General features: G+C 42.8%; 6 protein-coding genes across 12 annotated transcripts in view; 3 read left to right on the forward strand and 3 right to left on the reverse strand.

The window, feature by feature from the left end:
• Nucleotides 1-7,599: 7,599 nt before the first annotated feature.
• On the forward strand, nucleotides 7,600-44,141 carry Orc2 (origin recognition complex subunit 2). Of its 3 annotated transcripts, none has more exons than XM_052193731.1 (18): nucleotides 7,600-7,861; nucleotides 10,881-10,929; nucleotides 11,353-11,466; nucleotides 12,178-12,321; nucleotides 15,460-15,549; nucleotides 19,882-19,971; nucleotides 20,577-20,608; nucleotides 27,817-27,880; nucleotides 29,559-29,752; nucleotides 30,359-30,457; nucleotides 33,727-33,836; nucleotides 35,194-35,326; nucleotides 37,695-37,791; nucleotides 38,823-38,969; nucleotides 40,127-40,298; nucleotides 40,522-40,583; nucleotides 41,604-41,722; nucleotides 43,324-44,141. In XM_052193731.1, the coding sequence occupies exons 2-18, from the start codon at nucleotides 10,911-10,913 to the stop codon at nucleotides 43,408-43,410; spliced, it is 1,773 nt and encodes a 590-aa protein (XP_052049691.1). In that variant the 5' UTR covers nucleotides 7,600-7,861; nucleotides 10,881-10,910; the 3' UTR covers nucleotides 43,411-44,141. The 3 variants fall into 3 exon arrangements, with proteins under 3 accessions (XP_052049691.1, XP_052049688.1, XP_052049689.1); XM_052193728.1 differs by having other exon boundaries at nucleotides 7,601-7,861; nucleotides 11,363-11,466; XM_052193729.1 differs by having other exon boundaries at nucleotides 7,601-7,861; nucleotides 11,363-11,466; nucleotides 27,820-27,880.
• A 2,180-nt stretch (nucleotides 44,142-46,321) lies between these two features.
• On the reverse strand, nucleotides 46,322-63,985 carry Nif3l1 (NGG1 interacting factor 3 like 1). Of its 3 annotated transcripts, none has more exons than XM_052193732.1 (7): nucleotides 63,898-63,985; nucleotides 61,447-61,939; nucleotides 58,542-58,704; nucleotides 57,080-57,206; nucleotides 53,682-53,820; nucleotides 51,888-51,971; nucleotides 46,322-46,694 (listed from the first exon to the last, which is right to left on the reverse strand). In XM_052193732.1, the coding sequence occupies exons 1-7, from the start codon at nucleotides 63,898-63,900 to the stop codon at nucleotides 46,510-46,512; spliced, it is 1,194 nt and encodes a 397-aa protein (XP_052049692.1). In that variant the 5' UTR covers nucleotides 63,901-63,985; the 3' UTR covers nucleotides 46,322-46,509. The 3 variants fall into 3 exon arrangements, with proteins under 3 accessions (XP_052049692.1, XP_052049694.1, XP_052049693.1); XM_052193734.1 differs by having other exon boundaries at nucleotides 61,447-61,901; nucleotides 63,898-63,968; XM_052193733.1 differs by having other exon boundaries at nucleotides 61,447-61,934; nucleotides 63,898-63,968.
• Nucleotides 63,986-64,003: 18 nt separating this feature from the next.
• On the forward strand, nucleotides 64,004-78,880 carry Ppil3 (peptidylprolyl isomerase like 3). Its single transcript, XM_052193735.1, has 7 exons — nucleotides 64,004-64,290; nucleotides 64,779-64,829; nucleotides 66,156-66,230; nucleotides 67,832-67,925; nucleotides 70,519-70,586; nucleotides 75,639-75,757; nucleotides 78,544-78,880. Exons 2-7 carry the CDS (start codon nucleotides 64,827-64,829, stop codon nucleotides 78,668-78,670), a joined length of 486 nt encoding a protein of 161 aa, XP_052049695.1. The 5' UTR covers nucleotides 64,004-64,290; nucleotides 64,779-64,826; the 3' UTR covers nucleotides 78,671-78,880.
• Nucleotides 78,881-92,031: 13,151 nt separating this feature from the next.
• Clk1 (CDC like kinase 1) lies at nucleotides 92,032-103,021 on the forward strand. 2 transcript variants are annotated; one of them, XM_052192400.1, is made up of 13 exons: nucleotides 92,032-92,124; nucleotides 93,903-94,063; nucleotides 94,512-94,737; nucleotides 95,607-95,697; nucleotides 96,083-96,149; nucleotides 97,664-97,780; nucleotides 97,875-98,041; nucleotides 99,886-99,980; nucleotides 100,070-100,199; nucleotides 100,873-100,955; nucleotides 101,432-101,511; nucleotides 101,706-101,796; nucleotides 102,287-103,021. In XM_052192400.1, exons 2-13 carry the CDS (start codon nucleotides 93,903-93,905, stop codon nucleotides 102,428-102,430), a joined length of 1,452 nt encoding a protein of 483 aa, XP_052048360.1. In that variant the 5' UTR covers nucleotides 92,032-92,124; the 3' UTR covers nucleotides 102,431-103,021. The 2 variants fall into 2 exon arrangements, with proteins under 2 accessions (XP_052048360.1, XP_052048361.1); XM_052192401.1 differs by lacking the exons at nucleotides 92,032-92,124; nucleotides 93,903-94,063; nucleotides 95,607-95,697 and having other exon boundaries at nucleotides 94,719-94,737.
• Nucleotides 103,022-107,849: 4,828 nt separating this feature from the next.
• Nucleotides 107,850-121,979, reverse strand: Bzw1 (basic leucine zipper and W2 domains 1). 2 transcript variants are annotated; one of them, XM_052192448.1, is made up of 12 exons: nucleotides 121,878-121,979; nucleotides 120,823-120,896; nucleotides 117,172-117,348; nucleotides 115,197-115,291; nucleotides 114,048-114,113; nucleotides 113,158-113,293; nucleotides 112,779-112,888; nucleotides 112,490-112,660; nucleotides 111,406-111,552; nucleotides 110,633-110,771; nucleotides 110,042-110,164; nucleotides 107,850-109,372 (listed from the first exon to the last, which is right to left on the reverse strand). In XM_052192448.1, exons 2-12 carry the CDS (start codon nucleotides 120,884-120,886, stop codon nucleotides 109,341-109,343), a joined length of 1,260 nt encoding a protein of 419 aa, XP_052048408.1. In that variant the 5' UTR covers nucleotides 120,887-120,896; nucleotides 121,878-121,979; the 3' UTR covers nucleotides 107,850-109,340. The 2 variants fall into 2 exon arrangements, with proteins under 2 accessions (XP_052048408.1, XP_052048410.1); XM_052192450.1 differs by lacking the exons at nucleotides 120,823-120,896; nucleotides 121,878-121,979 and having other exon boundaries at nucleotides 115,286-115,291; nucleotides 117,172-117,249.
• Nucleotides 121,980-132,820: 10,841 nt separating this feature from the next.
• LOC127692161 (aldehyde oxidase 2) overlaps nucleotides 132,821-141,500 on the reverse strand; it is a 95,083-nt gene continuing 86,403 nt past the window's right edge. The window contains exons 35-36 of the mRNA XM_052192229.1: nucleotides 140,883-140,957; nucleotides 132,821-134,945 (exon numbers count right to left, since the gene is read on the reverse strand). Of these exons, the coding sequence (XP_052048189.1) occupies nucleotides 140,904-140,957 (54 nt within the window). The 3' untranslated portion in view covers nucleotides 132,821-134,945; nucleotides 140,883-140,903. The remainder of the gene's footprint in view (nucleotides 134,946-140,882; nucleotides 140,958-141,500) is intronic.

Here is a 141,500-nt window from a genome sequence, read left to right on the forward strand (position 1 = left end):
TTGAGGTCCTGGATGACTCCCGCTAGTGGGGGTTAGTAAGGTGGGAGTGAGGAGGTCTTCCTCAGTGCCATCTTGCAAGACAGGATAAAGTGGGTCAGTAGGATTAGTTTCAGCTTTTTGTTTCAGTTTTCCAGGGTGAGTATGGTGGTGCTTGGCTGTTGTGGTGGCAGGAGTGACTTGAGCCATTCTGAGAACTCCTGGACCAGATTCTGCCAGGTGGTGATGTAGGGGGCTTGGTATGGGTGTTTCAGTCATCCAAAAATAATGTCCTTGGTCCTAAAAATCATGAGCATGTGCCAAGTCCCCTCCATGGGCCAGCCAACATTGAAAACTGGCCATTCATTCATGCAAAAAGTGATAGTCTATCCTCAACATCTAAGCCTAGACTTCTAGCCATAATTTTATAGTCCTCGGAGTGCCCAGGTAGCTCAGTTGGTAGAACTCAATCTCAGGGTTGTGGGTTCGTGCCCCTCGTTGGGCACCATCTATTACTGGAAGTAATAAAATAGAGAACTAGCATGTTCCCACATTAGTGTCAGCACCAGCAGGCTACAGGCCTCCAGCCGGGTGATCTCAACTTGGTGGTCTCTCTCTGCTCACCAATTCTTTAGCAACCCCCCCCCCCAGTTCCTCTTGCTACCACGCAACGCCCCACACACACCCCATGGTCAGCCATCACAACACAACAAAATCACAATTTACAAGATGTCTATACAATAATTTCAGAGTCAATAGATAATGATAAAAGCTTTATCCCTATTGTTCTAACCTTATGATATCATAACTACCTGTGACTGGTCCATGCCACGCTGGTTCACGTCTGCTTCCATTCTCCTCCCACCTCTCCCTTAGAGGCTTTCTGTTTCTCCAACTCTTAGCTCCACCTTCCTTTTCCATGTCCAATCACAGACCTCCTCTTCACTAATATAACTGGACAGGGAAAATCCTGTGACAGTCTAAGAACAAAGTTAAAAATGTGGTCTGAGCCTGTCGCATGGCATCAGTCACAAAGTCAGACAGAGCAAACAGAAGGATGAATGACAATAAGGAACTCAGTCCTGGTGACTGGAGGCAAAAATGAAAGTGAGACAACAGCCTTACACAGCATTGCAGGAGCAACCCGATTCATCTCATGGCTATGAGAGGGATCCAATCCCCTACATGCAGGTCTGGGACATTTCCCAAGTCCCTTGGCCCTAGGGTCATCCAGCAAGTCATCCACTTAGACTGCTTGCAGGCTTCTCATATTAAGAGTGGAGTGCCAAAGTCATCAAAAGAGACTCTGAGGGACACTTCTTGCTGGTCAAAGGAAAAATACAACAAGAAGAACTCTCAATCCTGAACATCTACGCTCCAAATGCAAGGGCACCCTCTTTTGTAAAAGAAACTTTATTAAAGCTCAAAGCACACATTGCACCTAACACAATAATTGTGGGTGACTTCAACACTGCACTTTCCTCAATGGACCAATCAGGAAAACAGAAACTAAACAGGGACACAATGAAACTAATTGAAGCTTTGGACCAATTAGATTTAACAGATATATATAGAACATTCTATCCTAAAGCAAAAGAATATACCTTTTTCTCAGCACCTCATGGTACCTTCTCCAAAATCGACCATATAATTGGTCACAAGACAGACCTCAACAAATATAAGAAGATCGAACTAATCCCATGCCTCCTATCAGATCACTATGGAGTAAAAGTGGTCTTCAATAGCAACAAAAACAACAGAAAACCCACATACACGTGGAAACTGAACAATATTCTACTCAATGATACCTTGGTCAAGGAAGAAATAAAGAAAGAAATTAAAGACTTTTTTAGAACACAATGAAAATGAAGACACAACATACCCAAATCTATGAGACACAATGAAAGCAGTGCTAAGAGGAAAACTCATAGCCCTGAGTGCCTCCAAAAAGAAAATGGAGAGAGCATACACTACCAGCTTAATGACACACCTGAAAGCCCTGGAACAAAAAGAAGCTATTTCACCCAGGAGGAGTAGAAGGCAGGAAATCATCAAACTCAGGGCCGAAATCAATCAAGTAGAAACAAAGAGAACCATACAAAGAATCAACAAAACCAGGAGCTGGTTCTTTGAGAAAATCAACAAGATAGATAAACCCTTAGCCAGACTAACCAAAGGGCACAGAGACAGTATCCAGATTAACAAACTTAGAAATGAAAACGGAGATATAACAACAGAAACTGAGGAAATTCAAAAAATCATTAGATCCTACTACAAAAGCCTATACTCAACACAACTGGAGAATCTGGAGGAAATGAACAGTTTCCTAGACAGATATCTGACACCAAAACTAAATCAGGATCAAATAGATCATCTAAACAGTCCCATAACACCTGAAGAAATAAAAAGGGTCATAGAAAGTCTCCCAACCAAAAAAAGCACAGGACCAGATGGCTTCAGTGCAGAGTTCTATCAGATCTTCATAGAAGACCTAACACCAATACTCTTCAAACTATTCCACAAAATAGAAACAGAAGGAAGTCTACCAAACTCGTTCTATGAAGCCACAATTACGCTGATACCAAAACCACGCAAAGATCCAACAAAGAAAGAGAACTTCAGGCCAATTTCTCTTATGAATATTGATGCAAAAATACTTAATAAAATTCTTGCCAACCGAATCCAAGAACACATCAAAATGATCATCCACTATGATCAAGTAGGCTTCATCCCAGGGATGCAGGGATGGTTCAATATAAGGAAATCCATCAATACTATCCACTACATAAACAAACTCAAAGAAAAAAACCATATGATCATCTCATTCGATGCAGAAAAAGCATTTGACAAAATCCAGCATCCTTTCATGCTAAAAGTCTTGGAAAGAACAGGAATTCAAGGTCCATACCTAAGCATCGTTAAAGCAATATAGAGCAAACCGGTAGCCAACATCAAACTAAATGGAGAGAAACTTGAAGCAATCCCACTAAAATCAGGGACTAGACAAGGCTGTCCTCTCTCTCCATATCTTTTCAATATAGTACTTGAAGTTCTAGCTAAAGCAATTAGACAACATAAGGAGGTCAAGGGGATACAAATTGGAAAGGAAGAAGTCAAATTATCATTTGCAGATGACATGATAGTCTACTTAAGTGACCCAAAAACCTCCACCAGAGAACTCCTACAGCTGATAAACAACTTCAGCAAAGTGGCTGGTTATAAAATCAACTCAAGCAAATCAGTTGCCTTCCTATACTCAAAGGATAAGCAGGCTGAGAAAGAAGTTAGGGAAACGACACCCTTCAAAATAGCCACAAACAATATAAAGTATCTTGGTGTGACTCTAACCAAACAAGTGAAAGATCTATATGACAAGAACTTCAGGTCTCTGAAGAAGGAAATCGAAGAAGACCTCAGAAAATTGAAAAATCTGCCATGCTCGTGGATTGGCAGGATTAATATAGTTAAAATGGCCATCTTGCCAAAAGCAATCTACAGATTCAATGCAATCCCCATCAAAATCCCAACTCAGTTCTTCACAGAGTTAGAAAAAGCAATTCTCAAATTCATCTGGAATAACAAGAAACCCAGGATAGCTAAAACTATTCTCAACAACAAAAGAAATTCTGGGGGAATCAGTATCCCTGACTTCAAGCAATACTACAGAGCAATAGTATTAAAAACTGCATGGTATTGGCACAGTAACAGACAAGTGGACCAATGGAATAGAATTGAAGATCCAGAAATGAATCCACACACCTATGGTCACTTGATCTTCGACAAAGGAGCCAAAAACATCCAGTGGGAAAAAGATAGCCTTTTCAACAAATGGTGCTGGATCAATTGGAGGTCAGCATGCAGAAGAATTCGAATTGATCCATTCTTATCTCCATGTACTAAACTTCACTCCAAGTGGATCAAGGACCTCCATGTAAAACCAGACACACTGAAACTAACAGAAAAGAAACTGGGGAAGACCCTTGAGGACATGGGCACAGGGGAAAAGTTCCTGAACAGATCACCAATAGTTTATGCTTTAAGATCAAGAATTGACAAATGGGACCTCATAAAATTACAAAGTTTCTGTAAGGCAAAGGACACTGTTAAAAGGACAAAACAGCAACCATCAAATTGGGAAAGGATATTCACCAACCCCACCATCTGATAGAGGGCTAATATCCAATATATACAAAGAACTCAAGAAGTTAGACCCCCAGGGAACCAAATAACCCTATTAAAAATGGGGTACAGATCTTAACAAAGAATTTTCACCTTAAGAAATTCGGATGGCCGAGAGGCACCTTAAGAAGTGCTCAACATCATTAGTCATTAGGGAAATGCAGATCAAAACAACCCTGAGATTTCACCTTACACCAGTCAGAATGGCTAAGGTCAAAAACTCAGGAGACAGCAGGTGTTGGCAAGGATGTGGAGAAAGAGGAACACTCCTCCACTGCTGGTGGGGCTGTAAGATGGTACAACTACTGTGGAAATCAGTCTGGAGGTTCCTCAGAAAACTGAACATGAGACTTCCAGAGGACCCTGCTATACCTCTCCTGGGCATATACCCAAAGGATTCCCCAGCATGCAATAAAGACACATGCTCCATTATGTTCATAGCAGCCTTATTTATAATAGCCAGAAGCTGGAAAGAACCCAGATGCCCCTCAAAGGAGGAATGGATACAGAAAATGTGGTATATATACACAATGGAATACTACTCAGCAATTAGAAACAATGAATTCACAAAATTTTTAGGCAAATGGTTTGATCTGGAAAATATCATCCTAAGTGAGGTAACCCAATCACAAAAGAATACACATGGAATGCAATCTCTGATAAGTGGATATTAATTACCCAGAAGCCCTGAATACCCAAGGCACAAATTGCATAACAAATGACTCCCATGAAGAAGTATGGAGAGGGTCCTGATCCTGGAAAGGATTGATCTAGCATGGGAAGGGAATATAAGGACAGAGAAAAAGGAGGGAGGTGATTGGAGAAGGGATGGAGAGAAGACGGTTTATGGGACATGTGGGGAGAGGGGATCCGGGAAAGGGGAAATCATTTGGAATGTAAACAAAGAATATAGAAAATAAAAATATTAAAAAAAAAAAAAAGAGTGGAGTGCCAAAACACTAAGACAGAGGATAAACATTCAGACACCTACCAGTCAGGTTCTGACCCAACATTTTGAGGGGTCCGGGGTAGTCGTGCTTGGGGATCCCAGACAAGCCCCCAAATGCCCAGATCCAAGGGTCCCCAAAGACCACCAGCAATAGAATCCGAATGCAAAAGCAAAGAATTTTTAATTCAAGCTTGAGCTTGGACCCTCAGGCCCTTCCAACAAAGTGGGGTAGCACAAAAGGCCTCAAGCACCTAAGGTTCAACCTTTTTATTTCAGTTACAGCAGGGTGAGGGACTTATCAACTTGGCAGTTACATGACTGGCTAACAATGATTTCAGTTGGTTTAAGCAGTTTATTTATATCTATCTACATAGATATAGAACATGAGGTATTTTCTTGCTGGTGGCCCATGGCTAGGGTGGTTCCTTCCTGGAACAATTTTGTTTTTTTTTTAATAATTAGAGTTTAACCCTAGGACAGGTATATAAAATGGAGGCCTGGTTACAAGATGGATTCTGTCTTGTCAAGTTGTGACGCTTCATCAGTATCTGGCATGAATTCCCTCCTATTGATGAAACACAGTAAGTAATAAATGAGGTTATCTATAGGAAAGTATATTCTAATAGCATAGAGGGTAGGTATCTGCCCAGCTCTTGTGCTGTTTAAGGTTTATAAACATTGTGTGTATAATTTATCTGGGAACTAAATGGTTAAAGGTGGGTAGTAATCTGGGTCCAGATTAAGTAATTTGTCCAACAAAAGTAAAATACTGATGTATCAAAACTATCCTCACATTTCTCAAGTGAAGTCTTTAAACCTGTGGTTTTAATCTGTGAAGCATAACCCCTTTGGCTAACGTCTCCAGAAATATTTACATTATGATTCATAACAGTAGCAAAATTACAGTTATGAAGTAGGAAGAAAAATAACTTTATGATTGGTCACCACAACATGAGGAAGTGTATTAAAAGGTCCAGCATTAGAAGATTGAGAACCATTGCTCTAAACAGTTCCCAAAAAGTCTGGCTCCATTTCTTCCTTCTCACTATTGTATTCCACAGATAATCATCTTCCCATTTCTTCCTTCTCACTATTGTATTCCACAGATAATCTTCCCATTTCTTCCTTCTCACTATTGTGTTCCACAGATAATCTTCCCATTTCTTCCTTCTCACTATTGTATTCCACAGATAATCTTCCCATACAAATGTGACCAGTGCCTTAACTACCAACTTGTAATTCATAATTCATATCAGACACTTTGACACTTTACTCATCTATTTTCATTTTGCCTGTCTTCCTGAAAAACTTAAATCAATTCAGGCCTTAGTTCATATCTCTTCCTGATTCCTTCTGGTCTTATAATTATATAATCCTGTACGCTGTTAGGAACATAACTTAGAAACCATTTTGTGTGACTTGAAATAATGCAAGGCATGTGAGATAGAAGTTTGCCATCAGGTATCTCTGGTAAGACCTAGATGCAAACCACTGGCAGGCCACCTGGCAGCCCAGTTATCAGCCTAGCCCAGGATAGTCCTTGACATGCTTAAAAACAAAAACCTAGCCCCAAGGTGGGGTTAAGATAGTGAACCACACCCAAGTTGTGAGCTTGATTTTCAGAGCCCAATGAAATGATACAAAGGTTGGAACTTTGGGATTATTCTCTAGGATTGCACTGCTGTGCTCCCTAGACATAGCATGTCTAGCCTGTGCATTTATATACATCAGCAAGAACGAGTTAACAGTCAGCTGCCTTACTGTAGCACTTTCCCCAGTACTGTCTGATCAGTAACTTCTCGTTCAATTACCCAGAAGGGTTCAATTACCCAGAAGGAGGTGCCTCTTCTTGAGTATCTTTTTTGTTTGTTTTTTTGAGACAGGGTTTCTCTGTGTAGCTCTGGCTGTCCTGGCCTCGAACTCAGAAATCCGCCTGCCTCTGCCTCCCAGAGTGCTGGGATTACAGGCGTGCGCCACCACCACCCGGCTAGTATCATATTCTTACTGCTGGCACTAAGTATGATACTTTGTTTGGAATAAGTGAATCCAAATGACGTAGTCCTGTTAGTGAACAAATATTTTCATGTATCCCAGCCAGGTTCATTCCTTTTCCTCTTCATTTTCTCGGTATAAACCCCCTTTTCGTACATTTCATTAGTTGTATGGTCCTATTTTCTCATTCACACTCTGGCTCCGCCCTCCCTCAAACTTGAGGTCCCAATGCATCAAATGAGAACAGGTATGTGCTATTCCTCGAGCGAATCCATTCTTATTAGCTTTTTTCCTCAGAGGAGCTAGACTAACAACATTAAGACTGAAAGAAAACACTAACCAACCGTACAACCGGGAACATTTCCCTAAACTTCCAGCTCAAACTTGTATCTCCAGGTAGGATCGGGCGTGCTCCGCAGCTGGTCCCGCCCCCGGAAACGGAAACGGAAGAGACAAGGCGGGCCCCGGAACTCACTATTGGGGGCGGGGAATCTGTTTTCCCGAGCGAGGTCCTAAGGCCCGAGTCAGCAGGCGCGTGGCGCGGTCACTCTTGGCGACTCGGCTCCCTATTGGTCTCTTAGGGCACCGCCCACCGGCGGGCGGGGATTCGGTGTGCTGCGCGCAGCTCCCGGACCCTGCCCGCCCCGAGGCTCGGCTTTTGCAGTCGGAGGTTTCCCTAGACTCCGGCCTTCCCTGGCCGTTCGGGGGTGGCCCCGCGTGTGAGCCTCGCGGCCGCTCTCCCTCCCGCCGGCTCTGACTCGATAGGTGAGTCCCGATGCATCCCTCACCCCCCAGCTCACTGCGCGCTTCCCGCGACACCCGTAGCCTCACCGCTCGCCCTCCGTGGCGGGAGATGACGAGGCCGCGGAGCGCAGACTGGGGGATGCTGGGGAGCAGCCCCTCTGGGGTGCCTCACCCGTGAGAGGCGCTGTCTGCGAAAGCCAAGGCTGCCCTGTGACGAGAGGTCTCCTGCACCGACTGTGCCCGCTTTCCGGCCCCTTATTTGAAAAGAGAATTATAAGGAACTGTAACAAAAATGGCAGTGTTCTGCCAGAGGAGAGGGAACTCTGACGGATGTGGCCCAAGGGATCGCGGGATAGAACGACTGCTGAGGTCTGTTCAGTGGTCCCGACCGGGTGTCCCTAACGGTCTCCTTGGGACAATGCTTGGTTTTTTATTTGTTTGGTTTTTTTGTTTGTTTGTTATTTCGAGACAGGGTTTCTCTGTGTAGCCCTGGCTGTCCTGGAACTCACTCTGTAGACCAGGCTGGCCTCGAACTCAGAAATCCGCCTGCCTCTGCCTCCCAGAGTGCTGGGATTACAGGCGTGCGCCACCATCGCCCGGCCAATGCTTGGTTTTAAAAATGTGTTTACTCCCAGAGGAAAGTGTGTGGTTGTCAACACTTGGTGCTGCCTTGTAGTTGACTGTGAAGAGACTTGACCCTTTAACCTTAAAACTCTCCGTTATAGATGCTCCCTATGAAATCTGTATCTCATTAGTTGATTGTGTGCATTCGTGTGGATGTTGGTGCATATGTGCCGGTAGTGTGTGTTAATTTTAGATCTTTCTGGATTAACCGAGGCTGGGTTTTACTGAAACCGGGTCCTTGTTGGTTAGCCAGCTTGTCTCAGGGATCCCCATTCTTCACCTCCCCAGTTCTGAGCGCTCAACTTATTAAATGGCTACTGGGATCAAAGCTCATTCTGACTCCGGCAGGACAAGTGCACTTATCCACTGAGCTGTCTAGTCAGCCTCTCATATTTATGTTTCATTGTGTATTTGTTAGGTAGTGTTTTTCTAAGGAATTGTGGAAAAGAAGGGGACATTCTCTTATGAGATTTTGGTAGAAATTTTAATTGAGGTAATTTTGTATTACAGAAGATATCTTACCGGAGATGTTGTATAAATGCATTTAGATACAAACAAGGATGAACAGGCATATCCAGCCTTTTTGATATTTCCATACAATGTTGCTGTCATCTACAAAGTTCGTGGCTGAGAACATCACAATATAGCTACAAAACATTTTGCAAAAAGCGTTCATAATGTTTAAGCACATTTACAAGGATCCATGGCTATCCTTGACCACATAGGGCTGCTCACCTAGTAATTAACATACTAGTTCTGGGTATGGGACATAGCTATAATCTCACTGCTCTTAAAACTGAGGCCGTCAGATCATGAGTTAAAAGCTGGCTTGTATTATAAAGTGAGACCGTCACAAAAGGTAAACTAAGGGTCTAGGGGTGAAATACAGTTGATGAAGTGCTTGGCTTAGCACACTAGAAGCCCTCAGCTCTGCATATGGTAGTGATAGTGACACAGACCTGTAACTAGCACGTGGGAGGTGGAAGCAGAATCAGAAGTTCAAGGTTATCTTTGTCTACATGGTTGGAGGCCAGTCTGGGACTCATGAGGTAATTGTTTTACACACACACACACACACACACACACACACACACACACACAAAGTAAAAGAAAATATAACAGGTATTAGAGAGATGGTTCAGTTGGTAAAGTGCTTGCCTTGCAAGCATGAGGACCTGAGTTCAATCCCTAGAACCTACATTTTTAAAAATGTAAAGCTTGCAGTTGGCCAGACAGGTGGTCCCTGGGGCTTGCTGGTCAGCCAGCCTAGTCTGCAAGCTCTAGGCTATTGTGAGGCTCCTGCCGAGTCAGACACCAGAGCTTCTCCTCCAACCTCTGCAGTTACATGTACCCAAGAACCCATGATAGTAGGTAAATGGCCCATGATAGTATTTAGTTACCTAGAATATTTTTATAAGAGTCCTTGAAAACTCACTCTCAAGAATTATTTATCTTTTGGTAATGAAAATTAGGTAACATTCTTCTTTGTAGTCTGACCCTCCCTACACTTTTCTCTCCAAATTGCTTTGAGATTCAGAACCAAATGCTTAGTTTTGTGATGACATGTTAGGAGTAGTGTTCAGAGAGGGTAAGATTCTTACCCAGCAGCAGGAAGCACTTTACAACCTAAGTGAAAAAGGAACAAGCTCTATTATCTACTGATCAGGAATTTAAGAACAAGTCAAAACTGGGTCTTTAAATTGAGTGAGTTTTGGTGAATCATTCAATATTTAATCAACAAGTTTATTTATAAAGTAGAGTAATTGCATACATACATAAAAATGTACTTGACTCATACTTAGTTTCTGGGGTGTACAAAGGCACCTGATATAGTATCTCATATAATGTATCAAAATAAAACAACAAAACCCTCTTTTACTCAAGTGTAAATTGTTAGTTTCTTCATATAGGTATCATATAGATGTATTACACATTTTGTCTAATATACTCAGATTATTTATCAAATGACCCAAGAAGGACATGGTTTGCTAGAGATGGTTCTGACTCTATGGAGGAAATAGTTATTTTTCCCTACAAAATGTAACCTCTTAGAACTCCCAAGGTTAAATTAGAATACTTGGCAAGAGCTAGGTTTGTGGCACTTATAATTTCAGCACTTGAGAGGCAGAAGCAGGAGAATTTTGAGCTCAGGGCTAGCCTTGGCTACAAAGCAACACTACAACAGAAAATAAAATTCCTAGTGAATGCTTATCTTTCTCCACTAACCTGCCTCTTAGCAATCTAGACATTTTTCTCAGTCTTCCGTTCTTTAACGTATTGCTATTCTGTTCTCTTCTTGCCACCATAGCAGTTTTAGCTTCTTGAGAATAATGTCTACACATCATGCTGTCAGTTAGACTCTTCACTTGGGGAGGGTGCGTCCCTCACCTGCCAGCTGATCTCTTCTGACCTCTAGTTACAGGTGACTGGATGTTCAAACCGCAGAATGCAGAGCACCCTACAAGGTAAAGGAAAAGCCACTTAATTATGCTAGTTATTAAACAAAAGTTTAGCAGTATTGATCTTTGTAATAAGTAAGTTGTGAGAAATAGTCATTAGGGTTTGGGTGGGTTTTTTTTGGGGGGGGGGGGGGAGGTTGTTTGTTTTTGTTCTGTTTTTCCAGAAGGAAAGGTAAAAATGGGATTTGTGAGAGCATGTCCTGGTTTGGCTTTCTGTTGCTGTAGTAAAGACTGACCAGAATCAAGCTGGGGAGGAAAGGGCTTGGCTTACATGTCCCAGTCTCAGCCATCATTGAGAGACAGACAAATGGAATATTGCATAGTATGTCCTACCTTTAAATAGTGTTAAGCAAATATGTGTGTTCATTTCACCAGTAAGTTTAATTCACTTGACCACTGGTGTGACCCTTCATCTCACTGACTGACTAGTTGTGTTTAGGCTGGCCACAATGAGCACATCGCAGCTAAAGGAAGCGAAGGTGCCCAGTGTTCTGTTTGTGGGAGACGACGATGTTCTCAGTCACATTCTGGACAGAGAAGGAGGTATGTATGGTCGCACAGTCGAAGAGGTGCTTGTGGATCACACTGTTCTTAAAAACCTTACAGTCCACAACAGTCACTCTAGTAAGATTGCCCTTCTCTTTGGTTTGCGTCTTTTGAAATATAACTGTAAATCAGTATAAAACCATAACTAATATGAAATGTTAGTAGTGGTGGAAAATAACTACCCATTAACTCTAAATTCAAGGGGTATTAATTTAGTTCCATTTTTTTTCTTAATGTTTTTGGGTTTTTTGCCCACCTGTGTGTCTATACCACATATGTACCTGGTGCCCATGGAGACCAGAACAACACTTTGGAATGAATACTCTAGGGATAGAATTATAGACACTTGTAAGCCACCATGTGGGTGCTAGGAACCAAACCCAGGTCCTCTGCTAGAGCAGCAAGTACTTTTAACTGCTGAGCCATGTCTCTGGCCTATGACTTAGTACTTTTAATGAAAGAAAGCATTGACTTTCCCCACAGCTTTATGTACTGACCATGCATTTTGTGTAGTTTTTCTGCTGACATATATGTAACATGCACATGGTGATCAGAGGACAATTCTCTGGCTTTGGTTCTCTCCTTCCACAGTGCTTCCATTAGGCTGGTGTTGTGCACATTTTACCTACCAAGCAACTATCTGGATAATTCTAATGTAATACTTAGAACTCATACCCGTGTGTCCTAATGGTTTATATATTTTTACAGGAACTAAATTAAAGAAGGAGAAAGCTCAGCTTCTGGTCAATCCCCAGAAAGTAATAAAGAAGGCAAAATGTGAGTTGGAGAAAAGTGACCTGGAAGTCTTAGAGGATCAGAACTACGTGGAAGTCTTGGGAAGAAATATTCAAGGTACCCAGTCGGTGACACACACCCAGCTTACGGCTAGTCAGGTGGACTGCTTTCACAATGCACAAGAATCACTTGGTAAACTAGAAAGTCATGTAGTACAGTTGTGTGTCGAATCTAAAGGCATTTCTTTCAAATTGTTCGTTTTGGTGCATTTTTTAAGGTCTGATTTTTTAATAAATAAAAAAAAGAGAAATAACTAATCCTTGGTCTGTGACCCTCTCCGGTCCAACCTCCTGAGTAGTTGTGATTATAGACATGTTTTCTCATGCCATAGACAGGCATGTTATTGCTTTTAGAGGAGAAATGATTTATTTCAGTTCACAGATTCAGGGATTGAACCCATGGTTTCTTGGGGCATGCCATTGGGCAGGATTCAGTCTGTGGCTGCTGGTCCGGTACTCTCAGGTGGAATGTTGTGGGAGTTGGGCGCATGTGCAGAGGAGGGCTCTTCCCTCATGGAGAGGGAGACAGAAGGTAGTGACCTTTGAAAATCACCTTACAAAGGAGGGCATTTTATTGTTTCCTTGGTTCTCTCTGTAGGTGGTTTTCTGTTGGGTTGGGTTGGGTTTTTGGGGGTTTTGTTTGTTTTGTTTTTGTTATTTGTTTTTTTGAGGCCAGCTGCAAACTCACTAAGAGTTTCTTGTCTCTGTCTCCTGAGTACTGAGATTAAAGTCATTTACTACCAGGCCCAGCTCCTGTAAGCAACTTTTGAGTAACTGTGGCATCTTTATTTACCAATCAGAATTAATTGGGGGCAAGTTCCTAAAAGCTACATGCAGACCCTCTCCTGCAAACAGTTTTGGGGGACACAATTATCATTAAAATATAAACAGCTACAATGAATCTGTTCCCTATTGTTAGAACAAGTGAATATTCCAGTCTTTTGCTATATTTTTGTGCTAAATCTTTAGATATAGTCATTATTTCTTTAGAAAACTTCATAGTGAAAAGAGGATATTGTTCTAACATATGCAGATGGAATCAACATTTTTAAAAGAATTTTGAAGTAATCTTTCCTGCTATTGGGGATAGATCACAAGCTCTTGTCCATGCTGGGCAGATGCTTTCCCATTGATTTAGACCACAGCCCTCTTACACCTTACTCTTTCCCTCCACCCCCTGACCTGGAACTCAGAAAGATCCACCTGCTTCTGGCTCCCCAGTGCTGAGATTAAAAGATTACACAACCATGCCCAGCATGAATTTTTTTCTTCCTATTATGTGCCGAGCCATGTTTAGAGGCAGAGAGTGGTGTTCCAGGTAATACACAGAAAGTAGCATTTTCTGCATTTATCTTAGTCTTTTTTTTTTAAGCCTGATTCGAGAATTTTTTTAATTACCTTTCTTTTGTTATCTATTTGTTTATTTTAGGTGTTTCTAAGGGTTTCTCTGTGTAGCTCTGACTAGTCTGGAATTCACTTTGTGGACCAGAGTGGCCTGGAACTCACAGAGGTCCTCCTGCCTCTGCCTCTGAAGTACCAGGGATTAGAAGAATGTTACTACCTCCTGGCTGACACCTTGCTCTTCTTACATGGTTGCTGGAATTTGAATTCCGATCCTCGTGATTACATAGAAAATCTTTCTTTTATATTTTGATTTGTTTTATTATGTATATAATGTTTTTCTTGCATGTATGCCTACATGCCAGAAGAGGGCATCAGATCCCATTACAGATGGTTGTGAGCCACCATGTGGTTGCTGGGAATTGAACTCGAGGCCTCTGGAAGAGCAGTCAGTACTCTTAACCACTGAGCCATCTCTCCAGACCCTAGAAAACATTCTTAACTGTGGACCTTTTCCCCCAGCTCTCTTTTGTCATAACAGAAAACACACTAGTGTTTTAGGTTTGGATTTTTTTTTTTTTTTTTTTTTTGCGTAAAAAACAAACAAAACCAACAGTTTAAAAGTTATATTTAATTTGTTTATTTTGTGTGTTCAAATGTGAAGGTCAGAGAGAAACTTGGGAGAGTTGATTCTCCCCTTTCAACATGTTGGTTCCGATGGTCAAAGTCAGGTTGTCAGACTTTGTAGTGGCAGGTGCTTTTGCCCACTGAACCATCTTGCTAGAGTAAGTTTTACAACACGGGGACATTTAACAAAGGATCTTTTATTTTCCTGCATTGCCATTTTGAGACTTGGTACCATGTAACCTAGGCAGGTTTTGAACTACTGATCATCTTGTCTCCTCTATATAAGTGTTAGAATTGCAGGCATGTACCACCACATCTGGCTCTCACACAGAATTTTTAGAAAGAGTAAGAAAAGAAAAAAGTCTGTTCACTAAGAACATTTGCTGTGGTATGTCTCCAAGGGTTTATGCATTAGAAGTGTGGTACCCAGGATGGTGACGTTGGGATCTGACAAGGTCTAATAGGAGTTAAGTCACCTGAGGTATGCTATCTTAAGAGACAAGCATTGAAGTGGCTCTTAATAGATTCAACAGTGCTATACTTACCATTAGAATGAATTAAGATAGTTCTTACAAAAGCATGTTATAAAAAAATGTGTGTCCTCTGGGTGACTCTCAGGCTTCTTGACTTTCTATATGGCACAAACAAGGGAACTTTTATCAAGGAGCTCGTTCTAGCCCATGTCCAGGAAAGAAGAGCACCTTATTTATAAAGTTCCTCATTTCAGAGATTCTTTTTCAAATCTCAGATTCTGTTTTATTTATGGACATGCGGGTGTGCAGAGGGCGTTGACTCTGCTGTGGGCTACCGGATGCAGATGCTGGGAGTCTAAGTCAGAGTCTCTGGAAAAAGAGAAAGCATTTTTAACCACTGTCCCATTTCTCCAAGTCAGGTTTTGTTTTGCTAGGGTAGCAGAGCTTGTGAAGATAGATTTTACATCCATTATTGGTCCTTTTATAGCTCATAGTTTTATCTACGTGATTTAAATTCCCATATTAATCTCCCCAGTTTAGAGAAATCTATAGATAGCATGTTTCTTGTGGTAACATTTAAATAAACAAGATCAGTCAGTTTTCCTTGTATGTGTGAAAATACTTTATATATAAATATCTGATGGTAAGCTTTTATGAAAGGTAGTAAGGGGGATAACTTTTAGATTTTAACTATTTAAAGTTTTATCTTTTTTCTTAACTTTTTTCCTCAGTACATGTTACATTTTGTTTTTCAGAATCCTTGGGAAATGGCTCTGCTGTAGATGATAGGAATAAAGTTTATTCTTTTCAACACAGAAAACACCCTGAAGAGATGACTAAATTGGGTATGTTACTGTCTGTCTTCTATAGTTACTATAGATTAACACCACAGTCTCCTGATTATCATATTACTGTATTCTTAAAAGAATGATGAAATAAGTGGTTCTTAGAATTTAGAGAATGAGACATTTCCTTAAAGAATAATGCCGTTCACTGGTATGATGTCATACACCTAGAATTCCAACACTCTAGACATAGAGACAAGAGTGTCACAAGTTCAGACATCCTGAGCTGCTGTCACTTAAAAAGAAAGTCATATATATAATAGCAGTAGAAGTTATTTCTGACCAAGTACTATAGGCCAGGGTCAATGCATTGTGTAATATATATGTCTGTTTGCCTGTCTATCTAGTGGAGCCTATATGGTGTGTGTTAAAATTATAGACACATTGCAGAGCCAGGTTTAGATTTCAAAGCTTATACCATTCTATTTCTATCCAGTCTCTGTCATATTACTTATAAGCTACAGTGGTTGCTCAAAGTAGAAAGGCATTGTCTGGGGCTGAATTATAGAAGGTAGTGATGCCAGTCCTTGAAAATAAATAGTAACTTTACTTCCCTTCTCACACTGTTCCCTTTGCACTAATATCAAATAGAAAGCTGGAAGTGGTGGTATATACCTGTAACTCCAGCTACTCGAGAGGCTGAGGCAGGGAGACAGTAGTCTTAAAGGCTAACCTGAGCTGAAAAGTGGGAGCCTACCTTAAAACATCCATTTTTATGTCTATATGAAACCAAAAGGATCTCAGCTAGTCACATGAACTGGTGTGACATTATGTTGATAGACAGTTCTTCTTCCCCTGCCCTCCATCCAGTGAATCAGAGCCTTTTGATCCAAGGCTCAAAATTTAGATTTTCTAGAGAGAACCACAGACTGAGCCACAGGCACACCTAGAACACTGCAAAGGATGAGGGCCATGAAGAAGAGATGGGGCATCCAAGAAGACAGGGTCAGTGGGGTCCAAGCAGAGGAATGACTTCAAGGAAAACATTGTTTTTAAGTTTTTATATTAGTGTACGTGATTATATATCATAATGGGCTTCATTATGCCATTTCATACATGTGTGTCATATTTCACCACATTACTCTTTCTCTTCTCATTGCTGATGATTCCCACCTTTAATTAGTCATTCTTTCTCCCTCCCTCCCACTAATGAGTATAGTTAAGGTTATTTACATGGGTAAGGGATTATTTAGAAGCTTACCAGTGGCTACTTTGCACTGAACAAAGTGCTGTACACTTTCTCTTCCTCCCCTAGTGGTTACCTGTAGATTCTTAGGGACTGATTGGGCCCTGTGAGTCTCTACACTAAAAACTTTTGGGTTTTTTGTTTGTTTTTTGTTTTGTGTTTGTTTGTTTGTTTGTTTGTTTATTTGAGACAGGGTTTCTCTTTGTAGCCCTGGCTGGCCTGGAACTCACTCTGTAGACCAGGCTGGCCTCGAACTCAGAAATTTTCCTGCCTCTGCCTCCCAAGTGCTGGGATTAAAGGCGTGAGCCACCACTGCCTGGCCTACCTTAACAACTCTTAACTGTCTATAAACCCTCAGGAAACATCAGGACCCCGTGAGCCCCTGACTCCTACATGACAAATATTGATGAGTTCAGTTTTGTGCTGGTTATGTGCAAGTAACCACAGCTGCCCCTGCTCATGCAGCACCCGTCACTCGTGAGGGAGCATGCGCTGCCCTCCCCTCCCTCCAGCTCTTGCCTTCCTTCAGAGAGAGTGCCTGAGCCTCAGAGGTGGAGATGCTCTGATGACTGAGCATTGAGTATGCACTTATTCCTAGTACTTAGGCCCCTTACAAATCCCTGTAAGAACCATTGTCTACTACAAAAAGAAGCCTCTCTGACCAAAAGCAAAGGGAGTCTCAAAAACCAAGACCATAGCCGGGCAGTGGTGGCGCACACCTTTAAACCCAGCACTTGGGAGGCAGAGGCAGGTGGATTTCTGAGTTCGAGGTCAGCCTAGTCTACAAAGTGAGTTCAGGACAGCTAGGGCTACACAGAGAAACCCTGTCTCAGGGAAAAAAAAGAAAAAAAAAAAGACCATAAAGAGCAAATAAACTGTAATAACAACAACAACCACAAACCACGCAATGACTTATAGATCAAGAAATTAAGAAAGAGAAGTGCTGTGGAGCTTGTGAGTATCTTAGCTAAATTTCAAGATCACAGGCAAATATGGTGACAGATACTAAGGGCATATAGGCCGGAAAGATGGCTGAAATCTAAATACAGCTATACTTTCTCCATTTAAAGAATAAAAGAAGTAGGCTGGTGAAATGGTTCAGGAGTTCAGAGTATGTACTGCCTTTGCAGAGGGCCAGGATTGGTTCCTAGCACCTTGGGGTGTCTGATGCCCCAGGCATTGTGGGCATTTGTACTCAACACATATAATTACATAATTAGAAATGATAATGACACATCATAAAAAGAATAAAATAAGTAATATAATTTGATTAATATATACCATTGTGTGAGTTGTACATTTAAGGATGTAAATCTGTTCCCCTCACTTAGACTCCACGTGCTTGTCACAGTGTGAGAGTGTAAGTATCATTGAAACAAAGATTGACCAAGCCTGCTCGGTCAGTCAACAGGTTCTCCAGTGCAGGAGTGAAGATTGAAAAGAAAGAGACAATTAGACAAAACTGCAGCATGACCCCAGTCGGTTCTGAGACTGAAGGGCAGGTTTAATAATTCTAAATCCATTTTTATACCGATTTAATTACATGCAGGAATTAAGGTCAATAGTAGTACAATAAGGAATAAGCAAAACAGTAAACACAAAATTGTCAAGGCAGTAAACAAAATCCCACATCACTTCATTGATAGTTATTTCCAAGGGTGTGTAAGGATGACCAAAATACCTAGCCTACTTCCTTGTCCAAGCCCAGAATCTTGCTTGAAGCTTGTTTCTTCCTAACCTACTTCCTTATTATGCCCTAATGTCAGATTCCTGCTTGAGCCCTTGTCCTTGGCCAATGTCAGACTCCTGCCAGGCAGCCCGGTACCCCAATAAGGCTCTCTACAAAAGATTAGACCTTTTATTTAAAATATCACCTAAAAACCAAACATTTCATCTGGTGTTTACCTAAAGAAGCGGCCATCTGTTCAACACCATATTTTATTTTATACATTATTCCTATGCATAGTTTTTTTTTTAAATGCTTTTTTTTTTATTCGATATAATTTATTTACATTTCAAATGATTTCCCCTTTTCTAGCCCCCCCCCCCACTCCCCGAAAGTCCCGCAAACCCCCTTCTCTTCCCCTGTCCTCCCACCCACCCCTTCCCACTTCCCCGTTCTGGTTTTGCTGAATACTGTTTCACTGAGTCTTTCCAGAACCAGGGGCCACTCCTCCTTTCTTCTTGTACCTCATTTGATGTGTGGATTATGTTTTGGGTATTCCAGTTTTCTAGGTTAATATCCACTTATTAGTGAGTGCATACCATGATTCACCTTTTGAGTCTGGGTTACCTCACTTAGTATGATATTCTCTAGCCTTATGCATAGTTTTAAACACAAGAACACCACTCTTCATAGAAAGTTTAAGAATTTTAAAATGTAACTAACCACATACAGTCTTTACTTGGTGTTTAGATTCCAACTTGTTACCCTTTATCACCTAAGGAGCTTGTGACTGTAATATATTTGATAGGAAAAGGGAGGAGGGCTGGGCAGGGCTGGGCAAAGCTCAAGCCAATAATCCCAGCACTTGAGCCAGAGGCAGGCAGAGCTCTGGGGTCAAGACAGCCTGGTCTGAAGAGTGAATTCCAAGACAGCCAGGGCTACACAGAGACCCTGTCTCAAAACAAATAAAGACAATAAATAAGAGAGAAAAGGATACACATGTCAATGGAGAGAAGTAGTAGAAGGTATATAAGCTGTTGGTAGAGATTCGAGTAAGTTTTCTCTTTTGCTGTTTGGGGAATTTGTGTATAGTTGGGGGTTTAGATGCTAGGAAGGAGTGAAATGGCTCAACAGGTAAAGGCATTTGCCACAAAACATGAGAAACTGAATTTGATCTCCAAGATCTCATTTTGGAAAAAGAAAATGAACTTCGAATACACACTGTGGTGTACAAATGCCCCACCCACCCCATCCCCACCTAAATACAAATGAATGAAGGTAATGTTTTTAAAGATAAGAACCTTCTGGGAAGATATCTTAACGGCTTTTTAAAAAGCCATACTCTTAATATGGGTAGATTTATATTTCTTTCTGATAAAAGTAATACAGGTTTTTGTTTTAAGGGGTTCATATAAGTGAAAGCTGTTTCCCTCTGTGTCTGTTGATCAACAACACTGCTTTTTTTTTTTTCTGATTACAGCTTTAGAACTAGCAAAAACATCAGGAAAAATTGATCTACCTGATTCAAATGATCCTGAAATCACAAAAAACATTGCTCGAAAAAGCAAAGGTAAGACACCATCAGGTAACCTGTGTGTGCTGCGTTTGTTTGTTTGTTTGTTTGTTTGTTTGTTTGTTTGTTTTTCAAATCTAAGTGAATTTTCGTATATTTTCTTTTCTACTTGGAAAATTTATTTAATAGAATGCAATTTTTAATATATCTATACATATTAGTCAATAAAGGGCAGAAAGTCATCTGTATCATCCTATATTGTGAGAATGGACGAGGACACCTAAAACAATCACCAAGTCCTATTTGTCTGAGTCAGCCAATTTCTCATGCAAGGTTTGGAATTTGAATGACTTGTTGCGAATTTCAGAGCATCTATTTTGAATTACCCATTCCAAATAAGATAAACAGTGTACTTTCTGGTCCAAATGAAAGGATCGGGCTTTTGTTTTTCCATTAGAGTACTACAGAAATGCAAGAATGCTGCAAGATGCTGTCACTGGTAGGAATAGCCATATAATTCCTGGTGGCCATTGAGCTGTAGTTAAATGGGAACTCAGTACAAGATGGTGGCCTGTGTGTAAAAAGTGTAGCTTTGCTGGCAACAAAACTATCATGATTTAAGATGAAATAGTTGTAGTAAATGTGACCTTTCTTCCATTTAGGGCATTCTCCTTCAGAGAAAACTCCACTGCAGGTAAGTACTTGTCGAAACAAGCAAATCATGATGAATAATAGCTTTCTATCTTCATTTCAATGTTACAGTTTATGGGCATTTGCCAGTTATATACCTATAATCTGAGGTTCAGAAAGGTCAAATGACTTACAGAGTACCTCATTTGGAATAATACCCGGTTTCCCTTTACATAACTGTTGTCTGTTCTTACTGCTCTTTCACAAGTATCCTGGGTATTTTTAACTTAGTAGACCTGGCCTAGGGATTGGATGAGTTTGATTTTGTATTTATAATGTTCTCTTCTTGGAGTAAATGGTCCATTAAACCTATTATTTTATATTTTATAATTTATATTTGAAGTCTATATTGTTTTAGGTAGGTTCATTCCAGGATAGCCAAAGTAATCCACAGTTTTTGTCTCCTTTATGTTTTAGTGATTTTGATTTTTCATTATGCCTTGTCAGGTGATGGATGCTTAGGTGTGGATAAGCCTCAGTAGTAGTAGAAGAATTTGACATTTGAAATGTCAGTGGTACAATGACTAAAGAATTAGATATGCCTGGGCTTAGGGAAAGGGACTCATTCTGTAAGGACTGAATAGAGATGTCCAGCACCAAGATTGTAGCCTGGAAGCCCTATTTAGGCAAATGATTAGACATATCAGCCATTGACTTTAACAATATTTCCTCAATATGTTGTGTCAGATCGTTATAAAAGAAAAAACTGGGGCAGCATCGTGGTGTAGTAGAAATTATTAAAAAGTGCTAGCCCAGGCCTTTTACCCAACCTTTGGTTATTGAGTTCCTGGATGAAAAACATACCCATAAATATAAATAAAATACCCTTTATTTATATTTACAATATTCCTCAGGCAGCACAAGAGCAGCCTAGCCTCCACACTGTTAGAATCTACTTTCCTATAGATAATCCCAAGTTATTGCTTACTGTTCTCTATGTTCCATCTCTTAACTCCAATTGGGCAGCCACAGGACCATGGGTTTCTTTACCCTTATCCTATGATGGCCTCTCCTCCTCCTTCCTGCACACTCTTCTGCTTCTCCGACCCCAAGCCTGGGAAACCTCAACCCCACCTATGTTTCTTCTGCCCAGCCATTGGCTGTTGGCATCTTTATTTACCAATCAGAAATACTTGGGGCAGGGTCACAGGGATTGTTTGCAGGCTCCATGTCTTGAGTATTCGCATTTAGCATTACTGACCAAGCCCATTCAATACTGTTGGCTTGAGTAAGGGAGTGAGGGTTTAAGGGGAAAAAAAGACAATTTAACAGCATTATAGTATAGCTCCAGCAAATGCTGCAGCACACTTAAATTCTCTCAGTCTGCTTTTATATCATTCTAGGTACATGCAAAGAATAGGGTCAGTTCTAAAGCATAAACAAAGTAGTCAAGAAACAAACAAGGCATGAACAAAAGCTCCATGGGCACTGTTTCTAGGGACCTATCCAGATTAACAAGATACAAAGAACACATTCCTCAGCTGTATTTTTCGTGAGCGTACTTCCTTGTCCTAGCCCAGTGTCAAATATTCTTGCCAAACTCATAGAAGCAGCCCCAAGGGCGCTCCACATCTCCCCTTTTTTTAAATTTCATAAACAAGACTGCGTCTGTCTGCCGGGTGGTGGTGGTGCACAACTTTAATCCCAGCACTTGGGAGGCAGAGGCAGGTGGATTTCTGAGTTTGAGGCCAGCCTGGTCTACAGAGTGAGTTCCAGGCAGCCAGGCAGGGCTACACAGGACTGTCTCGAAAAAAAACAAAAAAAATGCATTATCCAAGGCAATGCACTCTGTCTTAGGTTGGTAAGGCCTTGTGCAGAATCTTACCAGTCATCTAACCAGGCTGCCAGCCTGTTAAACTAGTGGTTCTGTCTGAGGATTCATTTTAAGTTTCAAGCCATGTATTTTGGCTGCCAATGTGTTGATGTCACTAAAGGCAAGTTTTATCAAAATGGGTAGAAATAAAAATATTCCCCAGACAAGAAGGACCAACATGTCAAACTATATAAGCCATTCTTGAAGGCTGACCAAGATGGAAATACTGACGTTAGGCCATAAATAATTTTATCAGCAGTATCCATAGCATCAAAACTTAGCAGAGCAGCATTCTTTAAATCCAGAATCTCAGAATGCACAATTAAAATATCCAGAGAGGGAGACTGGAGAGATGGCTCAGTTACTCAAGAGCACTGACTACTCTTCCAAAAGGTCCTGAGTTCAAATCCCAGCAACCACATGGTGGCTCACATCCATCCTAATGAGATCTGATGCCCTCTTCTTGTGTGTCTGAAGACAGCCGCAGTGTACTTACATATAATAAACTTTCTTTTAAAAAAATATCCAGAGAGGTATTACAATTATACTAAATATCCTGCAAGTATCTTTGAATTTTCATCCAATTATAGAGACTGTCATTGTAAATGTTAAAAGTGACACAAATCCATTGGTATATAGCATGACACTTGAGATGGCTTCTTACTCTTAAACTCTGAACCTCCTCACCAATAATTTGAATAGTATTATAGAGAGCATCAGTTTGTTGTTCCAAACACCTATCTGAATTCTCTTGAATTCTCAGAGTATTAGTAATGTTTTTTTTTTTTTGCTAAATGATTAACAAAAGTGGCTGTCTTAACTTCTTTTGTCAAAGCAATTGCAGAAGCAGTAGTGCTAGCTATTAATGTAATAAATAAAGATGCTATATCTGCAATAATCAAACTCACTACCCTCTTGCTTCTACTTAAAGCCTGACTCCCTTCTTCCAATATTTGTAAGGTTTTTTTCAGAATACCAAGGTTCAGATAAATTTACAGGAATCATTTTAAAAGCTGGTTGATGTACTACCATTAAAATAGACCATTGTCCAGTGCAGAAACACAATTGAACAAATAAACAATTAAAACAAGAAACATTGAACTCATTATCAGGGCTAATAACAAAGGTTACCTTCTCAATTAGTAAAAGATTAGGTGGGATAACACAGGATGTTACATTTCCCTTAACCCCAAAACCTGTTCCATTTTTATCCACAGCAAAAATAAAGTCATACAAGGCAACTGTCAGTTTTCAAATATATTTCTGAAAATGTTCAGAACCAGCCTTCCAAATGCCCACTATCATTTCTTTTTGTTTGATATTACATTGATTTCTAGACCACTCCATGATTGAGTCAGAATAACTGGTCACATTAAAGGAAAGAAAAGGGTCATTATAACAACTTCTCTGTTTGATTAATATTTAAAGGCCGTTTCCATAGCCTCCATGTTCTCTGTCCCACAAAGTCTGCAATATAGGCAAGCAAAGGTAGGTCAGGCACATATGCCCAGTACAGCTCCCCTGTCACCATTGTCAGGGCACGCAGCAAGATCAGTCAGCATAATTCTCTGTCCCGGCATCAGCATGGCTCACCAACCACTCTGGCAGACACCACATTCCTTTCGCATTCTGGGAAAAAAACAAACATTTCCTCTTCCCCATGTTAATGGCTGATCAGGACTACATCTTATGCCAGTAAGTGGATCCTTCCATTTCATCTGGGCATAAATATGCCTCGTTGTAAGGTGCCATAGACACTCAGCAGCAGAGTCCCAAGGTCAAGAAATTAAAAATAAAATTGTGTGGTGAAGAAGTATACAACTGCTCCCTTTGTTTGTTTGTTTGTTTCATGTAACTGATTTTTTAGAGCTGTATGGCTCCTTCCATAATTCCCTGTAACAGAGATGTTTTAAGCACAATGAGAAGCAAAAGTGAAACATTACATGAAGTTTACATTCAGAAGACAACCACAGGGGAATTAAAATCTTGAGCTTGTGATTGAATTGTAAATTGCCAATATTCCATTAGCTTTATATATAGCTGACCATAATTTTTAAAAGTTTCTTTTGCAATATCAGAGCATAATCCTAATTTTGGAAGGCACAACCAATTTTTAACAGTGTAAATAATCTAGTCTCTCTAAAATCATATCAAGTATATTATTTTCATGTTACAAATTTTGGCTTCCAGTTCTTGTATATGAATGCAAGATGGTGCAGCTTTTAATACCTCATTAAAGAAACATTGTTTTAAATCCTATCTTTTATAAGTCTGGTTTCTAGGACAGGGATTACATAAAATATTATCCTAATTTAGGGATATCCTTAGAGACCTGTTTCCCTGGGTTAGCTCATGCCATATGTTGTTGCCCGGAATGACTCCAACTCTGAGTTACCAGTTTTAAGCCAACTTTCTGTTACCAATGTTTTAAATTTTAAGTATGTCCAATAACTAATAAGCCAATAATCTATAACCAAGACATGCAGAACATATTTATACATTTAGGACCAGTCAGAAATAAAGATGAAATAGCTGCATATTTAAATATTTAGACAGACAGACAAAATTTTCTTAGGCTTTCTAGCTGTAATTTCAAGAAAGGAGCACCTTGCCAGCCTGCTGAACCCAAATGTTCCAGCAAATAAAGTTTTAACCGCTTTTTCTTTTGAATATGAAACACAGCAACAGTCAAGCAACAAAACAAAACCACAGACATGAACTGACAGACACGGACAGATTGCTATGCCAAGGACAGGCATTAGACAGAGAGGGAAGAAAACCAGATATCCCACCAAAGGGACCCAGAACCACTCTAAGCATTCTCCCAGTGGGATCCAGAGAGGAAGCAGGACATCTGAACTCCTCTGGACTTTAGCTTGTCTCTAAGCACATGCACAAAACCCTTCTACCATTACCTTGTCCCAATTTTACCAGGTTTTACTCACTGCTGGCCCGAATTTTCCTTATTTTCCTTTGCTCACTTTCTTTTCCCGAGGTATCCTTCACTGAACCCTTCATACTCAAGCTGAAACATTGGGGCGCTACCTGACCAAGCCAGCTCCGTCAGTCAGCAGGGTCTCAAGGGGGAGGGGAGGATTAAAGAAAAAAAGACAATTAGACAACATTATAGTATTGATTCCAGCAACTGCTGAAGTGGGTTTCATTTCTCCCAGTCTGCATTTATAGGTACATGCAAAGAATAGGGTCAGTTCTAAGGCATAAGCAAAAGTCCCATGGTCACTGTCTCTAGGAACCTATCAAGATGATCAGGTAACAAGGTCACATTCCTCGGCTGTATTTTTCTTGAGCTTACGTCCTTGTCCTAGCCAATTGTACAATATTCTTGCCAATTTCTTAGATGCACACCTGGTTCTCAGTTCTTAGTCTTAAAATAACTTTATTTTAGAATGTACCTGCACTTAAAAAAAAATGAAACAGGTTAAAATCACTTAATTTCTCTTACTGAAGATGCAAATTTTATTCCCAGCACCCATGAGGTGAATCACAATGACTTGTAACCCCAGTTGCAGGGTATCTGCTGGATGCCTTCTCCTGACTTCTTCAGACTCCTGCATACACCTGGTTAGACACACAAATAAAATGAATGGTTTAAAAAGATGAAGCAGAGGAGAAGGGGTACCTGGTATTACCCGAAACTATGAGTGTCCTTGTTGGGTCTCATTCATTTATTATTACAGAAATTGGAATCTCCCTTTTTGGTTCTTAGTCTTGTTAATGAGAGAATTTAAGGGGCAGGACTCACTCTGCAGACCAAAATCTCACCTGGCTTTGAACTCAGAGATGAACTGCCTCTGCCTCCTGAGTGCTGGGATTAAAGGTGTGCATCATCACACCTGGTTCTCAGTTCTCAGTCTTAAAATAATTTTATTAGAATGTACCTATACTGGAGCAGAAATAGAGAGCTCACATCTTGAACCACAAGCACAAAGCAGAGAACTTGAGTCTTCAATCCTCAGGCATTACCGGAGTGGCAAGGCCATGCCTCCTAACTCTACCTAAACAGTGCCACCAGCTGGGATCAAGTATTCAGATGCATAAGACTGGGGATAATCTCATTCAAACCACCATAGTTGATCCTATTACATTTTTTAAACTCTATAATAGGCAAGCAATAATAGCACTCAGGGTGAATTCCTATTTAAGAGGGCTATCTGTGGGGCTGTCTGTAGCAGGAGGGCTTTGTAATTTACCACATGTAACTTGGACTAAGTTCCTGTAATCTAGAGAATGCAGAAAACAAACGAAAATATAAAACCACTTAAGAGAACTTGAAAAGTATCCTAGTCATTGTTCTATTATTGTGAAGAGATATTGTGGCCACGGCACAACTCTTATAAAAGAAAGCATTTAACTAGGGGCTTCCTTACAGGTTCAGAGGCTTAGTCTATTGTCATGACAGGGAATGTGGCAACAGGCAAGAGTGAAACTAAAGAAATAGCTGAGAGCTACATGCTAATCTGTAAGTAGAGAGAGGGGCCTAGGCATGGCATGAGCTTGTGAAACCACAACGCCCACTGTCTCCAACAAGGCCACACCTAATCTTGTCAGAGAGTTCCACTCACTGGTGACCAAGCATTCAAATATATTAGCCTATGGGGCCCTCAGACCACCATAAAGAGACCATATGAGAATTTATTCATTTATTTATTTGCCTGGCTATGTCTCGGCAACTGGAACGTGAATGCAAAAGTGTCCCTCAATTGGTCTCTCCATTTCCAAGTCCTGAGTTTGGGTGCCAATCTTTAGCTGCCTGCTGCTAAGAGAACCAGGGTCACCTGGAAGGAAAGCTGGGTCTGAAATAAAACGGGCTTGCGAGAGAAATGAGGAGCCAAAACAAGTTTTGATCAAGGCTCCACATTATAATGGGTGACTCAGAAGTTAAGAGTCCCTATGACTCTTTTTTGGGGCGAAACCCTTCCCCCAAGGTTCGAGGGTCTGCTCAGCGGGTGTTGGCTGCACTCTTAACACCCTGCTTAATTCTGGAGGTTGTAGATCTGGAAGGACAATGGACTTCACCTTGGTCCAAGCGCTCCACCCTAGGTGGCAGAGATTGTGGCTAGCACTGAGGTCTAGAACTCCTGCTCAGAAGGCTGCAGGGGGAGGGCACAGGTCCCCATAACATAATGGCAGAAGCAGACAGGATGAAGAAAGGAGTCTGAAGAGCTGGGGGAGCTTTCTAGACAGAGAGAAGGCAGGCTTAGTGCCTTGGCAGAGTGGAGGTATATTATTATTCCCTCTGGAACCAGCCTCTGCAGGCTCCAGGCCCCTGTGGCTTCCTGCCAGTGATAGTTTGTCCAGCCTGACAACATGTTCTGGGATTATTTGTTATTATATTATTGGTTATTCATATTACTTACTATGCTTTTTAAATTTTTAAGCAGAATAACAACAAAAATGAATTTCTGTCAACACAACCTCATAATCTAAGAAAAAGATTAATAGGTATGTATTTTTATGTGAAGTTTTGCTGCTTGTTTACTTTGCTTTTTTGAGACAAGATCTCATATAGACTGGGCAAGCTTCAAATTCACTGTATAGACTTGTCTGGCTTTAAGCTCCTCATCATCTTAAAATGTTGAGATTACAGGCATGCCTAATAACAACTAGGTCAGAGTCAAATGGTGATAAAGCACACAGGTTCTGTATATCCACAGTTTGACTTTCCTGTCCTGTGACAGCTGCTTACTGGTTCTTCTGTCTTCAGCTTGATTTGTGCACTAGTGTAATGTTGGTGCCACCTTAGAACTGCTTTGAGAACTAACTGAGGTAAGGGACATCAAGGTAGTATCACCTGTGCTTAAGCTTAGTCTATGTTAGTGTGGCCATTGATTATAGCAGTTCCCACTGCCCTTCCTGCCACTTTTTGTAAGCGAAAGGATGCTCATATTGCTAGACTGTAGGGCTGCATCTGTACCTACCAAGTGGCATCCTGTCATTTTTTTTCCTTTTAATATGCATGTGTTAATGTGCAAACTCTCCACAATAGGGAATCCTCTTATCACTCAAAGTAAAAACGTACTGACATGGTTAAAATTATTTCATCAACATTTCGGGAGTTAAACATAACCTTATATTTATTTTGTTGAATATAAAGCCAGAGCTGTCTTTATTTGGAAAGTATAAAATGGGCTCCTGTTTCTGGGAGAGTGGTGGGAGCAATGGTGGCTTGTGGAGGGCATACTTTGTGAATCAGCTGTGGGATGCAGCCCTGTGCGCTGCAGGCCTTTCTGCACTGATGCAAGCAGTGTCTACAGTCACGGGTGTCACAATTGACACAGCAGCTCAGCAGTATTATTCAGGGCCCTGCTTCTTTCAAGCTTTACATTGCTACTAGCATTTTTCATCTTTAAGATTGATTCTTCATAATCAGAATAGTCTCTGTTGCATAAGCAGGTGATTTCCTTTCCCACGGGAAGAAAATCCAGAAGTTTTCAGTAATTCACAAGTCTTGGTGGCCAAAGTAGTTTCAAGGGTGTGAATGAAAGCAAGAATTTGGCAGAAGGAAAAGGTGATTATCACAATTTTTTAATTATATAGTAGAACACATTACCATACTATTCAAAAAAAGAGTTATATTAGCAAAGAGCAGAGAATATTAAGTATAACTGATATCTTATTACTGATATTATCAGTTGTTTTAGAAAAATTTCAGGGAACAAAGAGGTTGCTCACCAGATAAAGCACTTATTTTACATGCATTCAAATAAGAATTTTAATCCTCAGGCCCCATTAAAAAAAAATGGGTGGGTGTGTAAGCTATCTGTTTTACCAGTATGCCTGGTGGCTAAATCAGGGTCCCCTGAGCAAGCTGGACATGTTCCAGGATCGGGAAGTGGTCAAGATGCCTACGTCAACCTAGAAGGGCACCTACATAAATATATGTTGCCCCCATGCATACACACAGCATTCATACATACAATTAATTCCAATATAATTTTCCAGTAGGTTAATCAGGTATGCTAGTGCTTAGAGAACATATACAGTTAGCTGTGAAATTATAAGGAAGTAATGACAAAATTATAATTAAAATCTCTTATTTCAAAGTCCACATTCTTGATTTCCCCCAAATAGCTTTTCTTTCAGCTTATCAACTTTTCCAACTGTTTTTACCCCGCTGCAGCATCGCGGTCTCATTGTGACAGTGAGAGTGAGTATTCTGCTTCCAGCTCAGAGGATGATGAAGAGGTTGCCAAAGACGATGAGGAAGGCACTAGTGTGGTCAGGTTCTCTCACAAGAGTCAAGCTCAGAAGAGACTACTTCCAGCTCCTGTTTCCAAAGAGACACTGCCTAAGAAAAGGAAAAGAGACAAAGCAGTGAGTGCAGACGGAGCCTTGGACCTTAAAGGAGAGGCGTGTGCAGTCCCTTGCAGTAGGCCTGATGTGGGCGAGGCTGCCAAGGGGCCAGCAATTGTTTGCTTTGCTTTTCTGTTCTTAGCTTTACACATGAATTCCACAGATACTGTGTCTGTCCTTGAACTTCCTTTTTACTTCTGGGTGCATGCTCATGGTCGATCCTGTAATATGCATAGGGGCTCTATGGATTTTCTGTAGACCAGGCTGGCCTTAAACTCACAGAGATCCTCCTGCCTCTGCCTCCCAAGTACTGGGATTAAAGCTGTACACCACAATACCCTGCTGATTAGTCTATTTTTTTTTAAGTTATGTTTTATGAGAGTTATTAACATTTATTGATAGAATTAAATTATCTTTGATCCTTGACCAGTATACTGTTTGTTTAAAAATACTATCAATAAGGTATTTTAGTTAGGCATGTTGACACACACATGTATTTTCCAGATGTCTGGGAAGCTGAGGCAGGAGAATTTCTTGAGCCCAATGTTAAGTGATATTAATATATAGATTTTATGTAGCACAAATATCTGAAATTACTTAGACCTAACTTTCCTTTGTCCATTTCAGAGTGACTTGGTAGAAGAATATTTTGAAGCCCATAGTAGTTCAAAAGTCTTAACATCTGACAAGACGCTGCAAAAGCTGAGGAGAGCTCGAGTGGACCAGGTATGCGGTGAGGGGTTACCAGCACTCTGTTCATTGTGACCTGAAAATACATCAGTAGCACATTTGGAGAAAAGTGATCAGGAGCAGAGTTATCTCTCTGATAGGGTAAAGCACGCACTAATGTGCTGTGGTCATTAAATGCTTGTTGTATGAATTAGATGATTAGATTCTATTTGACAGAATTAATTTTACCTGTTTTCGGTTGTATCTTTAGATTTAGCTTCAGGATTTAGAATAACTATGGAGGTCATAGCTTTCTGATAACTGCTCTGTTCCTTGCTGTAATCAGATAGTCATTGACCTTCACATAACAACCCTGCAGCCTTACAATCACTGTTGCCAGCTTTGCAGAAGGTGTGGAAGACATCTTCCTTGTTTTTTGGAAAAGTTGTATAGTGGAGTAAGGTAGCAGGGGTGACCTTGCTGAGCATAGCCTCAATGTGCCGACCCCCCGCTAACCCACAGACAGAAGTCAACACTATGTCTGTAACCCCCTCCTTCCCTATCAACCTCGGGCTCTCACTCTCCTGGAGACCACCCACTCGAAGGCTCATTTTGACCTTGGAGCCACTTAGGTTTCTCTCATGTTGCTTATAAAAGATAGATGGCAGACATTAGGGCCATTGCTTTCATGGAAAACCTTTTCTATTTATTGATTGACTGATTGGTTGATTGATTGCAGGTGTGTGTGTGTTCAGTGCATGAGCAGTAAGATGTTTTCCAAGGATGTAGAATTCAGAAGTCGGGCATTTTCCTCAGTCACTCTCAACCTTTTGTATTTTAATGGATTTTTTTATGTATGTTTATGCACCAAATGTGTTTGTGGTACCCAAAGAGGTCAGAACAGGACATCAGATCTCTTGAACTAGAAACACAGGTGGCTGTGAGACACGGGTGGTTGTGAGAAAGCTGATATGGGTGCTGGAAACTGAAGCGGGCCTCTGAACATGCTCTTACTGTTGAGCTGTCGTACCTGTGGACAACAGCCAATAACACTCTCTACTTACCTTCAAATTATAACCCCCACCCACTGTCCTTTTGGATTTTTGCTTTTTCTTTAATTATAGAGGGAGGTGTATGCAAGTAAGCTGCCCATGGAGGCTAGCAGAGAGTACTGGGTCTTGAACTTTGGTCCTCTATAAGAACAGTTCACACCCTGAACTCCTAAGCCATTGTTCCAGCCCTTAAGCCCGACTGAAAGACATCATCACTCCATGGTTGGGTCCCATGTTAGAAGAGGGTATCTTCTAACCCTCTTCTAGGACTATCAGTTAAAATTCCAACAAGGGTAACAAAATATTGGACATTTTATAAAATGAGCTCAGTATGTGCCAAGCTCCCGTGGCTGTCTGACTTGCTAGGCCCATCAGGTGGCTGAAGCACGTTCTTATGATGGTAGAGACTTATGGAGGAAAGCAGATAACCTCTACAGCCTTGGGTAAACACTGGTCAGCTTACTTGTCCCTTGTTCTAGTGGTGAGCCAGCTGGTGTGACTGGAAGTGAGTCAGGAGTCAGGAGCTATACTCCTCAGTTAGAAGGAGCAGGCAGCAAACAGACATGGTGTGGACAGTGGTAGTGTAGCCCACCTGAGAATTGACATTTCAGATACTAGTGTGTGGATAAAGTAACACTGCCAAGTTCATACTGAAGTAACTATGCTCACAGCCTCGTATAAAGTAACTGAGGATGATAGTGGTGCTTTCAGTGCCCGGGCTGCTCTAAACGCCAAAAGACATGAGCGCTTAAGATGAGGCTCATTTCTCTTTTAAATGTATAAATAAAACTACAGGACCTGATATTTGGGATTTTGATTACAAACCTTCAATATTGAAAGTGCTAGGCCGGACGGTGGTGGTGCACGCCTGTGATCCCAGCACTCTGGGAGGCAGAGGCAGGCGGATTTCTGAGTTCGAGGCCAGCCTGGTCTACAGAGGGAGTTCCAGGACAGCCATGGCTATACAGAGAAATCCTGTCTCGAAAAAAACAAATCCAAAAATCAAAAAAAAAGAAGAAGAAAGAAAGTGTGCTAGAGTCAGCAAGGTGGCTCAGTGGGTAGACACCTAGCACAAAGCCTGGCTCCGACTCAGTTCTCAGAACCTGCGTGGTAGAAGGACAGAACTGACTTCTCAAAAGCTGTTCTGTGCTCTCCACACATGTGGTGTGCTGTGGCACATGTGTGCTGGTGCATACAAGTAGAGCAGTGTGTTGTCTGTTAAACCACAAGGCAGCTCTAGAGTAAAGATGCAGATGCCTTTTCATATGATTTCCCAATATACTTGATTCACCAGCTTGAAATTTCAAAGTTTTGGGCTCACCACCATCAGTGTTTTATATTACTATCATCTTTACATATTTTACTATATTGTGCAGTTTGTGTTGCTGTGACGAATACTCAGGACAGCAGCCTAAGAGGGGGAGGACTTCATTAGCTCCCAGTTGTAGTTGTAGAATTCTCATTCAGTCCCAGGGACCAAGCCTTCACACAGGAGCTGGATATCCATATCACAGCACCACAACAGAACGCCAAAGACACAGAATTTGTTAAAAATGGCTTGTAAAAAGGAGCAAATACAAGTTTTTTGTTGATTGTAAATTATAAAGAAACTATAATGTTTTCTGAAAATTAATATTGAATATTAATTGAAATATCTTTTTACAGTTTTTCAAATCTATAGGTTTGTTTTTCTTTGATTGTTGTTGTTTTAATGTTGTTACTGTTATACAGGTCAGGCTCACACTTCCTAGAAAGCACTCTGGCAGTAAGCTACAGCCCCAAACTCATAGGCTTGGGGAGGTATTATTGTTTTGGTTTTTCCCTTTTATTTGTATTTGTCTGAATTTTTTGTGAAAACTGAGAAGCAGATTTAACCATCTTACGGTGACCATATTTTTAGAAATTAAAACTTTATTTTGGAGTGTGTTGTAGTCATTTAAATGGTTCTAGGCAAACTTAGCAAAGTTTTGTATTGTTTTTATATACTTGAAATAAGGAGAACATTAAGAGGAGCCGTAGAAATGGCGGCTCACAAACTTTTATAACTGCAGGTCCAGGGGCTCTGATGTGCTCTTCTGACCTCAGCAGTTGCCAGTTATGCACAGAACACTCATATACATAGAAAACTAAATCCTTAAAAATAGCTTTTAGTTAAATAAGTATTTAAGCCAATTGTGACTTTTTTTTAAACATTCAATTGGCATACTTACATTTGTACCTGATTTAACTCATTATTTCCACTAAGAACTTTGTCTTTCTTTTCTTTTTCCAAAGAAAACTCTGCGTAACTTACTAAGCAAATTCGCGCCTTCCTTTTCTGCTGAAATTGAACAATTGAATCAACAGCATGAGAAACTGTTTCATAAATGGATGCTTCAGTTACAGTAAGATCATTTTAACCCCTACACAATGAGGAATAGTATATGTCTGTGTTAAAACATGATTTGCCAGGTGTGATGGCATGTGTCTTTAATCCCAGCTCTTGGAAAGCAGAAGCAGGTAATCTCTGTGAATTCTAGGCCAGCCTGGTCTTCATAGTGAGTTCTAGGACAGCCAGGACTACATAGAGAGAACTACATAGAGTTCTCAAAACTCAGAAACAATGCCAGGATGGTGGTGGCGCATGCCTTTAATCCCAGCACTCAGGAAGCAGAGGCAGGTGGATCTCTATGAGTTTGAGGCCAGCCTGTTCTACATGGAGGAAACCCTGTATTAAAAAAATCTTAACCAAACAGAACCATGCTGTATTTGATTTTAGATTGGGGGATATAGCTCGGGGGTAGAGACAGCATTTGTACAGCACACGTGAGTCCTTGGGCTTCCTTTTCTTTTTTGTCATTGGTTTTTTTTTTCCCCCGTTTTTATTGTATGTGTGAGTGTGAATGTGTGTGTTCTGCAGTGCATGTGGGAGGTCAGAGGACAACTTGTGGGAGTAGGTTACAAGGGTAAACTTAATGTCAGGTGTGTGTGCTGAGTGCCTCTCCCCCTCCCCCTCATGCTGTTGTGGTTTGCTTTTCTGTTGCTGTGATCAAAGACTAGGACCAAAAGCAACCTGGAGAGGAAAGAGTCTATGTCATCATAGTGTACTGGGGGAGCGAAGGCAGGAATTCAGGCAGAATCGTTGGCAGTTTTATTCCTCTTCCCTACATAATGCCTGGATACTATAGTATTTCTAGAAGGATGTGCTACTTCCCTGTGGTAAAACCTTCCAGCTAATACTGTCACTTTCGGGTGTACATTATTGTAGTACAGTACAATTAACATTGTAGTGTGGTTCACTGTTGCACATTCTTATGCCCCTTTCAACTCTCCTTTAGCCTGTTTTAAACGTTGCAGTGTCGGCCATGGGTCCTCTTATCTTCAGGCAGCAGAGAAGGCTGACAAACGTTGGGACTGTAAGCTCTCAGATGTGAAGGGTGAACACAGCAACTTAGCTGTCTAGCTGTCCCAGTCCGACCTGCACTTTTAATTTATTCATTTATTTTTACATTCATGAGGCAAAGTCTAGCCTGGAGCTTGCTTTGTAAACTATGCTGGCTCTAAGATTACAGCAGATCTGCTTCTGCCAGCCAAGTGCTAGGATTAGAGGAGTATACCACTGATCTGGCCTTTGTTTTTTACCCTTTGTTCTTTTGTTTTCTTTTCTGCAGTCCTTATGAGCTTAAAAGAAACTGGCTGGTGATAAAGCTGGCTGTCAGGAATCTTACGCTTTAATTTTACAGATGTTGTCTTTCCTTACAGCCTTGGGTTCAACATTGTGCTTTATGGTTTGGGGTCCAAGAGAGATCTACTAGAAAAGTTTCGAACCACTATGCTTCAAGACTCCATTCATGTGGTCATCAACGGCTTCTTTCCTGGCATCAGTGTGAAATCAGTAAGCTTACTATTAAAAGCAGTAATGTGTCCTCTGCCACGTCACAGCCCCTTAGCAGTTATGGTACAATTTTTGCTTATGAACACTGTATATAAAGGATTTTGCTTTAGGCTTCAGACCACTAAGTTAGATTATGTGTTTGTATTCAGAGCAATTGATCTTTAAGCTTTCATCTTTGAATTTCTTACTAAGAAAGTGACATGGGGCAGGGGAAAAGACTTATTCTATAAAGATCTCAGTTCAGTCTCTCAAACACTTTCCTTTTTTAAAGATGTGGTAGTCTGTGCTTGTAATCCCAGTGCTGGGGAAATGCGGGGAGGGTCTGATCTCAGGGCTCACTGGCCAACCAGCCTAGACTACTACATGAGTTCCATGCCAGTGAGAAACCCTGTCTCAAATAAACCAATAGTGTCGGAGAGTGGCTTAGCTGGCTGTTAGGAGCACTTGCTGCTCTTGCACAAGATCCAGGTTCTGGTTCTAGAATCTCCATGGCAGCTCACAGCTGTCTGTAACTCCAGTCCCAAAGGATCACTGCATGCACATGCTGCACACACTTCAGGCAAGTAAAACACTCAAAATGAAAACCCAGTACTCTGGGAGGCAGAGGCAGGCGGATTTCTGAGTTCAAAGCCAGCCTGGTCTACAGAGTGAGTTCCAGGACAGCCAGGGCTATACAGAGAAACCCTGTCTCTAAAAAACCAAATCCAAAAAAAACAAAAAAAAAAAAAAGTTTTTTTTTTTTTGTTTTTTTTTTTTTTTAGAAATAATTGATAAATAAAAATAAGCATACACAGCACCTGCAGAGCAACACCCATGTTTGTCCTGTGGTCTCCACATTTACCCACACACAAATATGCACCTAAAGAAGCACAAACACATAATCACTGTCTTCATTAGGGGTTGCTATTGCCGTGATGAAACACCATGACCAAAAAACACGAGTTGGAAGCAAATGGGGAGGAAAGAATTTATTTGGCTTACACTTCCATATCATAGTCCATCATTAAAGGACGTCAGGGCAGGGACTCAAGAGCTGATGCAGAGGCCAAGGTGCTGCACACTGGAGTGCACTTTCTGACTGCTCAGCCTGCTTTCTTATAGAACCTAGGACCATCAGCCCAGAGCCGGCACCACCCACAATCGCCTGGGCCCTCCCCATCAGTCAGGGATTAAGAAAATGCCTTACAGGCTTGCCTGTAACTGGGTCTTAAGAAGGCATTTTCTTAGTTGAGGTTTCCTTCTCTTAGATGACTTTCACTGTGTCAGATTGGCATAAAACTAGCCAACACACTGACAAAGAAATTGACTTGTCTGAAACTTTTGGGAAATGTTGTCTTCATTTACTACCCTAAGTTACTAGTGGACCAGCTAAGAACATGCTTATAGAATCTGTAATTTTATTATACCTGTGTATCATTTTGGTACAAAAATAATAAAAGTATAATAATAGTATATAGTTTTATAGTATGTTTATTATAGACCATTTTACTTCAAATGATTATCTTCTGAGAATTATATCAAGGTTTTGGATATTGGCTATTATGCAATGTAATATCTCCTTTTTAGTATTCCTAGTGTTGTATTGTTTCTTTTGACACATTGATAGTTGGTCCTCCACCACTATCACCTCCCCAACACACACACACACACACACACCTTTTTTCCTTTGTTATTGAGACAGGTTTTCTCTGTGTAGACCAGGCTGTTCTGGAACTCTCTATGTAGACCAAGTTGGCTGTCAATTTACAGAGGATCTGACTGTCTTTGCCTCTAGTATGCTAGTGTACACCACCTCACCTGATTCACATTTATGGTTCAATATTTTTTTTTTTTGGTGTTGATTTGTTTTTCAAGACAGGATTTCTCTATGTAGGTCTGGCTGTCTTGAACTCACTTTGTAGACCAGGCTGGTCTCGAACTCAGAAATCCGCCTGTCTCTGCCTCCCAGAGTACTGGGATTACAGGTGTGCGCCACCACTGCCCGGCCTGAATTAGATATATTTAAATACCCAGTGGAAATTTTTTTTAATTGTTGTCTTTTTTTTTTTAAGATTTATTTATTTTATGTACATAAATGTTCCATCTGCATATGCACCTGCATGCCAGAAAAGGGCATCAGATCCCTTTACAGATGACTGTGAGCCACCATGTGGTTGCTAGGAATTGAACTCTGGAAGAGCAACCAGTGCTCTGAACAGTTGAGCCATCTCTCCACCCACCCAGTAGAGTTTAAGTGCTTTTTAAACTTTGTGAGAACCTCAAAGTCATTTTTAATTTATGAAAAAAAAGATTAATTTGCTAGTGGTATTATCCTCTGTGACAGGGTAAGTTGCAGTTGACATGGTCCTTCTGCATTTCTGTTATGTAGATCCTGAACTCTATAACTGAAGATATCCTCGGTCATATGGGTTCATTCCAAAGTGCTCTGGACCAGCGGGACTGGATAATAAACAGATTTAAAGAAGGTAACTCAAAGTACTTCATCTGTAGTGTTTAGCGTGAACTTATATACTGCATCTCTATATTTAAGTATTTTAGACAGAAAGATGAATATTTTCATATGGATACTCTAATCAGTGCCAATTTAGATTTCTTTAAAATAATTTGTCTTCCCTATTATACTAATTTGCTCTATGAATTTCACCTGCTGAAAGGAGTTACACCCAATTGTCTTAACTCTGTATGGCCTTTTTACTTCAGAATAATTTTACTTTTTATTTTCTCAGTGGTATGAATTGCCTGTAACAGATTTGCACATCTTTGTCTGATATTTTTATGATGTTTAGTGTTGTGTGTATGTGTTTGTTTATAAGTGTATGTGTGATCATACTTGACTGTACTTGAGTGTACGGAGGCCAGGGGTTGACGTGGAGTACCTTCCTTAATCCATCTTCCTCTCACCTCCTGTGTCTGTGTGTGTGTGTGTGTGTGTGTGTGTGTGTGTGTGTGTGTGTGTGTGTGTGGTCCCTTGGCTGGGCTGACTGACCAGCAAGCACCAAGGATCCTCCAATCTCATGCTTGGTTTCTCAGTTACCTGGGATGACAGATTTCAGCTGCTGCACCCAGGCTCTTATGTTTTCCTTTTGTCTTTTAATGGTGCTAAGGGTTGAACTCTGGTCTTCATGTTTGAACAGCAAGTAATTGATCGCCTGAGCCATCTCCCCAGCTCCAGATATTGCTCAGTTATTTTTTTTTTAGTTGATTTATTTTATGTATATGAGTATGCTGTAGCTATCTTCAGACACACCAGAAGAGGGCATCAGATCCTATTGCAGATGGTTGTGAGCACCATGTGGTTGCTGGGATTTGAACTCAGGACCTCTGGAAGAGGTCAGTACTCTTAACCGCTGAGCCATCTCTCCAGCCCTTGTTGTTCATTTATAACATGTTTATTTAGTACCTTACTTTGACATATCCTTGAATACCTAAACATTATATATGCTAAAGATGTTACAGTCCTCACTGAAAATAATGATTGGATTCCTTTCCCTTTTAGATTCTTCTTTAGAACTCTTCCTTCTTATCCACAATTTGGATAGCCAAATGTTAAGAGGAGACAATAGCCAGCAAATTCTTGGACAGTTGTCATCGTTACATAATGTATATCTCATAGCATCTGTTGACCACCTCAATGCTCCTCTCAGTAAGTTTCTTGTTACTGTCACTCTTCCTTAAGAAACTTCCTTCCTCGAGTCTTACAGAATTTTCGTATTGTTTTTCAGTAAACATTCAACTTGTAAAAAGGTAGTCTCAATTTTATTTCAAAAGTAATTATTGGAAATAAGAGTGCACACTGTTTGCATCTGAGTCGTATGAGGAAGGGTCGGCCTATTATTCTGGTTCCATCCTACTCTTCCTGCTGTCCCAGTGGTCATCTTATATATTTAAAGATGTTGTGATAATGACAAAACAGAAGGCTAAATTAAGTTTTAAAGATTCATTTGTTTATTTATATGTATTTTGCTTGTGTGAGTTTACCAGAGGCCTGTGGGCATTGGATCCTCTAGAACTAAAATTTTAGGTGATTGTGAACTGTCACATGTGTGCTGCAAGAATAAGCATTCTTAACCACTGAGCCATCCCTTCAGCCTCCTTATTAAGTTTTATAGATCAGGTCGGCCTTGAACTCACAGAAATCCACCTACTGGAATGATAGATAGATAGATAGATAGATAGATAGATAGATAGATAGATAGATAGATATGTCAGAAGTTATCCAGGTAAGGTAGCTCATACTTATAACCCTGGCACTTGTGAGGGTCAGGCAAGAGGACATCAAACTAACCTGGGCTACATGAGACCTTGTCTCAAAACCAAATTAAAAGATGAAGATAAGCCGGCCGGTGGTGGTGCACACCTGTAATTCCAGCACTTGGGAGGCAGAGACAGGTGGATTTCTGAGTTCAAGGCTAGCCTGGTCAACAGAGTGAGTTCCAGGACAGCCAGGGCTATACAGAGAAACCCTGTCTCGAAAAAACCAAAAAATCAAAAAAAAAAAGAAAAAAGAAAGAAAAGATGAAGATATTGATTGACAGAGGAAGCAGATGTGAGTTACAGGTTTATATAAGATAAGGAAGGGACAAAAATGAAATATTTGATGATTTTTTTTTCTTTTAATGCATACAAGGTATAACCCCAGAACCTTGTCTACTTGAAATGTGTGCTTTACCCCTAAGCTGCATTGCCAGCTTTTGGGCACTTCCCCTTAATGATTCTTTGTTCTTTGCTGCAGTGAAATCTCATGTTACATGACTGTATGACAATAATTTTGTAATTCTTTGTTTTGATCATGTTCTGTAGTGTGGGATCATGCAAAGCAGAGTCTTTATAATTGGCTTTGGTATGAAACTACTACATACAGTCCCTATACTGAAGAAACCTCCTATGAGAATTCCCTTCTCGTTAAACAGTCTGGGTCCCTACCACTTAGTTCTCTGATTCATGTCTTACGAAGCCTTACCCCCAATGCAAGGTAAGAATAAAAACTCTAAGTAAAATAGTATATATAAAGATATATGTACCTATATGGGGGGGGGGGGATCCTAGATAGAAAAGCTTTTCCACTGAGGGTGTGGTTTTCTTTGAGAAAGGAACAAATGGCAGTGGTGCTGAGCTGAATGTTTGATGTTCTTGCTTAGATTTACTACACAGATTATTTACTGAATCTGATTTGATTTCGTTTTTCTTTTTTGTAGAGGGATTTTCAGGCTACTTATGAAGTTCCAGCTGGATAACCAGGACAGCCCTTCCTACATCGGTATCAGCATGTGACATTTAATGTCTTTCTGTCCCCTGTGTTCCCTGTTGTAATGTCCCTTGGAAGCCTTGAATTTCTCACAGCAGGGAGGGGTAGCTGCTCTGAGGGGATATGTCTGTCCAAACCTATAGCCAGTGTCCAGTATCTTTATAGATGCTACTCAATAGATTATGTGCTAATGGGACTTGGAACGGAGCCTCACTCACTTTGAGGATTCCATACACGACTGGACCTATGGACGTGTATCTGGCAGTCTCATGGTTTCCATATATGGGGCAACTTAGTTGTTACCCCTTTGGCAAAAATGTGTTAATGTGTAAAAAAATTTTAGTGATTACATTTTTAAGTTACCTTCCTTAAAACTTTGTAAGATCTTCATGTGGGTCCCAAACAACTGGGATGAGGGTGATCCTTAAAGCCGTTGCCTGTGTGTGGATATGTTCTACTAGCTGGGCTGTCTGTCTTGCCTCAGTGGGAAAGGAAGCGCCTAGCCTCACAAGAACTTGAAGTTCCAGAGTTGGGGGTACAGTGGTAGGGGGCACCAGCTCAGAGGAGAAGGGGAAGGGGAAGGGGGGAAGGATTGTGGGGGAGGGGTGATTCAGAAGGGGCAGTGGTATAAAGTAAATAAGTTTAAAAAAGTTTTAAGTAAAAGTAAAAAAGTCAGTTTGTATTTCTTGAAACTGCCTATAAGGTTACATGCTATTTAGTTCAAGGCCAGCCTAGTCTTCAGAGCAAGTTCCAGGACAGCCAAAGCTACACAGAGACCCTGTCCTGAAAAACTTAAGGGGGAGTGGGGGGATACTAATTATGCTCATCATGGTGGTCCAGACCTTTCATGTCAGCCCTCAGGAGGCAGCCTGGGCTACATGACGCCAGGCTGGCAGGAGCTACATAGTGAGACCCTGTCTAAAAACTTAAAATAAGGAAGGGGAAAAAAAATAGAAAAGAAAATTGCAACAAACAAAAAAAAAAGCCCAACAAACAAAATACTGATTAACATACATCTTTTCATCTCTCCAGGACTTTCTTTTCAAGATTTTTATCAGCAGTGTCGGGAAGCATTCCTTGTTAACAGTGATCTTACACTCCGAGCCCAGTTAACTGAATTTAGGGACCACAAACTTATAAGAACGAAGAAGGTAAGACTGCTGTTGGAGCCTTGTGTGGTCTGAGGGTTAGGGCTTCCTGTGTACTGAAGACAAGGCGGCTGAGACAGCCAGAACAGAACAAAACAAGAAAGGATGTCATTGAAAACAGGACTAGGGAATGGCAGGGCTTTGTGGTGAGTGTCGGATGCTTCTGAGAGGCCAAGAAGCCGTAGCCTGAAAGCATCTACTGTTTGGAATATAGGATGAGGTGGTAGTGAGCACGGGGCCTGTTGTGCGGTAGTTAGCCTGCTTGGAGAAAGGGAAGACATGTTATGGACAACTCTAACAAGATGAGTTGGAAGAGGAATGAGTCTAGCAAATTATTTCTAATTTTTTTAAAGATTTATTTATTTATTATATTTATTATGTACAGTGTAGCTATCTTACAACACCCCAGAAGAAGGCATCAGATCTCATTGCAGATGGTTGTGAGCCACCATGTGGTTGCTGGGAATTGAACTTAGGACCTTCAGAAGAGCAGTCAGTGCTCTTAACCACTGAGCCATCTCTCCAGCCCATTTCTAATTATTTTACAGGCATACATGTTATATATGTATCTGCACATGTATGTATGCATGCCTAGTGCCTGTAGAAACTAGAAGAGGGTGTTGGATCCCTGAAACTGGACTTATAGACAGTGGTGAGCTGTCATGTGGGTGCTGGAAATCAAACCCAGATCCTCCGGAAGAACAGTTGATGTTTTTATTGCTGAGACATCTTTCCAACTCGAAAAGATATTTTTGAGGTCAAAGCTGCTTGAATGTCTTCCACATAAGATGAAGGCTAGGTGTGGCAGAAGGGAGGAAGAAGCAGGAGATCTCCATGAGTTCTAGACCAGCCAAGGCTACATATTGAGACCCTGTCTCAAAACACAACAAAAGTCAGTAAGATGAAACTCGTAGTGGGGGAAATCAAACAGAAAAATCCCTAACTGGTTTTGAAAAGGATAAGGGATGAAGGATCTAGTAGGTGTGCCCAGCTACATGTAGCCGGTGGATAATAATGAATCTGGTCCAAGCTATAAATTTACTGAAAATAGGAAATTTTGAGGGGCTTTCATGATTTTTGTTTGTAACTCAGTTGCATGGTTCTCAAGTATGAACTTTATATAAATGACAATATCAGGTTAGCTATGCCTGAAAGAAAGCACAGTGAAGGAGGCCATCACCTCCTGCCCCACAGACTTCCTGTTATACAGTGCTTGACAGTATTGAAAGTGTCAGTGTTTAAAGGAGACGTGTCATAGCCCCTTTGCCTTAGTTTTCTACTTAGGTATTTAAATGTTTGTTTATATATTAAAAATATTGTGTAAAAACAAAATCCACCTGAGCAGTGGTGCCACATGCCTTTGGTCCCAGCACTTGGGAAGCAGGGCCAGGTGAATATGTCTGAGTTGGAGGCCACCCTGGACTAGAGTTCCAAGACAGCCAGGTCTCCACAAAGAAATCCTGTCATGAAAAACCCAAAATAAACAAATAAATATAAATTTAAAATTCAGGGGATTTTTGTTTGTTTTGTCTAACCTTCATTAGAAAGGTCCAGCTAGCTCCCTTACAAGGAGGTAACTGATGGAATGTTCTTTTCTTTTGTAGGGAACTGATGGTGTAGAATATTTATTAATTCCTGTTGACAACAGAACACTGGCCGATTTCTTGGAGAAGGAAGAGGAGGAGGCATAGGCTGTCTCTTACCCTTGACCTTCATGGAGTGAGTGGGACACTCAGTCGTCGTGCCCAGCTGCTGCTCTCTAGTAAGAATGCTGGGTTACATCCAACATTAGGTCATTCTCTCCAGCATACAAGATGCTCTATGGAAGAGGCATATCATCAGTTTGAACTTTGATTAGCCTGGCAGGCTTACTGTCTCTAATACTATGCAGTGGTCATTGAGTTTGGGGGGAAAAGTGCCTTTAATTTATTACCTCTGAAGACTTCTTGCCGGTTGTACAGTGTGCTCAGGGATTATTTGGAACTGGATGTTTTTGGATTATTTTATACTGAATGCTATCCCTAATTTTTTTAGGGCAATTTAACACTCCAGAGCTGAATTACTACAAGTGCATTTGCTTCAGATCATCCTAGTACAAGGAGTTTAGAGTAGAGTTCTCACAGAACTGATGAGGAAGAAGGTGGTTCTTCTCCTTTTGTTGAAATGATTATAAAAGGTGTCAATGGACTAAGATGATCTGGCGTTCTCCTTGTGGACTTAGGCTACACATACTAAATAACAACAGTTGGCACTGTTCACATGAGATTATGGGAGAAGTACAAGGGATATATGCATATGTGGGGCATGTGTCCAGTCTAGAATGCATATTTAAAATAATTGGTATCTGTACCAGGACCTTGATTTGTATGATATGAATGAGAAGCCAGGCTAAGAAATAAAATCCTGATTTATATATTGTTAATTGTTTTTAGGACATTCTTGTACATTGACCATTTTTTTTATTTTCTTAAATAGCTCATAGGGATTGGTCGCACACACCTTTAATCCCAGCACTCAGGAGTCCGAGGCAGGCAGATTGCTTCTCTCCTTTTAAAACACAAGACATGAGCTCACATTTGTAATCCCAACATCAAGAAGGCAGAGGCAGAAGGAAAACATGAGTTCAAGACCTGGACAAGTTAGTGAGTGCTAGACCAGTCTAAGCAGTAGTGATGTCCTGTTTCAAAAAAACAACAAACATTTAATAAAGAAATACACATTGGTAACATGAAACCTGCTGGTCTGCACTTTGCTTGTGTGGAGTGTAGTAGGTGAGTGTGAGTGTCTGTGTAGAGACTGAATAAGATGTCCTCTATCACCTTCTGCCTTATTTCCTTGAGACAAGGTCTTTCCCTGAACCAGAGCTCCTTGTAGGCCAGATGGGCTGCCAGTGAGCCTGTCTTCACTTCAGTACTGGTGCTACAGGCACATACCCACCCCCCACCCACCCACCCACCCCCTCAGCTTTTTACCTGAGTGCTGGGATCCAAACTCAGGTACTTCTTACCCACGGAGACATCCCCACCTCCATGTACTTGTACATTTTTGCTTAATCTCTCTAGTCTAATTCCTACTGTATAAACATCTAATTATATAATGCGACATCTTTGCAGTTGCCTTTATAGATTTTGTTAATAGATGCCCCTCTTAATAATTGAAAGCTCAGTTTGCAAAGTCCTTTTGCAAACTGGCTGTTTTGAAGTGTCTGAAAAGGATTGAATGCATATGTAATGGGAACTAGGCAGACCACTACACACTTGCCCCCTTCTCTGAGCAGCGTTGTCCCTTCAGCGCAGCAGGTATAACCTGACTTGAAGCTGTAATTCCTGCCTAATTGGTTTCTGGCCTTTAGGTGTAATTTCACTAGGGGAACTCTTGTTATTTTAGTTTTTAGGTTAGCATGCAAAAGTAATGGGTTCCCTTATGGCATTTCCAAATATATAGTATCACTCACTGTATTGGTTCTTATCCGTGCCCTTCCCCAATATCCATGCTCCCTCTGCTTTCTTAGCACGTGCATCCAACCACCCACCTTATTTCTTCATTATTTCTTTAAAAATCTCATCCTCTCTCATCCTTTTCTAGTTTTATGACCCGTGTGCACCTATACACACACACACACTCTCTCTCTCTCTCTAGGTTCTTTGTAAGAGAAATGTAGTGTGTCTTTTTTTTTTTTAAGATTTAATGTACATGAGAACACTGTAGCTATCTTCAGAAGAGGGCATCACACCCCATTACAGATGGTTGTGAACCACCATCTGGTTGCTGGGAATTGAACTCAGGACTCCTGGAAGAGCTGTCAGTGCTCTTAACTGCTGAGCTCTCAAGCCCATAGTATCTTTCTCAGTCTGACTTGTACAGTGACTGCAGAAAATGCTGAGTAGTAATCATAGTCATATGTTGTACACTTAACACCATTTATTAGAAGGAGTTTGGAGCTCAGTGGAAGAATACTTGCCTTCCATTCATAGAGCTAGAACATAGTCCAAAATAGTCCGGTCCTGTGTGTGGGGAATTCGGAGTGTTTGTGAGAAAACAAGAGTTTCTTCAAAAACACAAAATTGTTCTTGGGATGTGCTTTTGTGGCCTTCCTAGGTGGAACAAGCAGATGGGAGTGAGTTCACTTTAGAGGATTCATCACAGTTGGATTCTAGTTGTTCATACACCTGCATGGAAACCATGTCTTTGCTACATGAGCCTTGTCCTTGTAATTGAACCTTTCTTTTTTTTTTTTTTTTTTTTTTTTTTCTCTTTGGATTTGGTTTTTTCGAGACAGGGTTTCTCTGTGTAGTCCTGGCTGTCCTGGAACTCACTCTGTAAACCAGGCTGGCCTCGAATTCAGAGATCTGCCTGCCTCTGCCTCCCAGAGTGCTGGGATTACAAGTGTGAGCCACCACTGCCAGGCTGTGATTGAACCTTTATTCAGGTGACTCTTAACCCTCAAAGTATAAAATGCTCTGAATAAAGTTGGCTATTGCATGAGATACCAGTTCACCTCATTTTTAGGCCCCACTCTCTGAAGTTCATGCTGCCAACTAGAGTGGTAAACTCTCTAGTGTTCAGTTTGATCCCTGCACCACCAAAAAAACAGAACAAAAATTATAGGAAGGTTTGTCTTTAATGTACTCATAGTTTTACCGTATGAGCTAAGACATTTGTTGAGCCAGATTAGCGAACTGCAATGAGGAGTCCATTATAGTTCTGCAGAAGGGTGGTCTACCAACTCCTGCACAGACCTGTCTCATCCAGATGATCTGTGGCTTCTGTCATCATGATGTCCTTGCATTTTAAACCACATGGAGAGGGTCCCTGTCTGTCTCAGACACGATAATATTAATCTTATTCTCCAAGTGAACACCCAGCATTTCTTGAAGATCAGAAAGGAAGCCTCTTTCAGTGTTGCTGTGTTCACAAAGGATCACATTTATCCCTTTGGAAGCAGCATCCAGAACATCATGGTGGGACATTTCACCTGTGAAAAAGGAAAGAGCAACAACCTATATATCAGACTTAGTCTGTGCACTCTGGCTCCTATAGCAGAAAGCCCATGTTCGTATTCTGGATGAGTAAACAAAATTCTGTATTACTGAGCACAGAAACGGAAGGCGTATGGTATGGTCAAATGTAGAATGTTTGCCCTGGGTACAAGGTCCTGTGTTTGCTGCTGAGCACAGAAAAAAGTTCAAACTCAACAGTACACATCAGTTTAGGATGCTGAGGCCTATGTTCAAGAGCAAGTATACAGGAATGGAACAGCAGACAGAGAAGGTATTACATGTGTGTCTGCAGAGGTCAAGTCAGTTCTTTCCTCCCTTTGTGAGATCTGGGATTGAAGTCCAGTCATCACTTGCAGGAAAGTGTGTTTACCCACTGACCCCAAAACATGAATCCCATTTTCTGTTTCATCTCTACTTTAGTCTATTGCCTAAGGATCTTATCATACAGGATTTTGAATGTACCAGCATTTTTACCTGTTACATGGGTCCACATGTGGAATTTTCCTCTTACACTTGTATTACTCAAAACAGTTTTGTAACATTTTAGACATAAATAATATTTTCTTTGATGCAAAATGCTGTCAAGGATGGCAGTGTATACCTGTCCTGATGTCACAGATGGCAGTGTATACCTGTACTGATGTCACAGATGGCAGTGTATACCTGTACTGATGTCACAGATGGCAGTATATACCTGTACTGATGTCACAGATGGCGGTGTATACCTGTACTGATGTCACAGATGGCGGTGTATACCTGTACTGATGTCACAGATGGCGGTGTATACCTGTACTGATGTCACAGATGGCAGTGTATACCTGTACTGATGTCACAGATGGCAGTGTATACCTGTACTGATGTCACAGATGGCAGTGTATACCTGTACTTCTAGAATTTGGGATGCTAAGGCAAGAGGATCGAGAGCCCAGGGCCAGCGCCAGCCTCGGCTAAAACAAGGGAGCTAGAGGCTATCCTGGGTTACAGAGACCCTTGTTACAGATAATCAAACAAACTGACAAAAAAAATGCCTTGTTAGGAAGTTACTGTGGCCCGGCCATGGCACACGCCTTTAATCCCGGCACTCCTAGGCAGACACAGGAGATCTCGAAGTCCAAGGCCAGCCTGGTCTATAGAGCAAGCTCCAGGACAGAAAGGCCCCATATTGAAAAACCAAGAAGCCGGGTGGTGGTGGTGCACACCTGTAATCCCAGCACTCTGGGAGGCAGAGGCAGGCGGATTTCTGAATTTGAGGCCAGCCTGGTCTACAGAATGAGTTCCAGGACAGCCAGGGCTACACAGAGAAACCCTGTCTCGAAAAAACCAAATCCCCCCCCCCCCAAAAAAAAAAAACAGAAAAACCAAGAAAAAAGGTGTACTGGCAGGTTTCGTGTGTCAACTTGACACAGGCTGGAGTTATCACAGAGAAAGGAGTTTCAGTCGGGGAGGTGCCTCCATGAGATCCAGTTGTGGGGCATTTTCTCAATTAGTGATCAGGTGGGAAGGGCCCCTTGTGGGTGGTACTACCTTTGGGCTAGTGCTCTTGGGTTTTATAAGAGAGTAGGCGGAGCAAACCAGTAAGAAACATCCCTCCATGGCCTCTGTATCAGCTCCTGCTTCTTGACCTGCTTGAGTTCCAGTCCTGACTTCCTTTTGTGATGAACAGCAACACAGAAGTGTAAGCTGAATAAACCCTTTCCTCCCCAACTTGCTTCTTGGTCATGATGTTGTGCAGGAATAGAAACCCTGACTAAGACAAAAGGTTTATAGAAAACTCAAATATGTTTTGGATTTTTAAAAGCACTACTTGTGAATTTGATAAATGAATTTAAGAACAAAAATATTATGGGGGTTGGGAGATGAATATAACCAAGTCATGAAACTCTCGAACATGTTGGTGCCTATGTATATCATGTAGAATTAGTTTTCTTCATAAAAAAAACTTTGGCCGGGCGGTGGTGGCGCATGCCTGTAATCCCAGCACTCTGGGAGGCAGAGGCAGGTGGATTTCTGAGTTCGAGGCCAGCCTGGTCAACAGAGTGAGCTCCAGGACAGCCAGGGCTATACAGAGAAAAACCAAATCCAAAAAAAAAAAAGTTAAACTTTGACCAGACATAAAGCCATTAGAAATAACTTTTAAAAAATACTTGTTGTTTTGTTTTTTTCAAAGCAGGATTTCTCTGTGTAGCTCTTGCTGTCCTGAGAACCACTCTGTAGACAAAGCTACAAATTCAGAGCTCCACCTGCCTCCCAAGTCATAGGATTTAAGTTGTGCACCATCAGTCATGCATAAAATAAGAAAAAAATGGGGGCTGGAGAGATGGCTCAGTGGTTAAGAGCACTGACTGCTCTCCCAGAGATCCTGAGTTCAGTTCCCAGCAACCACATGGTGGCTCACAACCATCTGATGCCCTCTTCTGGTGTGTCTGAAGACAGCTACAGCATACTCACATAAATAATAAATCTTTCTTTTTTTTTTTTTTTTTTTTTTTTTGGTTTTTTGGATTTGGTTTTTTCGAGACAGGGTTTCTCTGTGTGGTACTAGCTATCCTGGAACTCACTCTGTAGACCAGGCTGGCCTCGAACTCAGAAATCCACCTGCCTCTGCCTCCCAAGCACTGGGATTACAAGCGTGCGCCACCACTGCCCGGCTTAAATAATCTTTAAAAAAAAATGTGTTCTTGGGAAAGTGAACTATTTTCAACACTACACAGTAGTATCAGTTCATTGTTGGGAACAGTTTGTATTCAAGCACCCTTTTTTTTTCTTTTTTTTTTTTTTTCTTTTTTTTTGGTTTTTCGAGACAGGGTTTCTCTGTGTAGCCCTGGCTGTCCTGGAACTCACTCTGTAGACCAGGCTGGCCTTGAACTCAGAAATCCTCCTGCCTCTGCCTCCCAGAGTGCTGGGATTACAGGCGTGCGCCGCCACCGCCCGGCTTGGACAAGATCTTTTGTTGAACAGAGCTCAGCAACTCCTCTAGACTAGCAGACGGTGAGCCCGAGTTCTCCTGTCTTTTCTCTAGCACTGGGACGATAGGCATGGCCTGCTGCCCATGGCTCTCCTAATGTGGGCCCTGGAGCAGACTCAGGTCCTCATGCATGCACAGCAAGCACTTCACCAACTGAGCATTCCCCAGCCTCAAAAATGTATTTTCAATAAAATTAACCAGGACTGAGCTGGGTGCACACTGATGCAGGAGGATGACAGGGTTGAGCCTGGCCTTCACTCTTAAGGCTTCAAAAAACAAGAAAAAGGCCAGGCAGTGGTGACACATGCCTTTAATCCCAGCACTTAAGGCAAAGGTGATCTCTATGTTTCCAGGCTAACCTGGTCTACACAAGTTCCAGTCAGAGCTACACTGTGAAATCCTGTCTCAAAAAACAAAATAAGTAAATAAAATTAAGCAGTGTCTCTTAGATTATGTCTTCAAGGACAGTGGGAGGCCTAGGAGCCAAAGGACAATCTTGGCTTATGTCCAGACATGCACAGTGGAGTCAGTACAAAGATGGCTAAAGAGAGCTGGAGGGAAGGTGGTGCCAGGAAATGCTAGGGTTTGGTTTAGTTTGGTTTGGTTTGAGCTTATCACTGAAAGTACAAAAAGGGACAAAACAGAGGCACCATAAGCAGAGAGCACTCATGGGAACAGGCTGCAGAAGAGTCACCAATGGCTGGTCAATCATATTTACGCTGGAAAACTTAAATTTGGACTGGGCATGGTGGCATAAGTCTGTCATCACTGGAAACTGGCAAAAGAATTGCAATTGCTGTAAGTTCACACCCAGGCTAGTTAGCATACACAGTTCTAGGCCAGTCAGGTACACAGTGAGGCCATGCCAAGCCCAAACCAGCCAGGTGTGGTGGTGCACACCCTTAGTCCCAGCATGCAGGAAGGAGGATCTCTGAGTTCAGGGTCAACTTGGCCTACAAGGTGAGCTCAAGGCCAGCAAAACCTACCCCATGAGACCCGGCCTCAAAGGTCTGCTGGTGGTGAGGGACTCAGTGACTAGGGCACCTGTCCTCAAGCTGACAACCCAAGGTCAACCCTAGGAACCCACATAATGAGAACCAACTCCTAAAAGTTGCCTTCTGAGCTCCACATGTGCACTGTGGCACACACAATACAAATAAACACAAAACAAAACTAATAAAAACTAACTTGGGGGATCCTCAGAGGCACAATGCAGTACTTCAGGTAGAATATATGCTTGAGTTCTAGAGATAAGGGAAGGTTCCAAAAAGATTTCAGAGCTTGACTTGATAGAACTGGTAACTGCCCTTTGGGCCAAAAGGAACCTCTTTCCAGTCCAGGTGGCAAGGGAGAAAGCACCCACTTGCTGACATGAAGTCTGAGAAGAAAAGTGGTTAAATACCCACTAAAATCAACCTGGGGCAAACATCGGCAAGTGATTTCTTTCCTCTATAGACATCATAGTATGCCTTTAATTGGATATGATTATGTTTAGTTCAAGTGCAAAACACATTCAATAGGGGCTGTGGCACAGCTCAGTAACATAGTGTGTTTGCATGCAGTAGGCTCCGGGTTCAAGGCCCTATACTGCAAACAAACGATAGAGGGAAAGCTACTGATGATACTTTAGCCATGCCACATGGAGCCCTGAAATCTGCTAGTTCTGAATGTCTAAGAATTAAGAGAGGGAAGGTGTCGAGTCCCTAATTGGTTCTTGATTGTGTCAATAAAGGATATGGAAGCCAATTGCTGGGCGAAGGGAAGAAAGTGGGCCTTCTGGGTCCCAGGAGAAAGAGAAGGGACACAAAGGGGAATTTGGACCAGGCTTTGGAACGAGGGGGAAGGTAAGAGTTTGTAGCTTCTGCAGCAAGGGGGTGGAGGCAAGGAGGACAGAGGGAGCTAGTTGGTAAGATTAGAGCAGGCAATTCTCCCAACCACTGAGTCATCAACTGTGTTTTCCATCCGAGGGACTAAGGTGGCCAAGAGGAGAAAGAGGGCAGCCTTGCGGGGCTGGGGGAGCAATCGCAGCTCCCAGTCAGCTGACTGTTGGCAAAGATGAGACTGGCCTGGAGGCGGAGGTCATGGCAGATGTCAGAGCCTGGGGGGCGGGGCGGGGCGGGATGGGACGGGGCGCAGACAGGGCTTGTTTACTAAAATTACAGGCAGCAGTAAAGGTTGAGGAAGAGACCCAGAATAGTCCTACCTGTGAGGTAAAGGTCGGCCTCCACTCCCTGTAGAACGCTGCCCCCAGAACCAGCACACACGGCCACAACTTTGACTGGGGACTCTTCAAAACAAAAGCACCAACAGGTGTTATTACAGAGATTTGACCCCTTCCATTTTAACACTATGACTTGTACTACAATTCTAACTCTAATGCAGACTGGCTAGACCAAGGTAATGAATTATGCCATCTTTGATTTTAAAATGGGTGTGGTGGCGCACATCTTTAGACCAACACTTGGAAGACAGAGGCAGGTGGGTCTCTGTGAGTTCAAGGCCAGCCTGGTCTGCATCGTTTCGGGACAGCCAGGGCTACACTGTGAGACCCTGTCCCCCCAAAAATAAAGCAAAGCAGCAGCAAAGCCCAAGTCAGGCATGGTGATGGTGCGTGGAGTCAGGCGTGGTGATGCTACATGCCTATAGTCCCAGCATCTGCAAGGATGGCCCTGAGTGCAGGACTAGTTCTCAATTCTTGAATTTGAACTTGGACAGAACTAGTGATCCTTCCTGCCTCCACTCCCCAAGTGCCCAAACCAGTGGTGTGTGCCAGCATGCCTAGCTCCAAAAACAAATTTTTAAAAATGTAGGCAAATGATCCATGTTTGACACCACAAAGGGAACACAAGACGAGGGCATAGTTCTAACGCAGCTGCACAAACCCATTGCCCCTGAGTGATAGCAATGCTGCAGCTCTGGGCTTTGCCTTAACGCTGATAACAAACCTCAGCTGTAGGAACTAACAGAACAAGTTAGAGAAAGGGAAATGCAGAGCAGGAGAGGTGGATGGTCAGATTAAAAGCACTTGCTGTTGTCCCAGAGGACCCAAGGTTGGTTCCTGGCACCCATGTCTGGTGGCTCACTGTTTCCATCCCCAGCGTTTGAGCTGCGTTTTCGAACCTCTGCACTAACCTTTAGTTCTCAGCCCTTGAAGTTCCTGGCCCTTTGTTCTTAACAGAACAGCTTCCTTAACACAGCTTCAGTGCTGAAAACCACTGATCTACCAGACTTGCAGTTTCCTGATTCCAGCAGGCCACCTGCTGACAGTGGAGTCAACACACTAACTAGGAGCCAGTCTCGGGAGATTCTCCTTATAGCCCATATACAGTGTCAAATCGCCATATAAAGATTACATCTCGAACAGCAATGTAATCCTGATGTCATTTCTTTCTCTTCCAGGGACCCAGTTCACAGTAGCTGCTTCACCACCTGAGTTCCAGGGGGGGTCTAACTAAGACACTTCAAGTTGAAAAAAAAAGGCAGTATGTTACAAATATGTTAGGCACCTACTCTTTTTTTTTTTTTTAAAGACAGGCCTCATGATGTAACCTTGGCTGGCCCGTCGGCCTGCTGCAGCCAGGCTACAAATACAGGTAGGCATCACCATACCCAAACCAGTCCAGAATGTTCACCTCATGATTTTAACCCTCCGTTCCCTCTGCAACAACGACCAGTTTATAATGAGCAGACTTCCACTGCTGACTGGACACGATCACAGAATGACTAAGAAGTCAGCTTTATCATTTAGGCTAGAGGGGTGTAGTCCACCCAACCCTAGTTGACAAAGTAAACCAGTTATCTTCCTGAGCTGCTCACAAGTTCTCTACCACTTACATAAATAGAAGCAATATATACCTGTAATCCCAGCACTTTGGAGACAGAAGCAAAAGGAACAGGAATTTGAGGCCATCCTATCCTCTATAAGACCGGGTGTCAAAAATAAAACAAAATTTGTCCAAAGTCACAGTTCATCTGCCAGATGATGAAAGATATTTACCTAAAGTCCTCCCCACTCCAAGAGCTAAGCGAAGATGAGACAGCTTCAGGTGTCTTTTGATTTGCTCTATCATTGTTGCCAGGGGGGCAGAGTCATCCAGTGTGCACAACCGTCCCATTCCAGTATGCAGAAGCAAAGGCTGAAGAGAAATACAAGTTAGAGATACTATCTATCCCAAACCCAAAAATGTATAAACTGGAATCAGCAAGGTTTACGTATATAAGCATACAATAGGAAGCTTCAGCTAAAGTTTGGGATGCAAACTTACATTCTAACTTCTGGGAGTTCACACCCTCCTAGGTATTTAACACATAATCAGACTAAGTTTCTTAAATCACGGTTGTTACTGCTGTTAGGGAACATAAAGGAATGACAGACTTGGGGCTGGAGAGGTCGCTCAGCAATCACGAGTACTGGCTGCTGTTTGCAAAAGCCAGATTTGGTTCCCAGCATCCACGCGGCAGCTCACAACTACCTGTTTAAGAAGTGGGGACTGAAGCTGGGCGGTGGTGGCGCACGCCTGTAATCCCAGAGGCAGGCGGATTTCTGAGTTCCAGGCCAGCCTGGTCTACAGAGTGAGTTCTAGGACAGCCAGGGCTATAGAGAGAAACCCTGTCTAGAAAAAAACCAAATCCAAAAAACAAAAAACAAAAAAACCCAAAAGAAGCAGGGACTGCCAGGTGGTGGTGGCGCACGCCTTTAATCCCAGCACTCGGGAGGCAGAGACAGGCAGATTTTGAGTTTGAGGCCAGCCTGGTCTACAGAGTGAGTTCCAGGACAGCCAGGGCTACACAGAGAAACCTTGTCTCGAAAAAACAAAAACAAACAAAAAACCAAACAATCAAAAAAAAAAAAAAAGAAAAGAAGAGGAGGAGGAGGAGACTATGTAAATGAGTTGGGTCTGGAAAGCGGATTCCTTTACTGGGAAGTAGACCATACAGAAAAGCAGAGAGAAGATAAAAGGAAGTGATGTCAAGTACACCAAGAAAGGACAGGGTCAGGGCAGGACCCGGAAAGTCATTCTAAACTGAAAGATGAAAGCAGCGTGGGCACAGGAGGCCGGGCTCGGAAGGTGTCAGAGGGACCAATGTTAGCAACTGGGTTAGAGACGTTTTCTGTTTTCTGTAGACAAAGAATGTGGCTGTTGTCCTAAAAGCCTGCCTGAGGTTAAATCAGTTTTGGTAGAGGAGAGTTCAAGACAAGCTAATATTGCCTCTGTTGCCTGGTTACTGGCAATTGCTCTTAATCGCGCCTACAATGAAAAGGAACAGACTGGGCAAAAAGAAAAATAAACTAGAGCTTGAAGAAAAGAGCACAAAGATATTTAATGCAGGAGTCAAAGCTTGAGCTCAACAGACAGGTAGAGGCCTCCTGTGGACTGGAGGAGGGGTGCCTCAGGGGAAGGCCCCTCGGCTAGGCTTCTGCCTTCACTTCTGTAACAAGGCTGGTTACCCCACCTACCCCACCTACTTCATCACACACATCTGGAAATACATAGGCAGGAAGTAAGTCAGGATGGATGCTTGCTGCAATTGAACAAAGGCACATCAGCCTCATGGGATCTGCCTTAATCGTAATTCATGGGAATCCCAGGTGTGTCCACTGTCCTAGCCAGTATTTAAAAATTGTGGCCGTGGTCTTATTCTTGGCTGGTGGGATCAACAAGTGTGTTGCAATCAGCAACACCATACAAGAAGAGCAGTCTACGCCCTGGGACACCAGACAGAGCTGCAGGATTTGGAGTTTACCCTGATGGGTTTCATTCTGGGTAACCCATTCATGATGGGTTAAATGATGGGTCCAGTATTTCCTCCCTATGCCCTCCTTCCTCATTTTAAGAATAGTAATGTATTTTCAGTACTGCTGTGTTTTGGAAATATGGAAATTATTTTGATTTCACAAGGGGTGCACCTAAAAGACTGCCTTGAGTCTCAGAAGAGGCAGTAAACATTGGACTTGTACACAGTACTGAGGATATGAAAGACCGGGAACTTCACAAGTTGGACTAAATTCATTTTTCCTGATTACATGGCCATGAGCCTTTGGGGGGTGGGGCAACATGTGGTGTGAGTTAATTAGCCCTGCTCATACATTTGAATACTTGGTCCCTAGTGGTCAAACTGTTTGAGAAGGATTAGGAGGTGTGGCCTGGTTAGAGGAGGTCACTTGCGGAAGGCTATGAGGTTTCAAAAGAGTCAGGCCATTCCCAGTGTTCCCTCTCTGCTTTCTACTTGTGGATCAACATGTGATTCATAATAGCAAAGGAACTAATATAGAAGGGTAATAGATATCCAAGTCTAAAAGTAGTAAGTTCCAATGATTTCCTAGTCCTAGACTGTCACAATAAATACTGACTGGTTTTATGTGTCAACTTGAAACAAGTTGGAATTATCACAGAGAAAGAAGCCTTGAAGAAATGCCTCCATGAGATCCAGCTGTAAGGCATTCTCTCAATTAGTAATCAATGGTAGGAAGCCCTATTCTAGGTGGTGCCATCCCTGGGCTGGTAGTCCTGAGTTCTATAAGAAAGCAAGCTGAGCAAGCCAGGGGAAAGCAAGCCAGTAAGCAGCATCCCTCCATGGCCTCTGCATCAGTTCCTGCCTCTAAGTTCCGGCCCTGTGTGAATTACTGTCCTGACTTCCTTTGGTGATGAACAGCAATGTGGAAGTGTAAGCTGAATAAACCCTTTCCTTCCCAACTTGCTTCTTGGTCATGACATTTTGTGCAGGAATAGAAACCCTGAGTAAGACACAATAGTTTCCAAGAATGTGTCCTTACCATATTGAGTGTGTGTGTGTGTGTGTGTGTGTGTGTGTGTGTGTGTGCATCTCTGAGTTCTATGGATCAAACTCAGGTTGCCAGGCTTGTACCACCATCACCGATAACTATTGAGCCCTTGATGACTGGTTTACTTAACAGTTTACAAATTGAGATGGTTGTATATGCTTGGCCCAGGGAATGGCACAGTTGGGAGGTGTGGCCTTGTTGGAGTGGGTGTGTCACTATGGGTGTGGGCTTTAATACCTTTGTCCTAGCTGCTAGGAGCCAGTATTCTGCTAGCAGCCTTCAGATGAAGATGTAGAACTCTCAGCTCCTCCTGCACCATGTCTGCCTAGATGCTGCCATGTTCCTGCCTTGATGATAATGGACTGAACCTCTGAACCTGTAAACCAGCCCCAATTAAATGTTGTTCTTTGTAAGAGTTGCCTTGGTCATGATGTCTGTTCACAGAAGTAAAACCCTAACTAAGACACCAATGAATTTGCAATACAGCACAACTGTAATGCAGCCTACCAACATTCACACATTAAACTCATGCAGTCTCTGCTTTCTAGTTATACATCAACACAGTTGTTAAAATGCATGGCAACATGAGGGCAGGAAGAATTCTTTTTTACCTTCTCCAATGAAAGAATTTCAGTTTTCTGGTAAAGTTGTCTGTCCTGGGAAAGAAAAGCTAGCACCTGCATCAAAGCCTTCTGAGTACAATTCAGACTGATCCGTGTTTGCTCTTCCCCATCACACCTAGAAAAACAATCAGTTCTGATTAGGATAAAAGTACTGTTAAGTCCTTTCGTTGTGCATCCTGTTACCTCTTCTTTCCTGTTTTACTTGCACTGTGTGTGCAGGATGGCACATGCACTGGGACTGTGGCATGTGGAGGTTGGAGGATGACTTGCAGGAGTTGCTCTCTGCTTCCAGAGTGCGGGTCCCAAGGACTGACCTCAGGTCATCAGATCTGGCAGCAGGTACTTTACCCATAAAGCCACCAGCCATCTCACCAGCCCATCCTTTATTTATTTATTTATTTATTTATTTATTTATTTATTTGCTTTTGCTTGGTGCCTGAATCATCACGGCCCCACACAGGTCACGGGCACGTGCTGTCTATTACCGATAGACCCCAGTCCTTATCTTTCCTGATGCTTCCATGGTATTAGAATGAACCAGCAGAAAGATGGTTCTCCTTCCCTACCTCTTAATGACCAACTAACTGGCCTTGCTGGGAGCCTTCTCGTTTGTTCCTCATTTCAAGAGCTTCGGAATAACTGCTTCACTGGAAACTGATAACATTTACATCAGTACATCACTAGGGTCTGTCTACATCCTTCAATTATTGCTGGGCAGTGGTGGCGCACGCCTTTAATCCCAGCACTTGGGAGGCAGAGGCAGGTGGATTTCTAAGTTCAAAGCTAGTCTGGTCTACAGAGTGAGTTCCAGGACAGCCAGGGCTACACAGAGAAACCCTGTCTCGAAAAAACAAACAAACAAAAAACCCCCAAAAAACCAAAGAACAAACAATTATCTTTCAGCATTACCAAGGGGGTTAAAGATGCTTTGTGTCCGGCTGCAGAGCTGCTGTGCAGTTACCAACCCTGGCTGCTGAGGTAGAGCACCCACGACAGCATCTCCAGCTTCAGGGGAGCCACTCATCTCTTTTGGCCTCCTCAAGCCCCAGACACGCACCGACACAGTGCAGACAAAATACCCACACACATAAACAAATGAAATTTAAAAAGAAAGAGCGCCAGGAGTATTAGTTCACATCCATTACCCAACACCTAGAGGCAAGAGCTGGAGTCTGCAGCCAGCCAGCATCTTGAGACCCTGTGTCAAAAAACAATTAAAGCAAACAAACAGAAGAGCAGAGAAGAGGCAGTGAAACCAGTCAGTGAGCAAAGGAACTTCCTGCCACGCCTGCATGAGGTCAGCCTTTGGAACCCAGGCAGTTAAGGAGACCACTTCCCCAAGCAGCCATCTAGCCTCCGCACATGTGCTAAGTATGCACTTGTCCATACAAACACACACCAAATAAATAGCAAAAAACAGGTTTGTCAACCAGAGGGGCATATCATGTACCTGGCAGGAGAAGAGGTGACAGAGACACCTCCAACCCCTTTCACTGCAGACAGGACTTTGTCCAGGTCTTGGCTGTGGTTCGCACTGAATTCTAGTCGGTGAGTTCCCTCCGTGGGGTAGTTTGGAGCTTTGGAAGGGTGGATGGGCCTGGTAGTGCAAGTTCCTAAAGGAAAAATTGTGTGGAAATCAAGGCCTTTGTAGTGCTTTAGAATTAGAAATTAGCTACTATAGTAAAATCTATGAAATGTCTCAGAACTCATTTTCATGTTTATACATGCAAACTACATACATACCCTTTAGATGCTCATCACCAGTCACCATAATCTAGATTTGGTCTGGACATACAAAATATAATCAATTTTCACACTTATTTTACCACAAATTCATATTTGAGGAATATTGGGCAAAAAAATTGAATCAAAAAGTTGTTTTGTTTTTTAATTATCCAGTTTGGTCAATCTACTCATCTATAGATCACAAACACTTATATGCTGGACACATTTATAATGACCATTTTGTTCAGTCCAGGGCCAGGTGTGGTGGTGCATTCCTTTAATCCCAAAACTGGGAAGGCAGAGGCACGTGGATCTCTCTGAGTTTAAGACCAGCCTGGTCTACAAGTAAGTTCCAAATCAGCCAAGGTTACACAGTGAGACTGCAAAAAGCAAAAGAATAACAAAAACTTTGCTTTAGCCCAAAATGAGTCCCAAATTTAGCTAAGTCACACTGAATTCAGTCATTGTGCTGAGTGGAAGCATTCTGTGAGGCCTTCTGTGTGTGGACAACATGCTCCAAGTCTAGCTCTGGGAAACAGGAGGGCTGACGCTTGGGACCAGACTAAACTGCAAAGTAAGGCCCTTCTATCGGGTAAGGTGTGGAGGGCAGCGAGCCGGCTCACTGGATAACCTTACTTATCTCCCAGGCCTACTGACTGAGTTCAGTTCCCGAGGCCCAGAGCGTGGAGAGGGAACCAAGTCCTGAACGTTGTCCTCTGTGTGCTCCCACACTTACACAATATCAGAAATAAACAAAGACAAGGCCACAAGAAAGCAGATAGAAATCTCGATGTCGACGTAGCTGACCCAGCAAGCATACGCTGAGGACTCCAGCCACTGTGAGGCCTGGGATGCCGACAGACACCTCGCTGTTAGTATCTGAGCTCTGAAGCCTACCCAGCGATGAAGACTCATGCCCTGCTTCCTTGCTGAAACTAACACATTCTCTTCCCTGTCAGCTCGACATAAGGGGGGGTCATCTGGGAAAAGGAAACCTCAACTGAAACAAAATGCCTCCATCACAGTGCCCGTAGGCCAGTCAGTGGGGCATCTTCTTGATGAAGGGCTGATGTGGAAGGACCCAGACCCTGAAGTGGTGGGCGGTCCTGGCTGTATAGGAGAGCCAGCTGAGCAAGTCCTGAGGGGCAAACCTGCAAGCGGTGTTCCTCCATGGCCTCAACGGCAGACTTGGCTTCATGATGCACCATAAGCCAGAAGATGAAACTGAAACGAACTCTTTTTTTCCTTGAGGTATTTTGGTTACAGTGTTTATCATTGCAACAAAGCAAATTAGGATAATCCTCTACACAGAGTTCAAGGCCAGCCTGAGCTACAAAAGGCCCTGCAGCAGAACAAAAATGTTCCATGGTTTGTTCTCCTTTTCTGTTGCGGTGGGATGAGGTACTGTCTGGCTATATAGCTCAGGCTGGCCTTAAACTCAAGCTCTTCCTGGATGCTTACACACCAAGCCCAACTTACAATGTTTCAGTCGTCTTTCTTGTTTTTCTTAAAGGATTTTATTCAGATTTATTTCATTATTTATATGTCTGGAAGTTTTGCCCACAGGCATGTAGCTATAGGGGTCAGAAGAGGGCACTGGTTCCTCTGGGACTACAGTTAAGAGGTGGTTGTGACCCTCCATGTGTGTGCTGAAAACCCGGGGCCTCTGTAAGAGCTGAGCCAATTCTTCAGCCCCAAAGAATAGTTCAGTTTTCAAATGATACTTGGGCTGGAGAGCTGGGTCAGTCACAGAGAGCACTGGATGCTCTTCAGAAGACCTGGGTTCACCTCCCGGCAGCCACATGACTCTTCACAAGGGTCTGTAGATCCAGCTCTAGTGGATCTGACACTCTCTTCCGGCTTACGTGGGCACTGCACACACGTGGTGCACTGTCAAACAAGCAGGCAAAAGATTAGACAGGTATAAAAATAAAATACATCTCCAAATGAAACTTACACCAGCATTGCTCTAGGACACCAGACCCCATTACAGATGGTTGTGAGCCACCATGTGATTGCTGGGAATTGAACTCAGGACCTCTGGAAGAGCAGTCAGTGCTCTTAACCACTGAGCCATCTCTCCAGTCCAAAGATTTATTTATGATATTTATGTGAGTACACTATAGCTGTACTCACATAAATATGTGAAGGCATCAGTTTTAAGAAGGCATCAGTTCCTATTATAGATGGTTGTGAGCCACCATGTAGTTGGTGGGATTGAACTCAGGACCTTTGGAAGAGCAGTCAATGCCCTTAATCACTGACCCATCTCTCCAGCCCCATTATTTTTAATATTATATAAAAATAAAAAACCTGTTGCCCCTAAAAACAAAACTTTTATTAGGAAGACATTCTAAAATTTCAAGTATTTGTAGGGAAATCATTAAATATGGAAGGACAAGAGTTTCCTCTGCTGGACAGTGGTGGTGCACGCCTTTAATCCCAGCACTTGGGAGGCAAAGGCAGGTGGATTTGTGAGTTCGAGGCATCTGGTCTACAGAGTGAGTTCCAGGACAGCCAGGGCTACACAGAGAAACCTGAGAGAGAGAGAGAAAGAGAGAAGAGAGAGAGAGAGAGAGAGAGAGAGAGAGAGAGAGAGAGAGAGAGAGAGAGAGAGAGAGTTTTCTCACCAAGTCCTTTGGCCAACCAGCTGTTCACTCCCTGGGGTGCGGCATCATAGGCTGTGTGAGGAGAGTAGATGGCGACTCTGTTCTCCAGGGCCCGGATCACAAGGCGCTCCTTCCAGGTTTTCCAAGTTATGTGCTTCATGGGCCGGAAAATAGGTGGGTGATAGGAGAGAATGAGATCTGCCTTCTTTTGCAGAGCCTCCTCCATGACCTCCTCCGTCAGGTCATTGGTCAGGAAGAGTGTATTGACAGTATGGGGCGGGCTCGGCTCCACCAGCAATCCCACATTGTCCCAGCTCTCGGCAAATGACAGGGAAGCAAACTCATTCAAGGAGGACAGAAGCGTCTTCAGATCCATGAAGAAACAAGAAGAGCTGTGGATCGACGACTGGGCACGTCGCACACTCGCAGGGACCAGGCGTGCAGACGGCAGCATGCGGAAGCCAGGCACAGGGTGTCTGGAAGCAGAGCGCAGGGGTCGGCACTCACTCCTGCGCTTTGAGACAAAGCCCGTGAGGAAAACAGCTCGCACCCCTGACCCACAGTCAAACAGTGGCTCTGCCACCCTGCGGCATGATGGGCTCAGCCAAGTCATCTGACCTCCTCATTCTCTTCAAAGGCATTAGTAAATCAGAGTATGACACAATACAAATGCTCATTCCCTCTTACAGCCTCGCTGCTCTGCTCACCACTGCTTCAACCTTATGCCCTGTATCTCTGCTGCACACACAAGCACAAACCCACATGCCAAGACAGACATGTACACAGAATTAAAACTAACACATTCAAGGGGCCAAAGATGCAGCTCAGTTAGCAGAGTGCTCACCTACCACACACAAGGGTTCAGTCCCCAGCACCACAGAATCTGGGTGTGGTGGCATACATCTGCAATCCCAGCACATGGGAGGGAGAGGATGGGGGGCAAGGCCAGACTCAGTCAGTTCTAGGCCAGCACGGACTGACGAGAAATGAGGCAGATAAGTCACTCCACATGAACAGAGCCAAGGCAGGAAAAGGCCAGAGCTGCTGCCCCTGTACACAGGTCAACTGCTACACAGAGAAACAGAGAGGAAAAGTACAGGCCCCACCCACATATTCCATGGCCATCACCTGAACGGTGGGAGGCAGTGTCACCAAAACAAATCAACACAGAGAAATATATTTACAGTGTGATGTGTGATCTGAGAGTTAATAATAGATTTGAATAAATGTAACGTGTTTGCCTCAAGCAGGTATTGTAAAAGTATCTTGTATTCACCTGGTGAAATTGTCGTCTCCCATCTCTCTGCCAAGCTAGGCCTAGTTCTGGAAGCTTCTGGCCTCCATACAATCTTACCTAGGCCTAGAATGTTTTCAGACTCTGAGAATTACTGCTGAATAAGCTCACCCTTTCTAGCTCTTTCTGAGCTCTGGCTGGCTGGTTCAACTCTGCTGTTCTGGCTCAAAACCCCTCTCCAAGCTGACTGATTCAAGCTGGCTTCTCCCTCAGCCTCTGACTGAGTTGTTCTGCATGGCTTCAAACTAACCCTGGCAATCCTCCCTCATCTTCTGGCTGCTTCTTGTTCTCTGCCTCATTCTGTCTTCACCTATGTCTGGCTTGTTTCTCTCTCTGCGGCCTCTCTCTGTATCACTGTCCCAGTAAAACTGCCTCCAGTCTCTCTCTGCACTACCCCTTAAGTAGCCTCTCTTCTCTCCCTGTTTTGGAGAGAGCTGGGCACATCCTATTCTGTCAAATCTTTCTCCGATTCCTCACTTTGTCTGCCATTGAATTACACATCACTTTCAAACATGGGTGCTTCCTTCTACAAACTAAATTTACCCTCATTGTTTGAGATTACATATGTGTGTTAAGGGCACACCACAACTAGAAAGGTTTCCACCCCCCCTCAGTAAGTAACACAATCTCGGGGGTTCACAGCGTGATCAAATATCCTGCAACGAGCTACCAACGAAACTGATGTAACTTGTGATTTTATTGTTATTCAGTAAACTTCTATTATGAGAGAGCATGAGTGTGTCCCGGTCTGTTTCTGGCACAATATGCTCACACTACTGACACATTGAAAGCATTGTTTGAGTGGACTGGAGCTGCAGTACAATGGAGAGACTGGACTACACACTGCCAATCTACATTATCTTTAGCCCTCTGAACAGCCATTTGCTATCTTTTCTATTACACAAGAGCTCTCTTTACACTAGCGTGCGGTTCTTCCTTTTCCACTTATGCACATGGCTCATGGCCTTTTCCAGAATAATCAAGGTCCGCTTGGCACAGCCTTTATTCCAGGAGTCAGGGCCCTCGTCCCTCCTGGCAGCAAGGCAGTTTTCCTCCGCCACCTCTCCTTCTGTGTTCATGTTGCCCGACACCCTACAATCACCACAGCCTGCCCCGCTGTGCACCTCCAGCGAGAAGAACAGACAGCCCCGCGAGCCTTTCATTCGTTCACAACTCACCATTCGCAGAAACTCTTTTGGTGTGGTGTCACTTCCGCTCTGCCCTGAAGCTCCTGGCAACGTAAAAAGAAGTTGGGCGGAAGTGGTCCGGCGCGCTTTGCTTCCGACTCCAGACAGCTGTTTGAAGTTGCTGGGCCAGAGCGGATTCAGCTTCTTAGGGGGGTTGTCGGGAGAGCCCTCTCGCTGTCAGAGGGGCCGAGGCAGAGGGTACATGGTCCTCCGAGTCCTAGTCGGTGTGCCGAGGAGAGACTGACGGGACAGTGTGGCGTCCTCTGCGAGGGCTCCGGGCTCCACTTCCGGTGGGGCTTAGAGCCTCCTTTGGAAGGCGCAGGCATGCCGGCACCTGAGCTTGAGGCTTCTCTGTTTCCGCAGCCGCGGTGCTGAACGAAGTGGGTAAGTGTGGGGTAAAGGCTTTTATCCTTTTATTCGTGCACTCAATGGCCCGCTGCTCCCCACGTTTGTGCAACTTTATTTCTTGGGATACTCGTGGTGAACTCTCGGGCTGGAGATGGTGTTTCTGGGACTTTGAAATACGATTGTGAAGTTAGCAAGATGTGGCGTTTGAAAAAACAAACAAACAAACAAACAAACAAACTGTGCAGGATATAAATTTGTCGTACAGATGTCTTAAGTAAAGTAAGTGTCCCGGGTAAAGGGAGCTGCAGTGCCTATCTAGAGCAGGAGGTAGTATGTGCCTCCCCTGCAGAAAAAGCCGTGAAGACAAAAGTAGAGCGCTGGGGTGGCTTGTTGTCTTGGGTAGGATCCCACGTCTATGATCGGATTTTTATTTAGAGGATGCGATTCTAAGCTTTTGGTTGTAAATCTGCTCGAAAGACGAACAAGTATGATGGGTAAAGTGAACTAATTCCTCTCTCGTTTAGGAGCTTTGAGAAATTAAATAGTGCTTCCTAGAACCATCAAGAAGGAGAATGGTGAGTATCGTAGAATTATTCTAAGTGGGTGGTTGGTTGCATGGTTCTCTCCCCTTTGGAGTCCCTGGAGCTGAAGACACACACAGATGTGGGTGCTGGGAACTGAACAGGTCTTCCTGCATTGCTTGTTTTTATAACTATGAATATGTCTTGTAGGAAATCAGACAGGATACTGAGAGTGTAGCTCAGTGGTGGAGTGCAGTCCTAGGATGAGGGAGGAGAGGAGACCCGAAGGGGACGTGGAGAGGGGGAGACTGTGTACCAGTACAGCGGGAACAAAGTGGAATGAACTAGTGGGCATGATCATTCCAACATTCCCCTGCTGGTGTGGTGGCACAGGTCTACTGTCCCAGCACTCAGGTGGCCTGCTTGCTCCCAGCCTATAGAAGCTCCAGTTCTAATCTGTCCCTGTCTACAGAGATCTTGAGTCAAAAAACACAAAAAGGAATAAACAAGCAAACAGTGCGCCCCTCCCTTCCCTGCAGAGGGGAGCAGCACAGGTGGAAACTGAGATGGAGTAGCAGGGAGCGTAGCCCTGTGTGTCCACTGAAGCACCCCACGTGTGTCCACTGAAGCACCCCACGTGTGTCCACTGAAGCACCCCACCCTGGCACACTCATGCTGGATACTGTTAGAAGAAGAGAGGCCCGGGAGGCTGCGGCAGGAAGATTGCTGCTGCTGTCCAGCCAGCCGGCCTCATAGCAAGAGTTGACTCAAAGAAAGGGAAGCTTCCAAATCGTTTTCCTCATCTCTGAGATAAAGATATGGATAAAAAGTAAAGGTCCCAAGTGACAGATACCACAAGAAGAGGAAGAGGCCGTGGAGAAAGCATTATGGCCCGTAGGTCTTGGAGATGCCAACAAATTTGGTTTGCTGTCTTTAGTAAATGAAGTAATTACTTTTGTAACCCAGTTTCTTAAAATCAAACTACCCAAAAGAAATAGTGGAAACTGTTTTGAAAAAAAGCAACTTATTAACTTTTTTTTCAGTTAAATATTAGTGATGTTGAGACATAAAAATCAGTAATAGGTGTAACCATTGTTTTTAATTCATGAAAAATTTGAAGTAAAAATAGTTATTTCTTCTACAATATTTGTATCCAATATTTAGTAGAGATGCCACTTTTTGTCTATATAAGTCTTCAAGCGATTTTCCTGCTATTGAAATTAATTTGGAGAAATAAGTGTGACTTATCTATCAGAGCTGCTTTATGTGAACAAGTCATCTTTAATGTCTTTAATCATTTAATCATATCCAGTCAGTGAAATAATACAGAACCTATAGTTACCGGAAGAAATATCATTTGTTTTCGCATTCTCCTTTTAGTCTGTGACACTGCATACAGATGTGGGCGATATCAAGATAGAAGTCTTCTGTGAGAGAACACCCAAAACATGTGAGGTGAGTGTCATTGCTTATTAAAATTCAACTAATGAGAGGGTACATGACTTTAATCCCAGCTCTCAGGAAGCAGAGTCTAGTGGGTCTCTGAGTTTGAGGCCAGTCTGATCTACAGAGTGAGTTCTAGGCCAGACAGAGCAAGAGAGTGAGACCTGTCCTTAAAACAAACAAAAACAACATAAACACCCTGATATAACAGGCTGTTAGTACAATTTTTAAAGTGACAGTTCTTTCTTTATCCTGACTAGCTCCCAAATAAATGAGGCAGAAACTGTAAGATTTATTTACTCAAGCTTTGTGGCACAATAGCCGAGCAGTATTAATCGATTTTAATCCTCTAAACTAATCTGGCTACCTCCCAGCCCAAATCCCCAAGACACTTTCATCTTAGTATCGGTCTGGATCTCTGCTCCAGGTGTGTTCCCATGGTGTCCCCTCAACCCTTTCTCATAGTGAATCCTCTTCTCCTCTGGTTCTCCCGCTCCCTTGGGTGGCATCAGAAGTCCAGCCCTATTCTCTCTGCTCAGTCATTGGCTGATCAGCTTTTATTTGACAAATTAGAGAATAAATGGGGAGCAATGTTTACACAACATTGAGAGCCGAAATTCTTAGGATAAGCATTACAGTGCCATGTCAGGATTGCAACCAGATATGGGGGCAGAGAAATCAGCATTTGAATAATACAAGGATAATCTTTAGTCAGTGCACAATAACATGCCTTTTGAAATTGAATTATTGAACCTAAAAAAATAAAAAACGTTTTGTGAACCCATTGTTCAGGAAAAGCTTATCCTGATTTCAAGTCTATCTACTACTTTTCCTGACATCAGAGTTAAATAAGAGAAAGGAAAATGAGACTGGGGAGAGAACTCAGCAGAGAGGAGTGCTTGCTGTGTAAGCATGAAGACCAGAGTTCAAATCCCCAGAAGCCATAGAGAATGCTGGGTATGGTCACACTGGCCTGTAATCCCAGTGCTAGGGGGTGGGGCAAAGACAAGAGGACTCCTGGGGCTTCCTGGACAGTGGCCCAGTCCAGGCTCAGTTAGAGACCCTGTCTCCAAGGGGTTCTCAACCTTCTCTTGCTTCTGCTTCTGCACAAAGGCTCACTCACTTACCTTCACACACGCATGTCCACACCACAGCACACCACACATACAGAGTCAGTAGAAATAGGTAGGTGCTTCTCCTGTAACACACATCAGGTATCCAGTATCTTTTTTCTTCTTCTGCATCATTTGTTTTCATTGTTTTGACTTAGTCTTTTGACATGACAAGGATAAAAGGAGGGAAAGTCAACTATTTTTCATTCATGCAATTATTAGTTAAAAGACTCTCCAGCCATGTCTAGGGAACAGGGTGAGCAAGGGGCGGTCACTGCCCTCATTCACCCCAGCTGGGAGTGAAGACAAGAGCAAGTGACTGCAAAAGAGCCCAGTGCCTTAAGCTGCAGAGGGGGCGGGGCGGGGCCTGCAGGGCTCCCCGACCCACTGAAGCCTAAAAGTCAGGGTTAAATATGCTCCAACAGCGTTTTCAGTGGCCATAACTGGGATTTATTTCAAGTATGCAAACTATTTGTCAATCACCATTTTTATTTTTTTCAGAATTTTTTGGCTCTTTGTGCCAGTAATTACTACAACGGCTGTGTATTTCACAGAAATATCAAGGGCTTCATGGTTCAAACAGGAGATCCAACAGGTAAGCTTGTCCACTAACTGAAATTAGGAAAATTGGATATATCATATGAAAAAGAGATGTGTAAAAATTGAAAAATAAAACGCTTTATAGCAGGGCTACTTTGACAATAGCAGAAATGTTTAGGGTTCTGTTTCTTCAAAGATATACTTACTTTTAACAGTTTTGCTTGCATGTGTGCAATGGCCTTGAATGCATACCTGGTCCAACATACCTGAGCCAACTTTACATTCTAGGAACTGAATGTAAAAGCAAAGCGTTCTTTTTTTATTACAGCATTTCTCCCTTCCCTTCCACCCCTCCGAAGCCTCTTACCTACCCACCCATCTTCGATCTCCTTCAAACTCATGGAGTCCTTTTACATCAGTTGTTACTGCATAGATACACGTATTTGTACATATTGTCCATGTTAGTGTTGTGTCAACTTGACACAACATAGAGCACTGGGTCTCATCTTCAGCCTGTGGGTCGCATCCCTTTTCTAGTTGAATCAAGTTTTCACAGGGGTTAATTAAGACCATTGGAAAACATAGATATCTACCTTAAGATTTATAACAGTAGCAAAATTGTAGTTATGAAGTAGCAACAAAAGTAATTTTATGGTTGGGGGGTCACCACAATAAGAGGGACTATATTAAAGGATCCCAGCATTAGGAAGGTTGAGAACCACTGAGCTAGGGTCCTTAGAAAAGGGGCGCCTCACTTGAGAAAATACTAGGATTAGGCTGTAGACAAGGCTTGTAGGTTATTTTCTTAATTAGGGATTGATGTGGGTGGGGCCACCGCTGGCCTTGTGGTCTTGGGTGCTATAAGAAAGCAGGCCGAGCAGGCAGTAAGCACCCCTCCGTCTGCATCCGCCTCTGCCTCCAGCTTTCTTGAGTCCTTACCACACCATTTTTCCTTTTCTTTCTTTCTTTTTTTCTCTTTCGGTTTTTCAAGACAGGGTTTCTCTGTGTAGTCCTGGCTGTCATGGAACTTGATATGCACACCGGGCTGGCCTCAAACTTAGAAAGATCTCTCTGCCTCTGCTTCCTGAGTGTTGGGACTAAAGATATGCACCACCACCGGGCTACCCACACTGTTTTTGATAATCAACTGTTATATGAATTTGTGAGTGAAATAAACCGTTTCCCCCTCCTGACATTGCTTGTGGTTATAGTGTTTGATCACAGCAATAGTAACCTGCTAAGACATATATTCCCAGATATGACCTGTTGAGTCAGACATACATATTACCTGTATGCATGTCTTCAAAGCGAAGCATTTGGCAGTGGATGACCAGTTGGTGTGCTCTTCCCTGGGGAGATAGCTCTCCTGCTCTCGGCATTCCTGGTTGCCCATGGTTCTTTGTGTAGGGTTGAGTCCTCCATGTTCAGCTCATCAAGTGTTTGCTTTTTGGTTTGGGGGGAGGGTTGTTTTGTTTGACACAGGGTTTCTCTATGTGTTGCCCTGGGCTGTCCTGGAACTTGCTCTATAGACCAGGCTAGCCTCAAATTCACAAAAGATCTGATTGTTCCTGCATTCTGTGAATCAGCAAGTATTCCTAACAGCTGAGCCATGATCATATAACCCAGGTTTGCCTCAAACTCAACAATCTTCCTGCCTCTCTCTACCTTCTGGGTGCTGGGAATACGATCATGCATAATAAATTAATTACTAGCCGGGCAGTGGTGGCGCATGCCTGTAATCCTAGCACTCTGGGAGGCAGAGGCAGGTGGATTTCTGAGTTCAAGGCCAGCCTGGTCTACAGAGTGAGTTCCAGGACAGCCAGGGCTACACAGAGAAACCCTGTCTTGAAAAAAACCAAAATCAAAAAAAACAACCCCCCCCCCAAAAAAAAGAAATTAATTACTAGTTGCTTTTGATCCAGCTAGCAGCAAAATATTTTTTTTAGAAAGAGGAGATATTATCCCATGGCTATAAAATATGAGCAGTATTAGTGAGAAGGGTTTTCTCTTTATTGTGAGTCTGCTAGAAGCCAGCTGGTATACAGACTGTGTTGTCTTGGTTACTTGGAAGGCTGAAACATGAGCATTATAAGTTCAAGGTCAACCAGGATAACTTAAGGAAACTCTACCTCAAAATATTAGTTTAAAAAATACTACTGGGGCCCGGGCAGTGGTGGCGCACGCCTTTAATCCCAGAACTTGGGAGGCAGAGGCAGGCGGATTTCTGAGTTCGAGGCCATCATGGTCTCCAGAGTGAGTTCCAGGACAGCCAGGGCTACACAAAGAAACCCTGTCTCGAAAAAAACAAAACAAAACAAAAAAAACTAATGGGAATGCTGGAGATACATAGCTCACTGGTAGACAAATAGCATACTTCAAGTCCTGTGTTCAAACTTCTAAATGATTTCTTTGTCTCTTTTACACACACACACACACAATCACACTTACTTATTTTTAAAGAGTTCGGCTAGGGTTGGAAATTAACTCTGGTGGTGCACTTGCCTAGCATGTATGCTGCCCTGGGTTGGATTCCCACCACCATATAAATACATATATATTATGGTATAAAGCATTCCTCCTATTTTAAAAATGGTGTTCCCATTGAAAGCTAATTGGCTGCCTCTTGGTTTGCTTGTTTTGCTATACAGGTACTGGAAGAGGAGGCAGCAGCATCTGGGGCAAGAAGTTTGAGGATGAGTACAGTGAATATCTGAAGGTATATCCCTGTGATTCCATTGCATATATAAAAACACATTAATATCATTATGAGCTAGGTATGAGCACACCTTTAATCCCAACACTTGAGAGGCAACAGCAGATGGATCTCTGTGAGTTCAAGGCCAGTTTGATCTACATAGTGAGTTCCAGGCCAGCCAAGGCTATCTCAACAAACAAGTCATTATGAAATTAATATACTTTTTTGGTGGTGTTTGTACACTCGGTGATATCAGAGTGGGAATAATTGGCAGTTCTAGCCTGGCATAGGCTCTGGAGTCATGCATCTCTGCATTGGGATAAAAGAGCTTGTCCCTGGCTCCAACTTGAAGTATTTAGCCAGCTGGAGAGAGGGCCCAGTGGTTAAGAGCACTGACTGCTCTTCCAGAGGTCCTGAGTTCAATTCCCAGCCACCACATGGTGGCTCACAGCCATCCATAATGGGATCTGATGCTCTCTTCTGGTATGTCTGAGGGAAGTGACAGTGTACTTACATAAAATAAATAAGTAAATGTTAAAAAAAAAAAAAAGTATTTGGCACAACATGTAGGAGAGGGGGCTTTCCATCTCACCACAAAGTTTGGGTTAACTGATGTGAGTCACTGGCTGTTTTGGTTTTCCAAGACAGGGTTTCTCTGTATAGCTCTGGCTGTCCTGGAACTCACTCTGTAGACCAGGCTGGCCTCAAACTCAGAAATCCGCCTGCCTCTGCCTCCCAAGTGCTGGGATTACAGGCATGCGCCACCACTGCCCAGGGAGTCACAGGCCTTTTGAAGATCTGTGTAGCCTTAGCTGGCCTCAAACTCATAGTGGTGTGCATGCTTCAGCCTGGGAGGGCTCGGATTAGAGGGGTGCACGAGCACGCCTGGCCTCGTACTGGCCTTTCTTGATAAGGGAAGGAAGGACTTCTTGGTTGCAGTGTTAATCATCATCACTCTCTGTTTTTATTTTTTTGAAGACTTTTTTACAATGTTTAATTATCTGTGGGTGTCTGTTTCAGAATGTGAGTATGTGCCCGTGAGTGCAGATGCCTCAGTGCCATGGAGTTAGCGGAACTCAAGTTACAGCTAGCTGTGAGCTGTATGGTATGGATGCTGGGAACCGAACTTGGGTCCTGGGAGAGAATTACTGATCAGGATCCATATCCCCAGCCCAGTCTCCAACTTTTCTACTTCTCTGTGAGACATTTGGATATTCTTGTATTATCTTTACATAATACTTCCACTGAGAAGTGCACATATAAAGAATCAGTTAATAGAGAGCTGAAGAGATGACTCAGTGGTTAAGAGCAATGACTGCTCTTCTGGAGGTCATGAGTTCAAATCCCAGCAACCACATGATGGTTCACAACCATCTGTAATGAGAAAACAAATAAAAAACCTATGGGCCAGAGCAAGAGCAGGGCTGGAGCAAGAAGGAGAAAGGAAAGAGGGGGAAAGAAGGAGAGAAGAAGAGGAGGAGGAGGAGGAGAATCAGTTAATCAGTTACTAGGGCTGGTAGGATGTATGTCTTAGTGGCTAAGGGCACTAACTGCTCTTCTAAAGGACCCAGGTTCAATTCCCAACACTCACATGGCTCCTCATAAACATCTGTAACTCCAGTTCCAGAGGACCCAGCTCCCTGTTTTGAACTCTACCGGTACTACACACACACACACACACACACACACACACACACACACACACACTGATGCAAGCAAAGCACTCACACACATAAACTGTAAAATTTACAAAGTAAACTTTTTTGTTTGTTTTTCAAAACAAGATTTCTTTATGTAGTTATGGCTGTCCTAGAACTTGCTCTGTTGACTAGATCTCTTTAACTCAGAGATCTTCCTGCCTCTGCCTCCCAAGTGCTGGGATTAAATGTGCATGCCACTATACCTAAGTAAATACTTTGTATTTAAAAAAAAAAAAAGCTAGCACCAGTTTTTATGTTGATAAGCAAATGCTGAAGAAAATAAGGTAGGAGGATTACTAATTTGAGACCAGTCTAAATTATATCTTTCTCTTGACCTGGGGACATAACTCAGTGTATAGAATGCTTGACTGGTGGGTAGAAAGCCTTGGACTCAAGTCCCCAGATATGTGAACAAGGCATGGTGATGACACCTGTCATCTCAGCATCACAGAGGTAAAGAGAGGCAGGAAGGTCAGAAGTCTAAGGTCAGTCTCCGCTACATAATGAGACTAGCCTGGGCTACATGAGATCCTGTCAGAAAACAAACAAGAGTTGATGATGGGTATTCAAAGCTCACAATCTCTATATGCCAGAGGAGCTCTTGTACATATACTCCAAGAGACACATGCCCACTAATTACCAAACAAAAACATTTTAGCATACTCAGTAGTGACAAAGCATACTACAGTCTTTGTGCTGTGTGGCTCAGGAGGGTCTTGAACTCCTCCTACCTCAGCCCCCCATATGCTGAGACTCTAGGTGTGTGCCAGCACTCCTGAGCAGTGGTCATCTGTCACTGAGGTAAGGACATGTTATTTAGATGTAGCTGCACCTCCCTAGCTTTTCCAGCTGGTGTCACCTGACCAACAGCTAGTGCTGGATTAATCAGCAGTTAGTTTTGCTGCTGCTGACTGGCTACCACTCTGTGGCACAGCTTCATTCATTTTAGTGAGATGCTTTCAATTCTTACATACCGTGCCTTGTAAATTAGTAAAATTGGTGATATTAGAACTAGGTGAGACCTCAGGTCAACCCGTCCTGGGCTAATAAACTGATTGACTGGCTATGGAGGAAGAGTCAAAGATGCATTCCTTATGACCACTAAGAGAAGAAATCTGCAGGCAGGAGAGATGATTCAGCAGATAAGAACACTGACTGCTCTTCCAGAGGTCCTGAGTTCAATTCCTAGAACCAGATGGTGGCTCACAGCCATCTGTAATGGGACATGATGCCCTCTTCTGGTGTACATGAACACAGCGACAGTGTGATTTAAAATAAATATTTTTTAAAAACCAGGGGGCTGGAGAGATGGCTCAGCAGTTAAGAACACTGACCGCTCTTCCGAAGGTCCTGAGTTCAAATCCCAGCAACCACATGGTGGTTCACAACCATCCATAATGAGATCTGACGCCCTTGTCTGGAGTGTCTGAAGACAGCTACAGAGTACTTACATATAATAAGTAAATAAATAAACTTTAAAAAAATAAAATAAACAAAAAAACCAGGGTCCTCTGGAAGTGTCGTGTCCAGTTTTTTGAGGAACCACCAGACTGATTTCCAGAGTGGTTGTACCATCTTACAACCCCACCAGCAGTGGAGGAGTGTTCCTCTTTCTCCACATCCTCGCCAACACCTGCTGTCTCCTGAGTTTTTAACCTTAGCCATTCTGACTGGTGTGAGGTGAGATCTCAGGGTTGGTTTTTTGTTTTTGTTTTTGTTTTATTTGTTTTGTTTTTGTTTTTGTTTTTTTGGATTTTGGTTTTTTCGAGACAGAGTTTCTCTCTATAGCCCTGGCTGTCCTGGAACTCACTCTGTAGACCAGGCTGGCCTCAAACTCAGAAATCCACCTGCCTCTGCCTCCCAGAGTGCTGGGATTACAGGCCTGTGCCACCACCACCCGGCTCAGGCTTGTTTTGATTTGCATTTTCCTAATGACTAATGATGTTGAGCACTTCTTTTTTTTTTAATATTTATTTATTTATTATATGTAAGTACACAGATCTCTTTATGGATGATTGTGAGCCACCATGTGGATGCTGGGATTTGAACTCATGACCTTTGGAAGAGCAGTCAGTGCTTTTACCCGCTGAGCCATCTCTCCAGCCCTGTTGAGCACTTCTTAAGGTGCTTCTCCGCCATCCAAATTTCTTAAGGTGAAAATTCTTTGTTTAGATCTGTACCCCATTTTTTAATAGGGTTATTTGGTTCCCTGGGGTCTAACTTCTTGAGTTCACTTCCAGAGGGCCCTGCTATACCTCTCCTGGGCATATACCCAGAGGATTCCCCAGCATGCAATAAGGACACATGCTCCACTATGTTCATAGCAGCCTTATTCATAATAGCCAGAAACTGGAAAGAACCCAGGTGTCCCTCAGTGGAGGAATGGATACAGAAAATGTGGTATATATACACAATGGAATACTACTCAGCAATTAAAAACAATGAATTCATGAATTCTTTTAGGCAAATGGTTGGAACTAGAAAATATCATCCTAAGCAAGGTAACCCAATCACAAAAGAATACACATGGAATGCAGTCATTGATAAGTGGATATTAATTAGCCCAGAAGCTCTGAATACTGAAGATACAATTAGCATATCAAATGATTCCCATGGAGAAGGAAGAAGAGGGCCCTAATCCTGGAAAGGCTTGATCCAGCATTGTAGGGGATTACCAGGACAGAGAAAAGGGAGGGGAAAGATAGGAGAATGGATGGAGAGAAAAGGACTTATGGGACATATGGGGGCGGGGGAACTGGGAAAGGGGAAAGCATTTGGAATGTAAACAAAGAATATAGAAAATAAAAAAATATATATACAAAAAAAGAAAAGAAAAAGAAATCCTTGGGTAGGAGAGAGACTCCGTTGCACTTGTCAGACTGTCTCTGCTCAGTTGTTAGTGTGTTGTCTGCTCATCTCTTGTGAGCGTCTGCATCCTGAACAGACCCCTGAGGTAGTCCAGCCTCCTGCCTTACAGATCAAGAGGCTAGCCTAGTGTCCAGTATTGGAGAAGAGATTTGGAGGACTTGGGTTTTGCTGCCTGATTGTTATTTCATTGTAGTGAACTAATTCTTAATATAAATGTAAGGAATGTCTCTGTTATACACAGTTACAAATAAAGGTGTTTGTGACTGGTTCTCTAAAATAAAAATGAAATGCACTGGAGAATGTGATAATTATTTAAGCAAATTATATGCCGGGTTTTAGTGATCCAGATAATATACAACCTGCACATTGGGATTAATACTATTAGAGAAGCTAGCGAAACCATTTCTTAGTCCCCTGAATATTAAGAAAGCAGAGAGTGTCTGAATTTGCCTTTGGAAGTTGCAGTTCGCAGCACAGTTAAACTGATGCCTTGGTTCTTTTTCAGCACAATGTCCGAGGTGTTGTCTCCATGGCTAATAACGGCCCAAATACCAATGGGTCTCAGTTCTTCATCACCTATGGCAAGCAGCCGCACCTGGACATGAAATACACAGTGTTTGGAAAGTGAGTGTTGTACTCATCTCTTTCTTCGGCATATGGGTGTACTTGCATGGTGTGACCACAGCACTGCTAATACTGGAAAGACCAGTTCCACAACTAAAAGTACCTGGCTCCGCAGTCCTCAGCCATCTGCTCTCTTACCCTGAGGAAGTTAGTTAGATACTACTGAGCCTCCTTCTTTCCTTCCATCCATCCATCTATCCATCCTTCCTTCCTCCCTTCCTTCCTTCTTTTTTTTTTTTTTAAAGAGTTAAAAAAGAAGATCCTAGGGAGCTGTTCCACAGCTCCTGCTGAATTATGCATTATAAACATTCAACCTTAAAGCTGCTTTTATAATTCATTAGGAGGTAAAATGTATTCATTCCACATGTGTCTGTCACATTCAGTGATAAAAATACATGGCCCTAGAGTACCAGGACATACTTGTTTGGTTTTAACAAGATTTTTTTTAAAACAATGTAGCCTAGACTTTCCTCACTAGTGGTCCTCCTGTCTCAGGCTTCCCTGTTCTGAGATGAACAGGTAGAGTCGCCTTGCTTGGCTAGAGTTTTATTGAGAAGTTTGAATATTAAGTTAGGTTTAAAAATTAGAGGCTCCCCTGTTTACTTGTGTTCCCAACACCAATGCCTAGCATAGCATAGCATCAATGCAGCAGCTGGAACACTAGACTGAAGGCATCTAATCATCTTTGTGTCTGCATGCCAACAACCTGAAACTAAATATATTCATGGATTACTTGGTTCTTAAATGTTTTTGTCAGTTTTATGTGTATGATGTTTGAATTTATGTGTGTGCCTGGTACCTGCAGAGATCAGAGGAGGGTTTTGGGTCCCTTAGAACAGAAGCTGTCATCTGCCATGTGGTGCTGAGAACCGTGTGGGTGCTGGGAGCCAAGCCCAGGTCCTCTGTAAGCGCAGCCAGTGCCCATAGCCAGTGAGCCTCTCTCTGGTCCTGGAAACTGCTCAGCCAGCTGTGTCTGCTCAGCCAGCTGTGGGATTATGAAGTTGTATTTCTGCGCACATTTTTCTGGAAAGAAGATATGTAAGTTTTCTGTGGTTTCCTAAGGACCTCATCCTCTAGATTCCTGACCCTATGAGTCTACTTGCACACACACCCCTCCCTTCTTTTTTTTTTTTTTTTGCTTTTTTTGCTTTTTTGCAGAAGCTCAGAATTTTCTAGGTTCTCAGGTTTTCATATAGACCAGAAGATAATTTATAGAACTTAATTGTCGCCAGGCGGTGGTGGCGCACGCCTGTAATCCCAGCACTCTGGGAGGCAGAGGCAGGTGGATTTCTGAGTTCGTGGCCAGCCTGGTCTACAGAGTGAGTTCCAGGACAACCAGGGCTATACAGAGAAACCCTATCCTTAAAAAACCAAAATCCAAAAAAAAAAAGAACTTAATTGTCTTGACATAGTAAATTTAAAAGGTGTGATTGCTGTGGTTATCCTTTCAGGCATTCTTCTTATATGCTTCTCTTGTGTTTTTTGTTTGTTTGTTTGTTTGTTTGTTTGTTTAAGTGAGGGTCTCACTATGGAGCCTCAGTTGACCTGGAGCTCACTGTATAGATCAGGGTGGCCTTGAACTCAGATATATGCCTGCCTTTGCCTCCTCCTCCCAAGGCCTGGCTTACAGCATGTGTACAGATGAGAGTGTTCGTGAGTGTGAAGGACCGAGGCTGAGGCCAGGTGGCTTCCTTAATCTCACTGATGGGGAACGGATTCAGCTAGCCAGCAAGCCCCAGGGATCCTCCTGTGTCTGCTCAGCCAGCTGTGGGATTATGATGCACTCGGGGGTGAACTCACATCCTCATACTTACACATGTGAACTGGGTGGCCTGAAAGAGAATTTTGAGGTTAAGGCGAAAAAGATTTGAGTCAAGGCAGGAAATCCGGTCAAGACTGACTTTAATTTTTTTTTTTTTAAAGATTTATTTATTGATTATATGTAAGTACACTGTAGCTGTCTTCAGACACTCCAGAAAAGGGCATCAGATCTTGTTAGGATGGTTGTGAGCCACCATGTGGTTGCTGGGATTTGAACTCAGGACCTTTGGAAGAGCAGTCAGTGCTCTTAACCTGCTGAGCCATCTCACCAGCCCTGACTTTAATATTTTTAAGGCAAGTTATATAGACATTGGGGAATCGACCACCCCTCCCAGAAGTCGGTCACTTCAAAGGCGGGCCTGTGAATTTTCTTTGGCTCCAGGTCTCAGCGGGTCGCCTGCCTTCAGAGTCTGTGTTGAGAATCAGGTAAAACCGCCTTGGGGCGGTGTCGGTAGTCGAGGTGAGGAGCCTTATTGTTCACAGGAACAAAGGCCGGAGGTAGCCATCGGAAGAGTTGGGAGCTGCCAGCCAGCTTAGTTGTGGGGGAGGAGACAAGCCACCATCTCCCCAAGCCCTAGGCCCTGTCCCTTTATAAGGCTTGTGTACCACCCAGTAGCCCTGAACTGGGGCCAAACCTCTAGCACATGGACCTCTGAGGGACACTCAAACCAAAGCAGCAGGTACATGTCCTTGAGGTCACCAGTTGTCCTGGGGAAGACCTGGGGCAGTGTGGGTCCTCAGTCTCCTGAATTCGGGGCCACACACCCCTCCTTGGTGTTGTGCGCGTGTGTGGGACCAACCTTTATGCTCCGCATTGCCACTTGTGTCCAGGACACACAATCCAGCCGGGCCACAGGAGTGTAAAAGCAGGTGGAGGGCATACTCGCCCAAAGACTGCAGTTGCTGTAGGTACTTTATGTTTCAAGGGAGGATCTTTTTAACATGCTGTGTTGTTTCTCTTTCAGGGTAATAGATGGTCTGGAGACTTTGGACGAATTGGAGAAGTTACCAGTAAATGAGAAGACATACAGACCTCTTAATGATGTACATATTAAGGACATAACTATTCATGCCAACCCATTTGCTCAGTAGCTATAATAGACCTGGGCAGATACTCAACTGGAACGTGCCCATTGTGGTTTATCCAGTTCTCATTCTGTCAGACTGATCCTTCTGGTGTTTACAGTCCTGGGCTCCACGTAGGAGCCTGCAGCTTCACCCACCATCTGGAGCATAGTCTGTGCCGCTGCTGGTGTTCAATAGGTTTACTTTAAATAGAAAGCAATGCCTTTTTTTATTACACGTGAGTGTCCATTTTTAAATGCCTCATGTGCAGGCATTGTTTGGCGCACAAAAATTACCATGCTACCTTATGCTGGAAATATTATTTTCCCTTCACTATTCATGTTCTGCAGGTAGTAGGAAGAATGCATGGCTGGGCATGGTGGTGCTCACCTTTAATCCCAGCACTTCGGAGGTAGAGGCAGGGGGATCTCTTGTGAGTTCGAGGCCAGCCTGGTGTACAGATTGAGTTCCAAGACAGCCAGGACACAGAGTAACATCATCTCAAACAAAAAAATGAAAAAAAAGAAGGAGGCGGAGGCCAGCTGGCCTGTTACAGTAGCACTCATGGAGCTGAGACAGGACAAGACAGCCAGGACACAGAGTAACATCTCAAACAAAACAAAATGAAAAAGAGGAAGTGGAGGTGGGAGGCATGCCAGCTGGCCTGTTACAGTAGCACTCGTGGAGCTGAGACAGGATCTTGGATTTGAAGGCAGGTTGCCTTCAAAGCAAATCCTGACTCAGGAAAACAAAGAAGTGGACCGTGATGAGGACCATTTTCTCTTGGAGGTTGGGGGTTGTGTTTTATTTGGGGTGGTAAGTGGTTCTGAAACCTGTTAGGTTTCCCCAGACTGACTTCCTCCTCTCAGTCCCTTGTGTCCCTAGTGCTGTGATCACAGATGTGAGCCCTCACATTTGGTTACCAATTTTTAAAAATAAGTGCCAATACATTGACATCTTGGTTCTTAAGAGCTTATTCTGCTGGGGTGGATGACTTCGCACATCAGGCCCAGCATTCCAGAACAGCGAGTCAAGGCTGCCCTGGCTTAAATAGAGAATTCTGATCCAACCAGGGCTAAAGAGTAGAAAAGAAAGCTTATTCTAAGAGTGCTTGAGCACCGTAGCCATACAGATAACAACGACAGGCTTATCGGTTGGCTGCTGTTGGGTCTGACACAGGCACTGTGATGGTCAGGATCATCTTTCTGCACACGCTGAGTTGACTGGTCCACACTGGTCACACTGGTGACTGGGTGTTTAGCATTCTGTTCTTGTTAACTGGCAATATAACTAGGACTACTGCAGCCATCATCGCCTGATTTTCTCCCCTTTGAAAGGAAAGCTGTGGTAGCGTTGACTTTCTGACCAACCTGTGCAGGTCTGTATCAGTGAGACCTGGGATGTGAGGACCGGAAAGAAGTGGGCAGACTACAGCCTAAGGCTGCAGACAGCCTTACTTCAGATTCAGTGCACTTCTACACACGAATGTAACAGCAGTGCGCCAAGGAAGGCTGTTTGAGTTTAAAAAAAAAAAAAAAAGTAAATAAAGACCAAAAAGCACATACTGGATATTAACAGAGCAGCCCTTTCCCAGAACTTTCTCAGAACAAAGTAAGCACAGTTGCCTGGCACATTCTGTGCATCGCATCTGGGAAAGCACCAGAGAAAGATGAAAGGGCAGCATAGCCAAGTTCTGACATCCAACACGAATAAACATCTTAGAAACTAAATGCAAGTATTTGTCGCAGGAGGCCTGAAATCATGTCCAAGAGCAATCCAGGGAACAAAATACACTTGAGGTCAAAAGTCCTCTGCCTCTTTTTCTGGAGCCTTGATCACAGTTCCCACAGCAGGCATTGTTCGCCATGTGTCATTCTTTGTTTTGTTGTTTGTTTGTTTGTTTTTTCAAGACAAGGTTTCTCTGTGTAGCCCTGGCTGTCCTGGAACTCACTTTGTAGACCAGGCTGGCCTTGAACTCAGAAATCCACCTGCCTCTGCCTCCCAAGTGCTGGGATTATCGGTTGGCTGCTGTTGGGTCTGACATAGGCACTGTGATGATCAGGATCATCTTTCTGCACACGCTGAATTGACTGGTCCACACTGGTCACATTGGTGACTGGGTGTTTAGCATTCTGTTCTTGTTAACTGGCAGTATAACTAAGACTACTGCAGCCATCATCGCTTGATTTTCTCCCCACCACGCCCGGCTGCCATGTGTCATTCTTTTGGCCACCAACAGTGGTGCACCCCGTTAGCCCAGCACTCAGGAAGGAGAGGCAAGGGGGTCTCCAGGTTTGAGGCCAGCCTGGTCTGCATAGTGAATACTGAAAGAGCCAAGACTACATCGACCCTATTACAAAAGAAAGAAAAAAAATAGAGCTGTTTGGCCAACGATAGTCCTAACTACTACTGTGTTTTGTAAACAGTAATTTTGAAGGTAGCCATGTCTGTTGGCTTACTTGTTATCTCTGGCTCCTTGGCTCTGCAATAGCAACACCGATTGCTGTGGAGGCAGACCAAATGTCCTGAAAGCCTAAACAGTCACAGACTTCACTAAGTAAATGAACCCGTTTGTTGCAGGCCGGGCATGTCTCAAATTCACTTCCTCCAGTCTTCTGGTGGCAGGCTAGTCTGCGACAGCAGTAGTGCTGTAGATCCAGGTCCCATCAGCCTGTGTTTCCCAGTGGGAACAAGAGTGCCAGATGCCAACTGCCTATTTCTTTGTCTTGGCCTTCCCCACAGAAGGTGCAAGCATACTTGGCATGCTAGTTGACTTCAATATTTTCCTGAAGGAGGGACTGTAGCAGTTGGTATTTGCTGCCAATCTTGACCTTGGGGTGTTTAACCATGTCTCTGTGATATTGTCCTGAGCCCTGACTCTCTAAGAAAAAAAATAATTGTGCCAGCTGTGGTGGCATATGTCTTTAATTCTAGCACTAAAAAACAAACCATAAGAGTTTCCATGTAGCCAGGCGGTAGTGGCACACGCCTGTAATCCCAGCACTCTGGGAGGCAGAGGCAGGCGGATTTCTGAGTTCAAGGCCAGCCTGGTCTACAGAATGAGTTCCAGGACAGCCAGGGCTATACAGAGAAACCCTGTCTCGAAAAAACCAAAAATCAAAAAAAAATAAAGTTTCCATGTAAGAGCTGGAGGTGATGCAGAGGAGAGCGGGTGCTGACGCTCTCAGGAGATCACAGTTTTACAGAAAAGAACTGGATGCCTGAGGCCGAACTATTCGTGACACGTCCCTCATCCCACACAGATTGCTTCAGTCCTGTTAGAGCTTGGTTTGGTGCTCCCCAGAAGACTTGCAGACCTTTGGTTAATGCCAGTTAGACTACTACAATTGTTCTGGATCTTGGGTCATTCAAAAATTCATCACCATTCAAAAATTCTGGCCATGAATGTATTTTTTTTTCTTGTGTCTATTTTCATGCTTTTCTTCTCAAATATATATTTTATTAGATATTTTCTTTATTTACATTTCAAATGTTATCCTCTTTTCTGGTTTCCCTTCCAAAACCCCCTATCCTATCTCCCTTTCCCTACTCACCAGTCCTCCCACTCCTGCTTCCCTGCCCTGCCATTCCCCTACACTGGGCCATCGAACCCTCTGAGGACCAAGGGCTTTCCTGCTTTTGATGTTCAACAAGGCCATCCTCTGCTACATATGCAGCTGGATCCATGGGTCCCTCCATGTGTACTCTGGTGGTTTAGTCCCTGCGAGCTCTGAGGGTAATGGTTAGTTCATATGTGGTTCCTCCTATGGGGCTGCAAGCTCCTTCAGCTCCTTCAGTCCTTTCTCTAGCTTCTCCATTGTGCTCAGTCCAATGATTGGCTGAGAGCATCCACCTCTATATTTGTCAGGTACTGGCAGAGCCTCTCAGGAGACAGCTAAATCAGGCTCCTGTCTGCTTGTTGGCATTCACAATAGTGTCTGGATTTGGTAACTGTATATGAGATGGATCCCCAGGTGGGGCAGTTTCTGGATAGTCTTTCCTTCAGTCTCTGCTCCACACTTTGTCTCTGTATCTCCTCCCATGGGTATTTTGTTCCCCCTTCTAAGAAGGACTGAAGTATCCACACTTTGGTCTTCCTTCTTGAGCTGCATGTGGTCTGTGAATTGTATCTTGGGTATTCTGAGCTCCTGGGCTAATATCCACACTTATCAGTGAGTGCATACCATGTGTGTTCTTTTGTGATTGGGTTACCTCACTGAGGATGATATTTTCTAGTTCCATCCATTTGCCTAAGAATTTCATGAATTTATTGTTTTTAATAGCTGAGTAGTATTCCATTGTATAAATGTACCACATTTTCTGTATCCATTCCTCTGTTGAAGGACATCTGGGTTCTTTCCAACTTCTGGCTATTATAAATAAGGCTGCTATGAACATAGTGGAGCATGTGTCCTTATTACATGCTGGAGAATCTTCTGGGTATATGCCCAGGAGGGAATAGCTGGGTCCTCAGGTAGTACTATGTCCAGTTTTCTGAGGAACTGCCAAACTGATTTCCAGAGTGGTCATACCAGCTTGCAGTCCCACCAGCAGTGGAGGAGTGTTCCTCTTTCTCCATATTCTTGCCAGCACCTGCTATCACCTGAGGTTTTTTTTATTTTTTATTTTTATTTACTTTTTTTTTTTTTTTTTTTTTGGATTTTGGTTTTTTCGAGACAGGGTTTCTCTGTATAGCCCTGGCTGTCCTGGAACCCACTCTGTAGACCAGGCTAGCCTTGAACTCAGAAATCTGCCTGCCTCTGCTTCCCAGAGTGCTGGGATTACAGGCAAGCACCACCACTGCCCAACTCACCTGAGTTTTTTATCTTAGCCATTCTGATTGGTGTGAGGTGGAGTCTCAAGATTGTTTTGATTTGCACTTCCCTGATGATTAAAGATATTGAACTTTTCTGTAGGTGCTTCTCAGCCATTTGGTGTTCCTCAGTTGAGAATTCTTTGTTTAGCTCTGTACCCCATTTTTAATAGGGTTATATGGTTTTCTGGAGCCTAACTTCTTGAGTTCTTTGTATATATTGGATATTAGCCCTCTATCAGATGTAGGGTTGGTGACGATCTTTTCCCAATTTGTTGGTTGCCGTTTTGTCCTTTTGACAGTTTTCTTTGCCCTACAGAAGCTTTGTAATTTTATGAGATCCCATTTGTCAATTCTTGATCTTAGAGCATAAGCTATTGGTATTCTGTTCAGAAAAATTTCCCCTGTGCCCATGTGCTCGAGGCTCTTCCCCAATTTCTTTTCTATTAGTTTCAGTGTGTCTGGTTTTATGTGGCGGTCCTTGATCCACTTGGAGTTGAGATTTGTACTAGGAGATAAGAATGGATCAATTCGCATTCTTCTGCATGCTAACAACCAGTTGAACCAGCACCATGTGTAGAGAAGGCTATCTTTTTTCCACTGTATGGTTTTAGCTCCTTTGTCAAAGATCAAGTGACCATAGATGTTTGGGTTCATTTCTGGGTCTTCAGTTCTATTCCATTGATCTACTTGCCTGACATTGTACCAATACCATGCAGTTTTTATCACTATTGCTCTGTAGTACAGCTTGAAGTTCTTTTATTGTTGAGAATAGTTTTAGCTATCCTGGGTTTTTTGTTATTCCAGATGAATTTGTAAATTGCTCTTTCTAACTCTATGAAGAATTGAGTTGGGATTTTGATGGGGATTGCATTGGATCTGTATATTGCTTTTGGCCAGATGACCATTTTCACTGTATTAATCCTGCCAATCCATGAGCATGGGAGGTCTTTCCATCTTTTGAGGTCTTCTTCAATTTCTTTCTTTAGAGACTTGAAGTTCTTGTCATACAGATCTTTCACTTGTTTGGTTAGAGTCACACCAAGATACTTTATATTGTTTGTGACTATTGTGAAGGGTGTTATTTCCCTAATTTATTTCTTGGCCTGTTTATCCTTTGAGCATAGGAAGGCTATGGATTTGTCTGAGTTAATTTTATATCTGGTCACTTTGCTGAAGTTGTTTTTCAGCTATAGTAGTTCTCTGGGTCACTTAAGTATACGATCAAATCATCTGCAAATAGTGATAGTTTGACCTCTTCCTTTCCAATTGTATTCCTTTGACCTCCTTTTGTTGTCTAATTGCTCTAGCTAGAACTTCAACTACTATATCGAATAGATAGGGAGAAGGCAGCCTTGTCTAGTCCCTGATTTTAGTGGGATTGCTTCAAGTTTCTCTCCATTTAGTTTGATGTTGGCTACTGGTTTGCTGTATATTGCTTTTACTATGTTTAGGTATGGGCCTTGAATTCCTGATCTTTCCAAGACTTTTACCATAAAGGGGTGTTGAATTTTGTTAAATGCTTTTTCAGTATCTAAGGAATATATTTTAACAAAGCAGCATTTATTCAGGGCTACACACCTGGGACTCAGGGTTCCCAAATGTAGCTCAAAAATCAAACAAGAGCCATAAGGCTAAATCCTGCTTATGTTCAGGCACTCATTCTGCAATCAGTTTAACAAGCAGATGCCTTACAGGTTATTTCAATCCAGCAAGTCTTGTTAACAGAAGGTACACAAATGAGGCCAGACAATTACAAGAAGAGCTCCAGCATTCCAGGAAGTTACACGTGCTCGGGCAAGTGCAGCTTACAGGTTAGAGGCTATTTTGTTTTATAGGCCACTTAAGCACAGTAGTTTAAATGTAAATATTTGTGTTCTTAGTTCACTTAGCAACAAAGAACCTCACACCCAGCCACCGCTCCCTTGCACGTTTGTGTAGGCAAGTATTCCCATCCAGTTTTGTTTAGCTAAAACTAGTCAAAACTACATATTGAGCTTCTAACAGGTTTGGATTTACAGATGTATATAGTCTAGTGAGCAAACGGAGACATAAGTAGACAGTAAAACACACAAGACTGACTTTCAGTTAGCAAAGTCACATTAGTTACTATTTCACTAGTAAACAGTGTTCTTTCAACTTGTACACCTGTAATCTAACACATGAGAAGCAGAAGGGAGGATCTTCACATTTGAGGACAACCTGATCTATACAGGGAGTTCAGGTTAATGTGGGCTACAAGAGTGAGACCTTGTGTCAATTCTAATTGTACAGATTACAGTAATAAAGGTGATGATGTGAACACAATATTTATAAACTACTAGGCTAAACACAATAGTTAACTTTTCTGGGTGCTGTGACAAAATCCCTGACAAGCAGCTCACAGGTTTATTTTGGCTCATTGTTCAAGAGTTCAGTCTTTCAAGGCAACAGGAATCTGAGGCAGCTGGTCACTCTGCATCCCCAGTCAGAAAACAGAGATGCATTTGCAGGGTTTGCCCTGCAGTGGCATGGCTGAGGGAGAGATGCCCTCACAACCTACCTCCTTCCTCACCACGAGTGGCTGTGGAAGAGCAGGCCCTGGGGGCATGACATCAGGAAGGCAGGCCCTGCCCCTTGCTGGCTGGCCCTGAACCTTGCTTGCCTGGGCAGCACAGTAGAGCTGGACCTGTTGGCAGGCCATACGAGCTGGCCCTGAGGACATGAGAGCAGGAAGGAGAGCTAGCCCAGCCCCTTACTAGCTGCAGCACTTAGAGCAGGCCCTTGACTAAGCAGCACAGTTTTGTGGGAACAAATGAGGCAATCCTGAAGGCACGAGAGCAGGAGAGCTGGCTCTGCCCCTGTCAGCTATGACATTGTGTGAGCTGGCTGGGACAGTGTTAGAGAGCTTGCCCTGACAGTATGGGTATGGGAGAGCTGATGAGTCAGCCAACTCAGTTATCACCAGTCTCAGATCCACTGCTTTGACTTGGCCCACCCCAACATCTATCCCATCTATGAGGTACTGGAACATTCGAAAGTCCTGCAGTTCCCCGACACAGGGCAACAGCAGGATATCTGACAAGAGTCCCAATGAGAATCCACTATAGACAGAGTAGCAGAAGCCAGCAGCCTCAAAGCAAACCAGTGACTCATTGCAATGAACTTTTGCAAGTAAAGATGTGTGGACAAAAGGATATGCAATGATACACTGTGGGAAAACTGCTAATTAAGGTCAAAGTTTACCATGATCAGATGGCCTTCTGGAGGTCTGTGTGTAATGGAGGACTCCCTCCTTAGCAGTTTCTCCTTCTCTGACCTTGTCTGGGGAATTCTAAGCCCCCACATCCGCCTCTACCTGAGGAATGTCACCTAACCTCAATTAGATTACAGGATCAATTTCCTTTCTCCTGATAAAACCTGTTCAGCTAGCACCTGAAATTCCTGGATGGCTTCCCCATGCTAATGAGGAATTCCAGGTACCCTAAAACCCCAGTCAACAACCTTTGCCCATCCTGGATGTCCCTGCCCTTGTCCCCCCAAACCTTATAAGCCTTGACCCACCATGAGTAAAGTTGATCTCTCTACTGACAACAGTCCGGGTGTGGCTTATGCACCATTGGTACTCACAGGGCTCCCTTTGCCCTTGTGGATCAAACCAGCTGACTATCCACAAGAGTAGTGTTGTGGATGGGCCTGGTGCTGTTTCTTGTGAACCAAATCCCCTAATGAATGAAGAAGCCAATCACTGAGTGAGTAGGCAGGACTTCCTGGCTGAAAAGAGGAAGCAGGAGAGAGTGAGGCCCTTTTGGAACCAGGATTGCAGAGGGCTAAGATGTAGCTGCTAGAGTTTCCTGGAGGATCTGCAAGGATTTCCCACAGAGGAATCAGGTTTTAATAAAGCTTACAGGACTAGGATTTAGTTGTTGCGCCCAGAGATTGAGTTACCATTGTTTTTGAACTGAGTTTATGTTGTGTTTTCCTTCACGTGAAGGCTCATCTGGGTTCAAGAGAGGAAGGTACAACAGCAAAGTGTACGTTTGACTGAGGTGCACCACAAAGGCTGTGGGGGATTTGAAGCACAGTGCTGGCATGGTAGTGACCCTCCTGTGGGAACCTAGCGAGCTGGTGGAGAGATTGTGGAGTTCTCAGAGTCTCCAGGAGATAAAAACAGGTCGGCCATTGCCAGCCAATGCATGGCTGGCCAGGCTGCCGGGGCAGAGGCATGAGTGTGGGAATGTTGACAGTTCGATTTTTTTTTTTTTTAAATATTTCCCGCAACAGGTAGACCCAGAACTTCCATGATAAGATGTTTTTGGTTTTTTTTTGTTTTTTTTTTGTTTTTTCCGAGACAGGGTTTCTCTGTGTAGCCCTGGCTGTCCTGGAACTCACTCTGTAGACTAGGCTGGCCTCGAACTCAGAAATCAACCTGCCTCTGCCTCCCAAGTACTGGGATTAAAGGCATGTGCCACCACTGCCTGGCTTTTATGTTTTGTTTAATTTTTTTTTTTTTTTTTTTTTGGATTTGTTTTTTTCAAGACAGGGTTTCTCTGTGTAGCCCTGGTTGTCCTGGAACTCATTCTGTAGACCAGGCTGGCCTCGAACTCAGAAATCCACCTGCCTCTGCCTCCCAAATGGTGGGATTACAGGTGTGCGCCACCACCACCTGGCCTTATTTTTTTTTTTTAAGTTTTGTTTTTTATTTTCTTTTTGGGGATAGGTTGGAATGGTGGAGGGTGGATACAAAGAGGAAATGAGTGTAATTGTGATACATGATGTGAAACTCACAAAAAATCAATAAAAACTTTAAAAAAAAACACTGATAAAAGCTGGTTCTTAGACCAGTGCTGCCCTAAACATATACTTATTTATTTTGTGCATGGATGTTTTGCCTGCCTATATGACTGCACCACATACATACAGTGCCCACAGAAAGAGGTGTTGTACTGCAGTTTCAAGTAGTTGTAAGCTCCCATATGGGTGCTGGAAATTGAACCCAGGTTCTTTGATAGAGTAGTCAATGCTCTTTTTTTTTTTTTTTTTTTTTTTTTTTTTGGTTTTTTGGATTTGGTTTTGTCGAGACAGGGTTTCTCTGTGTAGCCCTGGCTCTCCTGGAACTCATTCTGTAGACCAGGCTGGCCTCGAACTCAGAAATCCACCTGCCTCTGCCTCCCAGAGTGCTGGGATTACAGGCGTGCGCCACCACTGTCCGGCACAGTCAATGCTCTTAACCCCTGAGCCGACTCTCCAGACCCTAGTCTGTTTTTTATGTAGTCCAAGACCCTGCCTGTAGGGTTGTACCATCTACATTTAGGATGGGTAGTCTAGAAATCCTCACAGACATTCTCAGATTATAAATCTCATGATATTGGCAACGAAATAACTATTATTGCAGCTGCATTCTTCTATGGCCCCAGTTGGGTGGGGGTGGGGGGTGGCAGTCTAAGTGGCTACAACAAACTGGTTTCTGGGAAAGGTAAGTATATTTTTTCCTCCCATTGCTTTAACATAATTTCAGGTGAATCAGATTTAGGGGATGGAGTTGGCCAGGTGATTGACAGTCTGGGGTATACATTCAGGCTTTTTTTTTTTTAATTATTTGTGTCTTAATTAGGGCTTTACTGCTGTGACCAGAAACCATAACCAAGTCAAGTCTTATAAAAACAACATTTAATTGGGGCTTGCTCACAAGTTCAGAGGTTCAGTGCATTATCATCAAGGCAGGAACATGGCAGCATCCAGGCAGGCATGGTGCAGGAGGAGCTGAGAGTTCTATATCTTCATTTGAAAGCTTCTAGTGAAAGACTGACTTCCAGGCAGCTCGGTGAGGGTCTTAATCCCAAGCCCATAGTGACACACCTACTCCAACAAGACCATACCTCCTAATAGTGCTACTCCCTGGGCCAATCATATACAAACTATTACATTCCACTCCCTGGCCCCCATAGGCTTGTCCAAACACATGAGTCTATGGGTATGGCTAGCCATAGCATAATAAAAAAGTACATTTAGTCTAACATCTAAAGTCCCCATAGTCTATAGCAGTCTCAACAATGTTAAAAAGTCCAAAGTTGGCCTGGTGGTGGTGGCGCACGCCTGTAATCCCAGCACTCTGGGAGGCAGAGGCAGGCAGATTTCTGAGTTCAAGGCCAGCCTGGTCTACAGAGTGAGTTCCAGGACAGCCAGGGCTATGCAGAGAAACCCTGTCTCAAAAAAAGAAAAAAAATCCAAAAAAAAAGGTCCAAAGTTTAAGGTCTCTTCTGAGATTCATTCAATCTCTTCACTGTAATCTCCAAAGCAAGACAGGGGACCAGCTGGGTAAACTTCAAACTCTGCATCTCCATGTCTGATGTCAAAGCAGTCTTCAGATCTCCAACTCCTTTTTCATTTTTGTTGACTGCAACAAAAATGTGCCACTACCTCACGGCACTGGTCTCTTCTTACTCACCATTAATTTCTTAGCTCTAGCTAACCACCATCAATTGTCCAGTAGTTCCTTCTAGTTATCACTCTAAAGCAAGAGCCACATGGACACAGCGGCTGTGTTCTGTTGCTTGCTGAGGCTGGAACAGTGCCCCCCTCATGCAATTACCAGCTTTCTGTTTTCTAACTCTCTCTCTGCCTAAGCTTGGCTGTCCTGGAACTCAGAGATCTGCATGGCTCTGTCTCCTGTACTGCTGGCATTAAAGGCATATACCACCATGCCTAGATTTAAGCTTTTTTTCACCTAGAACCTGCTTTAACCCAGGCTAGACCTGAACTGCTTACCTTAGTCTCCTGGGATTACAGGCATGTACTGCCTTGTTTGGGCCTAAGCTTTTTGCCACTATGCCTCAAGATCTCTATGCCAAGATCCAGGTCAGAAACTTGTATCTCGCAGCCTCAAGATCTGGATCACAGGTGAGCCCCCCAATTCTGGACTGTAGTTCATTCCAGATATAGTCAAGTTGACAACCAGGAATAGTCATTACAATTTGTTATTTGGTTTTTGTTTTTAGGGCACTAGAAAAATGGTTAAAAGCATTTGCTCTTGCAGAGGACCCAGGTTTTATGAGGCTCATATCCATCTGTAAATCCATTTCCAAGGGATCTGACTCTCCTTTCTGGCCTCCGTGGACAACAAGCCGGTGTGCATACATATTTTGAGGTCTGACAACTCACGCCTGCATAGTTGCAGGCATTTTGCTCCATGCCCACCAGCTATTTCATATTGTTGCTGTAATGTGCCTGCCAGTCATTGACACAGAAAATAACTTGACTCAGAGCAAACTCATGCCGATTACATATCTTGTTATGTTCTTTCTGTATGAGGTTTGTTAATGTTAAGAAATTACACAAAGCTTTATGTAGGACTCAACAAACTAAAATTCAATATGAGCTATTATATCTAAAATGTCTTGAGTCAGAGCTAACCACCAGGCAGCACTTCCTGCACCTGGGTCTGAACTCACTTTGTTTTTGTGTTTTGTTTTGGTTTTTTTTCCTTTATAAGCTGGCCCTGAGAAATGTTTGTAGTCGTGGCTCAGCCCTCCAATTCTGAACTGCATCCCTGATCGACCTGTCTTAGGGTGTCCATTCAATAAACCATCCCTGTCTGACTGAGATCAGTGTTTGTGTTCTTTGTGGGGTGACTCCTGGACCCCAACATATACATGTAGGCAAAATGTTCATACATGTACATTTATAATTTTTAAAAATGAATCGTTAAAAACTACTTTTTTATTTCTTGTGTAGGATGATATTGCAGGAATTGGTTCTCTCTCCCCTATGAGTTTCCTGGGGACTGAACTCAGGCAGGCTTGGAGGCATTGTCCTCACCTGTTAAGCCAGCTCCAGCACCTCCTCTTCCCCTGTTTTTATTTCTGAGCTGGTATTTATATATAGACCACGTTGAATTTGGACTGAGATACCCTTGCCTTTGCCTCCTTAGAGCTGGGATGTGCCACCATGCCCAGGTCTGGATTAACTCTTTTTGTTTGTTTGTTTGTTTTGTTGTTGTTGTTTTGCTTTTTGGAGACAGGGTTTCTCTGTGTAGCCCTGGCTGTCCTGGAACTCACTCTGTAGACCAGGCTGGCCTCAAACTCAGAAATCCGCTCGCCTCTGACTCAGGAGTGCTGGGATTAAAGGCGTGTACCACCACAGCTGGTATGGTTTGAAAGATTACAATCAGAGCCGGGCGGTGGTGCTGTAATCCCAGCACTTGAGAGGCAGAGGCAGGTGGATTTCTGATTTCGAGGCCTGACTGGTTTACAGAGTGAGTTCCAGGACAGCCAGAGCTATACAGAGAAACCCTGTCTCGAAAACACCAAATCCAAATACCTCCTACCCCCCAAAAAAAGATTACAATCAGGAGGGAAGAGAAAAGGAGGGAGGGAAGGAGCGAGAGAGGGAGAGCGAGCATGGATAATACTATTATTGTAACCTGCAGTGTGTAAGAATCTTCTAGAAGCCGCAGCAACCATAGCCACCGCCCAGTTCCTCCCTCCCTTGCCCATTTTGGCAGCGGGCCGCGCCTGCGCACTCAGGGCCGATGTAGGCCCCGCCCATCTGCGTCACCGGTCTTCTGAGAAGAAGCTCGCGCTGCGGCACTCGGCACCATTTTGTGTTGAGAGGTCGTCGCTATCGTTTGCAGACTTCTCACCGTCTCCTTGCAAGCTTTGTCTTCAGGGTTGGGGGTCTCTGCGGAGAGGTAAGACGCGGTGTCTGTCAGGGCCCTTCCTCGTATCCCGGCGGGGCTCTCCTCGGACCCCGCGGCGGCTCGTCACGGCCGGGCCACCGAGTGGGCTCTGTGCCGCGGCTGCAGAGCTCTGGCGGCCGGCTTCTGTGTCGGTGGGGCCGGCGGCCGCAGGCTCCGCGTCCCGGGGACGGTGGGCCGGCTGCCAGCGCCGGAGCGGAGCGGCCGCCGGCGGACCTAAGATGGCGGTATGGGAAGGCGGCGCTCGTCCCTCGGAATGGCGGCGCCAGGGCGCGGCCTTCGCGCCGACTCGGTCAGTGCAGTGCGGCTTTAACTCTCGGTGGCGCCACAGCGCAGGTTTTTGGTGCCGAGTTTCTTTGTATTTGAAGCGAAAGGTCTCGTTAACCAGGCCGGGCCCGCACGCTGAGGGGTGGGCGCTGCGGGCATAGTGAACACAGCAGGCAGCCACCTCAGTTCTGAGTGGAAACCTCCTCCAAGGCCAAACCCCGCTTCGACGGAGAAAAGAACTTCGGAGGCAGTAGGAAGCAAAAGCGAGCACAGTGAACACAGAAGGCGCCGGGACGGGGCTTGCCAGAGGGCGAACTAGTGATTTTTCAGAAGGGTTTAGGATTTAGTTAGGGATCTAGAGATTGTGAAATGCTCTTCGTTTTGAGCTCAAAGGCTGTCGCACCCCTTTAATCCCCAGCCCTGGGAAGACAGGCAGGCTGATCTCAGAGTTCGAGGACAGCCAGGACTACACAGACAAAGCCTGTCTCAAAAAAAAAAAGTTAAACAATTCTCTTTGTAAACAAAGTTGTAAATGGGGAGTTGTTTATCTTTAGGAAACTGGAGGGGAACGCCCTAGGATTATACGTCACTTCTGAATAAGCAGCTTTATTTTCATCCTCATGGCCTATCCCTTAAAGTAGACTGGCTTTTGGTGATTCAGCATAAAAGGTCAGCCGGTTCCGCGGGCACCCATGATAAGTCCCTTTTCTTCTCAGGCTTTCCTCCCATATTTTCATACTTTTCTGTCTTCCCTTGCTAGCAGCAGGGTATCATCAGGGACCGTGGAAATTTACTTGAAGGAGCATTGGCAAGTGAGGTCATCTGCTGAACAGTAATTTTTTTTTTTTTGAGTTATAAACAAACACATTTTAAAAACTTAGGTAGGCTTTGAGACAGGGTTTCTCTGTGTAGCCCTGGCTGTCCTGGAACTCACTCTGTAGGCTAGCCTCGAACTCAGAAATCCACCTGCCTCTGCCTCCTAAGTGCTGGGAATGCAGGCATGTGCCACCACTGCTCCGCTTAAAAAACTTCTTAATTAGGGTCACTTGTGGTTATGTTGGACAGAGACATTTTGAGTAGAAATTGGATCCATGAACCTATAATTTGAACGTCTGAAAGAGTTGTTGGTTAAGTTATATATAGAAACCTTTTCTACTTAATATGAATTTGGGCTTGGTGAAAACAAGGTAAAAAATAATCTGAATAAAGTTCACATTGCAGAATCTGAGGCAATGCAATAATTTTTATGATTTCAGACAGTTGACTACAATTTTAGAACTTTGATTTAAAACAAAAGGTCAGTGCTGGGAGTGACATGCCGTTAATCCCAGTATTCCAGTGGCAGGTAGGTCTCTGAAATGAAGCCAGGTTGGTCTATATGCTTACAGCTACATAGACTGTCTGGGAAGGGGGAAGAAATCAAAACTAATGGGAATTTGCAAAGAAAGCTCTAACTACTGAACATCACTGAAATACAGTTTAACTGGTAAAATTTGTCTTTATAGATGAGACATTCAAAAAGAACTTACTGTCCTGACTGGGATGAAAGAGATTGGGATTATGGAACATGGAGAAGCAGCATCAGTCATAAAAGAAAGAAGAGATCACATAGTACTGCCCGTGAGCATAAGCGCTTCAAATATAACCACTCCAAAACAACGGACAGGTAAGAAAGGTAGTTATGGGCTGGGAAGATATCTTAGCTGGTACTTAAAGCTCTGGTAGAAGACAGTTTGGTTCCCAACACTCTAGACACACTACCACTATACCTGTATCAACTCCAGAGAACCCCATGTCCTGTTTGGGCACTCCTTAGTACCACCCATACAGATAACAATTAAAAATAAATCTTTATAGCCAGGCAGTAGGGGGCGCACGCTTGTAATCTCAGCACTCTGGAGGCATTTTTGGCTCAGATATAGAACGTTTACATACTGTGCATAAAATCCTGGGGGCCATATATAATGATATAGTTGGCATTACTTAACTGCATAATCTGGATAGTGACTGTAGTTCAATGCTAAAATACCTAACTTGGACAAAGGGGTTAAGTTCTGTTCTGTACACTGCAATTATTTGATGTAGCTATGAAACAGACTTTTTTTCTCCTCCAGCTATTATCTGGAAAGCAGATCCATACATGAAAAAGCTTATCATAGTCGGCGCTATGTTGATGAATACAGGAATGACTACATGGGCTATGAGCTGGGGTATGCCTGTGGAGAACCTGCAAACAGATACCAGAATCACAGTAGCAAGTCCTCTGGCAGAAGTGGAAGAAGCAGCTACAAAAGTAAACACAGGAGTCACCACTACACCTCACATCGCTATTCTCATGGGGTATGAGCACCTTTTAAACATTTTGAAAGTTTATTTCCCATGGAGAAGAGGAAGTAGTTTTGTGTTTGAGAAATTTTCAAGATAAAAGTCATTACAATTCTACTTCACAGGAGTATTTTAGTATTTGTGCATTGCATAAGAAATTCATGAAAAAAGTGCATGAAAAAAGTGATAGGAAAGATTTTCTTAATGCTATTTCAAGAAATATTACTTTGATAAATTGGTCAGTTTATTCCAAAGAATTAGGTATTTTTGTGTTAGGGTTAGTTATGACTTATTAATATGTGTAAATTTTTTCCTCATTAAGCTACAGATTTGAAATTAGTGTTTTCATGTATTAATTTGGAAATCTATCAGATAACAGTTTAAATGCTGTAGTGTTATATGCCAATTTTTTTTCCTTCCCTTGTTAGGACTATTGTTTTATTTACTGTTTTAATAATTATTTTCTTGATTAGTTAGGCCAGATCTTAGTTTGGCCACAGGGTACTAAAGTAAATACTACATCCTGCAGTTTTGTAGTGTTAATTTAGGACACTATGTTTCAGTGAATGCCACAGATAAGTTTTTTTTTTTTTTAAAGAAGAAAAGCAAATGTGTTGATGTTTTGTTGCCTTACCACTTTGAGTATCTTATCTGAAAATCTGTTCCTTGCCATGTTTTTCTCCTGTTAACATAAACTATGTGCCCTGTGAATTTCTGGGGACTGAATTTGAAATTGCTCCTGCCAACCGTTTGTGGCCTGGCGTGTATCTGAATGCCTGAATATCTCCCCGCTGAATGAATTTCGTATTCTGCCCTGAATTCACTCGGGTATATTGATTGGCTGGATGATCTTGGTGCTGGTGCCGCCCACTTGACGTTTCCAGAAGAGTCACCGAAGGAAAAGATCCAGGAGTGTAGAGGATGATGAGGAGGGTCACCTGATCTGTCAGAGTGGAGACGTACTAAGTGCAAGATGTATAGAATATTTTTCAACACTTATTAACTTTTCAGATAACATAATCTATATATATATATAGATTAAAGTTTTAGGGATTTGGAAATCTTTTTCTTTCTGTTTTTTGTTTTGCTTTCATTTCTTTTGGTGGGAGGGGATTATCTTTGCTTTCTTTGGAGTTTTAATATTAAACAAATTCCAGAGCAGTAAATCAAGTTAATGAAATTAGTCTGAGAATGAAATTAGATCTAAGAATAGTTGTATGTTTTTTGGATGGTGTTGGCTGATAAGTAATTAATGATAAGGAAATTTGCAGCATCACCTAGAATAATCTGCATTGATAACACTTATAAGTACATTGTTCTCACTTCCTTTTATGAATAATATTTATTCCTCTTTTTTTAGATGAAATTGTTGATACGTTAGGTGAAGGTGCTTTTGGAAAAGTGGTGGAGTGCATTGATCATAAAGGGTAAGTTTCTCTATTTTTACCTTTTTGGTTTTTCAAAGCAGTCTTCCGCTGTGTAACAGTCCTGCCTGTCTTGGAACTCACTTTGTAGACCAGGCTGGCCTAGTGCTGCTACCACTGCTTTTAGAATGCTTTTGGAATGTTTTTGAGACAGGGTCTTAACTTTGCAGGCCTGGAACTCTCACAGAGATACTTGCCACTTTCTTGAGTGTTGGGAGCAAAGTGTGCACTATTTTACCTGGCCTCTTGTATTTTTTAAACAAAACCAACTAAATAGTATGTGCAGCTTCCTGGCTGGAGAAGAGGATATCTCTTGAGTTTAATTCTTAGCACCAGTGTGAGGACACTTGGTTTTCTTCAGATAAGTGTGAGGGCAGCTGGGTTTCACAGGTGTGTTATCCATAAAGCTCCATTAGTGCTTTTCACTACCCAACCCCTGCTGGTGATCAGACCCAGGGATCCAACATGCTGATGATGGTGGTTTTAATTTATCTATTTATTTTTTTTTAAGATTTATTTATTTTATTTGAGTACACTGTAGCTGTTTTCAGACACACCAGAAGAGGGCATCAGATCTTATTACAGATGGTTGTGAGCCACCATGTGGTTGCTGGGAATTGAACTCAGAACCTCTGGAAGAGCAGTCAGTGCTCTTAACCACTGAGTCATCTCTCCAGCCCCAGGTGGTTTTTATTTTTAATTATGTGTGCACTCATCATATGAGTGTAGAGGCCAGAAAAAAGTGTCCATGCAGGTGTTTGTGAGTTGGTCTGCCTGATGCAGATACTGGGAATTGAATTCTGGACTTCTGTAAGACTAGTACATAGCTGTTAGGTTTTTTTTTCTCTGTATCATTATTTTATTTTATTATTATTATTTTGTTTTTGAGACAGGGTTATATAGGAAACAAACTGCATTGTTTTGAGTCTTAGAAAGCAGATAGAGCCGGGTGGTGCTGGCGCACGCCTGTAATCCCAGCACTTGGGAGGTAGAGGCCGGCGGATTTCTGAGTTCAAGGCCAGCCTGGTCTACAGAGTGAGTTCCAGGACAGCCAGGGCTATACAGAGAAACTCTGTCTCAAAAAAACAAATCCAAAAAAAAAAAGCAATAGTTTTTATCTCAACATTGTATTACTTAATCTAATTGTATTAACTAATTCTTGAGTTGAAACAAAAGATAACTCATGATTAAAGGTTGTTAATTCAGTGGTGTGAGTTTTTGTTTGGTTTGGTTTGGTTTTTGAGACAGGGCCTCTGTAGTTGTCTCGTAACTCAATGTATAGACCAGGCTGGATCCGAAATTAGGCATCCTCTTGGTTTCTGCTTCCAGGGTGCTTGGGATTAAAAGCATGCCATTACACCAGCTTGGATCATCATCTTTTTTTATTTTGTTTTATGTGTATTGGTGTTTTGCCTACATGTGTGTCTATGTGTGGGCATCAGACCCTCTGGAACTACTGAAAGTTGTGAGCGGCTAGATTGTCACCTCTTTAAACTTAAATTTATTCTCTTTAACAGGGGAGGTAGACGTGTAGCAGTAAAAATAGTTAAAAATGTGGATAGATATTGTGAAGCTGCCCAGTCAGAAATACAAGTTTTGGAACACTTAAATACAACAGACCCACATAGTACTTTGTAAGTATCAAATTAAAATTTGAAATATTTTCAGAGAGACTTGAATTTTAGTCCCTATTGAGTTGTTTTGTTTTGTTTTTTAATGTGTTTATAGCCGTTGTGTCCAGATGTTGGAGTGGTTTGAGCATCGAGGTCACATTTGCATTGTGTTTGAACTCCTGGGGCTTAGTACTTATGATTTCATTAAGGAAAACAGTTTTCTGCCGTTTCGAATGGATCATATCAGGAAGATGGCATATCAAATATGCAAATCTGTAAACTGTAAGTTCTTGACATTTCTTCTAAAATTTGAGACTAATGTCAGGCTAATTTTGATTTTTAAAAAGGAGAATCTGGTGGAACTAGGGAAACTCTAGCTCAGTGAAGAAATAGGTCTTTTTGTTCTGTCCCCAACATACAGAAGACTATAAGATGAGATCTGTGGGATTTAAAAGCCTGGCCTGAGTATATAGAGACAGGGTGGTGGATTGGATGCTGACTAAAAGATAGCAAGCTGGTTTAAAAGTCAGGTGGTGGACACCTTTAACCCCAGCATTTGGAAGGTAGAGGAAGTCAGATCTCTTGAGTTCAAGGCTAGCTGGTGCTACAAAACCCTGTTTTGAAGAAGGAACAAAAATAAAAAGATTTGAATTTATATCTTAATAGCTGTAATTGACAGTAGACTTGGGAAGGAGACTTAATCACACATCCTTGGGTTCAGTCTCCAGAGAAGAGAAATGTTTGTGATATATGGTTACAAGTTGTGGATCTGTAGTATTTAATTCAGTGAATAGTGTATTATCCAACATAGAAAGCTAGGATTGTGGGCTGGAGAGATGGCTCAATGTATGAGTGTTCTATCTGCATGTAAACTTATACACCCGAGAGAGCATCAGATCCCAATATAGATGGTTGGTGAGTCATCATGTGGTTGCTGGGAATTAAACTCAGGACCAGAAGAGCTGAGCCATCTTCAGCCCTGAAAGATCATAATTTTCAAGTAGCTTTTTAATCTGTTTGAGGCCATCATTTTGTTTTATCCCCCCCCCCAAAAAAGGTGTATGCATAAGACCAGTTTAGCCGAGAGTCCTAAAAAATTTAAAAGTAACAATCTCAGTTTTGTTTTGTTTGTGTGTGTGTGCTTTAAAGATTTGTTTATTTTATTTATATGAGTACACTGTAGCTGTCTTCAGACATACCAGAAGAGGGCATCTGATCCATTACAGATGGTTGTGAGCTACCATGTGGCTGCTGGGAATTAAACTCAGGACCTCTGAAAAAGCAGTTAGTGTTCTTTGAGCCATTTCTCCAGCTCCAAACCTCAGTTTCTTAAGGCAGCCCCCTAACCCCTGGAACAAGATATGTAAACCAGAAATACCCTACTGCCGTTGTATTTTTTTGGCAGCCATCTGATCTTTTTCTTGTTAGTACTGGGATTACTGATGGGAGCCATCATCCTCAGCTACTTTGTTACTGAGAAACAGTCTCATTGTGCAGTTCTGGGCAACCTTTTACTCTGTCCCAGTTCTAAGATTGTATGTAGTGCTACCACTATATCCAGCAGTACCAGAGTTGGCAATGACAGTGTTTCAGTCCCTAATGATCTGAGTCTGATTGACTCAGGGATGACCCCAGATCTCTGTATCCTGCCCTAGTATCAACTGCCAGAATTTTTTCTTTAATCTTGTTATTTTCATGTGTACACAACATAAACTTGTAGGGTATCAGATCCCCTGGAGTTGAGATTTCAGGTGGTTGTGCCACTTAATATGGGTGCTAGAAATTGAACCCATGTCCATGCCACTGAGCAATCTCACCATACCATCTTGTTTTTTATGACAATCTCAGCCAGGCTGAGTAAACATCTTTAATCACAGCAATCAAGTGCAGAGGCTGGCCAGGTCAGACTGTCCCACATAGACAGTACTAGGAAAGCCAGCGCAATAGAGAGGGACCCTGTTGCAAACAAAAATGACTCATTTAGTACCCTACCTAGGTTTAGACATAGATTTTCATGCTTCAACTTTTTTAGTGCTATGATTATAGGCATCTGTTAGACTCTAGGGCTTGTGATTTTGTTTTGATATTTGAGACTATAGTTAAAGTAACTGTGTACTTCTTTCCAGTTTTGCATAGTAATAAATTGACTCATACAGACTTGAAGCCTGAAAACATCTTATTTGTGAAATCTGACTACACAGAGGCTTATAATCCCAAAATGGTGAGTACCTTATAACATGATCATCATAGTGCTAATGAATACTTTGTTTCAATAGTATGGCTTTATAACTTGCCGCTTATGGTTTTCAGAAACGTGATGAACGTACTATAGTAAATCCAGATATTAAAGTGGTGGACTTTGGAAGTGCAACATATGATGATGAACACCACAGCACATTGGTATCTACAAGACATTACAGAGCACCTGAAGTTATTTTAGGTTAGTACTTGGTATGCTGAAATAACCTATACTGATTCTAACATAAAATGAGTAGTTTGGGGCATGAAAAAAGAAAAGAAAAATAAACAACAGTATTAGAAATTATATTGAATTTTCAAATTTTTGGGCATGGTGGCACATGTCTTTAATCAGAGATTGGTGGATCTCTTGAGTTAGAAGCCAGTCTGAGCCACATAGTGAGATCCTATTCCAAAAACAACTAACTAGCTGTGAAACCAGCAAGTTATACTTGGCCTTAAAAATGAGATTGTTCTTGAGAAATGTGGTGTTAAGAGTGGGCAGTTTAGAATATTAGACAACTCCAGGTATGCTGTCTGCTCAATACTAACCTGAGCTACATATCCAGAGTCTGACTTAAAAAGAATGAAGAAAAATTGTATTGCCTACCATGCAAAGTATGTCAGAGATTATATGGTGTGATCCAGTGTTCCTGGAGCGTGGTAAAGAAAATGAAAATGAAAGATTAATTGAGCACCTTACACATTGAGGGCAGGGTATCTCACTAAATTCAGAGCTTGATGGGTTTTACTAGCCTAACTTGCTCTGAGGATTCCCAATCATTATTTTCAGGATCCTAAAATTATTTTTGAATTCTGTGGTAAAATGTCTTTCAGAACTAGTGACTCCACTGACATTGTTCTTTGCTTTGCAGCCCTAGGGTGGTCACAACCATGTGATGTCTGGAGTATAGGATGTATCCTTATCGAGTATTATCTTGGATTTACAGTTTTTCCAGTAAGTGATAATGAATGGTGTTCTTTTTAGTGGCTTTGCATTAAAAGTGTGTATTTGTTTAAACTACTCTAAAGAATGTATTTACACAACAGGGTTGGGCAGTGGTGGTGCAAGTCTTTAATCTCAGCACTTGGGAGGCAAAGGCAGGCAGATTTCTTTCTGAGTTCGAGGCCAGCCTTGTCTATAGAGTGAGTTCCAGGACAGCCAGGGCTACACAGAGAAACCCTGTCTCAAAACAAACAAACACATACACAAAAAAAAATGGTTAATAAAGCACAAGAAATTAGAACTATTGTAAGCAGTTGTCTCCAACCATTTAGAAGTGGCAAGTTTGAGGCTTATAATACTTTGTTGTCCTGCTACATGAGTTGTGTGTCATTTTGATAATCTTTCTTGTGACTTCTGAACAGCTAGAACTAGAGAACTAACTGTTGAATGGGACTTAATGTGTAAGTTAACACATGTTTTTATTTCAGACTCATGATAGCAGGGAACATTTAGCAATGATGGAAAGGATTCTTGGACCACTACCAAAGCACATGATACAGAAAACCAGGTATGTTTTACTTGAGCCATGTCACTTGGAGAAGTACTGCTGCATTCTGACTGGAACTATTTTTATTTGTTCCTTGGCTCTAACTTTCCAGGAAAAGACTGGATCTAGAAGAATATTCTAACGTGAATATTTACCTTTGCTATTTTGTGTTTGGGGAAGTCAGTATGGTAAATGTGAACATTTAACTGTTTTAGGAAACGCAAATATTTCCATCATGATCGATTAGATTGGGATGAACACAGTTCTGCTGGCAGATATGTTTCTCGGCGCTGTAAACCTCTGAAGGTAGGCCTTGGATAGTCTTAAAATAACCAGGACTTGCAGGCTCCCCGCTTTTGGGGTGTAGAGAACCCTGGCTGTTACAGTCTGCTGGCCTTCACCCTCTGAAGGTCTCTGTTTTCTGGTTTTGAATTTTGCTTTTTTAGATGGAGACATATTAGTATGCAGTCCGGATTTATTTATTTATTTGTTTGTTTGTTTATTTATTTGATGTAAGTACACTGTAGCTGTGTTTAGACACACCAGAAGAGGACGTCAGATCTCATTATAGATGGTTGTGAGCCACCATGTGGTCGCTGGGATTTGAACTCAGGATCTTCAGAAGAGCAGTCAGTGCTCTTAACTGCTGAGCCATCTCACCAGCCCCCAACATTTTAATAATGGTTTAAAAGAGAGGCCTGGTAACCTGACATCCCATGATTGTAAATGGTTCCTTCTGTTTTTATGCTGGAGAGAAGAAAGCACAGCAGTAAGAACATTTGTCTTTGTGTTTCAGGAGTTTATGCTGTCTCAGGATGCCGAACATGAGCTTCTCTTTGACCTTATTGGGAAAATGTTGGAGTATGATCCAGCCAAAAGAATTACTCTCAAAGAAGCCCTAAAACATCCTTTCTTTTACCCGCTTAAAAAGCATACATGATTTATAAACACGGTGCTCAGAAAGAAATCTTACAGACTGTCCACAGCCAACTGGATCCCTGGAAGATAAGCTGGGGATAGATGGGTAGGCAGCGGAAAAGAACGAAGCCAGGACAACGCAATTGTAGATTGAGACCCAAAGTTTAATGGGGGTCTCAAAGTATATATAGGCGGGGCAAGACCCTTCCCCAAATTCCAGGAGGTGTTCTGTGGAACTGGTCTGGTTGGGAGGTAGCTCTATTGCTCAGGCAGCTGGGACCATCACCTGCTTAATTCAGGTATTCGTAGACCTGGAGGAACAATGAACTTCCACCTTCACTCTGGTGGAGCAGGGTCCTGGCTAGCACAGGAATCCCCACTCAACAAAAGGCTGGGAGAGGAAGTTCACCTTGATATCATTCCTACCAGGTGGCATGACACCTCAATATGGACTGTATCAGTCTTTTAATTAAGTTATTTTGTATAGCTTTGTACATTTATGTTTTTTAGATGCTTTATTAAATATATGGTCAAGCCAAATAACATCTTTCAGTAATTATAGAATGATTTATTTGGAATAAACTTTGTGCTTATGAATGTATAAAGGTGTGTAGCTTGGTGTACTGTCTTCAGTTAAAGTCTGAAGGTAACTTTGCCCTTTTATGCATATGGATGAGTATTTTCACCTAGATGTGTGCCTGCACCACATAATTTGGAGGCCAGAAAAGGGTGCTGGAAATCAAACTTGGACCTTCTAGAGAACAGCAGCCTGTTTGTTTACCATTGAACTTTCTCTCCAGACCCAACTTTGTTACATTAGATTACATGAGATTAAAAAGTGAGTATTGGGCAGCCTTCTCAAAGTTGTTTATATTACGCAGCCCAACTAAAGATTAAGGTTTTGTTTTCCTTTTATTCTTGTTCAAGTTTAGTGCTGCTGTTTTCTGGTCAGTCTGTAGTGAGGCAGGTGTTTACTCTGTGCTTTATCAGGACTTAATGCGGGACACCAAGCCTCCATGGCCTTTATTTCATCTTGGTGTTTCTTTTAAAAACCTTAAAAATTGAGCAGGCTTAGTCACATTTGCTGATAGATTGGACAACCTGAGTTTGAGCTCTCGCAGGAAAGAACCAACTCTGGAAGGGTTGTTCCTTAACTTCTACAAGGGCACACACACAAAATACTTTTTAAAATATGCAAGTTGGAGATGCCCAGAGAGGTTTTAAGAATTTCAGCGCATTTTACAAATCCTCTTGCTGGCTGTCCCAAAGGCGTGGAGCCCCTAAAGGTGAAACTATTTTAAACCTTTAGTGTCCTTGCTGTGGGATTGGGGAAGTGCATACAAAAGAACATGCTCAGTGCCTGTTTAAAGCACCAAGGCAACAACTTATAAAGATCCCGTCTCAATTCTGAACTATGAAGGCATGAAGGGATTCCTATTTCAGAAAGGTGCTGCATGTATTACTGATCCTGTGTGTGGTGGGCCCAGTTGAAACACTTGTACTTTGAGATTCTACAGTCACTTCACAATTCTGATTCACTATAAAGAAATTATGTTGTGTGCTGGTGGTGCATGCCCTTAATCACAGCACTTAGGATACAGGCAAGTGGAATTCAAGGAGAGCCTGGTCTACAGAGTTAAGGCAGCTAGGGTTACACAGAGGAAAACAGAAAAAGAAGATAAAGATTACAGGAATAGGTAATTGACTGTCCAGTTGCCATTCATTTTTTTTTTCCCCCTTGGCAAAGCATTGTGTGTTCCCATAGTCATTCTGCATAGCCTTCAGTGATAATGTCCATGTCTTTAGTTGGTAGCTTTTCCTTTTTGTTTTAATGGTCATACTCCTAGCTTAGTTATTTTCTATATGCTACAATAATTTGTCAAATAGAGGTAGTCTTTGATGTATGAACTATTGCTTTTATAAAAGGCAACTGTGAACTCTTGGTATGGTGGCACATACATGTAATCCCAGTACTTAGAAGATGGGAGCTGGAGGATCCTGAGTTGTAGGCCATCCTGGACCACTCCGCAAAAATAGGGCTGGAGAGATGGCTCAGAGCCCTGCACTGGTTAAGAGCGCTGCACTGACTGTTCTTCCAGGGGTCCTGAGTTCAATCCCCAGCAACCACATGGTAGCTCACAGCCATCTGTAATGGGATCAGATGCCCTCTTCTGGTGTGTCTGAAGACAGTTACAATGTAGTCATAAATAGTCTCTCCAAGAAAAAAGATCCTATTTCAAGGCAGTAAGGTAGAGCTCTACAGAGCAAGACACCCCACTGCCTGCTCTGACTTCTGCATGGGTGTGCCTGCATACAAATCCTATACAACACCAAAACCCCAGTTTCCTAGGCATAGACATGTTTGGACATCATTACTATGGTTGAACAGGATCATGACATGTTACATATATAAAAGTCAGCTTGAACAGTGGGTTACAATCTGGGAAAGGGTTTTCATATTCTGACTCTTGATACTTTGTGTTAAGAATTCCTAGTGTCCAATATAATTTTGGTTGTTAAACCTCAAGAGTCTTGTTTAAATTGACGTTTAAAAGTTACACTTAAGAGGCAGGAGAGATGCCTCAGTGGATAAGAGCAGGACAAGGGCTGATTCTCAACACTCATAAAATATAAAATTACATTTTTTATTTGAAAAAATGGTTTGTTTTATGAGTAGTACACTGTAGCTGTTTTCAGACATACCAGAAGAGGGCATCAGGTTCCATTACAGATGGTTGTGAGCCACCATGTGGCTGCTAGGGATTGAACTATTGAGCCATCTCTCCAGCCCATTTAATTATATGTGCACTGGGTGTGGCCTTTGATTCTTAGCACCTGAGTCAAGGGTATGTGGATCAAGGCCAACTCTTCACAGGAAGTTGCAAGCTAGCAAGAGTTGAACAGTGAGCAAGAAGGCTTGTCACCAAGCCTAATGCCGGAGTTCACTCCCCAGAACCAACATGGTAGAGAACTGACACAAGTAATCTGGCCTGTGAGTGGGCACATAAAAAGCACAAGCATAATGTAAGAGCCACCATAGACCCAGCTTTGGAACTGGAATCAAGTAGGTTGGAAAACAGGTTCATTATATTGGATTTTATGGTAATTCTAAAGTACACGATGTTGGGATTTAATTTTCACCATTGTTAGCTATGACTAAAACTGGGAAATCCCTACATGCCTTAAATTAGTATTGGTGTGCTAGATAAGTATTCTGCCACTTGGTGAGCCCTCTAACCAATTTATTTGTCCTAAACTTGCCAACTGTAGTAATTTGAGTCCACTACACAATAGTGAACATTTCATGAAGGTCTCAAACCTTGACTTTGGATAATCCACCTTCTATGTCTAGACAGCAACACTTGCCCAGGCTGGGATAAGCAAGGTTACTCAGTTGATAGTAATTGATAGTAACCCACCATTCAGTTGAAATGCAGAGCTGATGACAGCCCAGTCAAATGGAAGCAGAGTGAAGTAAGGAAGCCTCTTGGCAGTGGGAATTACACCTGAGGCCTCACACTTAATACAAGTCTTCCCTGCTGAGCTATAGCCCCATTACACCCACCATGACCAGGAGTTATTAATCCTCTATAATCCACATTTTAAGAAAAAGCCAATTCTAAAATTTTCTCAGTCAAAAGCACTTGCCAGATTTTCCCAGATTGTTTAAATCAAGCTTACCAAACCTTACACTTCGCTACTCTTCACTCCTTTTAGACAAACATGCATCCCTGGCTGGCCAAACTCAGATCTACCTGCCATTTTCTCCATGCTGGGTTGAAAGCATGTGTCTGTCACCATGATTAGTTTATTTCTAGCATTTTAAATCTTAAGATCTTAGTATAGGGGCCGGAGAGATGGCTCAGCAGTTAAGAGAACTGACTGCTCTTCCAGAGGTCCTGAGTTCAAATCCCAGCAACCACATGGAGGCTCACAACCATCTTGTAATGGGACCTGATGCCCTCTTCTGGTGTGTCTGAAGACAGTGAAAATGTACTCATATACATAAAATAAATATACATTAAAAAAAAAAAGATCTTAGTATACTGGTTGAATATAAATATTTCTGAGTGATAAAGATGAATACACAAAAATCCTAACAAAGCAACTTAAGACTTTCCACAATTGCTTATTTTACATAGTACTGGAGAAATAAAATTTTATAAATAGTTCAGTAATATACATCCAAACTTTGGCTTGTTATATTCACATATACCAAGTTACTGAGTCCCGAAAGAAGCAGAGTTCCAGGCCAAACAGGACTAGCCTCAAAGTTGCAGCCAGTCTACTGCCTTTTTCTCCACTCATTTGCAAACACCTACAAAGCTCCCAAACTAAACAGAAATGCTTTGCCTAGTGCCTGTGGTGGCCTAAGGTACAAACTGAACTGACTCATAAACCATGAGCTGCCCATTGTAGGACTAGACCCCCTCGCTATACAGGTGGCTAAGGAGGTTAGGTCAAAGCCACCCTGAGCATCTTAATGAGACCATCTCAACATGGCTTGGTGTGTAAGACTGGGTTCAAGCCCCAGCACCAGAAGTGAGAGATTTAACAAATTACACTATGAAAAAGTAATAAACTATTAAAACACTTGCTCAATGGTAAATCGCTTTTACGGGATAAAAAGTTTTATTTCATGTATAAAGCACAGACACAGTACATAGTGTATCTATATTAAAATTTATTGGGGTGCTATTAAGGGAAAAGGTTTCTGGGGGGGTCTGGATAATGGAAAAAGCTTGAACACTGTTATAATTTCTTGGTCACATGCATTTCCCCTTACCATCATTATGCTGAGTAAAATATGTGGCATCTTGGTATCTAGAAATTTTGTAAGAACAGAATATTTCTAGGACAATAATCCCAGAGTAAGGTGACACTTATCAGTTCTAAATACACAGGACAGTATCCAAGACACTAAAGGCCTTAGAAACTGACACCAAGTTAGGAATTCAATCAACAATTACCCAATCATGATTCAGAGTACAGTTTTAACATCTCCATTAGGAATTACATATTGGAGGCCATAGGTTGGCACTTAAACTTAATGAGAATAATTTCATAAATCCCTTTCTTTACATTGTACTCACAGGTGCCTTACCCATGTGCTAGTATATTAAGTAAACACTACTGTGTATAAAAGGGGGAAAGATCAATGATCAAAGATCATAATGTAGTTCTGGAAGACTCCACACTCTTTCACTATACACAGTATATAATAAACAGGGTGCGCTTCAAACGGCGGTAACATGCAAGGTTGTAGAAATGGCAATGTAGTTTTAGCTACATTGGAATCTGTGAGGTGTTTAGTCTGCAAGTTCTAAGGACAGATTGTTATTAAGCTTATACACAGTCGACATCTGAAAGCACAACATACAGCTCACCATCAGGGATCAATGGGATTTATGGGGGGAATAAAAAGACTGATCTATAAAACCTAAATGTAAGGATGGACTTTATTTAAAAAAAAATCTTTTTAGGACTACAAATTACAAAGGGAAAGATCACTACACAGAATCTAATGAATACATTGCCTGTGCATAAAACTTTATCAAAGTCATTCATTTTACAAATTCACCCCACCCACCAATGTTTTCACTATAATGCTCTTAAGGTTACTACACCTTTATTTCAAATTATATTACATGTTATTCTCTCAAGATAAACTTTAAATACCAAATTCTTGGCTTCTAAGAATGGCACCTTCAAAATGGGCAATTTCCACTGAAGTCTCTGGTGGCATTATTCTTACTATTTTCTTCTAGCAATTAAAAAAAAAAAAACCTTTCAAAATGTCCACTTTTAGCCTTTCCCAAAAAGGTGGCTACATCTTCCCCTACCAACTAACTATAAATGGATAGCAAAGAGAAAAGCAATGAAGGCAGCCATTAAAATAAATGGATTAATCAATTGAAGTATTTGGCTCATGGCAATTAAAAAAAAAAAAAAAAAAAAAAAAAAAAGGCAACCAGGGTGAGTTCCTAGGGTGCTTGAATATAGTAGAATGGGGTCAGGCCCAGACAACTGAAGGGCAGGCTGCTAACGACTGCCCTTCAACTTCATAAAAGAAGAGTCCTGCAGAGATCCTGTTAGAACCCGCTCACCTAAAACACTGCTAACAATCTTACGGTTTAGCGACATTTCCTAACTCACTCTTGTGGGAACTCTTTCCAACAGTCTCGCTGTATCCTGGGGTGGAGCATTTGTATGAGGAGTCATCAACTTGTTCTACTTGAAAATATGCAAATTAACCTAGAAGTTTCTGGAAAAAGACTCAGCTTCCTTCTTCCTACCTCTGCCACAAGTAGTTCTCAAACTTAAGTTTGCTCTCCATGGCTTTACTAAGGATGAAACCCAGAAATCAAACATCACCTGGGGTTAAAAATCTAAGAAAATGCTCACATATACCCAACGCCAGGATTCATGTTATGACTCAATCAACTACAGGACTCTCACTGATGAACAGGGCTCTGGACACACTAAGTTATCACACAAATCACTGCCTTTTGAGACTTTGGATACTTTTACAGTTTAATTTGCAAACAGAATCTTTTTGTAACAAATTTTTTTAACCAAATCATATCTTGAAAACTGTTTATATAGAAAACCCAGGGGATAAAGTGAACTGCTCATTGCGGAAGGCCTTACATCACATTATTACAGTAGAAAATACAGGAGGTAGAAAGTAACTGAAAACCAATGCAACATCAGATTCAATTCTACGGCTCCTGCAGCTCCTTACACATGGTTTCAGAAACCAAACCCAACATTTCCAGTAACCATAAAAACAGTTAAAATAAAAATTGCCATGAAAGCCCTTATATCATGCTTGATATAGGGAGGTAGGAAGATGTAAGAACCAGGACACATGAGACATGACATTTTATCTACAACTCCTGTTTGCTTTACTGAGGATGTTGTTTCAAAATTCAGTCACCTTCTTCAGCTTCAGACTCAGACTCTAGAAAAAGAGTTTGAAAAATAGTCACACATCTTGTTCCTAGAAAGCCATTTCCAACTATAATTATTTCCGAGTTTGACTAACATCAACTGAGAACAAGTACATATTTATACATCTCAAGACTTTCAATTTCTCTAGTGTTTAGTGTAAGACACCATAATGGAGCCAGCAAGACCAGTAAGTTACCTCTGCTGTCATCTAACCAAAGTTTGACCACTGTTATATAAGGAGAGTTGTTTTCTACATAGTTCATGGCATTCACATCCACACAACACCTAAATTACAATGATTAATGACTAGCTTCCCCTCTTGTTAAAAAGAGATGACCATGGGTAATATAAACAACAAATACAGAGGCTGGAGAGAAGGCTTAAAAGCACTGACTGCTCTTCCAAGGTCCTGAGTTCAATTTCCAGCAACCACATTATGGCCCACAATCATCTGAATGCCCTCTTCTGATGTGTCTGAAGAGAGCAAGTGTACTCACATAAAATAATAAATCTACACACACGCACGCACGTGCACACAGTGTCAGCAAGAAGAAATACGTGTGAAGATTAATCTGTGTCATGTTCAAACCCATTTCCAGCACCTGACCTGCATCCTGGTGATCCTAGCACCGGGGATGCCACCACCCGATGTTCATCAGTTATACGAAGAAAGGCTTACCCTCCTCAGCATTTTTGAGCCATTCTACAAACTTCTTCATTTGCTCAAGGAAGACACTTTTTCCCTTTGCAACATGTGCGTCTTTATACCACTTCAGAATGGGCTCTTCACTCAGGACCTCAGCTACAAACAACAGTCATTTATATTAGTAATTTGAACATAACTCATCTACTGCACCACCCAAGGTACAAGGGCTACTCTGGCACGTGGATTGTTTTTCTATGGGGTAAGGGCAGGGTAGGGAGATTATGGATTTAACTTGTATTTACCTTGTGAACAAGGTTCACAGATGTTCTAATAGAAACGTTCCAAATAAAAACACCAAATTCTCCTGGGAAACATGCCTTTGACCCCAGCACTACACTTGGGAGGTAGAGTCAGAGAGAGACATGTGGATCTTTTGAGGTGCAGATCAGCCTGGCTAAAAGTTCCAGGCCAGTCAACACAACAGTGATAGGCAGACTCAAAACAGTGAAACAACTCTCAACCACAGATGATTTCACTTTGTGAATATAGGGATCCCATGTCAAGACCCTCCTTATTTATTTCCAGTATTTTATACAACTTTCACAGAACTAACAATTTACTTACCTTTATAAAAAAGCACCACTATTTTCTGGAAGGCTTTCATGAAGTGAATGTTGTCATAGCAATACTCCTGAATCTTCAGTAACAGAGTCAGCTCAGACTGACCTTGAGTAGTGAAGGCAGCGAGTAGAGGGCTGTATTGCTTTGAAAAGGAAAAGGACTTACTCATTATAATAATCCTCCACTATAAACTTCCCACAATATAGATCACAACTCACCTTTACCACTGTCATCAGGTCATTGGAAATTAGGAATAAAAAATGGTGGAGCAGAAAAATGTAGGATCTACTTCAGTGGAGTAAAGAGAGAATCCTTCCCATTTCCAGATGCTCCCTTGGCAGTATCAAACCAGACTTAAATTACTTTTAAACATGTTATTATTTCTAATTTCTGACCCAAATAAAGCCAAGTCAGCCTTAAAAAGAAAACATTATCAACACTAAGTAATGTTGGCTTATAGGCAGATCATGCCCAGCACCACAAATCTTTAGAGCAGTGGCTCCCCACCTTCCTAATGCTGTGACCCTTTAATACAGTTCCTCATGTTATGCTGGCCCCAAATCATAACATTATTTTTGTTGCTACTTCACAACTGTATTTTTACTACTGTTATAAATCATAATTTAAGTATCTGTATTTTCTGATGATCTTAGATGCAAAGCCTGTGAAAGAGTCTTCGACTCCCAAAGGGATGGCAGCCACGGGTTTTGAACCTTAGACAAGCATCCCCTCAGTGCACCCGCCCCAGCCCGTGTGACACCTCACAAACCCAGTACCTTCAAGTGCTTGATGGCTTGTTCTGCTACGAGCTCCTCTTTCTTGTTCCACTCCACGGTGCTCATCACGCTTGACCACACTATCCCGATGACCACCGGCTCTGGGATGTTATTTTTTTTCATCTCCTCCTTTACATATAAAATTATCTGCAAAACAATCCATACTTAGTAACAAGCTATTTTTAATTCTTTAAACATCAAATTTAGACATTTTACAAAAGCAAACAAACGCTTTTCCAACCAGGTATGGTCGGTACATGCCTTTAACCCCAGCACTCCTGAGGCAAAGGCAGTTGGACCTGGGTTTGAGGTCAGCCCAGCCAGAGCTGTAGAGTGAATCCATGTCTGAAATAAGAAAGCAAGCAAGCAAACCAACTAACCAATCTTTCCCTTCTGGCAACAAACTTCCTCAGTACCACATACAAACAGAATGCCTTTGCCACAGGACAGAACCTTGAAATGCAACCTATTTAATGCACAAACTGGCTCTGGCAGGTGAGATGGCTCAGCAAATAGATAAAGGTACACACGCCCACCCCTAAATAAATATAGAAACAGTTAGCAATGACAGAAAGCAGACTGGCCCCAAATGAAAAATGTCTGCTCCCTGGCCTATACATTATAAAAACTTTAAATAAGGGCTGGGGAGATGGCTCAGTGGTTAAGAGCACTGACTGCTCTTCCAGAGGTCCTGAGTTCTGTTCCCAGAATCCACATGATGGCTCACAACCATCTGCAATGGGGTCTGATGCCCTTTTCTGTCTAAAGAGAGCAATGGTGAATACATTTAAAAAAAACAACCAAAATAAGTATATGAAAAGAACAAAACAAGTTTAATTCTATAATTATTAATACAGGCTCACTCTGAGAAGATTCTGGGGGCTCCTGAATGAACAAAAACATCTATATAAAAATGTAGGCATAAAAAGATGGCTTGAGTGGGACTGGAAGACAGCTCAGCAGTGAACTTTAGTTCCAAGGGGAACAAACCCTTTCCCCTCTCGCCTCCTCAGACACAGGGTGCACACACACGGTACATCCACGCATGCAGGAGAAATAGATGCATATACATCAGAGAGCTTACGTCCTTGAATGGGTCGCCGCGGGACATCTGCTCCTGGAGCTCCTTCTGGAGTTCCTTGCGAGCCCCAATGGTCTGCTGGTTGCGGACATACTCGGAGAGCTCTTTCAAGCCTGCCTCAGTGAAATACTTAGTGAAGTGCTCCACGCTTTGTTTATTGGCAGGGAACAGCTCCTGAAAGATCAATCAAGTAGTCTTTACACCAAATGAAGAAACAGTTTTTGGATTAAAAAACAAGGTCTGTCATTACATCATTGAAGAAGTTAGAGGGAATGGTAGGAAAGGCACAAACCATCAGTCTGTTGTCCATGCTGACTTTCCGAAGACTCGCAGCAACTGCATTGATGTCTTTTTCATTTATCCATGATTTAAAGAGCTTTACAGCAAAAGCTGCTGAAACCCCTGTAAAGCAAAGTTGCTTGTCTAACAGACGTTCGTTCCTCAGGTTCTCCAAACCCAACCTTTCCTATGCCAATAAGACCATTTCACCCCAACTCCCCTATTCTGTCATTTGCTACTGATCAAGTAGCAGTTGGCAATTTATAGGGTAACCTGCACCCAAAGTAGTTACCACCAAAGGAATACTCAAAAGTTCCCCCCTCCAAGCAGGCACTAATACCCACACACCCACACAGTGAACATGCATTTACCACAGTTGAAAAGCTAATTACCTTCTTTAACCAAATTCTCATTATAAAGGCTGTTGAGAATGGATGCATTAAGGGTTCCATTAGCCAGAAGGACCCCAGTCAACATGGCGAGCTTGTTCCTCTCTGACTCTGAAAATCCCTTTAGGAAGAGCAGTAACTGTAAAAGTAAACAGTTGGGGTTAAAAGAGCACTTATGTTAGGAGAGGCAGTAAAACAACACATTGAGCTGAGGCCCAATCATTCACATTTCTATCTCCATCATAAGCCTCATTAACTCAGTGATCTTGGGCCAATCTCTGTGTCTATTACATATGAAATGTGAACAATAGAATTTGCCCTCCAGAGTTTTTATTAAAATTGAAAAGTTAAGGGCTAGAGAGATGGCTCAGGTTAAGAGCACTGATTGTTCTTCCAGAGATCTTGAGTTCAAATCCCAGAAACTACATGGTAGCTCACAACCATCTATGATGAGATCAGATGACCTCTACGGGAGTGTTTTAAAGACAGCTACAGTGTACTTACATATAATAAATAAATAAATCTTAAAAAAAAAAAAAAGAACAAAACCTGATACTTAGTTTTGTCAGCCTTTCTGCTGCTACATCATCCATTTATGAAATATTTGTCAATAGGAATGGAATACAAATAACTCCTTTAGTATCTTATGCTCTGATTCTTTACCATTCATCTTAGGAAGGCTCTCTAGATTTTTAACTGCCATTTTTTTTCCCAACACACACTAAGTGACAATGTATAAGTTTCAAATATTTTAACAAAATAATTGCTATACTCCCCAAATGGTATTTCAGTAAGAGCCTATTTAAATGTATAACACTGTGTCCAATCTGTGACTGCTAGAGACTGAACACTGGGTTCTGAGCAGGCTACATGCCCTACCCAACTCCTCCTACCTTTTTAACTTCATCTTCAAAACCTTTCTCCAGGTATTTGTAGCGCCTGATTAACTTGTTAAAAACCTAGAAGAAGATTAAAGTCATTCCTAGAACCAAAAAGGACTCTATACTTTAAAATTTCATCACACACCAAAAATATAAACACTTCTTAATAACATCTATCACTGTATGCTAATTATTGCTCAAATAACAGTAAGATTACAAAACACAACTATATTTTTTTGTATACAACTATACAACTAGACACAGACACCAAATTCTAGGGTTAGATACACTAAATTCTTCGCTTATGCTTACAAGTAGTACAAACTATAACCCTAGAGCTGACTGTGGCAACAGAGCACTCAGCACTGGGAAGGCTGAGGCCCGGGGCTGTGGAAGTTTAAGCCCAGGCAGGGTTACAAGCCAGATCCAGGCCAGCCTGGATCAATACAGTCTTTTTTTTTTTTTTTTTTTTTTTTTTTTTTTTTTTACTAAAAATGAAAAGAATTGCTTAATACAGCAACCACAAGAGAAAACTAACATTTTTGTTCATCTTATTTTTAGACATAGTCTCCCTATAAATAGCCCAAGTCTACCTCAAATCCAGCCTATCTCCTGAGTGTTGGAATTACAGGCATGAATTACATCTTTGTGTGTGAGTGGGGTGGCAACTCAAACAGGCTCTAAAGTAGTCTCGACTTGCAGTGAACACACTATATACCCTAGATGACCCTAAATTCCTGATCCTCCTGCCTCAATTTTTCAATGGATTATAGTGATGTGCTCCCCCAACCTTGTTACTGCCTTTTTTAAAGAGTAATTCCAGAGAAACCCATCTTGGGACTAGAGCTGACTACCCAGTAGTGAACAAGGGAGTGACAGGGATTTGGCTCCCAGCAGTGACACTGGTCAGCTCCGTGCCCGCTGCTGTGGACTCTGAGGCTCTGCTGCCTGCAGTCTCCTGAGGACACCTGCATTCATATGCACATACCCTTAACTAAAAAAAAATAAACAAAACCCAACTGAACATGACCTTTCTAATCTACCATATTTCATCAAAATCCAACACCCTTAAAACTTAAAATCAATAGAACTTCCACCTGCAACTTTTAGAAAGCAGAACACCCCTCAAATACTGCCCATATAGCAGACAGTTTGGCTTACCTGAGCGAATGCTTGCATGGTCTCTAGGTCTTCTTGTGCTGCAAACACACAGACATCTGTGCGCATCATGTCATCTGCCAGTGTACCACCTGGGGCTAAAAAAGACTTAATAGTAAATTTGCAGTAATCTTAAATAGGTGATCATTTCAGCCTTACATACTTTGTAAGTATTTCTAATACAAATAATATGGTGACACTCTAAAAGATGAATTAAAATCCACATAGTCAGATGGCTCATGATATACAAATAAAACAAGAAATGTACAAGCACCCCACCCAAAGAGTTAGGTAAAGGTGTCTCCTGCCAAGTCTATCACTCCTGTTTTGAACCACATATATTTACTGCACATGCCCACATACATACATACAAGCACATGCAAAATAAATATAAACATCTTTATTAATCAACCACTTAACAGTGCCAAATAGGCTAAGAGGAGATGTTCAAATCTGATTTTGGTCATATTTAACTTTCCACACAGAAAGTAAAAACTTGACACTTCCAAGTTAGTTGCACTATACCATCAATTCCTATTCTTTTTTTTTCCCCCCTTGAGACAGGGTTTCTCTGTGTAGCCCTGGCTGTCCTGGAACTTAGGAGAGGAACCAGGAAGGCCTCAAAAATCCACCTGCCTCTGCCTCCCAAGTGCCGAGATTAGAGGTGTGCCCACCACTGCCCGGCTAACTCCCATTCTTTTGATGAAGGATCTTGCACTTAGCCCAGGCTACCTCCTGAATACTGAGATTAGAGGTATCTATATATGCCACCACAACTGATTCAAAACCCTATTTTTCACATTATAACAACCATAACAATCAAAAAAGGCAGCTAAGACAAGAGGAATTTACAAGTCAACGCTAGCCTGGGCTATAGCCAAGTGAAACCGTATTTAAAAAGACCGTGTAAGAATTCTCTTTGTATACTTAAAAAAATTCCAGGGCTGGACAGATGATTCAGCAGTTAGGAGTACTGAGGTCCTGAGTTCAAATCCCAGCAACCACATGGTGGCTCACAATCATTTGTAATGGGATCTGATGCCCGCTTCTGGTGTGTCTGAAGAGGCTACAGAGTATTCATATGCACAAAATAAACAAATCTTAAAACAAAACATACAAATAAACAAACAAAAAAAGAGCACTGAGTGCACTTCCAGAGGTCCAAATTCAATTCCCAGCAAGCACATGGTGGCTCACAACCATCTGTAGTGGGATCCAATATCCTCTGCTGATGTATCTGAAGATGGCTACAGTGTACTCATATAAATAAATCTTTAAAAAGAAAAAAATAAATCCCTCTTAAAGTACTTAAAATATTGAAGATTTGGGCTGATGAGATGGCTCAGAAGAGCACTGACTGCTTGCTCTTATGAAGGTCATGAGTTCAAATCCCAGCAACCACATGGTGGCTCATAACCACCGTAATGAGAAACAAAAACAAAAAGCCTTTGTGCCGGAGTGAGCAGGGCCCAGAGCAGGGAGAAGGGAAAAGGAGGAAAGAAAAGAAAATATCTATTTAAAAAAAAAAAAAAAAAAAAAAAAGGAGGTTTGAGAGGCTTGGGAGATTGCTCGGTGGTTAAGAGTACGGGGCTCAGTCTCCAGCGCCCACATGGTAGCTCACAACTGTAACTCCAGTTCCAGGGGAACTGATGGCCTCCATGGGAACTCGACACCCCAAACAGAAATACATGCAGGCAAAACACTAAAGTGCATAAAACAAAAATAGATTTTTAAAAAGTTTGCTGAAGCCAGGTATGGCGACTCATGTTTATAATCCTAGCGTGTGGGGTCTGAGGAAGATGGCTGATGACGAGGTGGAAGGCTCAGCCTCTCTCAACCTCCAACCCTTACTCACAGGGAGGTGCACCACTAAATCCATTCCTCTTGTTGGCTCTGTCAAAAGCTCACATTCTGGCTTCTCCATTACCTCTGAATATTACACCACCCTCCATCAGGCCCACAACACCCAGCTACCTACCCAGCATTCCGCCAGCCACCAGAATGTCGAAGAGTGTTTCTGCATAGCGGCGGTAGTCAAGTTTTGCTCCAGAAGCATCAAGAAACTTAGCTACTGCTTCCAAATCAGTACCGGTTTCAGTTAAGCCTTGAATAATACAGTCTTGAAACTGAGTAGGGTCAAACCTCTCTTTTTCATCTGGATAGAGAGATGAAAAAATTAGTTTCAAGAAGCTTATCAAACAAAAATGGCACAAACAGGCAAATAGGATAAGTTAACCAATTTACATAGTTTCATTCAATTCAATGGCCGGAAAAGGGTAAGTTTTAAGTACTCAAGACTCAGAATAAGCACGACAGGAGAAACACTGACTGGCCAATGTCTCCCTCCTGCAAGCCTGTCTCCTGCAGGATGACCTACCTGGTGGTCAAGAGCTACATGGCTGCTCCAATCACATTTGCAAGCTCTATGTGCTAGGATTTCCTGCCCCCACAGTCAACAGAATATGCTAACAAACCTATACTAGCCATCGAGGTACAAGCTTCAATGCCAGCACTAGAAAGCAGACATATGCAGGTGGATCTGAATTCCACAGTGATATCCTCAGAAAACAAAAATCAAAACCATTAACACTGAGCTTTTTATACTGGGCATACTTTATTCCTCTGAAAATTTGTACACTTAAGTTCCCCTCTGCCTTTCTTTCTTTCTTTTTCTGAGACAGAGTTACAGCCATCTTCCTAGCCTTGGACTGATTTTAGAATCCAGGCTTGCATATGCCTTACAAGTACTAATGAGCTACAGTCTAGCTGGCTCAGGTTGATACAGAGTTATCTTCCTAACTTGTATCCATCTTATTTAGACAATCTCTTACTGAACCCAGAGCTCTGACTAGACTGGACAGCCAGCAGCAGCAGCAGCAGTTCCAGGGACCCTCCGGGCTTTGCAGCGTCTATGCTGGAGTCCCAGGCACCACTCACTCCACCTGGCTTGGTGTGGATGCCAGGGATCAAACTCAGGGATCAAACTCAGGGCTTCCTGCTTGTATGGCAAGCACCTGCTTAGCCCCTGCTTTGTCCCTTTTGTTTCTCTTTTTGTCTCATTTGCTACAGGGTAGCCTAAAACAAACCTTTGATTTGTTCACTTTCTCCTTATGGAAATAAGATTCTAAGGCTTTATTATTATTATTGTTGTTATTTAGTTTTTTGAGACAGGGTTTCTCTGTGTAGCCCTGGCACTCCTGGAACTCACTCTGTAGACCAGGCTGGCCTCAAACTCAGAAATCCCCCTGCCTCTGCCTCCCAAGTGCTGGGATTAAAGGCGTGCGCCACCACCGCCCGGCTGATTCTAAGGCTTTATACACGTCAAACAAGCACTCTACTGAACTATCTACCCTCAGCCCTGTTTTTTTTTTTTTCCTTTCTTTTGGTTTCTTGAGACAGGGATCTAGAACTCACTATGTAGACCAGGCCAGTCTTGAACTCAGAGACCATTCTGCCTTTGCCTCCTGGGTGCTGAGATTAAAGGTGTCACCACTGCCCAGATCCGGGTTTTGTTTTGTTTTGTTTTTTTTTTTTTGTTTGACACAAAGGTTTTGCTATGTAGCTATTACCATACTACTCAAAGTTTTAGGGGATCTTTCCCCCTTTTATGTGTCATAACACTTTAGCTTTTCCTTTAATCCTAGCACGCAGGAGGCAGAGATAGGAGGATCTGTAAGCTTTAGCCCAGCCTGGTCTACATACTGAGTTCCAGGACAGTCAGGGTTACGTAAACGCCCTGTTTCAAAACAAACAAAACCCATTCAGCTATAATCATGATTTCCATTATATCCTGTGCATTAGTGCAACTAGCCACTTTCTTCTTTTAAATAGTCAACACCTCGTGCATATGCCCGGAGCCTGAGGAAACCAGAAGAGGGCACTGTATCCACTAGATCTGGAGTTACAGGAAGATGGAGGCTGACTGATATGGATGGTAGGAATCAACCCAGACCATCTCCTGGGAGAGCAGGCTGGAACCAGCCATTCCCAGTATTCCCTTTCAACATAACTTGTACCCCACAGTCTCTGTGAGTACTAAATAGTGCAAAGCAGAAAGCACTTAGCCTCTACCGACTACCAGACTACCGCTCACATGCTGCAGGCCAGTGCCTTTTGTTTACTGGTGGTACTGGAGATGAGCCCAGGGTATCACACATGCTAGGCAAGGGCTCTCTCTCTGCCACTGATGTGCACCCCCCAGCTTTTCCAACTTGCCAATTTAGGGCAAATGATATCTGAATTTTCACACTTATTAACAAAGACTAGAAGATTCCTGTTTTCTTTTTACACACCATGAGAGTGAACATTTTTTCCAAGATTCTCCTGGTTTTACTGAAAGCCCTGCCTGTCTGCAAAAGTCCCTTAGCTCCAGGCAACCATGGATGATTATACCTAGAACCAGGTCATAAGCCATCCTTTTTTTTTGTTATTGGGAGAGGCACTTAAACACGGGTTTTTATATCCTAGGCTGGTCTAGTTATTATTGGTAACTCTTCTGCCTCAGTAGAATGAGTGCTGGATTACAGGCAGAGGCCACACCACATGGCAGGGTTGATCTTTATCTGCATTTAAGAAAGTGATAGCTCCCAGATGCTAACAATAAAAATTGTATCAAGACAATGCAAAGAATCTGCAAACTCAGAGAATACATAGTTTCCTTCACTATTGACAAACTGCTTTAGTTTGAAATCTATTGGCTAAATCTATTCCTACAAAGACTGGAATAAAGTACACTTTGGTTTCACAACCAGGGGAACAGACTATGGAGAATATACACAGATGCTGTCATATGTGTCAAACTTTCTGTGAAAGGTAGAAGACCAGAAACAACCTTAGGACCAGTAGTTAGCCCGTTCTCCATTTCCTCACCAGTACTCAACAGGCTGGTGTGTGCTTCATCTTTTGAGGCAGCCCTATGCAGCCCTAGCTGGCCTGGAATCCATTAACCACACCTCCACTTACTGGCCTTTCCACTGCTAGAATTAAAGATGTATGCCTCCATGCTTGACCAATGTGTATTTTCAAAGAATACCATTTAAACTTTTTTTATGTTGTTGGTTTCATATCATAAAGACAGGGGGGTTTCTTTGTGTAGTCCTGGTTGTCCTAAAACTCAGAGGTCTGTCAGCGTCTGACAAGAGTACTAGGTTCAATCTCCAGATTGCCAATAGCTGCATGCCTTTCATCCTAGCATTTGTAGGCCATCCTGAACTACACTTAAGACTCTGCTAAACCTTAAAAAAAAAAAAAAAAAAGCGAATCCCATTCTCTAATTCTGTAAGTTGTGTGGGTGGAAATCTGATTTCCATCTACATATCTTTTCCAAGACCTAGGCCATGTCAGATACTCTAGAGGAGTGTGCCCTTTTCTTTTAGCCTTCTCTGTTCAAATTCTTTAAACTATGAGCTTAAAGTCACAGCTTTTAGTCACTAGCTTCCACACTAAAAAAAAAAAATTTTTTTGAGAAAGCAACAGAAATACTAAGGGAGCAATTACTCTGAAATAGTAGTTAATTTAAAGAGAAACTCAAGTTTGTTATTTTCTCTTGAGGGGTTAGTAACATGCAGCTGACAGTGAGAGAAACCAAGACACATGTCTGAAAGCTTAAAGGAAAATTACAAATACTTACCTCTTTTTCTGGTTTTAAAACGCTGGCCTGATAGCGTTGGTTTTTGCTGCTTTTGATTATTCATAAAAGACACCCTAGAAAAAAAGGGGGGAAAGGCCTTAAAAACACCTGTGTCAGTAATATTAACTTCTGAAACAAAGTATCGAACCTTAAATCAAAATTACAACTAGAGCAAACCCAGGACACTTTCAGTTAACAGGCAACAGAGCTAGCTGGTGCAGGTCAATTTCTATCTACAAGAACTCCTTGATGTTAAGTGCTGGACCTAAGGCATTTTAGTATCACCCTGTCTGATGGCAAATGGCCTATTACAAACCTAATTGCTCAGTCTCCTCTACACTGCTCTTTGCATCTCGCACTTTTTCTAAGTAACCCGAACTAAGGAGACTGCCCCGGTCACGAGCTATCTATCTGTCAAAGCTCCGGAACAGCATCGGCGCTGCCCCCACTCCAAAGTGGCTCCCAGAGCCGCAGAGACCGCTTGCACCCTTCCAAGATGCAAAACTGAGAGCTGGCCGCAAACGCTACAGCCCAAGCAGCCTCCTCCCCGGGCACGTGTCTCCACATCCACACCCTTTCCCGTGCCTCCCGCCTCGCAGGGCTTGGGTGGCGGGCCCCGGAGCGCCGTGGGCCCTTCTCCACCGACCCTGTCGCCTGCGGTGGTGGCCGCCGCGCCGAGCGGACCACAGGCGCCGAGGCGCTGCGCGCCGGGGCCCCCGCCGCCCCGTACATCCGCCCGCCCTCCCGCGAAAGCAGCGGCGGAGGCGGCGGCCGCGGCGGTGGTGGCGGCGGCTGCGCCCCGCCCGCCGAACCCCCCACGCGTACATCACCCAACAGAGGCCGCGGCGGCTTTGTTACCCAGGCCGGCCGGGGCGCACACGGGGCGCGCCGCCACCCCGGCGCCCCGCGGCCTCGCCCGCCCTCCAGAGCGGCGGCCCCAGCCACGAATCCAGGCCCCGGGTGCCGCCGGCCCCTCCGAACTGCGCCGCCTCCTTCACCCTCCGCCAGCCCACGGCGCGCCGCTGTTCCCCGGCGCTGCGCCGCGCTCGCCTCACCGAATTTAAGGCGAAGAGAAAAGAGCCAGAAATCCCCGAGCTGGCGGCAACTGCGGCGCTGTCTCCTCTGCGACCGGAACTAACGCGAGCAGGAGGAGAGGAAGAGGCGCCACCCCCCGCCCCGGAGGCCTGCTATCGCGAGATTTCTACCCTGCGCCAGTTCGTACTCTCCCTGCCGGAGAGTGGGGTGGCAGCTCGGGGGCACCGGCGAGCACAGCGGGGGACAGGCGCCTTCACCCCGCTTTAAAGCCCCAGGCCGCCCTGACTCTTATACCAGGGGAGCCCGTCCCCCTTCCTCCGCCGCATCGTCGGGCCTCCCCGCTCGGGGCGGGGATGGACGGGGGACACGGCCCCTCGACGGCCGCGCGTTGGACCAGTCCGCCCCAGCCCAGACCCATCCTCCGGAAGCCGGAGCCCGGGCGTGGGGGGCGCTGAGGGGCGTGCGAGGGACCAGGGCGGCCGTGGGGTCTGCAGGGTTGCGGACTGCAGCCCGGCCTCCTTGCTCTGCGATGCAGTGTGCTGAGGGCAGGTCTGACCCCCGCCTGTCACCACGCCTTGCAAGTACTGCTCGTCCCCCGACTGCGGTGGACTGGGGATCTGATAAAAACAGATTGCGAGGCCCCCACCCGCAGGACTGGAGCAGGACTCAAGAATGTGCCTTTATCCCAAAGTCTCCCGAGATAAGGACCTTCAGAAAGTGTATTTTCGGGGACAACAGATAAAACTGCCCGCATCCGGTTTGTGCCCTTTTCATCTGCCATCCCCTGGCGACGGGATTTGTCCTTAAAATCCCTTTCCTTGTCCCAACTTGTCTCCCCCCCCCCCCCCCACTTTACATACTGGTAAAAACCAGTTACATCCATCGCCTTCCTAGTCCTGACCGCTGCCTTCACCTACCAACGTGAACGGAAAATTACATCTTAGGGGTGTTCCTGAAGTTGTAGGAAAATCCAGTCTTAGTCTTCACCCTCCTTGCTTCGTAATATTTAGTGTGTTCCAGGTCTCCTAAGAACATTGCTCTGGGCATTCGGGTTTCTCAATAAATATAGTTCTTGTATTTCTGTCATCCACCGTCCCTGTACTCAAACCTTTAATCTTTCTCATACACAGACGGCGCTTCTGTTCACTGGGATCTAACATGTACTGTATTTGGAGTTTCAGATTTGCCTCTAAGTAAGGCATTACACTGCCGTTCGTTGGATCTAGGCTCTCTCTTATTTTCCGTTGAAGTTGGTAGGTCAGAGGGCTGAAGGGACAGCGGTGGGAAGGTAGCCTAGAATGGAGAGCCTGACTTCTTGGAGGTAATACTGCAAGTGGCCAAAAGGACTGAGCTTTGGTGGGACCTAGGAAAGCCCTGGAGCATAGTGGGAAATGATGGGAGTCAGGGCTCTAAGCCCGAGTCCTCTCTGGCATTTCATACACTGCGTGATAGACTACCATGTCCTCCACGTTATGTTTGTTTCTGATTTGTTAAGGGTACAGTATTTCACTAATTATAAGGTCATGTTTGTGTAGTATGTGTGTAGCAGACAGTATCCTAAGCTCGTAACTACATTGAGTCCTTGAAACTGCCCTATGACCTTGACATTCTTGTTAGTCTTGTAGGTCAGTTATCAGCCAATGATTGGAACTCAGTGGCCTGGTAGGTCCACCGCTGAGCTGAGCTAGAGAGACAAACGGCGGTGGTGATGGTGATGATGATGAGACAGCCAGGCCTGTTGCTCATAAAGCTGCCCTCTGCATTTGCCTCATTTCCCCATTCTACCTCCTTTCCAGTACCGTCCTGATTTACACCCTGTCTTTGTATTTTTGAGACAGGGTCTTGCTATATAGCCCAGGCTGGCCTTGACGTGGCAATCCTCCTGAATCAGCTCTCCAGTGCTGGGATTAGAGACATGAGTCACCAAGCCCAGTTGATTTGGATTTCTGTTCCCGTCACTAAATGAGGCTTTCTTGTTGTGCTGTGTCTGTCTTTACAGTTCCAGGGCAATCTTTGTAAATGTAGCTCAGGTCCTTCATCAGTGTCGGAATCCCTTGGTTTTCATGAACAACCACAGGAACACTGCTTTCCACCTCCTTATACCATTGGTGGCTTTATGAAGTCCAATAAGGAGCCAGGACCTTACATAGTGAGTTTCAGGTCAGAGTTAGACAATAATACCCTGTCTCCTATCAAGAGGAAGAAAGCTCTTATTCCAGTAAATAAGGTAGAAAACCAGGAAAATTCAGTCATCCATGTACATACCTTAATCATATTTGCATGTGTACATGCATATCATCATACATGTACACATGCAAATATACTAAATCATATCCAAATATGTCCTATTATTAAAACAACCTTGTATTCTGATGCATATTCTTGGACTGGAGGGGGTTGAGCTTACTAGGAATGGTATATTGCAAACAGCCTGTTTTATAACTTCTGCAGTACCTGTGGTAGTAGATGTGGTAGGCTGGTGTTATTGTTTAACTGTATTGTGGTAGAAAATTTTCCTAACAACTCCATCCTTCAGTCAGGCAGAACACATTGTGTCTTTCCTCTTACTATGTTAGGTTTACCTTAGCTACTATTTTCCCACCCCACCCCCATCCGGTGCACCTTCCTTAATAGCTGCATCTAATGTGAATGCATTCCTTTTCTTTTGAAAGTTGTACTTTCTGATGTTTAATCTATGTGTGCAATGAACTTTTTCTCCTAAACCGACAGTTTCAAGAGCAATGTCTGATTCTTAATCATTTTAGTACTGCCTCAGTGGACAGTAGGTAGGCACAGAATTTGTAAAACCAGTACATTTATTTCAACCACAGAGTTTATCTTGGTGAGAAAGAAGGTAACAAATTTAAGGGGGAGATTGTTTTCTCATAGGAACGCTTAAAAACAGACATTTAAAGAAATGCCTAGGGCTGGTGACATGCTCATCCAGCAAAGGCCCTTGCCACCAAGGCCAGCCTGACCTCCATGCCAAGAACCTCCATGCTAGAAGGAGAGCACCAGTTATTTTCTGACCTCCAAATGCACACTGGCCAATGTATGTACACACACACACACACACACACACACACACATACACACACACACTCGTGCGTTCCAGATTACAAAAACAGAGCAGTGTAAGGAAAAGAAATGAGCAACATTTAACCTTCTCCTGCATCAAATAATGAAGTTTCTGGTAAATATTAGCCACATTCATGCCTGTATCTTATCTTATAGAGAAAGATGAAGGAGGAGATGGAGAGGGAAAGAGAACACCATGCCTTTTTGAGTGGGGTCAACATGTTCAGCAGTGGAGACCAGAAAGCGGCTGCAGGCCAGCCACTGGTTACATTGAAAAACAGAGTAGCTTCCGAAAGTGATGAGAGACTCAGAATGCAGGAGAGAGCCTCTTAGGCTTTGGCCAGTGCTCTGAAGAAAGAAAAGTTACACACTGTCACCTGCCACACCGGCCCTGTCTGATGTGATGCTGGAGACAGCCCAGGGCCTTGTCCACACTAGCCGAACAGTCCACCAACTAACTGCCTTGCATCTCTAGTTAAAAGCTCACCAGTTGCCGGGCGGTGGTGGCACATGCCTGTAATCCCAGCACTCTGGGAGGCAGAAGCAGGTGAATTTCTGAGTTCGAGGCCAGCCTGGTATACAAGAGTGAGTTCCAGGACAGCTGGGGCTATACAGAGAAACCCTGTCTTGGAAAAAAAAAAAAAAAAAAAACAAATCCAAAAAAAAAAAAAATTTAAAAGCTCACCAGTTTTGTTGTTTTCAAAGAAACAAAGACTTCTGGTTTCATTGTTGTTTTCTCTTTTTTTTTCTCATGAAAAACCTATACTCATTTCTTTCTGCACAGAAGAGCTACAGACCCATTGTTCTTACTGTAAGCCTGGAAGCTTCCCGCAAATAAATAGGTTATTTGTCTTCAGGACTCTCTGTGCCCTGCACAGAGCTACTGTGAAGCCCCTACTGCTGAAGTCCTACTGCAGAAGCCCCGAGCTTCTGCCGGTGCTTTCTGCTAGTTTTGGAGAGTGGCTGCCAGCCTCTCTCTGCAGTAGCTTCAGTCTCCACAGTTCTTTTAGATTAAAAGCTTTGAGCTACTTAAATAAAAGGTGCTAAATGCAGCCTGTAAACTTGTTGTCTCTGCTTTACTCTGCTGCTGGAAATGGATACACAGTGATTGTTTTTCAAAAGTTAGTAACAATTGGTGTTCAAGAACTTGTTTAGAAAAACACATTGTTTTTCTCCAGAGATCTGGGAAATAGATATGTGCTATGGACTTTGTAGCAGATTGTAGAGTTCCTTATAAACCTGGTTTAAACACTGTAACCTTGTCTATCTATGCATACTTGTGTATAAACATGCTTAAGTGTGGCTAGAAATATACTCAGCAATTACACACACACACACACACACACAAAATTAAACAAAGTCTCATGAAGACCAGGTCTTAAATTTGTTGTATATCCAAGGGTGACTTTGAACTTCTGGCCCCGCTTCTTCCACCTCTTGGATTAGAAACATGCACTACCATACCTGGTTTTATTTCATGCTTGGGACTGAACCTAGGAGTTAGTGTATGCAAAATGAGCACTTTATCAGCAGTCACAGCCCAGTTCATCTCCATAGATGTTTAATAATGAAAAAAACCTTTGAAATACAAGATTTTAAGTTTTATTTAAATGAAATTGTGTTAAATACCACTTTTTTTTACTTGCCATAAAGGAGTCTAATAGTTATAATTTTTAAGATTTGACATCAGATAAAAACAAAAGACAAACATCGCTTAATAACTAGAACATTTTTTAAAAGATTTATTTACTTACTATATGTAAGTACACTGTAGCTGTCTTTAAACACACCAGAAGGGGGGCATCCAGTCTCATTGCAGATGGTTGTGAGCTACCATGTGGTTGCTGGGATTTGAACTCAGAACCTTTGGAAGAGCAGTCAGTGCTCTTAACCACTCAGCCATCTCCCCAGCCCTAACCTGAACATTTTAATAAATCTCAATACCCTTTTTTTAAAAAAGGTTTATCTTTATATGTAGGAATGTGTTTGCCTACTTGTATACATGTACACCAAGCCTACTTCTTACGGAAGGCAGGAGAGGACATCAGATACACTGGAACTGGGGTTACAGATGGCTATAAACCTCCACATGGGCGCTGGGAAGTGAACCAAGGCCCACTGTAAGAGCTGCGAGTGCTCTTAACTGCTGAGCCATCTCCCTAAATACAATCAATTTAGTCTTTTAAACAAATGTATACCTTTATTTAAAATTGTAAATAGTCTGAAATAATTGGAGAGGGGCTTACAAATTCAGGAAACCTGTCCTCCGCCTCCTTCTCCAGTGGCCATAAAATGAATTCTGTGATTCTTTGCTTTATCAGTGTCTCTACCAACCACAGACTAGGCAGTGTGGAGGAGGAGAACACAACTTTAATCCCAGCGCTCAGGAGGCAGAGTCAGGCAGATCTCTGTAATTTTTGAAGCCAGCTTGGTCTACCTACTGAGTTCCAGGACAGCAAGAGCTGTGTATAGTGAGACTCTGTACAGGCTCTGTACAGAGCTCTGTTCAGGGCACTGAGAGTCCTGAAGACAAACAACAAACCGAGACCTGTTTATTTGTTGTCTCAAAACAATAAAACAGAAACCTTTACAATCTAACACCAAAATAAACCTTTCTTCTTGACTAGATATTTGTTACAGTAACAGAAAGCTAACACAATAGTAACACTACTGTTACACATCATTTATTACTGCTAACACTTAGGTTCATAATCAGAGACTCACAATAGATCTTAGAGGAAATAAACTCTTCTGAATTAGTTTCACATATATACTTACTAACGAAACTTTGTGTGTAGAGCTGTCTCTGAATGAAAGAACTACAATGTAGTTGATCATTACTGTTCTAAAAGAAGCTCATGGTCTCCCTTTGAGAAAATTTCATGCCAATTTATCTGATTAAAGAGAGCATAAATATTTGAGGGTCTGTTAGTTTACACAGAGTCTCACTATGTAGCCCAAGCAGGCCTCAGACTCACAGTAACCCTCTGCTTCAGTGTCCTGAGTGCTGGGATTACAGGCTTGCACTTCCATTCCTGGTCTGAGTCCCAATTATTTTTATGCTGCTGCTGCTGATAAATTGTGGCTTTCTGGTGGCAGCAACCTCTTCATGAGAACTTGCTTCTCACGGGGGATCTCCTTCATCCCTCTCCAGAAGGGAGGAGAACCATGGGAAGTGCCAGGTTCAGGGCCCTGCTTCCTCCCTCTTGGGTGCGAAATGCCTAGATTCTATAAAATCCCCATGGTCTTCAGTCTATCTACAAAAGGTCGTCATGTGGAGCTGCTCCAGTCTTCTGCCAGAAGACATGCCAATAAATATTTTGGATAAAAATAAAATGCGTGTGTGAGCCCCTGGGCATGCGTGTGTGAGCCCGTGGGCATGCGTGTGTGAGCCTATGGGCACGCGTGCCACAACATGCTTGTGGAGGTCAGAGGACAGCTTTCAGGAGTTGCTTCTGTTTTTCCACCATGGGTCCTAGAAACCATTCAGATTACCCTGGTATAGCAAGGGCTTTTATTGGCCAAGTCCTGGGGTCTGACTCAGAAAGCGCGGTATCAGTATTAAACTGTTTTGGGGGCTTACTCTGTTGGTAGAGTGCTCACCTAGCATGTACTAGGTCCTGGGAGGGTTCCCAGATCTTCTGGGACTGTGTGTCCTTCGGAGGACACTGCACAGTAAGTCTTGCCCTGAGCAGCCACTGGTGCTTGAGCCTCAGGTGACTAAGTTGTGCTAAAGCCACTAGTTTTCTGGGGCCATTACTCTGAATTCCAGTCACATTCTGTCTTTTTGCTTGTTTTTTGTTTTTTTTTTTTGTTTTTTTTTTTGTTTTTTTTTGATTTGGTTTTTTCGAGACAGGGTTTCTCTGTATAGTTCTGGCTGTCCTGGAACTCACTCTGTAGACCAGGCTGGCCTCAAACTCAGAAATCCACCTGCCTCTGCTTCCCAGAGTGCTGGGATTACAGGCATGCGCCACCACCGCCCGGCCTGTTTTTTTTTTTTTTTTTTTAAGACAGGGTTTCTCTGTATAGCCCTAGCAGTCCTGGAACTCTGTAGACCAGGCTGGCCTTGAACTCACAGAGATCCACCTGCCTCTGCCTCCTGAGTGCTGAGATTGAAGGCAGGCTTGACCACTACTGCATGACAGTTCAGCATATACGTTCAACACATCACGTAATACACGGCACATAATACACGGCACGTGATACACAGCACATAATACATAGCATGTAATACTCAGGAAAAACAGCGTACTCTGTTACATGAGGAGCAATAGGGCTTCAGTGTTTGGGGCCTAGGAAGAGCAATGTTAAACACAGTTAAAAACAGATTGAGGGGTTGGAGATTTAGCAAGGCCCTGGGTTCTGTCCTCAGCTCCAGAAAAAAAAAAAAGACAAAAAACCCAAACAAACAAAAAAACCTGATTGAAGTGTCTTCAGGAAATGCTGTGGTAGTTCCTTAGGAAGGTCTGCTCCTGCTTTTCCTAGGTGCAGAAGAGATAATAGAGACCCGCTCTAGGACAGGGGTTCTCAGCCTTCCCAAACTGTAACCCTTTGATACAGTTCTTCATGCTGTGGTGACCCCCAACCACAAAGTCATTTTGCTACTGCTATTAATGTGGATATTTTTGGAGCTAGAGGTTTGTCAAAGGTTGAGAACCCCTGCTCCAGGGCCTTCACTTTTCCTCCCCCCCCCTTTCTTTTCTTTGCTTTTTGTTTTTCAAAGATTTATTTATTTATTATACGTAAGTACACTGTAACTGTCTTCAGACACACTTTTTTTTCTTCTCTCTCCAGCCCCACTCGCTCCGACCCAAAAGATTTATTTATTTATTATATGTAAGTACTCTGTCTTCAGACACCCCAGAAGAGGGCATCAGATCTCCTTACAGATGGTTGTGAGCCACCGTGTGGGTGCTGGGATTTGAACTCAGGACCTTTGGAAGAGCAGTTGGTGCTCTTAACCGCTGAGCCATCTCTCCAGCCCTTTTTCTTTTCAAATGGCCCAGCCTGGCCTCGACCTCACTCTATAGCTGAAGATAGCCTTGAACGCCTTATCCTCCTGCCTCCATCTGCCGAGTGTGGGTTATAGGTGTGCACCAGCACATCTTGTCTGTCTTGGTGCTGGGGAGTGAGCCCAGGGCTTTGTTATGTTAAGCAAGCACTCTCCAACCATCCCCACTCCATGCCCTGAAGCTTGGTTCCTCCTCTGTCTATGCCATCACTTCCTGTGTACTGGGGCAAGACCAGAGTCTCTCTATGTAGCCTTGGCTGTCCTGGAACTCACTAAGTAGACCAAGCTGGCCTCTGACTCAAAGAGATCCTCCTCCCTCTGCCTCTCAAGTTCTAGGATGAAAGGTGTGCACTACCACATCTGGCTTGAGTCAGTATTTTGCACTATAGTAGACTACTTCAGTCGGCCTTCCTTACTCAAACATGGTGGAAGTCTCATGCTGGTGAAGATACACATACAGTCCCTGTACCAGCGGAAACACGGGGACAGTTCACATGCAAGAACCAACTGCCATGGGGCCAAAAGAAAAGATTCACTTCATCTAAGACTGTCCTTGCATTGCTTAGTCTCAGCAGGGTTTATACATTGTAGAGAGCAGCCCTGACTTCCTGGAACCTTAGAATGTGACCTTATATGAAATCAGGTCTTTACAGATACAGACAAGATGAGGTCATACCAGACAAGGATAGGCCTTAAGTCCAGTGACTGCCATTTTTATGGGCAACAGGGAAAAAGTACTCAGACACCCTAGGAAGGCCACAGAGTGACGGGGACAGAGAGTGGTGCCGCAACCTCAAGAAAAAGGAATGCCAAGAGCACCAGGAGCCCCTGGAGCTTGGACACGCTCCCTGGGAACCCAGGGCCCTGCTGACAGTGTGAGCTCGGCCCTTCAGCCTCTAGGGCTGTGGAAGAATAAAGGCGTAGGTCATTGGTGACAGCAGGTGGCTGTGTGGGATGAACGCAGGCCACAGGACGCCTGGCCAGGAAGAAGCCATGAGATTTCACAGGAGCCTGGCAACAGCAAGGGTCTCGCAGCCAGAGCTGCGAAGTCTCCTTTGAACCATTGCCCTTTAGCCTTGTGCATTGTGCCCAAGAGCCAAACTCCTGGCAGAAGTCTCTGGCGGAGCTTATTCTGTCTCTTTCTCAACAGCCTGACTGGAGCGTGTGTGTGGAGCAAGGGTGAAGCCACTTGTCTCTTCTTCAGAGAAAAGGACTCACTTTTGGACAGTTATCACAGTCTATGTTGGTGACTACTGCACAGGTAGGTGACAGGACAGTTCCTCTGGACCCAGCAGCAACAGTGGGTGGCTACAGGTGAGAAAGGCTATCCAGATGGCTTTGTGCAGTGTTGGAACAGGGCCACCTAGCTAGAAACTGACATCAAAGATGATGTGACAGAGAACAGAGTGGCTGTGGTGTGGTGTCCCTGCAAGGAAAGGGAGCTACTGTCTTGTACTCAGAATCTGACTTGACCTTCCAGGTTGAATGAGGAGAACTAAATTTTCTGTCTCTGGCTATTTCTGCCAAATATTTTTTGACTTTTTGGCATCTTAACTGGAAATCTATCTTTTTTACTATTTACCCAATTATGTAAGATGGAGCGAGTATTAATTTGTGCTCTTCTGGAATGGAGCTGTGAGAAGGCTATTTTCTTTTGTCAAAGAAAAGAGTGCACATGTCCCCCCATGCTCCCTGGTGTGTGTGTGTGTGTGTGGTGTCAGGGAGCAAAGAAGTAGGAAGATCCATAGAGCCCAAGATGAGTGTTGAGAGCTACAGTATCAGGCTACAGAGCGGGGTCAGTAGGAAGACTTCTTCCCTAGGAAGCAATAGGCCATAGGTTCAATCCTCCGGAGAGTATTGGTTCATGTTTGTACTACCAGTACTCAGGAGGTGTAGGCAGGAAGACCACAAGTTTATATTCTCAGCTACAGAACAAGTTCAAGGCTAGCCTGGGCTTCTTGAGAACCTGCCTCCCCCACAAAGTTCCTTTCAGTTGAATTTGGTGACATAAGCTCTCAACCTTAGCACTCAGAAGGCTGACCTCAGGAGTAGCACCACAAGTTCTAAGGCAGCCATCAACCTCCCCTCCCAAAGAATTTCAGTTTCTTACTACCACAGGCATCTAGCTGCTGCCGATGGCAGGAAAGAGTGAGACTGCCGAAACAGGGAGAAAGGCAGCAGCAAAGGCGAGCATTAGAGCAGGGAAACATGGCGGTGGGGACACGAGACTTTGCTCGTAGCACTTGGCAGTAGAGACCAGTGGATCTCTAAGTCCCAGCAGCCTAGTCTACAGGTGAGTTACAGGACAGCCAGGGATTCGTAGTAAGACCCTGATTCAAAAAGAGGGGGATTTGTATGGGTCGGGTCTCCATTTCACGGAGAACCCAGGGATAGAACTCGGTTCCTCAGGCTTGGCAGCAGTCGCCTTCATCCCCTGAGCCAGCTCACTGGCCCAGTACTTTTCTTTCTCCAACATTGTGATGTTGGGCCATCCTAAGGGTGATGCTGACCTTGACAAGACTATGCAAGCATTTCAGATGAGTTATTTTTGAGGGCACAGAGACTCCGGGGGCTAGAGAGGCTGCCCAGTGGTCAAGAGCACTTGTTGGGTTCCCAGCACTCCCATGGTGGCTCACAACCCTCCGTACCTCCAGGTCCAGGGACCCAATGCCCTCTTCTGATCTCCAAGGGCTGCAGCCATGCATGCGGTACACATAAATACTTAACGACAAAACATACATATACAGTAAAAATAAGAAAAAAAATCGTACTAAATGCAAGCTCTGGTTCATATTACTTATCCTGAATTATTTTCTGCAGCAAAATAAAAAATCCCAACTTCCCCCGAAAAGAATTTGATTTGAAAAAATTTATTTGAGAAGAATGCGTCAGGTTGCCATGTAGGGCTGTCTGTCTCCAGCTTGTGCCCCAGGCTGCTGATAAATCCAGACAATAAGTTTCAAATATATGACTTCAAATGTAATTTTTTGTGTGTGTGTGAAACACAGTCTCACTCTATAGCCCTAACTGGCCTGCAACTCATTATGTAGACCAGGCTGGTTTTGATTCAAATATAATGTTTATTTTTATTTTTTATTTTTTTGTGGTTTTTCGAGACAGGCTTTCTCTGTACAGCCCTGACTATCCTGGAAATCACTCTGTAGACTCTCAGCCTTGAACTCAGAAATCCTCCTGCCTCTGCCTCCCAAGTGCTGGTATTAAAGGCATGTGCCACCGGCTCAAATAGGATTTTTTAAAAAAATTTTTTTAAAAGGTGTATTTATTTATTTATTTATTTAATGTATATGAGCACTGTAGCTGTACTGATGGTTGTGGGCCATCATGTGGTTGCTGGGATTTGAACTCAGGACCTCTGCTCACTCCGGCTCCAGCTTAAAGATTTATTTATCGTTATATTTAAGTACACTGTAGCTGTCTTCAGACACACTAGAAGAAGGCGTCAGATTTCATTATGGATGGTTGCGAGCCACCATGTGGTTTCTGGGATTTGAACTCAGAACCTCAGGAAGAGTAGTTAGTGCTCTTAACGGTTGAGTCATCTCTCCAGCCCCCTCAAATGTGATTTTTTAAAAAGTATTTTGTTAAGATTTATACTACAGATTCTAGTACATCAACTTCCAGGAAACATTTATATGCAAATCCCACTTATTTTAGTATTTAAAAATACTCATGACAAAGAAAATATATTTCCAGTAACCTTATTAAAAAAATAACCTAAGTTACCCTAAGAAACCAAATTAAAAAAAAAACTATGTGTATAACCATTTAAAATAATACAAATGATAAAGCAAATTTCTGACATTTTCATTAGATTTTTACACTGAGGAATTTGTTTTCAAAAGAGTTAGATATATTTTATTAATTTCAATTTTTCATCTCAGCCACCCCGAAAGTTCTCTGCCTTCTGCCCTTGCGCCTTAACTGTCCTGTTCTGACCCTTCTGCCCCACAGTCCTCTCTCCTGCGCTTGCTTCTGCCCTGGGCTCCTGTGGCCAGGGAACCTCTCAGTCAGTGGATGGACTTAAGGACAGCTGTCCCCTGCTCCCTGAGAGCCCGTTTGCCCGTGGCCTTGGGTGATGGGAGCCTCTTTCCCATGCTCACGAGTCACCCCTCACCTCAGCCTCTCACCCACTTCTGGAGTCTGCCCACTAGGACTTGTGAATCCTGGCTGGTAGAATGACCAGTTTCTGGTCAATAGACCCAATTTGTATGCAGCTTTCTGCTCCTTTGAAAACCCTTAAAACCCGTTTGGACTTCCATGGACCCTGCATCTTTTATCATCTTTACTGTTTTTAGTTTCATTTTTGTTGTGCTGGGGTTCAAACTCAGGACTGACACAGAACATTCTATCACCCTCCATCACCGACCTACATTTTAAATCCTAAGTATCTTAAATCCCAATACGAGGTTGATAACAATTATGATTCATTTACTCCCTGTTGCCTGTTTCCAAGTCTGAGAAACTGAGCTATCCAGTATTTCTGAAGCTCTGCTATCAGATCAGATGTTTTCCATAAAAAGCCAAACAAAACAAAAGCAAGCAAACAAAAAAGTCCCACACAAATAAAGGCAAAACATCATGTGATGTTTTGCATTCAAAACTCTGTACACTGTTTTTCCCCTCCAAATTCCAAAGGAATGTCCACTTGCTGAAAAATTATCCAACACAAGGAAAATACCACTTCTTTTCTGTTAAATACACATACATAGACCCACAGCCTGTCCCTGGTGAGGCTGAGGAAAAAAGGAAGAAATTCTTGTAGAAATCTCGCCCTGCTAAGGCTCGGTGGCTCCAGGTCAGAGGCATCCCATGTCTAGCTGCCGGGAGGGTCTTTCAGGCCAAAACGGAGTCTGCACAAGAGATCTCCTTTCCTTTCCGCTCCTTCTGCAGCAACATTTCCTCAGTGTTTTCAAAGACAAATCATGAAACGTGCTTCAAACATTGCAGTGCTTGTCTGGCGGCTTCTAGGCTGAGGACACTAATGAAATGATTTGTAAGAAATGCTTCATCTCCTTAATGCGGTTAGATTTGAATAGTGATTCGAAATTTTGTGACAGGGCTCACCCCTCCCTCCCACCCAACAGCACTAAGAATACAGTGTGGAGTCCAGTCAGGATTAAGAAGCTGGTTTTTCACTTGAGTACTAAAATATCTGAGGAAGGAAAAAAGAGAATAGTTACCAACAGTACAAAACTCCCTCAAATTAAAAAAAGATTCTTGGGGACCAGAGGATCTGGGAGATCTGAGCTATATGAGCGAGACCCTGTCAGCAAAAAAAGGTGTGTGTGTGTGGGAGTGGTGGAGGTGGGCTGGTGAGATGGCTCAGAAGGTAAAGGCACCTAGCCTGACATGCTTTTTGAGATCAGAGGACAACTTTTGGGAGTTGGTTCAATTCGATGGCGTCTATTCTTTCCTACCAGATATGTCCTGGGTGCCACCTCACCCATCAGCCATCTTGCCAGCTCTGTTTATTTTTAGCCGCAGGGTGTCACGCAGCTCAGGCTGGCCTGGAACATGAGCTAGAGCTGGTCTTGAGCTCTAGATCATCCTGTTCCCACCTTGCACATGCTGGGACTACAAGTCAGGTCTGGAGAGAGGTACAAAGTCAGTGTTTACTCTCTGCTTGTGAAGCAAACACAGGAGCTACTTTGAGGAGTTCAGAAAATTAAAATTATAGCTGAAAGATACTAAGAATGAAATGCACATCTAAGTTTGTTTGTCTTTTGTGGATTTTGCTTTTTTTGTTTTTGTTTTTGTTTTTTTGTTTTTTTTGCACAGCACGGAGTGGGGGTGGGGGAGGGAACTCCTGACATAAAAATAACTATAAATGGTAAAGCCACAAAAAGTTGTATTTTTGCTTCATTCCTTTCGTCACACTCCCTTCCCGCCCCCCCCCACTGTCTTCTTTGTGCTGGAGATTGGCCCTCCTGTCTAGCCTAGCACTGAGCTCCATCTCCTGTCTAGCCTAGCACTGAGCTCCAGCTCCTGTCTAGCCTAGCACTGAGCTCCAGCTCCTGTCTAGCCTAGCACTGAGCTCCATCTCCTGTCTAGCCTAGCACTGAGCTCCATCTCCAACCCTATTTCCTTTCTTCTGCATTTGACTTGCCATCTGAGGATGTTTCAACTTTGAGGATGGCACAAAAGTTGACAACATAGTTCAAAGTTTATTTTTAATTATGTGTTTGTATAAGTGTTGCTGTGTGTGCCTCCAGAGATCTGGCAGTACCACACTCCAGTAACTGCCAACCTTGTGGTTTCATATCACAAGACCCAGTAACCAGACAGAATCAAGACTCTTAAAGCTTAATTAACTAATCGGATTTACATATCAGTAATATCACAACTTTCAAGAAGCCAATACAATAATTTCAGAGCCAGTTGATAATGATAAAAGCTTTATCCCAATATTTCTAACCTTGTGAAATCATAGCTACTTGTGGCTGGAAAACGCCACACAGATACACATCAGGAGCCATCTTCCGTTCTTCTTCCAACCCAGAGATGCTTGTCTCTCCTCCACTCTTAGCCCCGCCTCCCTTTTCCCTGTCCAATCACAGGCCTCCAGCTGCCCTAATGTGATGGGACAGGGAAAATCCTGCAACAGATAACACCAGCTAGCCAGAAAGGCAAAAATGGGCAGATTTGGCTTTAGTTTTTGCATTTAAGTTGTAGGTACCGCATACAAATCAGAGAACAGGATGTTCAAACTGTCTTAATCTACTCCAAGTTCATTTTTCATTTTATTTAAAAATAAAAAACTTCAGTGTTGGCTATTGTTGTGGTAAATATTTAAAAAGTGGTACAATTCCTTGCTATACCCACTACTCTCTGCCCCCGTAGGTTGGCTGGCCAGGCACTGGCGGGCCATGGCTAGCCTGTTCTTTATCTCGTGGAGACTGACCCAGAGCTCCACAATCTCTCCACCCAGCTCGCTGAGTTCCCACAGGTGGGTTGCTACCATGCCAGCCCCATGCATCAAAACTCCCATGGCCTTGGTGTGCACACCAGGCAAACCCACGCTTTGCCTCTGTACCTTTCACTCTGGAACCCAGTAGAGTCGGGGTGAATGGCTGAGACGGTATGGGTGGCTCTGAGGAGAAGAAAGACTGCCAACTGGGGCTAGCCAAGAGGTGGCCAGCCCGCCAGGGCAGAGTGAAGCTGGGTGTAGCGTGGGAGGGTGCCACTTTTTAAAATATTTCCTGCAACAGGTGGTGGACCAATGTGTGGGGCAAGAATCCACTAGAAATTTAAGATTATTAGCCTGAGAGGGGTTTTTTTTGATTTTTAAAAAAGATTTATTTATTTATTATATGTAAGTACACTGTAGCTGTCTTCAGACACCCCAGAAGAGGGCATTAGATCTCATTACAGATGGTTGTGAGCCACCATGTGGTTGCTAGGATTTGAACTCAAGACCTCTGGAAGAGCAGTCAGTACTCTTAACTGCTGAGCCATCTCTCCAGCCCCCTGAATTAATTGTTTTAAAGATGGTAAAAAGAGTTTTATTTTCTTAGAGAAAAATGGTGCTTGATTGAGTCACATGGACTCAAGCACGGAAACCTTGAAAGAAAGAAACTGCTCTCAGGCTTGGAGGTTCTCTGCTGTGGGGAGTGCAGTCTGCTCTAGGCACAGAGCTTAACAAGTAAAAATGACCTGCTTGCCAGGCAGTGGTGATGCATGCCTTTAATCTCAACAAGTAAGAACTACCTGCTTCCTATAGGCAGTATTAGTGAAAGTTTGAATTTTTTTTAAGATTTTATTTGTGTATCATATGTAAGTATACTGTAGCTATCTTTAGACACTTTTTTTTTCTTCTCTGTCTAGCCCCTCTCTTTCCCTGGTCCCACTTGCTCTGGCCCAAAGATTATTTATTATATGTAAGTACACTGTAGCTGTCTTCATACACACCAGAAGAGGGCATCAGATCTCATTACAGATGGTTGCTGGGAATTGAACTCAGGACCTCTGGAAGAGCAGTCAGTGCTCTTAACTGCTGAGCCATCTCTCCAGCCCCCTGAATTAATTGTTTTAAAGATGGTATAAAGATGTATTGCTCTCTTAAGTCTTATACTCAAATTCTGTCTAACGTGGGCTTCACAGGAATTCTGGGTTATCATCTTGCATGGCAAAATAGAAAAGGCCTAAGAACTGGCACAGACAATATTTTAGTTTACTTCGTTTGTTTTGGATTGTTTTAATTTTTAAAATGGGTGTGATGTTGAGTTTTGTGGTTATATTATTCCTCTGGGAGAGAGGTCAAAATAAAGGTTTTTCTGGTTACTGGCTCAAGGATATGCTGATTTGGAAGAAAGGGTTTGCTTTTGGGTTTTTAAAAAAGGTGATTAAGCTCTGGACATCTTCCAAAGCTATATGGATCAGATTTGATAGAGGGAGACCCACAGAGAACTAGATTCCAGAGAATCAAACAAAGAGATTTGTAGATTACAGAATATACTGCTTTGGTGAGATCCATCTTCAGACATGCTGGCCTGACCTGCTTGAGCTCCTGAGGTCGGATCCAGTCAGGACACAGACATATCAGAGACTACTACAATTGTTGGTGTGGCCTTCTTAAGGCCAACCAACTCCCCCATTTTCCCTACCCTCCTCCTCTTCAAAACTATCTCAATATTCAAAACATTGCCTATATTCAGCTTTAAGAAGTTATGAAGAGCCGGGCAGTGTTGGCACACGCCTTTAATCCCAGCACTCAAGAGGCAAAGGCAGGCAGAGTTCGAGGCCAGCCTGGTCTACAGAGTGAGTTCCAGGACCGCCAAGGCTACACAGAGAAACCTTATCTTAGAAAACAAAACAAAAAAACAAAACAAAACAAAAAAAGAAGTTATAAAGAGTCACTTTCCCAGTTCCCTGGGCTTTGGGGCTGGAGATGGTTAGTCTAAGGTTGCCTTTCTGGGGAATTTAGAAATGGTCATAATTGGAACAGGGAGGAAATAGCTAGAATTGACTTTATAGCCATAATCTCATTTGGTAGAAATCTTTATAATTGTTACTAAGCTGAAGCCATAATTTCTTATTTTGGTACAGAATTTATTTTGATGCAAAATCAAGGTTTTCATTGGTATAAATTTCATCTATTAATATGAAAATTTTAAAAGTACAAAGCTTAGCCCCAGTTCTTCTATAACTGTTTTTATAAACTCATCTGAGATGTTTAAGCCTGTGAGTTAAGGGCCAAATAGCAAAGTCATGGCTCTGAGTTTATTGTTAGGGTGTTTTCAGATATTTTAATTAGAAATAGCTGAGGGTAATTAACGGACAACAGCCCAGATTACTTTACATAGATAGTTGGTTTTCAAAAACATCAGAAATCCACAGAATGTGACATTTAATGTTACTTATTTACTTATTGTTGAGACATTCTGCTCCTAACAGCTCCCCATTCCTGGATTCAAAGAAGCAGCTGAGCATCTTCCCGTCAGGTGAGGCTGTGCACTGTGGCCAGGCCACCACTGAGCAGAAATTCCTATCTCTCCTGCGGACCTGTCCAGTTCTTGAAAGAACACAGTTTACAGGGTAGGACAGCTTAGTTCTGCTGAGACAGAATAGGCTAGTCCTTAATAATTCCTGTTTTTCAAAGGTCTGTCAGATGATTCTGGGCCAGAAGGCTGAAGACTGATGCTCCAACTTCCTGACTTACTGGGGCTGTATAGGTAGGCAGCTGTCTCTACAACTTGTCTCAGTTCTGGAAGCTGTGTTAGGCTTCCTATCTCTTCAGATAATGTTGGTCATTCTCCAATTTCTGATGGGGTTGAAAGACTACTTATTGTCTTATAGCCAACCCAGGCTATTTAACATTGAGAGAACAGATTTGAGAGGGTGGTTTTCAGATGGCACACAGTATAAACCTTAGTTTAGATGACAGTATTCTATTTTATTGACAAAAATGACAGACTGGGTGGGCGTTAGGTCTATCTTTTACCTTATAAATTACAAAATGATAATAGTTGTGCTCAATTTATATTTGAGAGAAAAGTTTTTTTTTATTTGAACAGAAATGGTGATATGTAGCAGAATTTTCCCTGTCCAATCACTTTAAATATTAATACAACAAGAAGGCGGTGATTAGACAGGGAGAAGAGAGGCAGAGCTAAGGTTTTGGGAGACAGAGACAGAGAAGAAGGAAGATGGAGGAGGAACAGACCGATCCAGATTCCTCATGGCTTTAAATAGCCACAGGTAGTTATGAATATCTTATAAGGGATGGATAATTAAATGACAATTTGTCTAATCTAGGTGGGCAATTTATATCATTATCAATTGGCTCTGAAATTATTGAGAATTTATTGATATATAAATCTGACTGATTAATTATAAGCTTCAAGAGTTTTGATTTACTGGGTTAAGGGGAATTGTGACCACTGACCACAGGCAGTGGATGGCTGAGAAGGTACGGGTGGCTCTGAGGCAGTCGAACCAGAGAAGGGATGACTGCCGACTGGGGCTGGCCAAGAGGTGGTGTGACCACTGGGCAGAGAGTAGCTGGGTTTAGCATGGGATGGTGCCACTTTTTTAATATTGCCCACAACAGGCTATAATCTTCTGACTGGCATCATCATCATCATCATCATAAAATGCTGTGAACATTTTAGTGCTGCAGCTTAACAAGTTGGTGCTAAGATACAGTGATTTGAATAGATGCTTGCATAAATCTGGGGTTCCATGGAACGTGGTTTGAAGACTCTTCCCCATCCCCCATTCCCCCCCAGACAGGGTTTCTCTGTGTAGCCCTGGCTGTCCTGGAACTCACTTGGTAGACCAGGCTGGCCTCGAACTCAGAAATCTGCCTGCCTCTGCCTCCCAAGTGCTGGGATTAAAGGTGTGTGCCACCACCGTCCGGCTTGAAGACTCTTTTTACCTCTCTTGGAGCCATTGTCACTTAATTTAATTATCTTACCTCTTAGAAAATGACAGCCGCTTAAGCTATAGGTATAGACCAAGGTTTAAATGTCTTTGGGTCATCTCTCGGGATCTAAAAAAAACAAAAAGAAACATAAGACCAAAACTTACCATGTGCCCTGTAATGCGTCTCTGACTTCAATTGTGACCAGAGAAATCACATCAAATCGCCTTTTTTCTTTAAAGAAAAAAAAAACAAAAAAACAAAAAACCTAGGGTCTTAATATGCTCAGACAAGTTTTTCAGACAAGTTTGTGTTGCAGTCCTGATTGGCCTGGAACTCACTATGTAGAGGAAGCTGGCTTTGAACTTGTGATGATCTTGCTTCAACCTTCCAAGTGTTAAGTGTTGGATTTTTAGGCTGTGCCATCATACCCAGCCAGGAACTGAGATTTTGAAAAACTAAATAATCCTACTCTTTACCAAAAGTGACTCTACCTCAGGTTGGACCAGGACCTTTGTGTTAGGCCAGCTCAAGCAGTGTAAGCATGGCTTCACAGACTGGAGAGAATAAGACAAGGCCGTTGAGAAGGGAAACCACTTTCATCATCTATATTCCAGTGGGAACTGAGAAAAACGTTAAAACTTATAAACATGTCCAGAAAGGTAAGATCGC

Source organism: Apodemus sylvaticus, chromosome 9, assembly GCF_947179515.1.
Source record: "Apodemus sylvaticus chromosome 9, mApoSyl1.1, whole genome shotgun sequence".
In the NCBI taxonomy this organism is placed as follows: Eukaryota; Metazoa; Chordata; class Mammalia; order Rodentia; family Muridae; genus Apodemus; species Apodemus sylvaticus.

Coding starts and splice junctions, on each gene's coding strand:
- Nif3l1 (XM_052193732.1), bottom strand. Junction 58,705..61,446: donor CTGGTTGGCCAAAGGACTTG/GTGAGAAAACTC, acceptor TTTTTCCTTTAG/GAACTTGCACTACCAGGCCC. Junction 46,695..51,887: donor GGCCGACCTTTACCTCACAG/GTAGGACTATTC, acceptor CCTTTTTCACAG/GTGAAATGTCCCACCATGAT.
- Orc2 (XM_052193728.1), top strand. CDS start 10,895: ATGTTCAAACCGCAGAATGCAGAGCACCCTACAAG. Junction 19,972..20,576: donor CATTGCTCGAAAAAGCAAAG/GTAAGACACCAT, acceptor TCTTCCATTTAG/GGCATTCTCCTTCAGAGAAA. Junction 29,753..30,358: donor AAAGGAAAAGAGACAAAGCA/GTGAGTGCAGAC, acceptor TGTCCATTTCAG/AGTGACTTGGTAGAAGAATA.
- Clk1 (XM_052192400.1), top strand. CDS start 93,903: ATGAGACATTCAAAAAGAACTTACTGTCCTGACTGGGATGAAAGAGAT. Junction 96,150..97,663: donor GAGTGCATTGATCATAAAGG/GTAAGTTTCTCT, acceptor TCTCTTTAACAG/GGGAGGTAGACGTGTAGCAG. Junction 101,797..102,286: donor GGCGCTGTAAACCTCTGAAG/GTAGGCCTTGGA, acceptor TTTGTGTTTCAG/GAGTTTATGCTGTCTCAGGA.
- Bzw1 (XM_052192448.1), bottom strand. CDS start 120,886: ATGAATAATCAAAAGCAGCAAAAACCAACGCTATCAGGCCAGCGTTTT. Junction 110,772..111,405: donor AAGCCATCAAGCACTTGAAG/GTACTGGGTTTG, acceptor TCCTTTTCAAAG/CAATACAGCCCTCTACTCGC. Junction 110,165..110,632: donor AGTGGTGCTTTTTTATAAAG/GTAAGTAAATTG, acceptor TGTTGTTTGTAG/CTGAGGTCCTGAGTGAAGAG.
- Ppil3 (XM_052193735.1), top strand. Junction 67,926..70,518: donor TCAAACAGGAGATCCAACAG/GTAAGCTTGTCC, acceptor TTTGCTATACAG/GTACTGGAAGAGGAGGCAGC. Junction 70,587..75,638: donor AGTACAGTGAATATCTGAAG/GTATATCCCTGT, acceptor GTTCTTTTTCAG/CACAATGTCCGAGGTGTTGT.